The sequence below is a fragment of the Quercus robur genome, chromosome 7 (assembly GCF_932294415.1).
Source record: "Quercus robur chromosome 7, dhQueRobu3.1, whole genome shotgun sequence".
Classification (NCBI taxonomy): Eukaryota; Viridiplantae; Streptophyta; class Magnoliopsida; order Fagales; family Fagaceae; genus Quercus; species Quercus robur.
The window spans coordinates 28,355,971-28,500,149 of NC_065540.1; the positions used below are offsets into that span (position 1 = coordinate 28,355,971).

The 144,179-nt window shown below is 35.8% G+C and overlaps 12 protein-coding genes across 13 annotated transcripts; 11 read left to right on the forward strand and 1 right to left on the reverse strand.

The window, feature by feature from the left end:
- The first annotated feature begins 9,392 nt into the window (after nucleotides 1–9,392).
- Nucleotides 9,393–16,106, forward strand: LOC126693015 (aquaporin SIP1-1). The gene is made up of 3 exons (XM_050388866.1): nucleotides 9,393–9,833; nucleotides 9,956–10,228; nucleotides 15,754–16,106. The coding sequence occupies exons 1-3, from the start codon at nucleotides 9,537–9,539 to the stop codon at nucleotides 15,907–15,909; spliced, it is 726 nt and encodes a 241-aa protein (XP_050244823.1). The 5' UTR covers nucleotides 9,393–9,536; the 3' UTR covers nucleotides 15,910–16,106.
- A 6,837-nt stretch (nucleotides 16,107–22,943) lies between these two features.
- On the forward strand, nucleotides 22,944–25,142 carry LOC126691240 (protein FAR1-RELATED SEQUENCE 5-like). The gene has a single exon (XM_050386300.1). The coding sequence runs from the start codon at nucleotides 22,944–22,946 to the stop codon at nucleotides 25,140–25,142; it is 2,199 nt and encodes a 732-aa protein (XP_050242257.1).
- A 3,477-nt stretch (nucleotides 25,143–28,619) lies between these two features.
- LOC126693016 (apyrase 2-like) lies at nucleotides 28,620–35,832 on the forward strand. The gene is made up of 9 exons (XM_050388867.1): nucleotides 28,620–29,309; nucleotides 29,396–29,524; nucleotides 29,666–29,722; nucleotides 29,837–29,929; nucleotides 33,463–33,668; nucleotides 33,967–34,058; nucleotides 34,737–34,951; nucleotides 35,062–35,251; nucleotides 35,362–35,832. Exons 1-9 carry the CDS (start codon nucleotides 28,998–29,000, stop codon nucleotides 35,475–35,477), a joined length of 1,410 nt encoding a protein of 469 aa, XP_050244824.1. The 5' UTR covers nucleotides 28,620–28,997; the 3' UTR covers nucleotides 35,478–35,832.
- A 2,242-nt stretch (nucleotides 35,833–38,074) lies between these two features.
- LOC126693017 (pentatricopeptide repeat-containing protein At5g15010, mitochondrial-like) lies at nucleotides 38,075–68,125 on the forward strand. Of its 2 annotated transcripts, none has more exons than XM_050388868.1 (2): nucleotides 38,075–40,451; nucleotides 67,889–68,125. In XM_050388868.1, the coding sequence occupies exon 1, from the start codon at nucleotides 38,545–38,547 to the stop codon at nucleotides 40,384–40,386; it is 1,842 nt and encodes a 613-aa protein (XP_050244825.1). In that variant the 5' UTR covers nucleotides 38,075–38,544; the 3' UTR covers nucleotides 40,387–40,451; nucleotides 67,889–68,125. The 2 variants fall into 2 exon arrangements, with proteins under 2 accessions (XP_050244825.1, XP_050244826.1); XM_050388869.1 differs by lacking the exon at nucleotides 67,889–68,125 and adding an exon at nucleotides 55,671–55,782.
- An 11,701-nt stretch (nucleotides 68,126–79,826) lies between these two features.
- On the forward strand, nucleotides 79,827–82,458 carry LOC126693018 (NAC domain-containing protein 2-like). The gene is made up of 3 exons (XM_050388871.1): nucleotides 79,827–80,186; nucleotides 80,388–80,728; nucleotides 81,622–82,458. The coding sequence occupies exons 1-3, from the start codon at nucleotides 80,024–80,026 to the stop codon at nucleotides 82,207–82,209; spliced, it is 1,092 nt and encodes a 363-aa protein (XP_050244828.1). The 5' UTR covers nucleotides 79,827–80,023; the 3' UTR covers nucleotides 82,210–82,458.
- A 4,767-nt stretch (nucleotides 82,459–87,225) lies between these two features.
- Nucleotides 87,226–88,005, forward strand: LOC126691241 (uncharacterized). The gene has a single exon (XM_050386301.1). The coding sequence runs from the start codon at nucleotides 87,226–87,228 to the stop codon at nucleotides 88,003–88,005; it is 780 nt and encodes a 259-aa protein (XP_050242258.1).
- A 13,286-nt stretch (nucleotides 88,006–101,291) lies between these two features.
- On the forward strand, nucleotides 101,292–103,544 carry LOC126691242 (uncharacterized). Its single transcript, XM_050386303.1, has 4 exons — nucleotides 101,292–101,570; nucleotides 101,832–102,203; nucleotides 102,396–102,553; nucleotides 102,701–103,544. Exons 1-4 carry the CDS (start codon nucleotides 101,292–101,294, stop codon nucleotides 103,542–103,544), a joined length of 1,653 nt encoding a protein of 550 aa, XP_050242260.1.
- Nucleotides 103,545–111,860: 8,316 nt separating this feature from the next.
- On the forward strand, nucleotides 111,861–112,544 carry LOC126690887 (uncharacterized). The gene is made up of 2 exons (XM_050386001.1): nucleotides 111,861–112,045; nucleotides 112,149–112,544. The coding sequence occupies exons 1-2, from the start codon at nucleotides 111,896–111,898 to the stop codon at nucleotides 112,479–112,481; spliced, it is 483 nt and encodes a 160-aa protein (XP_050241958.1). The 5' UTR covers nucleotides 111,861–111,895; the 3' UTR covers nucleotides 112,482–112,544.
- A 603-nt stretch (nucleotides 112,545–113,147) lies between these two features.
- Nucleotides 113,148–114,428, reverse strand: LOC126691243 (uncharacterized). Its single transcript, XM_050386304.1, has 2 exons — nucleotides 113,766–114,428; nucleotides 113,148–113,687 (listed from the first exon to the last, which is right to left on the reverse strand). The coding sequence occupies exons 1-2, from the start codon at nucleotides 114,426–114,428 to the stop codon at nucleotides 113,571–113,573; spliced, it is 780 nt and encodes a 259-aa protein (XP_050242261.1). The 3' UTR covers nucleotides 113,148–113,570.
- LOC126693020 (uncharacterized) lies at nucleotides 114,081–115,152 on the forward strand. Its single transcript, XM_050388872.1, has 3 exons — nucleotides 114,081–114,262; nucleotides 114,512–114,721; nucleotides 114,867–115,152. The coding sequence occupies exons 1-3, from the start codon at nucleotides 114,081–114,083 to the stop codon at nucleotides 114,931–114,933; spliced, it is 459 nt and encodes a 152-aa protein (XP_050244829.1). The 3' UTR covers nucleotides 114,934–115,152.
- A 6,560-nt stretch (nucleotides 115,153–121,712) lies between these two features.
- On the forward strand, nucleotides 121,713–125,333 carry LOC126693021 (ricin B-like lectin EULS3). The gene is made up of 4 exons (XM_050388873.1): nucleotides 121,713–122,457; nucleotides 122,552–122,674; nucleotides 124,567–124,795; nucleotides 125,098–125,333. Coding segments are annotated over exons 1-4 (1,014 nt in total). The 5' UTR covers nucleotides 121,713–121,797; the 3' UTR covers nucleotides 125,100–125,333.
- Nucleotides 125,334–141,469: 16,136 nt separating this feature from the next.
- LOC126693022 (NAC domain-containing protein 87-like) lies at nucleotides 141,470–143,869 on the forward strand. The gene is made up of 3 exons (XM_050388874.1): nucleotides 141,470–142,049; nucleotides 142,346–142,626; nucleotides 142,877–143,869. The coding sequence occupies exons 1-3, from the start codon at nucleotides 141,863–141,865 to the stop codon at nucleotides 143,558–143,560; spliced, it is 1,152 nt and encodes a 383-aa protein (XP_050244831.1). The 5' UTR covers nucleotides 141,470–141,862; the 3' UTR covers nucleotides 143,561–143,869.
- The last annotated feature ends 310 nt before the right edge of the window (nucleotides 143,870–144,179 follow it).

Consider the following 144,179-nt stretch of genomic DNA (forward strand, 5'->3'; position numbering starts at 1 on the left):
ATTCTTGAGCTAAGAAGGTCCCCTTCTTGTAATAATAATGAAGAGATTACTATAGAATTGAAGCAAGAGTAATGCTATAGTTACAAACTATTTTACAACACTTTTACAAAATGTTGATGTAGCCAACCTTTTATTGGTTTTCATCTAAATCCACCATTAATATCACTTTTTTATTTACCAATAATCACTCACCATATTAGCAGTTTGTAAAAAAAATTGTAAAATAATTTATATCTCTAGTATTATTCTTGAAGTAAATAACAAAAGGAGGGGGTATATTATAACAAGAGTAATACTACAGTCACAAACTATTTTACAATATTTTTACAAACTGTTGATATAGCCAGCTTCTTATTGGTTTTCATTTAGGCCCACCATTAACATCACTTTTTTATTTACCAAAAATCACTCACCACATCAACAGTTTGTAAAATAATTTGTATCTCTAGCATTATTCTTATAACAAATAACATTTTTAATTATCATTCAATTTGCAATGTGTCCTTTATAATCACTCAATATCACTAAAAATAAATTATCATTTTGTTACCATTTAAATAGAACATTCAACCCTCTAATTTCACTTAAAATTACAAATAATCACCCCTATTTTATTATTTTTCTTCAAATTAAATATGAGTTTAAATTCAATAAAGATTTGGTGTAAAACCTCCCAATTTACACCCTTCAATGGCAGTGTGCCACATTAGATTTTTCTTGTTAATAAATATGAACTATTACACACAATCACATCCTCACTAATGCGTTAACTCTGAAAATTATTCCCCCACACCCCCCCAAAAAAAAAAAAAAAAAAAACTATGAAAATTAAAACCCACATAATCAAAAACTCAAAACTAATCACTCAACTAAAAAGAGGTTGAGCAAGGAAGCCACCAAAGATGCAACCATCTCAAGAAGTTGCCAAAGATGCTATTGCTACCAAAGTATAGAAAAAGACGTTAGATATGTTGTTTGTGTGGTGTTCGAAACACCCAAGGTTTGGATTTTTCTTTATTTGCTTTCTAAGAATGACTTTCAACTTATTATTAAGTAGCTCACTAGTTTACCCTTTTAAGAACCCCTACCTAGATCTCCCTACAAGCTACAACCCACCACCTAAATCGTATGGCAAGCAAAAATACTTTATGTTACCCATATGTGATATAATTAGAGCACCTAAAATCATGGTTTTGAAATTAGGACCTAACTATACGGTCCAACCCGGTTAATCGTGAACCCCTCATTTTTGCGATTCTTTTAACCTTAAGAACCTCTCTATACTAAAAAAGTATGGACCCGTACGAACCGCTGTCAAACTACACAATTCTTAGAATTGTGAACGGTTCTCACGATTCCTTTTTGTTTCAGCCCATTCCAACCAAAATTAAAGATTTGGCTGACATGCACTAGTTATTTTTTAGATCTTAAACAAAGGGATTTGTAAAGAAAAAAAAAAGAACCAGAGATAAAAAAGACAAGTTCCTCAAAAAAAAAAAAAAAAAAAAAAAAAAAAAAAAAAAGACAACGAAGCAGGGTCTACGCCCAGTTGAAGCAGCAACCAGCAAGTGGTTGCCAACACAATCGCCAATCACACCTTTGTCTTCTGCTATTGCTGCTTCTTCTTCTTTCTTCCTTTTCTTCTTCTTCTCTTTCTTTTTTCCGTCTCTATCACTCTGTAATTTTCTCTTTTCCGCTGAATATTGCTATGTGTGCATTTGGCTTCAGATTATAAAGTCAACTTATTTTACTATTCAGCTAATTTTTGCTACTATTTATGGGTCCCATTACACTTTTTTGATACTATTCATAGGTCCTATCATATTATTTCAACTAACTTTTGCCTTAATCTATAATACTTTTAGCTTAAAATTTTCAATTTCAACAAAATAATAGGATTTGAAACTGATCTTAGAGCATTCTTATCAAACTTGTCAAATGCTAAAAATGCTATTTTTTAGCATCTGAGGCTGTGTTTAGTTCAATGTAAAATATTTTCCGGAAAATAAATATTTTCCGGAAATGTTATTTTCGGGAAAGGAAAATATTTTCAAATGTTTGGTTGCATTATGAAAATTACTTTGGAAAATATTTTCAGGTGTTTGGTTTCATTCTGAAAATGCTTATTTTCTCCAAGTTTTTCACATTTTCTCATCTCCCAAACAAATTTTATGATAGAAAATTTCAATACATAAACTTAAAAAAACAAAACTCAAAACAAAAAACCATTCATCAAACACTGTATCCTCGGTCAAACTGAGAGAGGGAGGAAGAAAGAGTGAGTGATTGAGGAAAAAAGAGAGGCAGATTGAGAAATAGATAGAGGCGATCAGTCATGGGTGGGTTGATCTAGAGGTGGCAGTGGCGGTGGTGGTGACGACGAGATCGAGAGAAAAAATGACAAGATTGGTCATGGGTGGTGGCGACGAGATCGTGAGTAGACGATCTGACCCAAATCGTGGTTGCATGCATGATGGCAGGGCTGTGGGTTAAGGACAACGATCTAGGCTTCACTGGTGTGTCGAGAACAAGCTCGGTCTTGGGTGGGTTCAGGACGAGATCGGTTTTGGGTGGATCGAGCTTGGGTGGAGACGATCGGGCTTGGGTGGATCAGGCTTGGCTTGGGTGGCGGCATCGATGGGTGCGATCTCGCCGGTGCTGGGATGCGATCTCGTCGGTATTTCAGGTGACGCGATCTCGCCGGTGCTAGGTGATAGATAGAGGCGATCGGTCATGGGTGGGTTGATCTAGAGGTGGCGACGGCGGTGGTGGTGACGCCGAGATCGAGAGAAAAAATGACGAGATCGGTCATAGGTGGTGGCGACGAGATCGTGAGTAGACGATCTGACCCAAATCGTGGTTGCATGCACGATGGCAGGGCTGTGGGTTAAGGACAACGATCTAGGCTTCACTGGTGTGTCGAGAACAAGCTCGGTCTTGGGTGGGTCGAGGACGAGATCGGTTTTGGGTGGATCGAGCTTGGGTGGAGACGATCGGGATTGGGTGGATCGGGCTTGGCTTGGGTGGCAGCACTGATGGGTGTGATCTCGTCAGTGCTGGGATGCGATCTCGTCGGTATTTCAGGCGACGCGATCTCGCCGGTGCTAGGTGCGACGAGATCGTGCTTCTGGTGCGATCTCCTTGCTGTTTCTCTCTCTCTCTCTCTCTCTCTCTCTCTCTCTCTCTCTCTCTCTTCTATTTTCCTGGGGCGGAATTCATTTGAAGGTAAAATACAAACGGAAATGGTTTTACAGGGTCAGAGGGCATATTTTACGGTCAATGGAAATGATTTTCCGTTTGACCCAATTTTCCTTGCGCACCCAAACACCCGCATTTACGGAAAAGCATTTCTAGAAGTGATTTGAAGCCAAAACAAACACAGCTTGAAACTCAAAAAAACCCTCCATCAAAACTGGTATATGCTATAAAAATATTAAAATTTACAATCTTGCTACAGTGCGCTCTCAAAATGAGAGCGCATTGTAGCAAGATTGTATAATATTTTATTAATTTATTTTTTCTCTCCAGCTCCCTGTTCTGTCTCTCACACAAATCCTCTTCTCTCCCTCTTTCTTCTCGCACATGCCGCCTACTCTCTCTCTTCTGTTGCTTCTCCCTAGTCACCCACTTTGCCAGTCCTCTCGCCTCAGACCGTCTTGCCCCTACCTTGAGCCACCAAACCAAGCCTCCGTGGTTTCGGTTTGTGGGTTTTTTTCCGGTGTTGATGCTTTGCCAACTAAAGGCAAACCTGATGAAGCATAAGAATCTTATCTAAGTCATCTTGGCCTCTTTGTTTGAAGGAGCATGAATCGGTGATGCATGCTCTGTGGGAATATGATTTTGTCAAACCTGTTGGAACCAGAATTTTGGGTTTGTTGCGTTTGTGGGTTTTTTTTTTTGGTGTGGGTTTGTTGCGTTCTGATCGGTGTGGGTGTGTTATGGCTGGTGGCAGTGGGTGTGGGTGTGGGTTTGAGTTTGTGATTTGATTTGATTTTGGGTTTGTGATTTGGTTTTGGATTTGTTTTTGTTTGTGATTTTGGTGGTCGGTGGTCGAGGTTGTGAGTGGTGGTGACTGTGGCAGTGGGTATAAGCGGTGGTGGCTGGTGGCAGTGCGTGTGGGTGTGGGTAGCGGGAGCGGGTTGGGTGTTTTTGTTTGGGAGAAGAGAGATACAGAAAGAGAGAGGGGAAGAGATGAGATTGAAAATAAAAAAGAATTAAATAAATAATAAATAAATAATATTTTAATAAAGTGGTAAAAATAAATAAAATCTTTGATGTTTGGCATATTATAAAATGGAGCGTTAAAATTGATAAAGTAGTGTTTTGAGATGCTAAATATTATATTTTTTAACATGTTTGATGAGAATGCTTTAGGGGTCTGTCTTTCTTTCTTTTGTTACTTTTGTATTCCTTTTGAATTCCTAACTCCCTCACGTGGCTAGCATTAGAAATGATGAAAGGTTTTAATTTTTAAATAAAAGCAAAAAAATTTAGCCATTACATTTAGATCTTTTTTCAGCTTAGCCAACATGATGTGACATGCATTGCTAAGTGTAATAAATATTTTATGTATTTTTAAGAATAATGTTAGTATCATAATATTTTACACAATTTTTTCTATAATTTGACACATAGCAAAGTGTGAGTAATGAAAAAAAATAAAAATTGTTGGTTTATATATCTACCACTCACATCTCATCACGTTGTAAATTGTGGCAAAATTTGTATAAAATGTTATGGTGTTATTATTGCTCTAATTTTAATTAATATTTACAGTTAAGTACATAATAATTATTTCAATTTAAAATTATTAAATAATTTAAATGTTTTATTTTATTTTATTTGAGTGTCTTTCTAATTCTTATATAATAATAATAATAATAATAATAATAATAATAATAATAATTATTATTATTATTATTATTATTATTGTTATTATCACATGTTTAACTAATCAATATATAAATAAATAAATAAATATTATATTTACATTTGCTTAGGATTTGATATTATTTGTCTTGTCACTTGTGAAAGTTATGATATGAAAATATATATTTGAAATATAGATATTTATATTTAATTGGATTATTTTAGTTAAATTTTTTATTTATACTAATTTAATATATTTATTTATATTTAAATAATTATTAAATTAATTATGATGTTATTACGGTTCGATTTTGGTATGACTTTAAAAACCTTGAACCTCTTTTTTTTTACAGTTCATTGAACGGTTTGGGTCTGAAAACCATGCCTAAAATAGGAAAACTCAAATGCCAATATTATGCAATTTATATTCTTTGTTTGTCAAATCAACCTCTAATGAGTTATCTTCCTCATAAACATGGTAAACCATAGTATCTATGCTAGACTCAGACCTAATAACATGTTCAAACTCGAAGTATAAAACAAGTATGGATAATGGTTTTTTGGGCATGTGAAACAATGGATCAACCCAAATCTGACCCATTGTAACAAAAACTCATTTTCTCATTTGGGCTTGCTTTTGTTTATTACATAGTTTCAAAATTTTAAATATTTGTTTCTCTAATTATACACTAATTCATGATCTATTTTTGAGTTCTAACAAATGACGTTTTTTCTTGATGGTTGTCTTTTATTATTACAACAATACACCAATTTATTTTAAGTATACGTGGATCTAACGCATATATTTTATTTGACGACAAAAATTTTAACTAATTAATTACTTCAGTTAATTAAAATTCATTTTATTCATTTTCTCAAAAAAAAAATTATTTTATTATTTTTTTGAGAAAGTTTCAATTTATAGCGTCCGCTTCTGATAATAGTTATTTATCATTAGACTAAGATATTACTCTCTCTGTCCTAATTTGTTTGTCCGGTTTGAAAATTCAAACTTTTTAAGAGAATATCATTTATTATCTTATCTACCTTCTAAAAATGTATAAGTTTACAAAATTACTCCTAAATAAATTTATAATTTTTTTTAAAAGAATTATTCTTAATGAGGCAACTAAAAATGTGTCCCAATTATATTAATTTTTTAAAAATATTTATTAGTTTTCTTTTCAAATAATTTTGAAAATAAAGTAAGGGTAAAATAAGAACATAAGTAAATTAATGACTTTTATTTTTAAAAACAGGACAATATTTTAAAACATCTCAAAATAGAATGGGAAACAAACGAACTAGCACGGAAAGAGTAATATTTTTTGGCGGTTGACTGGGTTGAACTTGAACAAATCAAACATGACTCAGCACAAGGTGAAAGTGAAACTGGTGACGTGAAACGTTGATTGCTTGATGCAGGTGTCGTTGACTATAGACTAAAAATATATTTAAAAAAAAAAAAAAAAACATGGGAAGAAGTGAGTGATTAGTGATTACTGATGAGAGGACGAGATGCAATTTCTCTCAACAATTTTCGGCCGTATTTGGGGGAGGCGTTGGCTGGGACACGATATTCAAGTATTCAACCCCCTACCATCATTGGCTGCTACTTGCTGTGACCAACTAAATTTGAAACGCTCAGTTCTCAAAAAAAATAAAAAATAAAAAATTTTGAAACGTACCAATCGTCCGCAAATTACAAATCCATTTTCTGTAATCTTATCCTTACCTCTCAAATCCTCTTTTAGATCTATTTAGCCCTTACTTATTTTTTTAAAAAACTAAAAACACTATAGTAAAATAATTATTAAATATATAAATAATATCGTGAGACCTATTTTTAATAAAAAAATTATTGAATAAAGAGGTTTATGGGTTCTGTAAACAGTGCATGAGACCTACTGACAGACCACTTTTTAGCTGAAACACGTTTCTCAACGTGCAAAAAAAAAAAAAAAAAAAAAGGAAATGTAGATGCAAACGCGTCTGGTTTCATCAATACCCAAACGCCACCTTAATCTCTTTGCTAAATTTTTTTAAAAAAAAAAAAAAATCTTTAGGGTGAAACCTTATATCTACAGCACATTTTCAATAAATTTTAAATGACAGGTTGCTAGTAGATGTGTTACAGTTGGGAAAAAAAATAGTTTTTATAGATTTAAATTAAAACCAATATTAATTTTAGAAAAATATTATATCCACAACATTTTCATACCAAATTTTAAATAACAAGTTGTTACAGGTTATTATTGGTGGAGTAAAAAAATAATTTTAACAATAGATTTAGATTATAATTAAAATAACTAACCATCTATAATTTATTGTGAAAATGTTATGAATGAGTACAGTGGACAGTAACACTTCTTTCAAATTCTTTATCATTTTTAGTCAGATTGTGGTATTTATTTAATCTTTTTTTTCGTTAGACATGGACATATCTCTCCTATCAAAATAATACTAAATGTGACATATCTTATTTCTAAATAAAAATTAGAAGGTAATTGAAGGATGCCATTTTTAGGCGGACGTGTGTAATTGTATTTATATTGATTTTTAGATGGGCGTAAATGCACTTTTAGTCCCTACATTTTTAAGTTTTTCCATTTTAGTCCCTACATTTTATTTTTTCCACTTTTAGTCCCTAAAACCAATTTACGCTTTCCGTTTTGGTCCTTTCCGTCAGTCAACCAACGGAAATAGCTGAGGTGGCAGCCGGAACAATTAAAATATTATAAAAAATACCACATCACCCTGACAAATCAGCATATATATTTTAAAAATTAATTTATTAATTTTAATTAAATAAAAAAAATAAAAACATAATTAAAAATAATAAAATCAAACCTAAACCCAGAAAATCAAATCCAAGAACACAAATTCAGAATTAAAAACAATGAAATCAAATGCCTATGAACACAAGAACACAAACCCAGAAAATCAAACCCAAGAACATGAAATTTATACCTAAATAAAAAAAATTAAAAACAGATAATTTAAAAAAGAAATTAAATTAAAAAAAAAAATCTTTAGATTATGTTCTTCCTAGTTATCATGAAGAACATGAACTTAAATTAATTAAATTAAAAAAAAAAAAAATTTCTTTACATTATGTTCTTCCCAGTCATCATGAAGAACATGTTCATGTTCTTCCAATAATATGTTTGGTTGTCGAGGAAATTAAAAAAATCAAGAACATGCCAACATGGAACACGTAAAATCAAAGGGCACAGATCTACAAAATACAAAAGACCTTCAAACATTCAAAACACAAAGAACACAGACCCTAACCCAACCCTCAATCTCTAGCAAACCCAGAACATCACATGAAAAATCAAACCCTTCATACAAACATCAAACCCAAAAACAAACCCATAAATTTCAAACCCAAATTCGAGAAACCCGTAAACAAACCCAGAAATTTTAAACCCACCGATCTAATAGAGACCCACTGATCTGTAAGAGATTGGAGGTAAACCACCGCTGACCTCAAGCCCTCCACTATCATGCACTTAGCCCCACCGTCCTTCACATCGACACAAGACACAGCCCCAACGTGTAGCTCCTTCACTGGAACCAAGCACTCCGACTCGAGCAAGGCTTCGATGGCGTTGGCGAAGAGGAGGTGGAGGGAGCCAGAGAAGGCAGAGGCGGCGATAAGGGGTTTGTGCGTTGGGGTTTGGGAGTTCTTGAGGGAGGAGATTCGGGAAGGCGGAGAAAATGTGGATTGAGGGGATTCACTACCACCACCACCATGCACGAAACCCACAAAAAAATCAAAGCAAAATCCACACAAAACCCACAAAATCTGAATCCAAAAGGAAAACCCATCCCTAAATCCATTCCTAAATCAAAACCCATACCAAATTCTAACCCCAAAACCCATCGGAAACCACCCCAAATCAAAACCCATGAACCATAAATCAACCCATCATCAACCACAGTGCTTCAATCAATCTACCTCAACCAACACCACTACACCACAGAGCTCAAAATCCACAAAGAGGGCCGGACCTTTATTTGTTTGACATAAATGAAAGAAAGAGAGCAGGACTTGAAATTTTTTAATATAATTAATTTAATTTCTTTTTTAAACTATATGTTTTTAATTTTTTTATTTAGGTAAAATTAATAAATAATTTTTTTAATTTATAAGCTGACGTGGCATTTTTAATTGTAAAATAAAATTTTTTATTATAATTTTAATTGTTCTGACTGCCACCTCAGCTATTTCCGTTGGTTGACTGACGGAAAGGACCAAAACGGAAAGCGTAAATTGGTTTTAGGGACTAAAAGTGGAAAAAATAAAATGTAGGGACTAAAATGAAAAAACTTAAAAATGTAGGGACTAAAAGTGCATTTACGCCTTTTAAATGTGAGATGTGCTTTAGTTTTAGGTATAAATAAAAAAGGAAATTTATATGAGGATTCAATCGTAGGTAATCTGGTACTTTCTCCCAATTATTTAGCAAAAGAGTTAGGTAAATCACTCCTCGTATTAGTATATAGAAAATTAGATAAGGATAAGACTTAAGAGAGAGTCAGTCAGACTCAGAGACAGAGAGGGAGCTAAAAGTGTTTTGGTGGCTTTGTGGTGTCTGCCGCCAGTCTTTTTTCTTTTGCCAGTGCCAAAAGGACAAAACACAAATTAGGGAGTGAAGGAGATGGGTGCGATAAAGGCGGCAATCGGGGACGCAATACTGACATTCATGTGGGTATTTCTCTCATCAACCATGGGTGCAATGACTGCGCTGATAGCCACAGCTCTCGGTTTAGAAACCCTTGTCTGGCCTTCTGTCTTAATCACCACCTCCATCATCTTTGTTCTCGTCTTCATCTTCAACTTCATTGGGGATGCCTTGGGTGGCGCCAGCTTCAATCCCACCGCCACTGCCTCCTTATATGCCGCCGGTCACGGCCCCGACACTCTCTTCTCCATGGCCCTCCGCTTCCCTGCTCAGGTAGGTCCTTTTTCTTTTTCTTTGTTAATAGAAATAGAATAGTATTTGTGTACGTTGGAAACATCTATTGAATGAATTGCTGTTGCTGTTGCTGTTGTTTTTGGGTGGTGGACACTGGACAGGCAGCGGGAGCTGTGGGTGGTGCCTTGGCAATCAAGGAGGTGATGCCGAAGGAGTACAAGCACATGCTTGGTGGGCCTTCTCTCAAAGTTGATTTGCAAACTGGAGCTCTTGCTGAGGGAGTCTTGACTTTCCTCATTAGTTTTGCTGTCCTTTTAATTGCACTCAGGGGTCCTCGTAGTTCCTTTGTGAAGACGTGGTTGCTTGCCGTGGCCACCGTAGCATTAATGCTTGCTGGCTCTAATTACACCGGGCCTTCCATGAATCCTGCCAATGTCAGTACACCTTTGCACTTTCTCTAATACTTGAATTTTCTTAAATGTTTTTACGCATCTTTAGTATAAAAGATTGATCATGCCACCCCCACCTCTCCCAAGTCCTATCCTTTTTAATCTATTGAGTTTATCTTTAAACAAAATATGTTGAATACATATCCATTGACCACAAAAATGGCATATGGTATTGTTACATCTCGCTACTGCTTTTAGTATTACAGTAGCTGCGATAAAAGATTGAATTGGGATAGATTCAATGAACACCTTAAAGTTTCTCCCTTCTGCTTTTCTGCTTGTGCATGATGTCACCTTTTGTACCGTCTCTAATCTTCAACAAATATATCAAAGAAACACATTCTGACAAGACCATACCATATCTTCTTGTCTATGGCATAATGAACATATATTTGAGATAATCCTTGAAAATGGAAACTCAGGGCCTCTTTTATCCAACTGAATAAAGATACAAGGAGAAAGAGGAATTTTACTTATTTATTTGATAATCTAGAAAACCTTTAAAAGGAAGAGCCCTTTAGACTCACCTCTAAATTGACCCCACCTACCAAAATCAGTTGTCGGGTAATCCATGGGCATTCACCTTAATAGGCTTATACTTATGCCTAGGAGCCACAAAGAGAAAGAGAAAATAATAATAATAATAATAATAATAAAATTACATATAAAAATAAAATAAAATAAACAGAATCTTGAGGTCTATTTATCATTCCATTTCTTGTTGCCAGTCCACCATGCTTTCTTGTCCTTCAAAATGACTTAAAGTTTAGAAAGAGTTGTTTTACTGTAATTTACATGTTCAAGCTTCTTTCCATATGTTCCTCTTGTTTCCCCATTAAGTCAATCTTTTCTCCCATTTATCTCCTTCTAATACCTAGAACCTCTGTGAAGCCACCCTTATAAAGTTATGTTCTATGTGTGGCTTTCTTTTTCTTTTTTTCTTTCAATATTATGGTATTTACCTTTTCACTTGATATCTGTCTTCATAATTGGCCCAATGTATGTGTAAGAATGACAGTGGCTGGACTTTTCATATAACAAACTATAATCTGCTCCTATTGGGAAGGGAATGATAAAGAGTTCTTATAGCACTGACTGTAAGTTATATGGGCTAGTCAAGTTTGGAGTATTAGTTAGTAACTTCCAACGTGTGTCAGGTTCAAGATTGGGTAGGGCTTGGATCAATCTTCCTTGCTACACCATGGATACAAGGATGTGTTACGTAGCAATTATTTAAGGGCTTTCTTTTAATAAAAATTTAGCCTGAAAAATTGTCAAGTGCAGTTACTTATCCCAAAAAAAATAATTTGTCAAGTGCGGTTGGACTGCTGTGTAAAGTTTCTAAGGTTAGACAGACAGTTGTCTTATTTAGAAAGTTGATTGAGAGCCTCTTTTATCAACTTTCTGATATGGGATATGAAACTCATCTCCACAGAAGACAAGACAATGCCTGTCATGTATTTGTTATGCATTGGGTCAAAAGTGTTTGAGCCCACCTTTGCCCTTCGATACTTTTATCATGTCCTGAAGATGTTATCATGTTTTCTCAACAAATTTCCTCTCTTATCATGTGAAAAGTTTTGATGGGCTATAGGAAGTATCTAGCTTGATCACCCATTCTTTCTTTCCTAAATGAACCAAATAGCAGAAGTAAGAAATTCAAAATTTTTTTTTTTTTTTTAATTTAATTTTTCTTTGCTGCTTCCACCACACAAGTGTGCTATATAGTTGAGTTCTTGCAATGAGGAGGACTGAGTCATCTTCATTTTGCCTTCCACAATTACTTTTCCTTCTTTCCCTGTTACATCACCATAGATCTATACTATGGAGATGGTTTTGGATATTTTTGAATTGAAAGGATCCTCAGTCTAAGCAGAATGAAGATGGTGATTTTTTGGGGCATGGAGGCAGTAGTTGGTGGCAATGGTGATGGTAGAGCAGTGGCAATGTTCGGTGGTAATTGTTGATGATGACAATGGTGGTTGCTGATGGTGATGATGGTGAGAATTGACACATGGTGTCTATGGCAATATTGACAACATCAATTGTAACAAATAGAGGTGGCTGAAAATTATTGATAACTCCATCTTCAATTTTCAAGACTATGGGAGCATTTGATATAACTGTAGGTTCAAAAATCGAGGGCACTAATGTCTTTTAAAAAAGCATAAGAAAAGTTTTGCTAGAATTACCTTATTGCATTTGTGATCTTCGGAACATTGAGGAAAAAAAGATATGCTTATAGGAAAATATTTTTATGAGTAAATATAAGTTTCACCTGGCTTCTAGTTGATGAATTTTGACCTACTGCTATTGGGACAGATTTTAAGGAATTTCACCATTTGCGACTTTTTTAATAGGTTAAGCAATATCTCATCATTTGTGACTTGATTACAGGAATTTCCCACCATTTATTCTTAATGTTGGAGTCTGAGCTCTTCCTGACTTGATGCTTGTAAGAGATGTTGTTCTCTTGCTGAAGAATCTTTTGGCCATGTAGATGAATGAGATTAAGAGATATTTAGGATGCTAAGAAACTCAAGGCTTCCATTTTCATATTAGTCCATAAATGGAAAGCAGCAAAAGAAATTAGTTGCTAAGTTTAGCTTAAGAAGTTTCTAGTAAGATAATTTTAGAGTCAGAAGTTTGATGCAACCAAGCCTTTATGTTTAGAAGTTTTCAAATTTTCGACCAGCCGGTTTGCATAAACTTTCTGTAGGTCTTCATATTACCAGATTGATTAATTTAGTTGTTTATCCATTGGTTTAAGACTTAAGAGGTGATTTTACGGTAAGGGCCCATCTCGTTAGGGCCAACATATGGAGATTGATCCAGCTTGTGTCATATTGGGAGCTTTGGGTGGAGGGTATGAATAGGATGTATTCTTTGCAGTAGAAAACTTCAGTTATGATAATTGAATGTATTAAGGCATATTCTTTACATGATAATTGAATCCACGATGAAACTTAATGTAATTCTAGATCTGAGAGTAAAAAACCAAGATTGGATAACTGACTATTTTAGGACCCACTTCTATTTGAAGAGTGAATGATGGATTGTCTTTTAACATAAGCTGTATAGCCATTATCAGGGTCCTTAGGCTTTGTAATGTTCTTTCCATTTTTGTTCCAAATTATTTGCATCATAATGCTCCTGGTGCAGAAGAGATGTTGTAGGTTTTTTCCCTCAAAATCTTTTTTAGTTCAAGCTTCTTAATGTGCTTTGCTTTTGTGAGAATTAATTGCATTTAGAAAGTTTTAGAGTTGTCATATCTGCCCATGATATGCCTTTTAGGATTGCGCCACTATTATGATCACTATCTATGACTCTTTAGGCTGTGCAGATTAATTGGACATTGATATGGGACTCATAGAGATCTCTTTGGATCATTCTTTGTGGGACAAAGTTCAGAGGCAGGTGTTTTTGGTTTTGTAACCTTGACTCTCTTTTAGGGTCTACAATAGAGAGGTTTACTTGTAGTGTGGTGATGGACCTCTTAGGAATGTCTTCTCATTTGTATCATATTGCAGTTAATAAACATGCTAATGTTGCACAATGCATGCATAGAACTAACAATTTTGTCCACTGGTGCCCTATCTTCCCTTAGTCCTTCAACGATCAGGAGCTTCAATCTATTGATAATTTCCTCACAACTTTTTACTCTTAACTCATTTCCGGGAGAAGCATGGATAGGATGTATTGGACTCTATCCAAGAACCACACTTTTGATGTGGAATCTTTCCATGGTGCTTTGTGTGGAGGCTATAAGGTGGATTTTCTTTGGTAACCCATTTGGAGATTCCCCTAGGAAGGTTGCTTTTTTAACTTGCACAGAAGCACGTGGTAAAATTCTTGCTACAGATTTTTCTTTTTTCTTTTTTCAAAAGAAAGATTGTCATTTATTATTGGTGTTGTATGTATAAAGAGATGGGGCTCAATTACTCATCTTCTACATTGTGCTATTGCAAGGGACGACCTATGGTCTATGGTTTCCTCTTTATTTGGTGTTTCTTGGGTCATTCCTTGGTGAAAGATCTTCTAGCTTGTTGAAAGGTGGCTTTGAGGGTCATCAAATCACTGATGTATGGAACACTATTCCCCTTTTTTTATATGGTGCACTTTGAAGGAGTGTAATTCTAGATCTTGTGAAGGGGTTGAATCTCCATTGTGTCAATTGAAGTCCTATTTTTCTTAGATTGCTTATTGACTGATCAAAGATCATTGGAGATGTTAATTGTTGTTCTTTTTTAGAGTTACTTGATCTTTGTAACTTTAGGTCTCCATTTGTTATGTAGCCTCTTGTATACTTTCTATGTTTTAGGATTCCCTCTTTTCTTTCTTTCATTAAACTTGCTACTTATCAAAAAAGAGAGAGGTCTACTTTTGTCAGCTTGGCTAGGAAAGGTAATTCTGCTGTTGTCATTTGTGGCTTAACAATATTTCTGGATTGGGGAAGAAGAGGAAGAGGGGAGTTACCATGACTCCCTCCTGTTTGTTTGTTTTGTTTTGTTTTTTGTTTTTTGTTTTTTGTTTTTTGTTTTTTTTTTTTTTTTTTTTTTTTTTTTTTTTTTGAGGTGTGCTGTATGTTTGGATGGGGGTAGAGGTGGGGAATCACACTCTCTATTTTATTTATATTTTTTTATAAGGTGAGGAGAAAGGAATTTGAAGCAGCAAGGTACCCCCTTCAAATCCCTTTCTTTTTAATTATTTAGATTTGAGGAATTTGGAATGAGATGGTAGATACCCAATTTAATGAATTTTTCTGTACTTTATTTTTATCCTCCACAATTAATAAATAATTTATTAACAAACCCTTTTTACTTGTCTCACTATATTGTTAACTTATCTATATTTTATCCTCTCACATATACACCCTATAACCAAACAAGGAGGGTAATAGCTACTCCTGTCTCCCCCTAAACATTCAAACAAATGAAATTGATCATTATTCCCTATTGACTCCTTTCTTCTCCCTCCTCTTATTGCGTAATATCCTGTCCTATTCTATTTCCCCCATTGAACTTTAGCCTAAGTGACGCCTCCTCACGCTAATAAGAATAGGACTGTGAGGTTGTGAACTGATCTGATCCGTAGTTGGAAAACTTGCTTGCATTTTGCACTTGCATTTATAATTCGATATCTGTTCATCTTTAATTAATGTATATGCATAGATCTTTGAAGTTTGGCTGATTACTTCAAGCTTGTATGGATATCTACATGATTTCATATATGCAAGATTAAAATTTGAAGGGAGTTTTATAGTTAAAAAAAAGGCCTCTAGTGCTGATGTTCTACGTCACTCTATTATCACTTGAAAATGAAAAAGCATGGAAGCAAAAAAGTAGAAGAAAAATGTTTCTTGAACATTAAAAAGAAATTGGACTTTTTAATGACAGACCTTATTGCTACAGTGGCTCCTAATTGTAAACTTATGATATTGATGAGATTTTTTTGTGCTGTACATAGAAGCCTTACAAGATGTGCTAACTTATCGTGTATTGTCTCTGCAGGCCTTTGGTTGGGCATATGTAGACAGTTGGCATGACACATGGGAGCAGTTTTATGTCTATTGGATCTGCCCCTTTCTTGGAGCAATATTGGCTGCTTGGGTCTTCCGGGTTTTCTTTCCCCCACAACCACAAGTGAAAAAACAGAAGAAAGCCTGAAGGGGCACAAGTATCTTATCTGCTCATGCACTTAGTAGATAAGCTTTATGTTAATGTAATGAGGACCTTTATTTTTATTTCCCCTGCCATTTTCCTTTTCTTTGGTGCTACCTTACGAGCAGTGTTGGGACTCTCATCAGGTTATAAACTAATAATTCAATCTGTCCAGATTAGGAAGTGAATGTTTGCTGCCTGTATGCTAGTGTGTCACCAGTGACTAGTCTGTTTTTGTAGTGCTGTTAGTTTTTTGATGTGGTCTGCTACTATTGTTAGAACTTAGAACTGGCTGAGCCTTCACTTTTTCTGTTCGATGCTTGGTTATCTGTATACTGTAGTTAGTTTCAGATAGAAGGATTAAGGGTTTTCCTTGGGGATAATTTGATAGTTATAATGGGAGAGGAGGGAGGGATTTAAACATGTCTTACTTAAAAACACCAAGACGTGTCAATTGTGCAAGAATATAGATTTAGAGCAATTGCATCAGTCTGGCCAAATTTCTCCATCTATTTTACACGAAGAGCATACTTTTTCTATTTTACACTATCACTTTTCCAAAACACCCATATCAATTCATCCATTTTACCATTTATTCTATTTAAATAATAATAATTTTTTAATTTTTTATTATTATTCTTTTGTTCCTATCTCTTTATCATTTTTTTTATACTTATCTCTTTCTCTTTCTCTTTATCTTTGTCCCTATCTCTCTCAGATCAATCTTTTGTCCCTCCTCCGCTTCTTCTTCTTCTTCCTCTTCTCACGACCACTTCTTCTTCTACTTTTCATGTGTCAGATCACCGCCCCTCCATAAGCAGCTTCTTCTTCTTATTCTTTCTCTCACAGCCTGATTAGCTCTCCACCACAAGCACCAATCTCCACCATAAGCACCACAAGAATCAAAACTCACAAGCACCGATCTCTATCAACCCACAAACACTGACTCTGTCGACCCACAAGCACCGATCTCAACCGCTAGCATCATCAAAACCCATTTCCATCGATCCACAAGCACCGATCTTCGTTGCAAGCATCAATCCACAAGCATCTAAACCCATTTCCATCAACTCACAAACTTTGATCTCTGTCACTAGCACTGATCCACAAGTAGCCAACACCAACACCAATCTCTCTTCTCTCTCTCTCTCTCTCTCTTTGTTGGTTTGTCCATGTGGCTGTGTTTGTGTATCTCTATGTTGATTTTTTTGTGTGGGTGTGTTTGTGTGTATCTGAGGAAAAAGAAGATGAGGAGAGAAGTCTGAGACTGAGTTCATTTTGCACACAGAGAAAAGAGAGAAAAAATGTGCGAAATTGTGAAATTAATAAAATAATAGTATGCATAGCTACAATAACCGTGTATATATGCATAGTTACTGTAGCAAATGTGTAAATATACATAATTTTAGAATGATTGATGTGAGAAGTTTTGTAACTTAAATGTGTAAAATTAATCTTTTTTACTATTATGCAAGAGCTTGTGCGAATGCTCTTAGGATTTAAAATAACTTCCAACTTGTTAATGCATAGTATCGTACAAGTACAACCTTGAATGTTGTTCATATGATTTCTTCACATGTTCTTTATTTTTTATCATATGTTCATGCATGATACTAGATTTGATCTTAAATTCATATCCAAAATATGAAAAACATGTTAATTTCATAATTTTCCCAAATTTTTGAATCTAGGATATCACCATGCACACACATTTAAGTTCAAGCAAGTTGCATTCCAATTAACTTAAACATGCAATTGATATGTTGATTGATTGGATGATATGACATGAATGTTGGCTACTATAGTCTAGAAGGCCAATTTCACTTGGCAAAGTGGGTGCCTAACACTTTCCCATCTTGTAACATAGCCTACGAGCTTTAGATCAAGGGTTAGTAAACCAAATACTTATCCATGTAATTTTCAATCTCTAGATTGTAACTAGGACCAAAGCCGTATAATTTCCTATGATCAATGTACATTCATTCTCAAATTTAGAAAAAGATGAATTTTTCAATTATGGTTTTCTTTTTCTTTTTTCCCCAATAATTAAATATGTGGCAACTCTATTGTAAAATCCTTAATTTAAAGGGAAAATATAGTCAATCGAATCACCATTTTTAGAGGCTCCAATATGAACCCATCCATTCACATGGGTTTGGCCCAAACCAATCAATTCAAAATGGGTCGGGAGCATGGTCTCTCATAGATACGCTCCTCTATATTATGTTTGAGTCTATAAAGTGTGACAATAAGCTGATATTGTCTGGTATTATCATACCCATCATAATAACAGGTAAGGTAACAATTTGATGATTGGTGCTATCCTAGTCTTTTTAAAGTGTGATGCAAAGTCATCATTTTTCTTGGTTGGAGCCTTTTACTTTCTAATGATAAAAAACCAAAACTTGTGGCATTTGAGAAAGCTGCTCATAGCCTAAGCCCAAAAATTGTGATTGTCTCCATCAAGAACTATGAAAAGGGTGAGAGATATCGCTTTGTTCTAGCTATAGATTTCAAATGCAAAAATAGACTAAAATGTTGAATTATTGTGAAAAACTAGATGAGGTGCATATGGTAAAACTCAATGATTAATGGTTGATGTGGCAGCTTAACTTGAATTGGGTGATGACATGGTAAGGGTGATGTGGCATTTTGATGATGTGGTTGGATGACATGAAAATTGATGCATTAGGGTTGATGTATCAAGGCCTAGTGGTGACACATTGCATACTGTATGAGGTTTTGTTGGGTGGAGCTTGTCATGTAGTGGTGATTCGTTTGAGAGTGTGAGATCATGTAGTGATGCGTTAGGCAAATGGCTAATTATGCATAATCTTTCACTGGCATATGTTGAATATTTTCTAGATGATTCCAGCAACATTACGTGGATTGTGTTCCGATCTTTTGATCGAAGTGGTTTTTGACTCAAATCGATGCATGGATGACTAGGAGTTGAAATGTTAGTGTTTGAATGGCAATGGAGACAGTCGGAGAGTAATGCCACTAAGGAAAACACGAGAAAGAAAGAGAATAATTTTCCTTGAACCATTCCTTGATAACATGAAAAGACCATATGTCTTCTTCTTCTTCTTTTTTGTATTGTATGTAGAGAATTGTAAATAATGTTCCTTTATATAGGGTAAGGATAAACAATACAACAATATAGTATTTGATGATACCAAAAATGGTCAGTGAGCCGCATGGTCCTTACGTGTTCTAGACAGAACTTGTGAAACATAAACAAAGAAGATCTTGCAGAGAGTACCGGTGTGGTACCAGCCAAATACCATCCGAAGGTTAAGTTAGAAAACTTTCACAACTTTAAAGTGTCAGAGCTGAGGTAAAATATGCGTACCTTGATTTATGAGGGCTTTGGGATTTTTATAGTAGCATAGAGTTGAAATCCGTTCCTTGGTAGAAAGGGTCTTTCATTGTAGGGAAGATCCTCATTAATACGCGTATCTTGCAGGATCATTTCCTTGTAGGAGTCCTCTTGAGTAGGGTTAACCGTGAGGTGCAAGATGTTTCCTTATATATATACACATTCGTGGAGGCCAAGTAAGGCCATGTCGGACTCGTCACAAGTTTCTTTCTCCCCGTCAGCTTTCTTCCATCAGCTTCCTATCTAGCCTAGGTGTTCTGGTCATCTCACACAGATGTCGTCAGGCATAGAGGTGGAGTTTGTCGACTTATGATATCGTCTTTCTTGTCTTTACTGAATGCATAAGTAAAGCTGACGGGTTTATTGGGTCCATTGGCTTCATCGCATGTGAACGAGTTTAAACTAATTCAGAATTACCCTTATCAGTATTTTTTTTTTCCCCTACAATTGTTATAATAAAAGAGGAGAAGGGGAATTCGAACTTTAGTATTCCTCATATGTGAGATAAAGAAAATTATTAAGTACTTCTAGAGTACGATGATGTGGTGTTTTATTCTCTCTCATTCATGGTGAATTTCATCATGAATCTAATTAGTGGGAAGCATTGCTCTCTCCTTTGACATAAGGAGTGAGCCCCACACATGAGACCCACCATGAGGCCCACCCCTTATGTGAGAGAGGGAGTAATACTCCTAAACTATCCAATAATTACTTGAATGTGAGACGAGTGGAAATACCTGTACAACGTTACTATACTTCGGGAATGCTTAATAATTACTCGTAAAATAGTTACAAAACTATTAATACAATAGCATAGTAATATTAAAACTAACATTATATTGCACTAATAAGACTAGACTTTTTTTTGGTGATAATCTGCAATTCATAAAATCAAAGGAAAGAACATAGGGGGCAATCTGCCTTACAGGCTACAAACAAAGCAGGGGGAGATTATTCATATTGAAGAAATGAGATAAATTAGACTCTAAAACATACTTAGTAGCCGTGTGGGTTGTGGAGTTGCAACTCCTATTAACCTAACAGAAAGAAAAAACAGAAAAAGGACTCAGCTGAAACTATAATATTAGATATAAGAGCTTTGATGAACCAATTCGGGATGGTTCTGCAAGGCATGAAGGAGTAGAGGCAGATTTTGAAATCGCCTTCAAAGATCACATGACTCCACTGTTCTCTCTTGGTGATCTATAGTGCCCAAAGGAGAGCCTCGGGTTCTACTTGGAGGGGGGTTCAATACTTGGTGAGCCTGGCCTAAACATTGAGCACCATGCCCTAATGATTTCATGCAACTACTACCAAGGCTGCTTTATAGCTTGACAAAGCTGCATCGGTGTTGATCTTGACCCAGATAGGTGGAGTATGCATCCAAGATTAGGACACCAGATGGCACATGATTAGATTCGAAGTCAGTAGAAACTAGAGAGAATTCAAGAAATTTGTTGCGAATGAGCTGAATGGAGGATTGTAGGTCAATAGGGCCCTTAAGTTGCAACACAAGATTCCTTGAGCACCGTATTTCTTTGAGTGTTAAGACCATGTTGAGACAGATAAGCTAGTGTTCTTTTGCTTGACGTAGAGATTTCGGCGGGTTAAGAGGATAGTGTTGATAATATCCTCGGAGGAGGTAACATTAAGCTCATCCACTTCGAGACCCCCAGCAAATAGAGAATCAAAGAGCTTTAGCGACTGTACATACAAAGAAAAGGTGACAAGGTGTTTCAAATCCCTGATTGAAAAGAACACAACAAAGGTCGTCGATAACTTCTTGATGCATGAGTTGATCCCTTGTTGGAAGAGTATTAATGCCTAACCTCCAAAGGAGCATTTTAGTCCTATGAGGTGCTTTGAGATTCCAAAGCTTCTTCCAACTCACTTTAGGGGGGTCAATGGGGGTGGGTGGGGTTTGAGAAACTTGGCAAGTTAATTTAACAGTGAAGTTACCCTACAGATTGAGCACCCAGATGAGTTTGTCTGCTGTTGGTCTGGAGGGAATTGGAATAGAGAGAGTGGCTTGAGCGGAAGAGGGGCCAAAAAGTTCGTTGATGAGATTGGGCTTCCAGCAACGTAAATTTGTGTCAATAAGTTGGTCAACCTTGAAGGGGAGGAGTGATAGATTAGGGACACAGATCTTGGGGTAGGAATAAATCATTGTATCCTGGAACCCATGGATCTTCCCAAACATTAACATCAGCTCTATCCCTAATTAAAAAGCAGGCACCTTCAACTATAATAGTCTTGGCTTTCACGATTTCTTTCCAACTAGCTAGGGGAGGCAGATTTGGGAGGCTTGGCATGAAGCCAATCTTGCCTAACCTTGTAGTTAGATATGAGAATTTCCATGCGTTGTTAACGCTCTTTGCCTTCTTTAAACTGAGCTCACCAGCACTGTTTGGGTAGCAAAGCTTGTCTCAGGCTCTCTATGCAAGATATCGACACTATTGCATGTAACCAGTAACCATTCTTACAACAATAATTTCATTAAAAAAAAAAAAAAAATCAGTAAAAAAAAAGAGAATGGCAACTACAACTATTTGCTTTTTATTTTTTTAATGTTCCCAAATTCTAGATTTCTAGATGAAACTTTTTTCATTCTTTTGATGGTCAACTTTTTACATTTGTAATCATAACCATTTCATAAAAGAAAAATTATGCATCATATTTTTGGTAACATTTGTTCGTAGTTCAGAAAAGAAAAATGTCTATATTTAGGTTTCTGAAAGAATATCCAACCTATAATAAGTAATAACTAAAGAAATTCAGTTAGAAAACAGTACTTTACGGCAAACTGAAGAAAGGGATGGGCTCCTCTCCCGTTTCTTTTTCTCCCATTCTCTTCAGTTTTTAAATGGATGCTTGACATCTGGCAGTTAGGTAATCTAAGGATGTTCATTAAGCCACGTCACATGAGCAAAAATTTATCTCATTTAACAGAGATTAGTGCAAAACTCTGCTTCCCGCGCTCAAAATTTTCACAAAAAGCCATTGCGCTAAAACCTTTGAGCAACCCGCTAAAATATCTTACAATTGCAAAATCTTCCAGTCATTCGAATTCCAACCCAGCAAAGAAGATTTTCTTTCTACTGAGTGTACCCAAGATAAAAATCTTTACATCATTCCAACTTTAGTGAGACCACAAAGCAATCCCCTGTTTAGTGAGACCACAAAACAGAACCGTTGTTGATTTTAACAGCTTGACTGGAATTGAAAGTTCTGAATTCCAATAGGTGCTCAATCATTCTTTGCATTATTTATTTGTGTTTTTTTTTCCCTCTGTAGTTTTTATACTCTTTCCTAACAAATAATTGAATTCCCTGTTTAATTTGGATTTGTTTTTCTTTTTGCTTCACTACTATTTTAGCTTTTAGACTTTGAAAATTATTTCCTAAGTGATCAAAACAATTGCAATCAGTATTCTTAAATCTGATTTGACTTCCTTATCTAGTATTATCAAGTATTTGTTCAATACTAGTAATTCAATATTTAGTAATGCAGCAAGTAAACATGGGTATTCAGTTTCTTATTATTTGTTTTATTTTTATATCATTGACTGTTTTATCAACAACACTAACTTGTTTTGCTTTAATTTGGTTTTTGAATTTCTCTTTAGGTGCTCCTCTTTTCAAAGTTACTAGTCAGTATAATGCCTATAATTAGTGATGAACAAATATGCCTTGAAGGTGATAAAGAAAATGAAGATATTTATGCTAATATTATGCAGAATTCTGATTGTCAAGAGAAAATATCTGTTTGGAAAATGGAGTTTGACTCAGAAGAACATGCTCACCAATGGTATAATGAATATGCTAAAGAAGTTGGATTTAGCATTCGAAAGCAATGGAAAAATGAGGATAGATTTAGTGGAGTAATATCAAGTAGAAGATTTGTCTGTTATAAGGAAGGCTACAGAAAAAAAGACAAGCGAGTGGTTGTGAAAAAGCCGCGAAAAGAAACTAGAACTGGTTGCTTAGCAAGACTAACCATTTCTCTTCAAGCTAATGGAAAATATCGGGTCATTGATTTTGAATCAAATCACAATCATGAGTTAGTGGATAAGTCATGTGTACACATGTTACCTTCTCAAAGAATTATTACTGATGTTCAAGCTATTGAAATTGAGTTGGCAGATAATTCAGGTATACCACCTAAATTGGCACATGAATTGATGAGTCGTCAAGTTGGAGGTAGAGAAAATCTTGGTTTTACTAAGCAAGATCATAAGAATTATTTGAGGACTAAGAGGAAAAGAGATTTGCAGCAAGGTGAAGTTGGGGGTCTTTTGAATTATTTTCTTGGTCAAGTATCAGAAAATCCATCATTCTTTTTTCGAGTTCAATTGGATGTTGAAGACCAAATCACTAACATATTCTGGGCTGATGCTAAAATGATTTTCGACTATGGTATATATGGTGATGTGGTATTCTTTGACACAACTTACAGGACCAATAAAGAGTGTCGACCTTTTGGAGCATTTGTTGGAGTAAATCATCATTATCAACTAGTCGTATTTGGGGCCTCTTTGTTATATGATGAAACTAGTCAGTCATTTGAATGGCTATTTCATACATTTTTTGAGTGTATGTCTGATAAAAAGCCAAAGACAATATTTACTGACCAAGATCCTGCAATGGCAAAGACAATATCTTTAGTGATGCTAGAGACTTATCATAGATTGTGCTTATGGCATATTTATCAAAATGCTCTTAAAAATCTTAATCATCTATTTAAGAGCCAAAAAACCTTCAATGCTGATTTTAGAAGTTGCATATATGATGGTGAGTATGAAGAGGAGTTCATTAGTGCTTGGGAGAATATGTTGGAAAAATATGATCTTCAAGAAAATGAATGGTTGCAAGATCTATTTAAAGTGCGAGAAAAGTGGGCTATGGTGTATGGGAGAAATACATTTTCTGCGGGTAAGAAAAGTACACAGCTTAGTGAGAGTTTCAACTCTCTTTTAAAAGATTATTTGAAGTCTGATTTGGACATAGTACAATTTTTCAAACATTTTCAAAGGGCTGTTGATGATGTCCGTTATAATGAAGTTTGTGCAAACTATGACATGAGCCAAAAAATTCCCACTTTGAAGGTTAATGTTCCTTTGTTGAGACATGCCAGAGATATCTACACAGGAGCTGTTTTTACTATGTTCCAAGATGAGTTTGAAAAGTCATTGATGGTGGTTGTTGACACTTTTCATCAAAGTGGACTAGTTTCTACATATAAAGTTCATAATTGTGAAGGTTCTAGGCAACATACAGTTACATCTTCAAATGGTTTGATTACATGTAGTTGTAAAAATTTTGAGTTTGTTGGAATTATGTGTAGCCATATTTTGAAAGTACTCGATGAGATGAAGATTAAGTTGATGATCCCTGAACAATTCATATTGAAGAGATGGACCAAGAATGCAAGGGCTGGAACTGTCTTGGATATTCATGAGTGTGAGGTACAAAGTGACCCTAAGCTAGAAATGCGAGCTCGTTATAGAAATTTATGCACCACTTATGTTAGATTGATGGGTAAAGCTGCTGAATCTAAAGAGGCATCTGATTTCCTTCTAAGTCTTGCAAGTGAGTTAGATGCAAAACTAGAAGAATATTTAAAGATTGAATCCCCGTGTGAGACCCTTACGCCTTCCTCAATGTCTTGTGAAAATCAGGTCATCAAGAGCACATGTACCATACAAGCAAAAGGTTTAAAGAGAAGGGAAGTTTCGCGTGGGAGAAAACGGTTGAAAGGATGTCTTGAAAAGGGAAATAAAAAAAATAGAAGCAAAAAAGTCCAAACTCTCGCATCTAGCTTAACTCCTCCAACCACATGTTCCACCACCATGACATAAACCTCAGGTACTTATTGTGATTTTATATCCCATTGTTGAATTTATCACTAGAATTGTGTGTGTGCAAGAAACTATTGCTCACTTGATACCACAACATAAATTTTATCTTTAAAAAACATAACATTAAAAAAAAAAAATCAATATGGAATTGAATTTTTGGACTGTCTTAGATGCTACCATCTCATACTTTTACTCGTTCAAGTGACTAATAAGAGGTTGGATGATTGCAGGGAAGGGAGTGATGCCCAAAAAAAAAAAAATCCTTTTTTTGTACAGCCATGAGCTCCATCTCCTTCAACTTAGAAGCTTATGCTGTAGCTAGACTGCTTGCATCTTCTGGCTACCTCAGATTGCTTTTCATTGTTTTGTTATCTTTGGTAGAAGTAGGACATCACAACCAGTGGTGCTAAGTTTTAAGCATGAGAAGTAATCTATTTTTGGCATTGCTTATAATATAACTTTTGGAGAAACTTTGATAGCATCCAAGTTGAAGAGATCAAATGACCCATTTTTCTCTTTCTTGTGTCTTAAGAGAAATTTCTTTAAATTTTCCTACAAAAATATTCCTTTTCTTATGCTCTCTTGGAAATTAATGAAGTATTAGCTATATCTTTAAGTAATTTTGTAATCAATTGCTTAACTCAGCTTTAAGCCAATATGAGATAAGCAATTGTGTGTAGAAAAGTGTAATATTCCAGTTGCTATGATGTGCTTATCTTGTAGCTCACGCAGCAAAGTATTTCCCAAGGCTTGCACTCAAAAAGGAAAGCAAATACAACATCACTGTCATAGTGATGACTCTAGAGAGGCACAATGAAGAAAGTGCAAGATTCAAACACAAAGTCTAATGCATTTGTAATTCTTGAAGCAAACAAGTTTTGTCAAATTGCTCCATAAAAATTTCCTGCAATTCATATTTTTATACTATTCTATAATATCTCACGCAAGGATACAAAGAAAAAACAAATATAGAGAGACCCCATTTGTACTGAACTCCAACAAAAAAATTTCATTAATCAAGATAATGTACAATGGTTACATGAGCAAAAAATACAGAAACAAGCCTTGCATTCACCCAACAAACACAAAAAAAAAAAAAAAAAAAAGACCCTACAGCCTTGCATTCACCCTTGTTGATGAGGTACTTTTACAAAAAAAACAAGCTACCACCGGCCTAAGCATTTTCACAAACACCTTCACAGCATTTCAAGGGTTACTATTGCTTCTCTTCACAAGTTGCTCAACTTAGTCCTCAAGGGTAGTACATTTCAATCAGAGAAAGGAAGCTTTCAATACAATTGTTGTGCTACATAGTAATGCAAAATGAAGGAAGTCATAAGTATACTCAAATTTTTGCCACATGTGTACATGGCAAGATGTGCACAGGGAGTCATGCCACTGGCTGTGCCTCTTGCATATCCAAAGTAACTTACACTAGGTACATGGTTACCAACTGTTGTGGATGCCGTGTGTGTGCCATGACCATAGAAGTCTCTTGAAATTAAAGTTTTCTACATTGGATATATTCTTTCCTGTGCCTTGGAATCCTTTGCTAGCCACATGTATTCCACCACTATCTTTTCATTCTCTATAGAAATCATTAATAATTTAACACAATCTGAAAAAAGAGCTCCAACTTTAGCAAGAGATGACTTCTTTGATCAAATTTCTCCCTTTCGGAAGAATACACGATGCGCCCAGTAGATTGATGAAAACTGGTTTCGGGAAGAATTCACTATCTTAGATCTTCTCATTTCAAAAATTAAGGAAAGGAAAAAGTAAGAAATACCATGCAAGAGTGATGTTGAAGCTGAATCAAAAATCTGAGAGAGATGGAGAGCGATATTACAGGATTTAGTGGGAATGAGATGATGGAAGGCGGCAAGGAAAGCAGTGAATGTGTTTTAGTGGGAAGCAGAATCAGCAGATGATGGAAGGAGTCAAGGAGTCTTTGTGAAATATGACGTGGCTTGATAATTAATCCTTAGATTTAATCTTGCCAGATGTCAAGCATCTATTTAAAAACTGAAGAGAACGGGAGAAAAAGAAACGGGAGAGGAGCCCATCCCCTGAAGAAATCAGTAACTTGAGCTTTCAACTTTTGATTCTAATTAATTAAATACTATTAATACCCCCCTTAAGAAAAGCACTTTATGAATTGCTGCGCGTCCTTGATGCGGTAGTCACTTTATAAGTATAAATGTTTGTGGGGTGATGGAGGTAAGAAACGAGAGGTTCAAATCTCCAAGAGGAAGTTTCATACACATATATACTTAGAGTATTTTAGAGTAGGAATTCTATCTTGTAAAAAAAAAAAGAAAAAAAAAAGAAAGAGAGGCACTTTATGTAATCTTCACACTAGATTCGTATCAATCAGCATTTGTGAAACTGTTTGTTACGTTAAATTGTTGCGTGCAAATGTTAATCTATTTAGGCTAAAGAATTTATTTTATATTAAAAATGTCCTTTTTTCTTTTGGGCTTTAAAAAAAAGTTTTTAATTTCCTTTTTTTTACCCTTATAGAAAAGAAAGTGTTTTCCCCCTTTTGAGCTAAAATAGAAAGATTTCTTTTTAATTTCTTTTGTTATACACTATTGTCAGAAAAATAAAAGAAACAATGAAAAGACAGAAGTATCATTAAAATAATGTTGCGGGTGCAGAATTAATAAATGAAAAATTTTTAATTCCAAACAAATATTTTGTTTATTTTGTAAGTTCTAGTTAGTTCAATCAGTAAAGTCTTTTATGGTTGAATAAGAAATCTGAAGTTCAATCTTCACTTATACCAAAAATTGATTAGTGTATCGATCTGATGATAAAGAGTTATCATCAGGAACTTTATAGGTTAAAACTCTCTCTAAAAAAAAAAAACCATCTAATTTTAATTTATTATATATAGAATTAAAAAGAACATTTATGTATTTTTAGTTACAAATTTTTTTTAATAAGTTATATGGCTTATTTAAAGGGGAAAATGGGCTTTTGCCCTTAATTGAATTTCAATGAAACTCAATTTTTAAAAAATCGAGTTCTAAGTAAGTTTCAATCATCTGATAAGTGCTCCTCTAGCATAGCAAAAACTTACTTCAAACTCGATAATCATAAAATTGGGTTCTATGGGAAACTCAATTTTTTTAAAATCAAGTTTCAAAATAGAGATACGGTGTTTAATAGTTTCAAAACAAAGATAATTTATTGAATATTTTAAAAAATAAAGGCAAAAGTCCATTTTTTCCGTATTTAGTATAGAATTTTGGCCATAATTTTGGTTGGAAAAAAAAAAAAAAAAATTATGTGAAAGTGACAAAACAATATCACACTTGAAAGTTGCGGTAAAAATTGTGTTTGTGTTTACGTTAAGGAGAAGAAGTTAACGCAAAAGTGACAGTAAAAGGCGAAGTTATTTTAGTAGTTAGTTGTAATAGTACGCTACGCAGTTCTTAAATCTCAATTAAAGGGACTTTGAATTTAAACTGTCTCTCCCAACCTTCAGGTTCTCAGCCTCACAAAAAAAAAAAAAAAAAAGTCATTCTAAATTTGCCGAATCCCCTCGACTTGTCAATTTTTTTTCCACATTATCAACGTTTTCAATATTTTGGTTTCCATAATTTTGCTGTGCCTTTTGTTTCAACCAAAAAATAGTATTAGTATATAAATAAAAAACAAGTGTGGGTGTCGAAATCGGGAGAGCTGGAGCCGGTACAGGAACCGCAGTCCTCAAAGGCTCCACCCGCCGCCGCCGCCGCCACCACAAACGGGCAGATCCGGTACAGATCCCCATCGTCGGCGGAGCTCCTAGAGGTTCAATCGACATCTCCAACGGAACAACAAAATCTCGAATTCGACAACCACAAAATGCTGAAGCGACCGGGTCTCCGTTACTCTCACGAGTCCTTTGGCGACAAGATCCGCCGCTACAAAGGCGTGTTGTTGATAATTTCGGTCCCTCTTTTCCTCATCAGCTTCGTCCTCTTCATCATGCCTGTCAACAATTCAGCTTCCTTGTCTGACTTTCGTAACCGTAAGGTCCCATCGGATCGCGATTCTCCGAGATCATACGCTGTTATTTTCGACGCCGGGAGTTCCGGTAGTCGTGTTCATGTGTTTTGTTTTGATCACAATCTTCAACTTGTCCACATTGGAAAAGATCTAGAGTTGTTCAAACAGGTACATTTCCATTTCCCATTGCTTTTCAATTGGATTTCATTTCAATTCACAATTGAACAAGTGTTTATTGTTTGGGTTGTTAATAGTTAAAGCCGGGTTTGAGTGCATATGCCAATGATCCCCGGGAGGCTGCGAATTCTCTGCAGACTTTATTGGATCAAGCACAAGCTGTTGTTCCCAAAGATTTGCGTGCCAAGACGCCTGTTCGTGTTGGGGTCAGTTGTGTTTCTTTTGTTAGATATATAACTATACTTTCATTTCTATATGAGTTTTTTTTTTTTTTTGTCTGAGTGAAATTGGGATTTTTTTTTTTTTTTTTTTTTTTTTTTTTTTTTTTTTTTTATGTCCAATGTTAGGCAACTGCAGGGTTGAGGGCCTTGAAAGGTGATGCTTCGAATCAAATTTTGCAAGCGGTAAATCAAATTCTTGTTTTGTATTTTTAAATTTGTTATTCGATGCTTAGATCCTCCATGCTCTTTCGATAGTTTTCGAGTTATTAAATGGCGTTAAATTTTGCATCTTTTAAGGTTAGGGATCTTCTGAAACATAGAAGCAGCCTGAAATCGGAGGCCAATGGAGTTGCTGTTATTGATGGAACTCAAGAAGGTTCTTACCAGTGGGTATGTTTTCGTATAAAACTTCACTACTGTCTTGGCTTATTCCTCAACTAATGCTTGAATTTATACTTCTTGGACATTTAGGATATGGGGCTCTTCCCTTCTTCTCTTCTAGGACTTTAGTATGATGAGCAGATGTAGAACTCATGCTTATATTCACTACAGTTGCATTGCATTTGGGAACTAGGATTTAAATGTCAAATTAATGTAATTGGAATGCCTAAACTTTAAATTTTGTCATTTCAAAAATGCTTTTGTTTTTTTTTTTTTTTTTTTTTTTTTTTGGGAGGGATTTGAAATTTCTTGTTTGTATATTAGAAATGTTTATGATATTGAATCTGAACGTTCTTCTTTCTCGCCAACCTAGGAGTTTTTAAATATTAGTAAAGAAAAATATATGTGGCTCATGCTCAAAATGAATTTCATTTAAAAAATGGCCTAAGACTAAAATAATATAAGCTATAAAAATCTACTTATCAAAAAAAAAATATAAGCTGTAAAAATCTTTTTTGACTTTTATGTCATTGGACATAGGAATTAACCATCTTTTCCATCTCTAACAATCTCATTACTAATGAATAAAGAACTCAAGCTCAGCTCAAATATATTACATGTGATACCAAACAATTTAGAAGTTAAGCTGAGTTTTTGCAAAGTTTATACCACTTATTTAACAACGATCAGCCATAGAAATATTTCTTGCCAGTGTCCATGGTATAGGCCTGTATTACCCCCTTTTACACATATTTGTGTCCTAAGTCTATTAGATCGATTAATTTGGGCCCATATAGCCTGTATTGATATGGATTGAAAACTTTGAATACCCTTTTTAAATAACCTCGAAAGAAGAAGGGAAGAAAACAAAACCCTTTTATTGAAATGCAATAAACCCAAGTTACAGAGAACAAGGTTGTTGAAGCAGTGGCTATGGAGTTAACCATGATGAAGCATTACTGTGATGATGGCAGCTTTTCACATGGTCATTCCACTTTCCCAAGTCTACAATTCTATGTTTACAGATTTTGAGCTCATTGTTTTTTACACCTTAGTTGTCTAAGCCCCATGTAGGCACTGATTCCCTGTGAACTTGTTAGATTCCAATAGATTGATACTATCTGAAATCAAGGGATTTTGTGCCATAAAGTCAAAGTTGGGTTTAACCAAAATCCAAATCATTACCCTTTTGGAGAGATCCTAAAGTGAGGAATTGTATTTGGGGAGTTAAATTTAAATCCACAATCCGATTTGGCCATAATGCTCTTCTTAGTGGCAGAATTGCCAGTTTGAGAGACTGACTGTCCTTTCCATTTGAGAGGTCATATAATGGACTTTAAAGCTTCTTGTTGACAAAATAGCTCCACTCAAGGTTATCAGAACCGTGATTTGGATGGTAGGGTTGTACAATCCTACGATCCCACTTTGTTCAAATGACCCAAGTCGTTGAGGCACTTGGCATAATTTTGGTTTCTAGGTCCAAATTTTAATGATATAATATATGATTTTGTTTGGAAACATTAAGCATGTAGTTAATTTAAATTATTTTAGTTATCAACTTATAATGTTGTTGAACTTGGAACTGGGAAAACATTTTCATTTGCTGTATTGGTAGTTGGTTTCTAACTAATAAACTTTTGATAATTTTTTTTATATATTTTTTATAGTTAAATAAGGGAAAAAAAAATGTAAAATCCTTGGTTAATAGAGTTGTATTCAAATAAAGTATAAAAATAGACTGTAGTTTTTTTTTTTTTTTTGGTGATTATTTAACATACATAATCATTACCAATGACTTTTGTGTCTATTTTTTCTAAAGAGAACTAGGATCTTCCTATCCTACGTTTGATGTTCAAAGCCCCTCCACCAATCCTATGTAGGATCGTAATTTTAACAACCTTGGCTCTAACAAAACTCTGTATGTTACTTGCATAGTTCATCATGCATTTTAGATTGCAGGATAACTGTTTCTGTAGCACCACATTTTAGTGTCATCAGTAAATTGAATCAACCTGCCAACTCCTAATCTCTGGTTGCTGTACTAGTTGAGTTCATGGCATTTGCCCGTGCCTTACTGTAGAGATCCTTTTTTATCTTCTTTCCATACCATCTCAACATTGCTCCTTGGAGATTGTCATTACAACCTTGATTTGATTTCCATTATATATGGGTTTTATTATAAAATTCCTGTTTTAAAATTCCTTCACATTAAAAAAAAATTTGCATTTTAATGTAGGAACTATTCTAAATTAAACCTTAACTATTTTTCTTGGACTAATCCAGTTACTTTAATCTGCCCGAACTGTGAAGCTTTTCAAAGTTTGGTTTCACAATCGGTTGTTTAATAATCTTTAAGACTTCTGTTGGCAATCAGACTTCACTGTTAGCTTCCCTTCCCATCACAATAGCAAGTTGATTGTTGGAAATGATTTTAGTTTGACCATCAACCTTAGCCTATAAGAAATCTTCATTGGCAATTTTCTAAGATCAATGCTAGTTTTATAAATAAATTTTTTTTAGAAATCCCTTTTCTGGGACTGACATGATGAATGCACTATTAATTCTTCTAAATGTAATTTTAGACACATTTTTATTATCCCTCTCTTTTTCTCTCTATTTTCTCCCTTTTGGTGTTTCTCTTGCAAAATCTTTTTTGGATATATAAATAAAATTAAAAATCTTGCAAAATGTTGAAAAGCATGATAAAGGGTGCAACCTTGCAAAATCTTAACTAAGGTTGCACCCTTTATCATGCTTTTCAACAATTATATTCCTATCAAAAGAAACATTGTTGAAGCATGCTCATTGCTTTGTCCTCATGACATATTTTAAGCTTAGGACTATATTGCAATCATAAGTTACTACTGCACTTTTTACAATTTCTAGGGTAATTTAATGAAGGCACATGTTCCAGTGGGGTTCCATTTAAAAATTATGAATCTTGAGTCTATTGAATAATGGACCGTAAAAATAGCTGGTGTATCTATGATGTGTAAGCCTTAAGCTCATAAGAATATAGTTTTTAATTTGGAATATGGAGCACAAGCTTCTTTATATTTTAGGATGATGGAGAATTAGGGTAAAGAAAATGGGGTAGAAATACTTATTCAGTTCTTCCATTTGACACAAAAGAAAACTGAATGGAGGAAAGTAGGGAAGGAAGGTGTTTTCCTTTTGGGCACAAATTTTGATACACTGTAATTGAAAGGAAGTAAGAAGTAGAATTTTGGTGAAAAATATAATTACGATTTTACCCTTATGCAAGGACTGAAAAATTTATTCATAAAAAATAAAAAAGGAATTGCTGGGTATCTGTTGCTTTAATTAACATTGAGTACTTTTGCATCAATAATAAAATGTTATTGACCATATGCAAGGACTGAAACATGAATGAAAAAAATTCAAGAAGAATGTTGCTGCCACTGCAGATTCTTACAAAAATGAATGGAATATTAGCATCTTGTATATTCTACTATAATGGACTATAGTATACATGATTATCCATCTTGTCTTACGTTGCTGATAGCCTGATTGTCTTTCAGGTGACCATAAACTATCTACTGGGGAATTTGGGGAAGGAATATTCAAATACAGTTGGAGTAGTTGACCTTGGAGGTGGATCTGTTCAAATGGCATATGCTATCTCGGAGACAGATGCTGCAAATGCACCAAAGATATCAGGTGGAGAGGATACATATGTAAAGGAAATGCATCTGATGGGAACAAAATATTACCTCTATGTTCACAGGTTTTCCTCTTTCTTTTAGTTAAATTGATTTCATGATTTTATAATTGATGAATTGTTATTGTATTAGCTCATTGGCCCAACTATTGCTGATGTTCCTTGTTTTGCTTATTGAGCAATGTTACGTAACTTCATATTAGCTTCTCATTTTTGTTACAAAATTTATCTTATTATTCCATTGACTTCTCAATGATACCTTGATCTTTTGTATAAGTAAAACGTTTTTATCTACTTTCATCTGTTTATAATTTTTCTAAAACTCCATGTGGGGTGTAACAAGGGCTTTGCATCATGTATACAGTTATTTGCATTATGGCTTACTAGCAGCTCGAGCAGAGATTTTGAAGGTTTCTGAAGGGTCTAGCAACCCGTGCATCTTAGTTGGCTATCATGGTAGGTTGAACTCCTTCACCAGGCCTGATTTTGTGACATCACAGATTTTTTAATCTTCATCTCTTCTGTTTAACCGTGTATTTTTGAAACCATAGTGAGTAAAGGTGTGTTTATAATTTGTTTCTGTATATAATATTTTATAAGAAGATACAAATCATGTATGAAACATTAAAGTAAATTTCTTTTAAAACTAAATGGAACATATGGCACAACCTACAATTCAATATAACTGTTGACTCTAGACTTGTGGCCGTGCGCTAATTGTTAAACGACAAGGACTTTAGATGTGTAATCAGGCGGCTCTATGTGAACATTCACGGAGAAGAACTGTTAAATTACCTATTTTTCTTTTGTTGATATGAGTGTAGTAGGTATTCAGGCATGGTCAATAAAGTCATATGATCATTGTTAATTAAGTCAATGCTACCCACTTTTCTGTTGACTGTCATAGTTGATCTCTCTCTCTCTCTCTCTCAACTTTTCCTTTCCCTTTCAATGTTCTAATGTGGATACTTAGAAAATTTTGTGGATTGGGTAACTGCTTTTAGAATTTTACAGCCACATGAGTCTGGACTGATTGAAGCATATTTATTTAGCATTGACAATTGAAGAGAGTGAAACTGTGTGTGTGCCTTTGTATTTTCTCAATTTAAAGTTTCATTTTTTATTTTCTTCAAGGGACTTACAAATATGGAGGAACAGAGTATAAAGCATTTGCTTCCTCCGGCTCAAACATGGATGAGTGCAGGAGGATAGTTTCTAATGCTCTCAAAGTTAATGAATCAACATGCAAGCATATGAAATGCACATTTGGTGGGGTATGGAATGGTGGGGGTGGAGATGGACAGAAGAATCTCTTTGTTGCTTCATTTTTCTTTGACAGGGCAGCTGAGGTAAGCAATCACCCGTGATTTGGATGCTTGAGATATAACAATGAAAAAGTTAATTTGTTTTACTTTTATACTTATGCATAGCAATGCTGACAACTTATCTACACATACAGGCTGGCTTTGCTGATCCAAATCTTCCTATCGCGAAAGTTCATCCTGCAGATTTTGAGGAAGCAGCTAAGCGTGCTTGTGAGACTAAACTTGCAGATGCGAAGCGCATATATCCACGTGTTGATGAGGCCAATCTCCCATTTTTATGCATGGATCTTGTGTACCAGTATACGTTACTTGTAGAGGGATTTGGTAGGTTGCAGTCACATTTTAGTTATTTGTGCAAGTTCATGATGATATTTTGTCCAAAAAATCCAAGACTAACATTCCATACTTTTTTTATTTTTTTATTTTTTGCATAGGTCTGGATCCATGGCAGGAGATTACATTGGTGAAGCAAGTCAAATATCAAGATGCCCTGGTTGAAGCGGCTTGGCCACTGGGCAGTGCCATAGAGGCTGTATCATCGTTGAAATAATTGCTACTGACATCATCAGCTAATTTACCCATTGAGAATTTTGGAGGCATGTGTTTCTTCGGCATTATAGGTTTCGAACTGAAGTATCCACAGTTGATGAAGCTCAGAAAGTCAGTATTAGTTTGAATTGGAAATTGGATTTTGGTCTATATTTTTGGGAATAATGGGAGAGTATAGATTCATTTATCTTAATTTGTAATTATTTTTATACGAAATATTCTGATTTATAGCTTCTGAGAAAATGATTCCATTCAATTAGTTCATTTAGTTTGCCCAGGACAAACAAAATGGTCATGCCAATTCATTGTTGTCTTGTTCTTTTTTACTTGAAGTTGAATGTACTCTACTTTTATCTTGTTTGGTTTTCCTTCTTTTTTTTTTTTTTTTTCTTTGTGGGTAAAATTTTAAAATTTCGACCATTTCTCAATGTGCACACTAGTTATATGCGTGCATCTCTCCTTTGAAATTTATAAGTTAGCCTGAATAGTGATTCACAGAATGGTTGGAGGACGATTTAAGACAAAGCGATCGTTTAGGGTTCATTTATTTTGTTGAAATTGAAAATTTTTTGTTAAAAATACTATAAATAAAAGTAAAAATTAGTTAAAAATAATACAGTAAAATTTATAAATAGTATCAAAAAGTATAGTAAAATTTAGGAATAGTAACGAAAATAAATTAGCAAAAATAATTCATGCCAAACTTGCACGAAATTCTTGCAGCTGGTCACATCGACCATGATAAAAATTTTACCCAAGGAAAAAAAAAATAGCATGTTTCTTTTCCTTGTTTCATATGACGTACTTTACAGCTTTTGCCTCCCTAATTCTAAAAATTCATTGTGAAAAAGCAGTGGAACTTGGAAAGTCACAAGACTCACAACTCACAAGGCGCACATGGTGGGCGTAGAAGAACTCGTAGTCAAAACTGGTAGTGGTTAATTATTGGTTACAAATTGGTTTTTTTTTTTTTAAATATATATTTAGATTTTTGCCGCATCATTCCATACCCTATTCCGTGTAAGACACCCTAGAAATTTGTGTGATGGATAGAAGTTGGATCTCCAAAGCAAAATAATAATAATAAATTAAAAAATTCTAGGACTGTATCTTGTTGTTGAAAAATTTCTATGACCACGAACAATTTTACACCTAATTTTGCAATGATATGACGTAGCTGATTGTAAATAGTAAAAAAAAGTGATAAATATATGTGAAAGTGACAGATAATCAGTCACAGTTTGTCAAATAAGATGGTTGTGAAAATAAATGTGGAATTATAACTTTATGAGTGCCACAATTCTGATGTGGCAGATTGTGAGTAGTAGAAAAAAAATTGATAAGCAACCCAATCACAATCTGTCACATTGGATAGATGTGAAAAATGATGCATTACTAGAATTACTCACCTCCAAACCAACAAAACCTAGCTGATTTTGAAACATTTAGAGTCCGTTTAAATACAATTTATTTTTGCTGAAAACTGAAAACACTGTAGCAAAATAATTTTTAAATGTGTGAAAAAGTACTATTCACTCTTTTTTTTTTACTGTTCATATGCCTTGGTGCACTGTTCATGTCACCAAGCTCTAGTTTAAAAAAAAAAAAAAAAAAAAAAGCAAACGTGGGTTTGGAAACGCGGATCCAAACCCACACTTAGTTTCAATCCTAGCAAAAAAAAAGTCAAAACTAGATACATGTTGAAGATAAGGAGAGTGGCATGGGATTTTTTTGCCCTTTGGCCTATTTTTGCTAACATTTTTATTATGTATCCCAAAGAGCAAATATATTAGTTAAGTAGCACATCGAGTCTTAGAGACTCAAGTTCATAGAAGGAACTCAGGTCTTTAAGACTTGAGTTTCAAAAGGTGGCAAAACTGATTCAAAAAAAAAAAAAAAAAAAAAATCATGTGGAACTCGAGTCTTAAAAACCAAATTCACAAACTCCTTCAAATCCTCACATAAACGTCTCACCTACAAACCCAAACCCAACACAAAACAAATTTGTGAACCTCTCACCTGCAAACCCAAACCCAACAAGCACACCATCACCTTATCCTGATCGGAACTTGCAAACCCAAACCCAACAAATGCACCACCATCTCATCTTGATCGAAACTTGCAAACCCAATCCCAACAAACGCATCACCACCTCATCTTGATCGAGAGAGCCACAGCCTAAACCCACAACCTTTGATCTATGGTTTTGACCAAGAGAGATAGGAAACGAGATAGAGTGAGAGAGAACCACCTCGGTGGAGGCCCGATTCAGGCTTGATCTAGAGAAAAAGCTAGAGAGAGGAAGAAATTATCGTTTAGATTTTTTTAATTTTTTTCTTTTGGTTTTCTTTTGAGGAGACTTGAGTTGCATATGAATTTTTTTTCTACATTAGTTTTGCCACATCTTGAAACTGGAGTCTTAAGCTACATTTGAGAGTTCATAAGGGAATAAAATAATCATAAAGAAATGATGAAATTAAGTAAAGTTGTTGAAGATAACTAATATTTTTGCCTTTTAGTCTACGTAACAAAAATGTTAGCAAAACTAGGACAAAGGTGTAAAAAAACCCGAGTGGCATGACTTGGCTAAATAATCTTCACCATGATAAACATTACTGTGCTGAGCCAAAAGGGCAAAAAAAGAAGATAAATATCAGCTACAATTGAAATGTTGTGACATGAACTGTCCATTGGATCAGACCGTACATGCGCTGCAACAAAGTGGTGCGAATAGCGATTGTTATTTGTTCCGTTATATGTTCTATTGTGACTGAAGGAAGGCGCACTTGTTTTACTTCAAGTTTAGACTCTACACTCAAAATATAACATTTAACGCTTGCTTCTTGAACCGCTCTATTTGCCAATCTTCTTATTCCGGTGAACTCGTTGCCCGGCGAAATCCACAACTGTAAACTGTACGTAGAGATGTTTTGTTGAAGAAAGGAGTTTTCAATTAACAGTGCTTCGTTGTTGTGTTAAGTTCGTTTAGTTAATCTCACAAACACTTGGTGCGCACTCGTGTTTATAGGCTTTTTTGTTGATCTTTCTTTCAATCCAGTAGGGTATAAATGCGGAACATGATGAGAGTAAGATCTTCTAACCTCTCCGTATTCTCAATTCTGCTTCAAACCCATGTCAAATCCACCTGTTTCTATTACTCTTATGTTGTTGTAAAGCCCATCAGTCCTGCTAGTCTTTTTAACTTGAACCCTTGTAGTACTTTTTCTGCTATGGCTATGAAACCCCACCTGCAATTTTTCTCGTCTTCTACTACTTCCCCAAACTCAACATATGCAGCCTCAAATGTACCTTTGATTATAGAAACAAAAGAAGATGCTTCTATTAGTGATGATGATGATAATGATGAAGACTATGAAGATGATGAGACACACTTCAGACCTTTGAGTTCAGGAGATGAGAGTCTCACCCGAGACATAAGGACTATTGTTGGTATATTAGGTGAACTGGGAAGCAATCCATCTGGAACAAAAAACGAGCTTGAGCGTGGTGGGATTACTGCCTCATCAGAATTGGTTGTGGGGGTGCTCTCACATTTTCGCAGCAACTGGGAAGCTGCATTCACCTTCTTTCTATGGGCTGCCAAGCAGCCAGGTTACACTCATTCCGTGCGAGAATACCATTCCATGATCTCTATTCTTGGGAAAATGAGAAAGTTCGACACTGCATGGGCCTTGATTGATGAGATGAGAATGAAAGGTGGTCTGAGTTCTAGTCCGACTAGTCCATCTCTTGTTACTCCTCAGACTCTCTTAATCATGATTAGGAGATATTGTGCTGTACATGACGTGGGGAGGGCTATAAATACTTTTTATGCCTACAAGCGATTTAAGTTTGAAGTTGGCATTGATGAATTTCAAGGCCTTCTCTCTGCCCTTTGCAGGTACAAGAACGTGCCAGACGCTGAGCACATGCTCTTCTGCAACAAGAATGTCTTCCCATTTAATACCAAGAGCTTTAACATTATCCTCAATGGATGGTGCAATGTGATTGTTAGTCCCCGGGAGGGAGAGAGAATTTGGAGGGAGATGAGCAAGAGAGGTATTCAACATGATGTTGTCTCGTATGGATGCCTCATATCTTGCTATTCAAAAGCATGTAATCTGAATAAGGTGCTCAAGCTCTTCAACAGGATGAAGGAAATGGAGATTGTTCCAGATAGGAAAGTTTACAATGCTGTCATTCATGCTCTTGCAAAAGGTAGGCTTGTGAAAGAAGCTATCAATCTCATGAAAACAATGGAAGATAAGGGTATTGCTCCAAATATTGTCTCTTATAACTCACTGATCAAGCCTCTCTGCAGGGCCCGTAAAATTGAAGAAGCTAGAGAAGTCTTTGATGATATGTTATGCCGTGGCCTCTCCCCTACCATTCGGACTTACCATGCCTTCTTCCGGATTTTAAGGACAGGGGATGAAGTGTTTGTGCTCTTGGAAAAGATGAGAAAGATGGGCTGCCACCCAAATACTGATACCTACATAATGTTGATTAGGAAATTTTGCCGGTGGCGCCAACTTGATAATGTCTTCAAGTTGTGGAGTGAGATGATTCAGAATGGAGTTGACCCTGATCGGAGCTCATATATTGTGCTAATACATGGCCTATTTTTGAACGGAAAGTTGGAGGAGGCCCACAAATATTACATAGAGATGAAAGAGAGACACTTAATACCAGAACCAAAGACAGATGAGATGCTTCAGGCTTGGTTGTCTAGTAAGCATATATCAGAGTGTCAGATGAAAGATTTAGAACGCAATCGATTGGATTGTAGTCAGTCAGGCAAGAATGCAAGGGTTATAACCAGGAGATTTGATCAAACAAGAGATTTTCGACGCCAACCTGAAACTAGAAGAGTTGTCAGAGAGCGGGGCTTTTCTTTATGGGAGAAATAGGATCTCAGGTCTTGACTGGGTACCTATCAACCTTCAGCACCAAGTTGCGCATGGATTTCATACAGGTGCACAGAATTTTTCTTATCCTCATCGTCTATATAAGATGCATTCTGACTATTCGATTTTGTTGCTTCAAATCTTAGTAAATACCCAAAATTTTGGTGTTTGGTAAATTAACCTAACCTGTGCATGCCTTAAAAATTAAATTACTATTTGGGTTTATATAGAAAATGGGTGCATAAATGGTGTCATTGTTAATGGACGATTGATACACTCCTGGCAATGCTTTGTTAAACACAATATATATGATGGAGCCTTACAATTTTCAATGAACATCCTAATGTACCTAATTGACAAAAGTTATGGTTGTTAAAGGTTAAAAATTTTGAAAAGAGAATTGAAAATATAAACACATATACATTTACACCAAAAACTAATTGTTGTTTTGGCTTGATGATAAAAAGCAATCTTCATGAAGTAGACACCACAAGTTGAAAATTTATCATATCTAAAAAATAAAAAATAAAAAAAAAATAAAAATTTATTACAAAGGACACTTGCACTGAAGGATAAGTGCTACTTTAATTTTTTATATATGGAAATGCTATGTTTTCTTGTATCGTTTTTTGATTGGCGAGTTACATGCACCCGGTGGGTCTTGAACCTATGACCTTACCCTCAGCCTTGCTCTTACAATGAAGTACCATTTGAGCTAGATCAATGTGCATTTTCTTGTACCATCAGACTGTGGTTAACTCATTCAGTCATTTTTGAACTTTTTTTTTGGCCATTAGCAAGTTATGATTATTCAATGAAGGATCAAGTTATGTATGATTTACATAACTGCCATTGGATTTCTGTTTTATAGTTGATGTATGATGAGGAAAGAACTGATAAATTGAAATTTTCTGTCTACAGTTTGTTAAATTGTGAGCTCAGTTTGTGGTTAAATTGTGTCTTTTGTGTTTGGATAGGCGAAAAGGAGTTATTAGGCTTAGTTGACTAATAAAAATTAAATGAGGCTGGAGCATGAGTGGTGCAAAAATTGCAGGAAATTGAGAACGCTGTTAAAGGATTTTTAGGACAAAATATATTTCCCAAAATATGGTTGTTTAGCCGAAGGCTTAGGGTAGAATAGTGATTGGTATAGGAAAATTAGAGTTTAGGTTCAAATGGTATGGAAGTGACGGCTGATTGTGCATTAAAAGGCAATTATATATTTTGGCAGATTGTTAATTTCAAGGAAAACTAGAAGAGAAGTCAAAAGATAACATCTTAGGTGTTGAATGTGCTTCCCTTCGGCTTCACTCCTAGGGTTATAATTGTATCATTCAATTTTAGAAACCCTCACTTTGAACTCACCCAAGACAAGCTGCCACAGACTCTTGAGTTGCAGATTAGCTTGCCTAGCCTGATCATCAGGAATAACAATAAACGACCAATTGAGAAATCTGTCTACACGTCCTTGTGGTGTGTGTGTGTGTGTGTCTCGCTTTGATTGGTGACTCTAGCACTCAATCTTAACTCTGACAACCCTTATCAGCGTGATCTTGGCTCACCAATGTGTTCTCTTTGATAGGACAGCACGATCTCATGTCACTGATCATTGATCTCTCATTCTCTTTTTGTTTATTTATTTTCTTTTACTAAGCTTCTGATTTTATTGTCGAAGTCTCTGAGCACTTGCTGAATAATGAATACGTCAAGATCTGATAAGTGCTGAATAGTTGAAGCTTTTTTTCTTTTACTTGCTTATGGTTTTATAGCCTGAATATGTCAAATTGTGAATATTATACTATTAGCATTCTTTTTCCTTAGTCATGATGTATATTGTAGTTTATTTTTATTCTTCCCCACCCTCCCCCACCTACACCACCACTACAAACGCCATTACAACCTCGGCCACCTCTGCCTCCATACTCATTCCCTTATCCACAAACTTCACCACCACCACCTTTTCACCCCTACCAAACCCCTCTGCCCTTTGGCCCTTCTCCTTTCTATCCTTACCCGACACAATTCCCTCATCATGCTTTTCTACCACATCTCTACTGGCCGAATCAGTTTCAGGTCCAACAACCTTTTCCAGTGTCACCTAAAGTCCCAATACCTACACAAAATAAGCCTCCCCCACAAGCTCCAATACCTCCACAAAACCAGTCTCCTTTACAAGATACACAAACAACCAAACCCCCACCACAGCCCAAGCCTAGACCTCATGGGGGGTAGAACCGTAGAAAGGAATGCAGCTTTCTTTCATATTGATTCAAAAGCTTTTTCTTTGGTTTTTGAGGGTGGAAGAGTAGATTCTTATGCTATTCATGAATGCCGGGGTAAGTTCCATGGCTTTATCTGGGTGGGAAGGGTGGGTTTAGATTGGATCATTACTTGTTTAGCAGATTTAAAACGTTGGAATTTTAGCAAACACTTCTTCAAACGGCTACGTGAGTGTTCTAAAGTCTTAGAGATTACCAGCAAATCGAACAAAGGTGGTTTGTTTGTGGAAATCTTTTGAGTACCACAACGGTTCACGTCGTGGCTGTGTATGGGTTCTAGAGGGAGTTAAGTTGGGTGGTGGGTTTGAAAAATCCATCGGCAATCAAAGGTCTCAAGTTTGGAAAAAATTAAATGACCACAAGAATGTAGGGAGTGATTCACGTTATGAGAAACAGTTTCCAAAATTGGCTGACGTTTTTAATCAAAGAGAGACTTTTGAGGGATTTGATTAAAAAAAAAAAAAAAAAAAAAAAGTCAAATTTCACTTCTACTTTAAAGAATGGCAGGCCGATACGCTCAACTATTGTGAAGTGGACCCAGGCCCATTTTTCCTTGAAAATCTCTGTGGATTTGGTGGATCCAGGCAAGCGGGTCGTCGCGTGGGCTAATAAAACACAGCCCAACAAGAGTGGGCTTGCTCTTATTAAATCTCAACTCGTAGCCACACCTGAGACTGAGTCCACTACTCTCGTTCAACCCAAAGCTCCAGCTATGGGTGCCTCGTGTGAAGATCGTTTGGACAAGTTCGTGGGAGATTGGGGAAGGGTCGGGTACCCATAAGGAAGAAGCGAAGGAGAACTTGGGCTCCGACAATGGCAAGGCTCACTCCTCCGGTGCAGTTTTGTGTCCCGATAACCATCATGTTGGAGTTTCGAAGGTTGATCTACCTGGTGCAGAGTCGGGTACCCATGCTGCTGATGTGGTGTTGCCGCCGAACCCTGATGATGGTATGGGTCGTTGACTTTACCGATACTGTCTCGGAGGTCGTTTGACCAGGCGAAGGTACTCCCTTAGCTTTTTCACTCTCTGAAGAGGTGTTTCGGCAGCACCATTTGCTGGGCTATAACCATTTTTCCCCTTTATCCAAGATGGGTCTTGATATAAACGAGAGTGTGACTCCTAAGTTGATATGGGATGTTTCTTTGGCCTCGGGTAAAGGTGGGGAGGACTATAATTTGATGGATGTTACTCCTCTAGCATTGTGGGATCCTAATGGTGGACTCAACCTTGCCACCAAGGATTGCAAAACAGATGGATCTTTTTTAGAGGATGAACTGGAGCCTTCGGAATGGGTGAGTACGATGATTAAAGGTTTTGGTAGTTTTGTGGGATTCCCGATTGCTTGTTGTGAGAGGCAATGTATTGATTTCTTTAAAAAATTGGAGAAAGGGTGGGAGAAACAAGCTACTATTGTCAACACTCGTCGGGTAGGTATCTCAAGCCAAAAAGGTATGAGGGAGTTAAAAATTTTGATTTCCACTGTTAATTATGAGGGGCAGTCTGGTAGATATACCAGAGGCAGATTGAAAGCCTCTGGGGTTGGGTTTGTCTGTTTATCCATGAATTTGAAGCTTCTGTCTTGGAATGTGAGGGAATTGAATAATCCTCATAAAAGACTAGTTGTGACAAATCTTCTAAAAGAGTGGAAATGTGATATAGTTTGCCTTCAAGAAACTAAACTAGACAATACCAGCTCTAACATGGTAAAAAGTCTCTAGGGCAGTCCTTTTGTAGCCTGGGTGGCTTTAGAGGCCATCAATACAGTCAGGGGTATACTTTTCATGTGGGATAAGAGGGTATTTGAGCAAGTTGACTTTATGGTTGGAAAGTTTTTAGTTTCCATCTTTTTGAAGGGTGTGGCAGATGGTTTTGAATGGATCTGTTTAGGGGTTTATGGACCGACCAATGGAAGCCTTAGGGATGTATTATGGGCAGAGTTAGACATTGTGAGATCACGGTGGCTCTTGGCTTGGTGTTTGTTTGGTGATTTCAATATTATTAAATATCCGTTCAGCCTAGCCATGTTTAAATTCTCGGATTTTATTGTGAAACACTCTTTAGTTGATTTGCCTTTGGAAGGAGCGGAGTTCACGTGGTTTCGCGACTCTGATAGACCCTCCAAGTCCAGAATTGATAGAGTGCTAGTGTCTGTGGATTGGGAGGATCATTTCTTAGATGTGACCCAAAGAATTCTTCCTAGGGTGGTGTCTAATCACTGACCTCTACTCTTGGAAGCAGGAGGGATGTCTAGGGGGAGGAGTCCTTTCAAATTTAAAAATATGTGGTTAAAGGTAGAGGGCTTTGTGGATATGGTGCGTCAATGGTGGAGTAGTTATTCTTTTTTGTGACCTCCTAGTTATATTCTAGCATGTAAACTGAAGGCTCTCAAAGGGGACTTGAACCACTGGAACAAGCATGTTTTTGGGATGTTTCTTTTAGGAAAAAATGCTTGATGACTAAACTCTTAGACATTGATATGAAAGAGGAGATGCAAGTTTTAACCCAAGTGGACAGAGACAGAAGAGTGGTGGATAAATCCGATATCGATCTTTTGGCTTCTTTGGAAGAGATTTCCTAGAGGCAAAAATCTAAGGCGCTGTTTATTAAAGAAGGTGATAATAACACTTGGTTTTTTCATAAACTCGCCAACTCTCATGGGCAAACCAATCAGATTAGGGTGGTGGAGGTTGAGGGGGTTCTCTATGAGGATGAGTCTGAAATTACGAATCAGGTAGTGGATTTTTATAAGAAATTATATCAGGAGTCGGAATCTTGGAGGCCTACTATTGATGGTTTAGACTTTGCATGTTTAGACGAAGATGAGAGGTACTCTTTGGAGAGGGAGTTTGAGAAGGAGGAGATTCTAGAGGCTTTTATGGAGGTGGAAGGTGATAAGGCACCTAGTCCAGATGGTTTTACTATGGCATTCTTCCAAAAATGTTGGAGTGTACTAGAACAGGATATTATGGCTTTTTTCGTGGATTTTCATAGTTAGTGTATGTTTGAGAAGTCTCTCAATCCCACTTTTCTATGTTTGATCCCTAAGAAAGTCAATGCAATCAATATTAAAGACTTTCGTCCTATAAGTCTTGTGGGTAGCCTGTATAAACTTTTGGCTAAGGTGTTGGAAGGGGTAGCAAAGTAAGCTCAAACTCACTCACTCTAATTGAACCTAAACCCACCCAATTATTAGTTGGATTAAATGGGCATCAAACCAATTAGACCCAATAATTATTGGGTTTTAACTAAAAACCCATTGAGACCCATTTAACCAAAAAAAAATATTCCTCAATTCAGCCCAGCCCTTCCGATTAAAAAAAAAAAAAAAAAAAACCTCAGACGTTTCAATGTTTTCATTTTCTCGGCCTCCAAACACTTCTCTCTCTCCTCTTGCTTGCTCTCTCTCTTTCTCTCTCTAGCTCTCACAAAGAACAATGAGGCACAACAAACACAGCAACACAAAGACCACCCGTTTGACAACGAATCTGATGCCAAACCCAAACGGTCCCCTCTAGTTGCTGAACTGGGAAGTGGTGTTCCCCAAGGAGAGGTCGTAGAGCGCACACGCTACCGGATCGGAGAGCGTTGCGTACATGTTGTGAATCTCTATGAAATATCTGCCGTTCAATTCGGAGTCTGACTCGATTTCTGGCTTGTCTTCATCTTGGTGGTGTTGTTGGATCATGGCATCTGGATGGTACATCTTGGCCAAGCTCCGATACGCCATCTTGATCTCCATCAACGAAGCCGTTCGCTCCACTCTAAGCACCTCGCACAGACTCGCCGAATGCACCGACGCCGACGAGGAATACGGCCTTGCCTCAGTCGCTGTGGCAGGATATGCCTTGATTAACCGTTTGGAAGAGGTGAATCTGGTTTCCGACGAGGAATAGAGAGGTGCGGCGGTGGGGAGGTTCAGAGTTGAAAACATTGAGAAAGGAAATTTGAGGGTTTGGGACTCTTTATGAGATTGAATGCGAAAGTAGTGATCTTGAGGAGGCCAAGAAATTGATCGAAGAGATTGGAAATTTCTTGGGAAAGTTAGAGTGGGAAAAAGGAATCCAAGAAAGTGTTGGGTTTTCACTTTAATGACATTTTGATAATTTTGATAATTGGGTAATTGGGTGAGTTAGGGTTTACCCATAATAATTGGGTTGGGTTGGATTTGGGTCAGAAGCAATTAGTTAAATGAGTTTTAATGGATAAATGAGTTTTAATGGATAAATGAGTTTTATATACCCAACCTAATTATGCTCACCCCAAACCCACCATTTGACACCCCTAGGTGTTGGCACATAGACTTTGCGGGGTTTTAGATAAGTTGATATCCGCTTCTCAGAATTCTTTTGTTGTGGGGAGGCAAATCCTAGATTCGGTTCTAATTGCCAACGAATGCTTGGATAGTAGATTGAAGAGTGGAATCCCTAGGGTCATTGTTAAGCTGGACATTGAGAAGGCATATGACCATGTGAATTGGAATGCCTTATTTTATCTGTGAAGAGGATGGGTTTTGGGAAGAGGTGGGGGAGATGGATTAGGGCATGTATTTCCACAATTAGATTCTCAGTTCTGGTGAACCTCCTACGGGTTTTTTTGGTAGTTCTCATGGTATCCACCAAGGAGACCCCCTGTCTTCATTGTTATTTCTCTTGATTATGGAGGTGTTGAGTAGGTTGTTGAAGAGAACGGAAGATGGTGGTTTTCTTTGTGGTTTTCAAGCAGGGTCTCATAGACGAGGTTTGAAAATTTCTCACATTCTTTTTGCTGATGACATCATTTTGTTTTGTGATGCCTTGAGAGAACAGTTACTATACATTCGGATGGTATTGATTTTTTTTGAAGCTATTACGGACTTGAGAGTCAACAATGGTAAGAGTGAGATTGTGCTGGTGTGTGGTGTTGAGAATTTGAATGTCTTGGCCCGTGTTTTATGTTGTAGGGTGGGTAGCTTGCCCATGACTTATTTGGGAATGCCACTTGGGGCTCATTATAAGGACTCATCGATATGGAACCCTATTATAGAAAAGATGGAGAGGCGGCTCTCTGGCTAGAAACGTCTATATCTGTCGAAAGGTGGTAGACTTACTTTATTAAGGAGTACCTTCTCTAGTCTTCCCACCTATTTTTTATCCTTGTTTACTATTCTCAAAGCGGTGGTAGCTAGACTAGAAAGGATTCGGAGGAATTTCCTTTGGGGAGCCTCCGAGGATGTTTTTAAATATCCGTGGTTGCTTGGGAGAAGGTTTGTTTGCCGGTGGAGGATGGTGGCTTGGGGATTCGGAGGGTTGGGTTGTTTAACCAAGCTTTTCTTGGTAAGCGGTTATGGCGTTTTGGGAAGGAAGGTAATAGGTTATGGTGTTAAGTTATAGAAACCAAATGTGGTGAGGCTAGAGGGGGCTGGTGCACTAGAATTGTAAGAGATACTCATGGGTGTGGGATGTGGAAGAGCATTAGAGAAGGAGCAGAGAAGTTCTTTGGATAGGTAGTGTATAATGTAGGGGAGGGTGACCGTATTAGTTTCTGACATGATCCTTGGTGTGGGAGTAATCCTTTAAAGGACTTTTTCCTGATCTGTTTACTCGTTCTCGATTTAAAGAGGCTTGGATTTCTGACCTCATTGTATCTGCCTCAGAAGGGGGAAGTAGGAGCTAGGATTTTCATTTCCGTCGAGCTCTAGAGGATTAGGAGTAGGAAAACATTTGTTCTTTCATTGAGTTTCTGTATTCCCATATGCTGAGGGGTGAAGGGGATGACACTTTGACTTGGAGGTTGACTAAGAAGGAGGTGTTTGATGTGCACTCTTACTATAAGTTGTTGTCTGGTCCCTACAATGAGGTTTTTCCTTGGGAGTGTATTTGGTGTGCAAAGGTTCCTAAACGGGTGTCTTTCTTCTTATGGATAGCAGGTAGGGATGGGATACTCACTATTGATAATCTAGTTAAGAGAGGTCAGTTCTTGGTTAATAGGTGTTGTTTGTGTTTTTGTGAAGAGAAAACTGTGGATCATCTTCTTCTTCACTATAAGTTTTCTCATGCATTATGGAATGCAATTTTCGAGGTTTTTGGGATCCATTGGGTAATGCCGAAGACAGTTAGCTCTCTCCTCTTTGCTTGGAGAAATTGGTTTGGAAAGCATTTGTCAACCATATGGAATATGGCCTCGGCATGTTTAATGTGGCTGGTTTGGACGGAACATAATACACGCATCTTTGAAGACAATGAGAGAACCTTAGATCTTTTAAAAGCTCTTTTCTTCGGTACTTTGTTTATGTGGGCGCATGTTTGGGGTTTTACGAATTGTATTTCTATTTCTGATTTCTTACACTCTATTAGATTAAGTTTTTGAACCTACTATATTTTCTCCGGATCAGAATGTTCACCATCGTTAACATGATGCTCAATATTTTTGAATAAAAGTTTTATTACCTATAAAAAAAAATGTTTTTAAATTTATTGATGGCTATTACTTATTTTTAAAATCTAAAATAAACATAAAATATAACTAAAGATATATATATATATATATTAATTTATTTATTTATTTTCGTGTCCCTGATGTGTTTGTCCTAGTTTTTCAAGCATTGCCATGTCATGATGTCTTGTGTCATGTTGTGTTAGTGTCCACGTCCATGCCCATGCTTCTTGGATGTTCTTGCCATGCACAATGTTTCAATTCCCATACTTACATTAAAAGTACGGTGAAAATAGCCAAATATCACGTTTTGGCAAAATTTGTGGCAAAGTAGCACTGTTTTGAAAATATTTAACAATCTACCACTTTTTTAGTACTCGAGTTTCACAAAATCAAGTTCTAAATAGTACTCGAGTTCCTAAGTGAGTTGCTAGCATGGCACTGCTGACCTAGAATCTGTATAATTAAAAAAGTAATGTGGTACTTGATATTATGGAAATCGAGTACTTCTTTATAGTACTCAATCTGACTAAAGTCGAGTACCTTGTTTTTCTTTTTCTTTTTTGTTTCATACAAAACTTTTAAAAAGTACAAAAAGTGGTGCGGTCTCAAATACTGAATTTGAAAGTTTTGTTTTGGGCCTAAACATCTGGCATTTATGGGCCAAAATGGCCCATTAGCATTAATTTTTGAAATATTTAACAACAGAGCACTGTTTCGAAAATAATTAGGGAAATACCACTTTTTCTGGTACTCGAGCATGGTGAGCTCGAGTACCATCTTTTCATTGGTCAAACATCTTCTCAAAAAAAAAAAAACGCCGCTATAGAGCCCGAAAACGCCACTATAGGGCTTAAAAACGCCACTATAGGGCCCCTTGAACCTGTTATGGGGACTTATAAAAATTTTTTACAGGAAAACGCCGCTATAGGGTCCAAAAACGTCACTATAGGGCTTAAAAACGCCACTATAGGGCCCCTTAACCTGTTATGGGGACTTATAAAAAAATTTTTGCAGGAAAACGCCACTATAGGGCCCGAAAACGTCACTATAGGGCCCCTTAACCTGGTATGGGGGCTTAAAAACGCCGCTATAGGGCCCAAAAACGTCACTATAGGGTTTAAAAACGCCACTATAGGGTTTAAAAACACCACTATAGGGCTCCTTGAATATGGGCCGACGGTGGATTAAAAAAACATGGTACTCGAGCTCACCAAGCTCGAGTACCAAAAAAAGTGGTATTTCCCTAATTATTTCCGAAACAGTGCTCTGTTGCTAAATATTTCAAAAATTAATGCTAGTGGGCCATTTTGGCCGGCATTTATGTCCATTCCCACAACTTATCCATCAATTCAGATACTCCTATTCCAACTTCCAAAGCACCATAAACCAAAAAGAGTACTCTAATAAAAAAATTAAAATACCTAAACAACTGGTGTTTATGTCCATTCCCACAACTTATCCATCAATTCAAACACTCATATTCCAACTTCCAAAGCACCATAAACCAAAAACAGCACTCTAATAAAATAAAAAAAACAAAATACCATGACTATGTTACTTTAAGCTAATAAAGTGTAACTTTTTATTTATTAGAGTACTGTTTTTGGTTTATGGTGCTTTGGAAGTTGGAATAAGAGTGTCTGAATTGATGGATAAGTTGTAGAAATGGACATAAACGTCAATTGTTTAGGCCCAAAACAAAACTTTCAAACTCAGTATTTGAGGCCGCACCACTTTTTGTACTTTTAAAAGTTTTGTACCAAAAAAAAAAAAAAAAAGATGCTACTCAACTTTAGTAAAATCGAGTACTATAAAGAAGTACTCGATTTCTGTAATATCGAGTACCACATTATTTTTTTAATTACATAGATTCCAGGTCAGTAGTGCCATACTGGTGACTCACTTAGGAACTCGAGTACTATTTAGAACTCGATTTTGTAAAACTCGAGCACTAAAAAAATGGTACATTGCTAAATATTTCTGAAACAGTGCTAGTTTACCATAAATTTTGCCAAAACGTGGTATTTGGCTATTTTCACCTCAAAAGTACCAATTCTTCCATGTGAATCCACACATTACAAAACAACATTGCTAGAAACTGCTTCCACAACAATAGGTATTTCATGGCTGCATCAAACAATGACTTCACAATGTATAGAGGTTATTGGTAACTTCTAACTTTAATAGGGCTAGGACTCCAAATGTGGTAACTTTAACTACTAAAATCCTATTTTTTATTAGTAAAAAATAATTTATCCAAAAGAGGAAATGGTTCACGTGCACAAGATGCGTACCAAAACATTCCTAAGAATTAGGGTTTCATATTCCAAAGCTCTAAAAGATCAAGAAAAAGACATTGGGGGAATGCAGCCCGAAGCAAACATCAAATTATACAAGGACCTCAACAAAGAAGGTTTGACAACATGATTAAGGCACTCAATTTCATCAAATTTTTCCAAATCTTCCACATTACACTCAAAGGAACCTTCCAAATTTTGAATTTCTATGATTATGAAATCTTCCTTGCCAACACTCGAACATCTCAATCATAGTCTTCAACGTCAGAATATCTCAAACAACACAAACACAAAAGACTAGACATTTGTAGTCACTAGACAACAGAGTAATAAGTGATCAACCAATTCTCCTCAAGCCTGGCACATGCAACACCAATCAATAATCATGATATTTTGTTTTTTGAGATTATCGATAGTCAATATCTTCCTCAATGTTGTTGTCCATGCCAAAAATGCAGCCTTTCTTGTTCCTTTACTCCCACAATGCTCCACCAAGGCAATGAAGTTCTTGTGGTGTCCATCAAAACATTATAATATGAACAAACTTCAAATCTTCCATTTTTGGTTGCCCTCCAAGACCTTGATTCTTTCCTTGATTAGAAGGGAAATTAGAATATAGCTAAATCGAAAAGACTTCCCTTTGATTCTAATTCACAATCTTGAAATGGCCTACTTAATTAAGGATTCCAGTATTGCATTCACTAGTCAATGGGTTGCCTTGATAAGAAGCAACTGAAGAGTTCTTGTCCACCAAGAAACTAAACCAATGAAGGAAATGATCTTTCAGATAATGATCTGCACTCCATAAGTCTGACCAAAACCTAACTTAAGATGTACCATCTCTAGTGATGAATTGAAGCTGATTAGAGAAAGGTTCCCACCATCCCATAATACTCTTCCATAAACTCATCCAATGCAATCCCTAATCCTCCCAATTGTCTACCTCTCCATCTTCTCCATATTTTGCTTAAATAATACATCTCCAAAGCTGCCCCCTCACAAGTCCAAATCTCCAAAACCATTTTCCTAGAAGAGCTTGTTAAAGGAACTTAGTTTATGATTACCCAAGCCACCCTCTTTCAGTAGGGAAAATTCCATCCCCTATTCCACAATAAATGAAAATTGGTGGCCTCTTGATGATGGGGAACGAAACTGGTAGCTCTCTGAAGACTTAAAGGAGGTAAGTGACAGCTGGTGCTCAAGCACTAATTTGGAATGCTTCTGATGGAGAGCTCTCTTGGGTCCTTGCTTAGTATGTCTAAGTTCAATTGAGTCTTATTTTATTCTTTATTTGTTGTTGGATTAGTTTTATTTGAGTCTTATTTTATTCTTACTTGTGAGAACCTCATCAAGAGGGTTTACACAATGGTGAGTTGGTGTTGTATGTGCCGTTGTAGCAGGGAGATTGTGGACCACCTCTTGATTCATTGTAGTGTGGCCTTTGAATTTTGGAGTATGATATTTAGGATGTTTGGGGTTTAGTGGGTATTATAGGAGAAGGTTCTTGATTTGTTATATGAGTGGGATTAGGGGACCTATTTCAAATATCTAGAATCTTATTCCTTTATGTTTGATGTGGACTATATGGAGAGAGAGAAATCAGCATACATTTGAAGATGCGGAGTGCATGAAATCTCAAATTCAAGAATCCTTCATTAGTTCTCTTTATGGGATGGTCATTTGTATTGGGTCTCAATGATATCAACTTTATTTATTCCTTCATAAAGTCTATAAATTAAGTATATATTTTTCCAGTTGATAATTCTATAGTTAACTATATGTCTGTTTTCACTCATTTCAATAAAAAAAATTTACCTATAATAAAAAAGTTTTTCAAGAATAAGGCAATGTGGTAATTTCTGGAAATCTAGAATGGGTTGTCGGTGGCTAAATTAAAGGCCTATGAGTCTTATTTTTTATTTTGAGCACTTTTCCTATTTGGTTTTGAAGACCTTGAGTACTTTTCCTTTGTTATTAGTGAAAAATTCTTTTAGACTCCTTTCTTAATTATGCAGATTAATCATCATTTGATTAAGTTAAGCCGATTTGATGATTACAACTTACATTAATTTATCATCCACATGAGATTTCCCAGTGTTTATCTTTCTTTATTTCTCATTCTATTCACTTTTATAAGACCAAACATTCATCAAGCATATTCAAGATCCAATCTTGTCAGTAGCTAATATTTTAAACATCAACCTTCTTCAAGAATCCTTCAAGATCTCATCATGAAATCTAATTTAGAGTTGAATTCCTAAAGGTCCTACATCAAAATTGGTATCAAAGCCCATTAAGGCTTCTATCCTACGTCATCTCCCATGTTCTGTCCCACATAAAATCCAATTAAACCTTTTAAATCTATTAGCAACAAGATTGGGCATTGGGCATTGTAAATAGACGTAAAATATTTGTAAATAGAAGATAATGTACTCTTAACTAGTTTGATTCTTCCCCCTTTACATGGGTACAACTTCTTTATTCCGAGAGCCCTCTCTCCACCCTATAAATAATTATATTCCACACAACTTAAGCCTTGAAAGAAAAAGCCTAATCACATCGCTTACTAGACCCAGCTCGCATTTATTTATATTAACTTTTAAACCTGACATTGTCTCAAAACAAAGAACAAACCAAAGATCACTAAATTTCTCTTGGGAGGCATCACAAACATTGTGTTTTCAGCGAAGAGAAGATGGGAAATCTCTAAAACCTCTCTATATTCTCTTCCAACCTTGAACCCAACAATGAAACCACTGTCTACTTCTCTATAAATCATCCGAGTCAATATTTTTATAACCAAGATAAACAATCAGAGGGGAGAGTGGATCCCCTTGTATCAGTTCTCTTTTAATAAACAATGTAATAAAAACGATTGGATCTTGAATGGGTTTGATGGCTATTTGGTGTTAAAACAGTGAATAGAATGAGGAAAAAAGAAACAAAGAAACCTACATTTCCTAAGTAACCACACTAAGGAAGAGAAGGCAATCCACCCTAAAAACTTAAAATAGCTGCTCGAATTTTATTAAATTTAATCACGAATTTTTTTTTTAAAGTAATAAAAATATATAAATCAGAAAAACGAATCACCCAAGGAAGTATACTGGGGCAAATAATTAGTTACAAAAATTGCATAAATCTAATAAATCAACAATAGAAAACAAAGAAAGGTTCCTCGAGGCTGACAGCTAGTCCAAAAAAGTTTTGAAAAAGAACAACTTGAGATCAGGCATAGAACTTTTGATATCTTCAAAAATCCTTACATTCCTTTCCCTCCAAATGCACCACATCAAGCAATGGGGGATAACCATCCAAATATGACCATTCCGATGACGACTGAACTGACCTTGCCAGCAAGCTAAAAGCTCAACATCAGATCTTGGCATCACCCAATAAACTCCAAACAAACCCAAAATCATGGACCATAAATCTAAAGCAATAGGGTAATGTAGTAAAAGGTGATCAACAGATTCACCATTACATTTGCACACGACACCAATTTGAAATCCTTAACTTTCTTTTCCTTAAATTGTCAATTGTCAAAAATTTACCCAAAGTTGCAGTCCTTTCAAAAAAGGTTACTCTCTGAGGCAGTCCATTCAAAAAAGGCTACTCTCAGAGGGGCCTTTGATCTCCATATAATTTTCCAAGGGAAAGGATTCAATCTTCCAAGGGAAAGGATTCAATCTCAAATGTTATTGACTATAATAAAACATTTATATAGCCTTCCTAGATGGACTAGCACTCTTATATTAATCTTTTTCTGGAAAAACTAGGACTCCTAATAATAAAGAAAAGTAATTAAGAACTTCTACACTAAATAGAAAAATGATTCAAAACATAAAATAAGACTCTTGGGCCTCTAGTACAGCCTATTATAACTCATTCCAAGAAATCTAGAAATTACCAAACTACTCCTATTTTAGTAAATATTTTATTAAAACTAAATCAACAACTTTAAAATCTAAAGAACCTAAAGAAACTTAATTCTAAAACTAAAAAATAACTAAAGTAGCCTGTGAAAGGTGCAAGAAAGTGTCACATCAAAACTATACCACAAATCTTGAATTTTTTGGTACTTAATCATCATTTTCCTTAAACTATTTACTTTTTGCATCACTTAAGCTGATTAGGATTGGCGACTTTAAATCACTTAGATTATTCTTACGCTCTCACTCATGGAGGGTTCAAACTCTGCTCAATAAGTGACATCCAACACATGGAATTTTAACTTTTTTTGTTTTTTTTTTTTTTTTTTTTTTTTTTTTTTTTTTTGTTTTGATAATTCTATAGTTACAATGATGGGGAGGGGGTATTCGAACCCCATGTTGTCCCAATAAAGGAGAATAGGCTGTGCCATTGAGCTACAAGGCTCTCAGTGAATTTTTAACGTTTTAAAGGGAGGTAAAGCAGAGACATGGTTCAAACTCAAAACTACTTGCTTTGATATCATAATAAAATACCATCTGTCCCAAAAGTTTAATCATTTAAATGTTATTCTAACATAATTTTTTGTAGTCAATTAGCTGGTTAGCTGCCATTACCATTAGTCTCCTAAATTTTATTATTGATGATCCTGTTGCTTCAATGTTACAATTTGTTTTGAGTACATTCTGTCACTAGATGTCTGTTGAAAGATTCCATGCTTAGCAATACTCTCTACTGCACTTAGGTCAAGGTATTAAATTTCAGAACATTTTGGAGATGTTTAGAAACTGAAAAAACAGTTACAAAGGACACACACATATATATATTAAGACATGCAGACCCATTCAAGCTTTTGTGGCTGCTTTTACTATAATTATTCTCAAAAGAAGTACACCTTTTTTCTTGAGTCTGTGTATTGTTATCTTCTACTATATCCTATTTTTCATTCTAGTTATACTATTGAGTATTTCTTTCATAATAATTTTGGATTTTTGTCTTAAAGGTATAAGCATTTTAGACAAGCATTACTACAATATTATATACAATGAACATAAACTAGTGTGTGTGTGTATATATATATTAAACTAACATTCCTTGAGATTCATCGGAGTGACTTCCCTCCAAATGTATGACACTCCCCTTTGAGGTTTCTATAAATGCAATAGATTAGTTCTTTCTCAATCTCTCACACTATTACTACTTTATTATAATATTCTAATTTTTAAGAAAAGATTCTTACTCATTTGTCAAACCCCAATAGTGGAATATCATTTATTCAAACCTTAAGATAGAAATATAACATTTTGTCTATAGTTTGGGTGGGACTTTTTTGTTTTTTAAAATGGAATATTATGTTAAAAAAATCATGATTGGACTTAATTGTTGCATTTATTGACACCTTAAGGGGGTGTGTTGTTTATACCAACATTTAGGGGAGAATCATTTCGATAAAGCTCAAGGGATGGTGACATATAATTTACCCTCTCTTTTTTTAATGGTAAATAACACACGCATGTATATATATTAAGACATGCAGACCCATTCAAGCTTTTGTGGCTGCTTTTACTAATAATTATTCTCAAAAGAAGTACACCTTTTTTCTTGAGTCTGTGTATTGTTATCTTCTACTATATCCTTTTTTTTTTCCTTGTTATACTATTGAGTATTTGTTTCAAAATAATTTTGGATTTTTGTCTTAAAGGTATAAGCATTTTAGACAAGCATTAGTACAGTAGTCTCAAAAGAAGCATTACTAATAATTATTCTGAAAAGAAGTACACCTTTTTTCTTGAGTCTGTGTATTGTTCTCTTCTACTATATCCTTTTTTTCTTTCTAGTTATACTATTGAGTATTTGTTTCATAATAATTTTGGATTTTTGTCTTAAAGGTATAAGCATTTTAGACAAGCATTACTACAATATTATATACAATGAACATAAACTAGTGTGTGTGTGTATATATATATTAAACTAACATTCCTTGAGATTCATCGGAGTGACTTCCCTCCAAATGTATGACACTCCCCTTTGAGGTTTCTATAAATGCAATAGATTAGTTCTTTCTCAATCTCTCACACTATTACTACTTTATTATAATATTCTACTTTTTAAGAAAAGATTCTTACTCATTTGTCAAACCCCAACAGTGGAATATCATTTATTCAAACCTTAAGATAGAAATATATCATTTCGTCTATAGTTTGGGTGGGACTTTTTTGTTTCTTAAAATGGAATATTATGTTAAAAAAATCAAGATTGGACTTAATTGTTGCATTTATTGAGACCTTAAGGGGGTGTGTTGTTTCTACCAACATTTAGGGGAGAGTCATTTCGATAAAGCTCAAGGGATGGTGACCTATAATTTACCCTCTCTCTTTTTTTAATGGTAAATAACACACGCATGTATTAAGACATGCAGACCCATTCAAGCTTTTGTGGCTGCTTTTACTAATAATTATTCTCAAAAGAAGTACACATTTTTTCTTGAGTCTGTTTATTGTTATCTTCTACTATATCCTTTTTTTTTCTTGTTATACTATTGAGTATTTGTTTCATAATAATTTTGGATTTTTGTCTTAAAGGTATAAGCATTTTAGACAAGCATTAGTACAGTATTATATACAATGAACACAAACTAGTGTGTGTGTGTATATATATATTAAACTAACATTCCTTGAGATCGGAGTGACTTCCCTCCAAATGTATGACACTCCCCTTTGAGGTTTCTATAAATGCAATAGATTAGTTCTTTCTCAATCTCTCACACTATTACTACTTTATTATAATATTCTACTTTTTAAGAAAAGATTCTTACTCATTTGTCAAACCCCAATAGTGGAATATCATTTATTCAAACCTTACGATAGAAATATATCATTTCGTCTATAGTTTGGGTGGGACTTTTTTGTTTCTTAAAATGGAATATTATGTTAAAAAAATCATGATTGGACTTAATTGTTGCATTTATTGAAACCTTAAGGGGGTGTGTTGTTTATACCAACATTTAGGGGAGAGTCATTTCGATAAAGCTCAGGGGATGGTGACCTATAATTTACCCTCTCCCTTTTTTTAATGGTAAATAACACACGCATGTATATATATTAAGACATGCAGACCCATTCAAGCTTTTGTGGCTGCTTTTACTAATAATTATTCTCAAAAGAAGTACACCTTTTTTCTTGAGTCTGTTTATTGTTATCTTCTACTATATCCTTTTTTTTTCTTGTTATACTATTGAGTATTTGTTTCATAATAATTTTGGATTTTTGACTTAAAGGTATAAGCATTTTAGACAAGCATTAGTACAGTATTATCAAAAGAAGAATTACTAATAATTATTCTCAAAAGAAGTACACCTTTTTTCTTGAGTCTGTGTATTGTTATCTTCTACTATATCCTTTTTTTCTTTCTAGTTATACTATTGAGTGTTTGTTTCATAATAATTTTGGATTTTTGCCTCAAAGGTATAAGCATTTTAGACAAGCATTACTACAATATTATATACAATGAACATACACTAGTGTGTGTGTGTATATATATTAAACTAACATTCCTTGAGATTCATCGGAGTGACTACCCTCCAAATGTATGACACTCCCCTTTGAGGTTTCTATAAATGCAATAGATTAGTTCTTTCTCAATCTCTCACACTATTACTACTTTATTATAATATTCTACTTTTTAAGAAAAGATTCTTACTCATTTGTCAAACCCCAATAGTGGAATATCATTTATTCAAACCTTAAGATAGAAATATATCATTTCGTCTATAGTTTGGGTGGGACTTTTTTGTTTTTTAAAATGGAATATTATGTTAAAAAAATCAAGATTGGACTTAATTGTTGCATTTATTGAAACCTTAAGGGGGTGTGTTGTTTGTACCAACATTTAGGGGAGAGTCATTTCGATAAAGCTCAAGGGATGGTGACCTATAATTTACCCTCTCTCTTTTTTTAATGGTAAATAACACACGCATGTATATATATTAAGACATGCAGACCCAATCAAGCTTTTGTGGCTGCTTTTACTAATAATTATTTTCAAAAGAAGTACACCTTTTTTCTTGTGTCTGTGTATTGTTATCTTCTACTATATCCTTTTTTTTTTTCTTGTTATACTATTGAGTATTTGTTTCATAATAATTTTGGATTTTTGTCTTAAAGGTATAAGCATTTTAGACAAGCATTAGTACAGTATTCTCAAAAGAAGCATTACTAATAATTATTCTCAAAAGAAGTACACCTTTTTTCTTGAGTCTGTGTATTGCTATCTTCTACTATATCCTTTTTTTTTTTCTTGTTATACTATTGAGTATTTGTTTCATAATAATTTTGGATTTTTGTCTTAAAGGTATAAGCATTTTAGACAAGCATTAGTACAGTATTCTCAAAAGAAGCATTACTAATAATTATTCTCAAAAGAAGTACACCTTTTTTCTTGAGTCTATGTATTGTTATCTTCTACTATATCCTTTTTTTCTTTCTAGTTATACTATTGAGTGTTTGTTTCATAATAATTTTGGATTTTTGTCTTAAAGGTATAAGCATTTTAGACAAGCATTACTACAATATTATATACAATGAACATAAGTGTGTGTGTATATATTAAACTAACATTCCTTGAGATTCATCGGAGTGGCTTCCCTCCAAATGTATGACACTCCCCTTTGAGGTTTCTATAAATGCAATAGATTAGTTCTTTCTCAATATCTCACACTATTACTACTTTATTATAATATTCTACTTTTTAAGAAAAGATTCTTACTCATTTGTCAAACCCCAATAGTGGAATATCATTTATTCAAACCTTAAGATAGAAATATATCATTTCTTCTATAGTTTGGGTGGGACTTTTTTGTTTTTTAAAATGGAATATTATGTTAAAAAAATCATGATTGGACTTAATTGTTGCATTTATTGAAACCTTAAGGGGGTGTGTTGTTTATACCAACATTTAGGGGAGAGTCATTTCGATAAAGCTCAAGGGATGGTGACCCATAATTTACCCTCTCTCTTTTTTTAATGGTAAATAACACACGCATGTATATATATTAAGACATGCAGACCCATTCAAGCTTTTGTGGCTGCTTTTACTAATAATTATTCACAAAAGAAGTACACATTTTTTCTTGAGTCTGTGTATTGTTATCTTCTACTATATCCTTTTTTTTTTCTTGTTATACTATTGAGTATTTGTTTCATAATAATTTTGGATTTTTCTCTTAAAGGTATAAGCATTTTAGACAAGCATTAGTACAGTATTATATACAATGAACATAAACTAGTGTGTGTGTGTATATATATATTAAACTAACATTCCTTGAGATCGGAGTGACTTCCCTCCAAATGTATGACACTCCCCTTTGAGGTTTCTATAAATGCAATAGATTAGTTCTTTCTCAATCTCTCACACTATTACTACTTTATTATAATATTCTACTTTTTAGGAAAAGATTCTTACTCATTTGTCAAACCCCAATAGTGGAATATCATTTATTCAAACCTTAAGATAGAAATATATCATTTCGTCTATAGTTTGGGTGAGACTTTTTTGTTTCTTAAAATGGAATATTATGTTAAAAAAATCATGATTGGACTTAATTGTTGCATTTATTGAAACCTTAAGGGGGTGTGTTGTTTATACCAACATTTAGGGGAGAGTCATTTCGATAAAGCTCAGGGGATGGTGACCTATAATTTACCCTCTCTCTTTTTTTAATGGTAAATAACACACGCATGTATATATATTAAGACATGCAGACCCATTCAAGCTTTTGTGGCTGCTTTTACTAATAATTATTCTCAAAAGAAGTACACCTTTTTTCTTGAGTCTGTTTATTGTTATCTTCTACTATATCCTTTTTTTTTCTTGTTATACTATTGAGTATTTGTTTCATAATAATTTTGGATTTTTGACTTAAAGGTATAAGCATTTTAGACAAGCATTAGTACAGTATTATCAAAAGAAGAATTACTAATAATTATTCTCAAAAGAAGTACACCTTTTTTCTTGAGTCTGTGTATTGTTATCCTCTACTATATCCTTTTTTTCTTTCTAGTTATACTATTGAGTGTTTGTTTCATAATAATTTTGGATTTTTGCCTCAAAGGTATAAGCATTTTAGACAAGCATTACTACAATATTATATACAAAGAACATACACTAGTGTGTGTGTGTATATATATTAAACTAACATTCCTTGAGATTCATCGGAGTGACTACCCTCCAAATGTATGACACTCCCCTTTGAGGTTTCTATAAATGCAATAGATTAGTTCTTTCTCAATCTCTCACACTATTACTACTTTATTATAATATTCTACTTTTTAAGAAAAGATTCTTACTCACTTGTCAAACCCCAATAGTGGAATATCATTTATTCAAACCTTAAGATAGAAATATATCATTTCGTCTATAGTTTGGGTGAGACTTTTTTGTTTTTTAAAATGGAATATTATGTTAAAAAAATCATGATTGGACTTAATTGTTGCATTTATTGAAACCTTAAGGGGGTGTGTTGTTTGTACCAACATTTAGGGGAGAGTCATTTCGATAAAGCTCAAGGGATGGTGACCTATAATTTACCCTCTCTCTTTTTTTAATGGTAAATAACACACGCATGTATATATATTAAGACATGCAGACCCAATCAAGCTTTTGTGGCTGCTTTTACTAATAATTATTTTCAAAAGAAGTACACGTTTTTTCTTGTGTCTGTGTATTGTTATCTTCTACTATATCCTTTTTTTTTTTTCTTGTTATACTATTGAGTATTTGTTTCATAATAATTTTGGATTTTTGTCTTAAAGGTATAAGCATTTTAGACAAGCATTAGTACAGTATTCTCAAAAGAAGCATTACTAATAATTATTCTCAAAAGAAGTACACCTTTTTTCTTGAGTCTATGTATTGTTATCTTCTACTATATCCTTTTTTTCTTTCTAGTTATACTATTGAGTGTTTGTTTCATAATAATTTTGGATTTTTGTCTTAAAGGTATAAGCATTTTAGACAAGCATTACTACAATATTATATACAATGAACATAAACAAGTGTGTGTGTGTGTGTGTATATATTAAACTAACATTCCTTGAGATTCATCGGAGTGGCTTCCCTCCAAATGTATGACACTCCCCTTTGAGGTTTCTATAAATGCAATAGATTAGTTCTTTCTCAATATCTCACACTATTACTACTTTATTATAATATTCTACTTTTTAAGAAAAGATTCTTACTCATTTGTCAAACCCCAATAGTGGAATATCATTTATTCAAACCTTAAGATAGAAATATATCATTTCTTCTATAGTTTGGGTGGGACTTTTTTGTTTTTTAAAATGGAATATTATGTTAAAAAAATCATGATTGGACTTAATTGTTGCATTTATTGAAACCTTAAGGGGGTGTGTTGTTTATACCAACATTTAGGGAAGAGTCATTTCGATAAAGCTCAAGGGATGGTGACCCATAATTTACCCTCTCTCTTTTTTTAATGGTAAATAACACACGCATGTATATATATTAAGACATGCAGACCCATTCAAGCTTTTGTGGCTGCTTTTACTAATAATTATTCACAAAAGAAGTACACCTTTTTTCTTGAGTCTGTGTATTGTTATCTTCTACTATATCCTTTTTTTTTCTTGTTATACTATTGAGTATTTGTTTCATAATAATTTTGGATTTTTCTCTTAAAGGTATAAGCATTTTAGACAAGCATTAGTACAGTATTATATACAATGAACATAAACTAGTGTGTGTGTGTGTATATATATTAAACTAACATTCCTTGAGATCGGAGTGACTTCCCGCCAAATGTATGACACTCCCCTTTGAGGTTTCTATAAATGCAATAGATTAGTTCTTTCTCAATCTCTCACACTATTACTACTTTATTATAATATTCTACTTTTTAGGAAAAGATTCTTACTCATTTGTCAAACCCCAATAGTGGAATATCATTTATTCAAACCTTAAGATAGAAATATATCATTTCGTCTATAGTTTGGGTGGGACTTTTTTGTTTCTTAAAATGGAATATTATGTTAAAAAAATCATGATTGGACTTAATTGTTGCATTTATTGAAACCTTAAGGGGGTGTGTTGTTTATACCAACATTTAGGGGAGAGTCATTTCGATAAAGCTCAAGGGATGGTGACCTATAATTTACCCTCTCTCTTTTTTTAATGGTAAATAACACACGCATGTATATATATTAAGACATGCAGACCCATTCAAGCTTTTGTGGCTGCTTTTACTAATAATTATTCTCAAAAGAAGTACACCTTTTTTCTTGAGTCTGTGTATTGTTATCTTCTACTATATCCTTTTTTTTTTTTTTCTTGTTATACTATTGAGTATTTGTTTCATAATAATTTTGGATTTTTGTGTTAAAGGTATAAGCATTTTAGACAAGCATTAGTACAGTATTCTCAAAAGAAGCATTACTAATAATTATTCTGAAAAGAAGTACACCTTTTTTCTTGAGTCTGTGTATTGTTATCTTCTACTATATCCTTTTTTTCTTTCTAGTTATACTATTGAGTGTTTGTTTCATAATAATTTTGGATTTTTGTCCTAAAGGTATAAGCATTTTAGACAAGCATTACTACAATATTATATACAATGAACATAAACTAGTGTGTGTGTGTGTATATATATTAAACTAACATTCCTTGAGATTCATCGGAGTGACTTCCCTCCAAATGTATGACACTCCCCTTTGAGGTTTCTATAAATGCAATAGATTAGTTCTTTCTCAATCTCTCACACTATTACTACTTTATTATAATATTCTACTTTTTAAGAAAAGATTCTTACTCATTTGTCAAACCCCAATAGTGGAATATCATTTATTCAAACCTTAAGATAGAAATATATCATTTCGTCTATAGTTTGGGTGGGACTTTTTTGTTTCTTAAAATGGAATATTATGTTAAAAAAATCAAGATTGGACTTAATTGTTGCATTTATTGAGACCTTAAGGGGGTGTGTTGTTTGTACCAACATTTAGGGGAGAGTCATTTCGATAAAGCTCAAGGGATGGTGACCTATAATTTACCCTCTCTCTTTTTTTAATGGTAAATAACACACGCATGTATATATATTAAGACATGCAGACCCATTCAAGCTTTTGTGGCTGCTTTTACTAATAATTATTCTCAAAAGAAGTACACATTTTTTCTTGAGTCTGTTTATTGTTATCTTCTACTATATCCTTTTTTTTTCTTGTTATACTATTGAGTATTTGTTTCATAATAATTTTGGATTTTTGTCTTAAAGGTATAAGCATTTTAGACAAGCATTAGTACAGTATTATATACAATGAACACAAACTAGTGTGTGTGTGTATATATATATTAAACTAACATTCCTTGAGATCGGAGTGACTTCCCTCCAAATGTATGACACTCCCCTTTGAGGTTTCTATAAATGCAATAGATTAGTTCTTTCTCAATCTCTCACACTATTACTACTTTATTATAATATTCTACTTTTTAAGAAAAGATTCTTACTCATTTGTCAAACCCCAATAGTGGAATATCATTTATTCAAACCTTAAGATAGAAATATATCATTTCGTCTATAGTTTGGGTGGGACTTTTTTGTTTCTTAAAATGGAATATTATGTTAAAAAAATCATGATTGGACTTAATTGTTGCATTTATTGAAACCTTAAGGGGGTGTGTTGTTTATACCAACATTTAGGGGAGAGTCATTTCGATAAAGCTCAGGGGATGGTGACCTATAATTTACCCTCTCTCTTTTTTTAATGGTAAATAACACACGCATGTATATATATTAAGACATGCAGACCCATTCAAGCTTTTGTCGCTGCTTTTACTAATAATTATTCTCAAAAGAAGTACACCTTTTTTCTTGAGTCTGTTTATTGTTATCTTCTACTATATCCTTTTTTTTTCTTGTTATACTATTGAGTATTTGTTTCATAATAATTTTGGATTTTTGACTTAAAGGTATAAGCATTTTAGACAAGCATTAGTACAGTATTATCAAAAGAAGAATTACTAATAATTATTCTCAAAAGAAGTACACCTTTTTTCTTGAGTCTGTGTATTGTTATCTTCTACTATATCCTTTTTTTCTTTCTAGTTATACTATTGAGTGTTTGTTTCATAATAATTTTGGATTTTTGCCTCAAAGGTATAAACATTTTAGACAAGCATTACTACAATATTATATACAATGAACATACACTAGTGTGTGTGTGTATATATATTAAACTAACATTCCTTGAGATTCATCGGAGTGACTACCCTCCAAATGTATGACACTCCCCTTTGAGGTTTCTATAAATGCAATAGATTAGTTCTTTCTCAATCTCTCACACTATTACTACTTTATTATAATATTCTACTTTTTAAGAAAAGATTCTTACTCATTTGTCAAACCCCAATAGTGGAATATCATTTATTCAAACCTTAAGATAGAAATATATCATTTCGTCTATAGTTTGGGTGGGACTTTTTTGTTTTTTAAAATGGAATATTATGTTAGAAAAATCATGATTGGACTTAATTGTTGCATTTATTGAAACCTTAAGGGGGTGTGTTGTTTGTACCAACATTTAGGGGAGAGTCATTTCGATAAAGCTCAAGGGATGGTGACCTATAATTTACCCTCTCTCTTTTTTTAATGGTAAATAACACACGCATATATATATTAAGACATGCAGACCCATTCAAGCTTTTGTGGCTGCTTTTACTAATAATTATTCTTAAAAGAAGTACACCTTTTTCCTTGAGTCTGTGTATTGTTATCTTCTACTATATCCTTTTTTTTTTCTTGTTATACTATTGAGTATTTGTTTCATAATAATTTTGGATTTTTGTCTTAAAGGTATAAGCATTTTAGACAAGCATTAGTACAGTATTATATACAATGAACATAAACTAGTGTGTGTGTGTGTGTATATATATTAAACTAACATTCCTTGAGATTCATCGGAGTGACTTCCCTCCAAATGTATGACACTCCCCTTTGAGGTTTCCATAAATGCAATAGATTAGTTCTTTCTCAATCTCTCACACTATTACTACTTTATTATAATATTCTACTTTTTAAGAAAAGATTCTTACTCGTTTTTCAGACCCCAATAGTGGAATATCATTTATTCAAACCTTAAGATAGAAATATATCATTTCGTCTATAGTTTGGGTGGGACTTTTTTGTTTTTTAAAATGGAATATTATGTTAAAAAAATCATGATTGGACTTAATTGTTGCATTTATTGAAACCTTAAGGGGGTGTGTTGTTTATACCAACATTTAGGGGAGAGTCATTTCGATAAAGCTCAAGGGATGGTGACCTATAATTTACCCTCTCTCTTTTTTTAATGGTAAATAACACACGCATATATATATTAAGACATGCAGACCCATTCAAGCTTTTGTGGCTGCTTTTACTAATAATTATTCTCAAAAGAAGTACAGCTTTTTCCTTGAGTCTGTGTATTGTTATCTTCTACTCTATCCTCTTTTTTTTTTTCTTGTTATACTATTGAGTATTTGTTTCATAATAATTTTGGATTTTTGTCTTAAAGGTATAAGCATTTTAGACAAGCATTATTACAGTATTATATACAATGAACATAAACTAGTGTGTGTGTGTATATATATATTAAACTAACATTCCTTGAGATTCATCGGAGTGACTTCCCTCCAAATGTTTGAAACTCCCCTTTGAGATTTCTATAAATTCAATAGATTAGTTCTTTCTCATTCTCTCACACTATTACTACTTTATTATAATATTCTATTTTTTAAGAAAAGATTCTTACTCATTTGTCAAACCCTAATAGTGGAATATCATTTATTCAAACCTTAAGATAGAAATATATCATTTCGTCTATAGTTTGGGTAGGACTTTTTTGTTTTTTAAAATGGAATATTATGTTAAAAAAATCATGATTGGACTTAATTGTTGCATTTATTGAAACCTTAAGGGGGTGTGTTGTTTATTCCAACATTTAGGGGACAGTCATTTCGATGAAGCTCAAGGGATGGTGACCTATATCTTACCCTCTCTCTTTTTCTAATGGTAAATAACACACGCACGTAATGAGTTTAGAATCTATGATCTCACATTTCTCTCATTATTATCGAAGAAAGGGTATTTTAGCTAAAAGCTTAGTGGCAGATGATAAGTAACTTATAGATAATATAACAAATTAGGGTTTATTCCAAGGCCCTTTGATGTCATTGAAAAAGATTCTGTTCTTCTTTTCCTCAAGTATTTTGTCGTAATAGAAAGGAGAGTAGCCCGTGACTTTGGAATAGATTTAGATTAGGCGTAGCTCACTTTCTAATGTCCCAAATGGGAAAACTGATGCATTTAGCATTTGAAACTGGATAAGTACTTAGGTTAGGTGAACTACACGTGGAAAACTACGGGGGTCACAATCAAGAGCATTTTGCAGTTGGATATTAGATAATAATGCGTGTTCTTCTATGTTAGTCATGCCTTTTGACTAGTCTAATATGTTTGTGCTTTCATCTTTTTCCCATGCTTAGTCAAATTTTCCTAACAAATTGAATGTGACACCAATGTCATCTTGGTTTAGGCTGGGAGTCCACGTTGCCTTTATGATGTTGGGGTGAAAAATGAGATCAGATGTGAGGTAATATCTATCAAAGCTCTGAACTTGTACCCGAAAAAACACAAAAGAAAATGAAGTGAAAAATATAACATGGAGTAGCTGAATGATTATAGAGATACTTTACTTTGTGTAGTTAGACTGGTTGGTTGGTTAGTTTTAGCAGTTAATGCTAGTTCTTGTGTTTCCCTGCCAAGCAGGCTATATTTTCTGTGTGGTTTGAATAACATTAATTTTAAGAAAAAAGAAGAAGAATAAGAGGGATCATAATTCATAAAGATGCTTTGGGGTGTTGATTTTTCTCTTCTACCTTGTTGTTAGTCTATAAGCATCTCCAATTATGAAAATGAAAAGTCAAGGCCTCACATGCCTAAGTGGAGATATGCTAGCTTTTGACCCTTCTATCGTCAGCTCGACACGTGGACAACATTACACCCGAATTCTCTCACGATTGATTTGATATAACAAGCTCTCTCTTATTAGCGCATAACTGGAGTGGAAATGAAACAGAAGGGTGATGTAGTACTTGGTCATGGGGCAGTAGTATAATAAAATATTTGATTATTCAAATTTCGACATGTGGGGTATTTGAATTTTAGATGAACAAGTTAACCCGAGAGAGCGAGTATATGTGGGAAAGCAAAGGAGGTGGAGGGAAGAACCTTTGCTTTGCTTTGCTTTGCATGTCACAAATGCTTTGTTTTGCGTCACATATGACGTTTCACTCACGCTTTAATTCAACCGATATTTTGTGCATGAAAGTTAAAGTGAAGGCCATTGTGGTCAGAGTAGACCAAACAAAGTGATTTCGAAGTATAATAAAATATCCAAATTCTTTTCAAGTCTTAAAGGAGGAGTTGGGATAATCATCAGCTTTTGGTCTTACTCATTCTTGTGCTTCCAAGACCTAATTATCTTTACAGCCATTTTGTCTTTTCTATCTTTTGTCCTAATCCAAGATTTCATCCATTGCTGAGCTACTTTATTTTCATTTTGCAAGTTTAGCAAAATTTTTTTGTTTGTTAATTATTTGGGAAAACCATGCCGTGCTCAAAATGACTGCCAACAAGTGTTACAAGAGAAGAAAAGTTGACGGATACTTATATCCTTTTATATATATATATATATATATATATATATATATATATATATATTTCCAGTGTCTTTCTTGGCTATTAGTTCAAACCATTTATGCTTTAATATTAATGCTGCTAAAACTTCAACCAAGTTATTTTTGACAATCCACAAACTACGCCATTGGCTGTTGTTTGAAATTGTCAAAGCCCTTTAGCAATAAAATATATATAATTATTGGTCAAAACCCAAAGATTGTATCATGGTAGGGAGGCAAATATGCATTACTGCTTGGTCTTTTTGGTTTGAGATGTTGGGACAAAACGCTGTGCACTAAGCTAATAATACCGTGGTTTAGAATGAAGCCTCATAATTTATTGATTATTTGCAGCAAGATCTGGTGAGGGACGTGACTAATATATATATATTAATTTGTGGTTTAGAGGTTTGAAACTTGTCTTTGTGAGAAACGTTCTTTGTTTGGTGTCTGTTACTATGATGACCAAATCGGAAATGACAAAGTGCACTTTGCTGCTGCTCCTCCACATCCCACGTGTGTGTTTGTTAACATAAAATTAATCCGAGGATTTACTATTGTTATTGTTGTACTTTGTCGTGTTTTCTTCCTACAAGATCCATACGGTGAATGTTAGTTTACAAAGCAGATCATATATTAGTACTGATTAAATTAAATTAAATTAATTTAAAGAAGGTATTATTCGTGCATGCTTGGAATATTTTGGTCAAAGTTGCAACAAGATAATACCTGCCACGCTTCAATCACTAATTAAGCTTTTAGGTGTGAAAGTTAAGCTGGCCAATTATAGCTTTGATTTCGTAGCTTAGTGCACCAAAACCAAAGAAAAATATCCACTTAATTCCAAAAAGCAACCTCAACGTAAATCTATTGGTTATGAACAACTATGGGATAAAATTTCATGTTTGAGTGGGTCCCAGATGACTTCATTGAGTTTGTGTTTTTCTGTTTTGTTTGTTTTTAAAATTAACCCATCTCCATAACATTAACACCTCAGCAAGAAGATCATAGGCTCGTCCCAAAGTATATGGGACTAAATTGTGAGTAGCACTATTATATTAACATCCCGTTTTATTACATTGATATTCCAACAAGAAAAGGACTTTTATTTTGTGGACTTAATCAAAAGTAGCATGACATAATTGAGTCGGCAACACGGGAAGGAACATTGTTATTATTATTAGTAAGTGCCAACCATGCCAATTTTTTTTTTTTTTTGCCAGTATGGTTTGGCAATTGGAACTTGGTAGTATCCTTTCCATACAAAAGTTTGGAATGGTGCACGAATCTCTCCCAGTGGAAAAAAGCATACTATGTTTCCTCTATATGCAAAATCAAACTCATATTATATGCCATCCACCTAATGTGACATGTAGCGGAAACACCTAGTATTGCCTTCTCGTTTATTTTTAAGTTCAAACTATGTAATAAAGATGACTCTTTTTTGTGTCCTACAAGATGGCTAATCAATCTCGACTCTTCTACTAGAGTATCGTGTGTTTTTTTGCTTTTCGCCCAATGATAGGGTGCATACAATAACTCTATATCATCAACAATTTTTACATCACTGCACATTCTTGGCGCGATAGTCACTCTATAAGTATAAGTTCTTGTGAATTGTGAGGGTCAAGAGCCGAAGTTTAAGTTTCCAGTAAGAAACTTCACACATATATACACTTAGATTATACTCTATAAAAATAAAATACAATTTTTACAAAACATTTTACAAACGTCAAGGCAGTGGTAAATTGTTAATAATAAATGATAAATTGATATTAGTGGTGCACTTAAATGAGAACAATTAACCACGTACTAAGATAAGCAAGGTCAACCCTAGGCCATGGCTTAGGCTTCTTACTAAAGATAGGCCCCAAAATGTGAGGGCCAATAAGAGATTTTTTTTTTTTTAATATGAGCCAAACAACCTTTTTTCCTCCACTTTTTAAGAGGCTCAAAGAATTGATTGATCCTAGAAATATCACAAATTTTATTATATGTCTTACGAATTGTTGTGTCACTAAGAAGTAATTTAAATAATCATTTATTATCTTGTCGAAGTGTCACTAATGACCAACAATATTCTTTTCCACATCATTTTGTAAATTTTTTGTAATAAAATTTGAAGTAGCTTAGTGTGGGGCCCGACAACAGATGGGCCAGCTCCACCTATTCACAGGGATACTTAAGGCCCAGGCCGAGGAGGATAGAAGTCCCAGCCCAATAAACACAAAGCACTAATGGGCCATAGAAGCTGCCGAGGAAGGTACAGCCCTCGGTTAGCCCAGAGCTACACTAAGGAAAGGGGTAAAAGCGGCAAAGGGATAATCTTGTAAGAAATATAAAATATCTAGGACAGGCTGCCCAAACTATCTGCCCTAGACGGAGCTTCGCCTCTCACAGAGTCGTGTCTCTTTAGCCTACTCAACCACTCCCAACAGCTCAGGTCTTAAACTGATGGGACAAGTGTCAGGCTAGGAAAGTTCGACCCTACACGTGGACGAAGGAAATTGAATGCATGCTAATATAAAAGGAAAATTTGCAACCTAAAAGAGGGGGATTTCTTCCGGAAAGAAAAAGACCTAAAGGGGTGAACACCTCTAGATCATACATGAACAACTCAACAAAACCACGGCTGAGTAAACATGACTTAGCCTTTCGACCCCACTCTCTACAAATGATATTGTACGGGTCCATTTACGTGTGAACCCAACCCTATTGTGGTCCAACGCGAATCGTGTCCTTACAATTGGCGCCGTCTGTGGGGAGGCTTGCATGTTAGCTCGAGCGGTGGCGAAGTTGAGCTTCTGTCGAACAAGGGGCTATGAAGGCGCCTATATCACCGGCGACATATTACTGATGTTCCAACATAAGCTCTTACTAGGGGCTACGTTCCACGTCGTCGACGACATAGACAAGCCTAGGGGCTTCAAACACCGGGCCAGCTCCCCCCACCTTGTTCGAAGAGCCAAGCCTTTAGAAAACAAGCAAATAAAAGGAAACCAAAGACAAGTTTTGGACAGAACCAAGGCCTTGCATGGTCCTCGGACCCAAGCCTCTGGGGAAACCAACTACTTAAAAAGCAAGTTTTGGACAGAACCAAGGCCTTGCATGGTCCTCGGACCCAAGCCTCTGGGGAAACCAAAGACAAGTTTTGGACAGAACCAAGGCCTTGCATGGTCCTCGGACCCAAGCCTCTGGGGAAACCAACTACTTAAAAAGCAAGTTTTGGACAGAACCAAGGCCTTGCATGGTCCTCGGACCCAAGCCTCTGGGGAAACCAAAGACAAGTTTTGGACAGAACCAAGGCCTTGCATGGTCCTCAGACCCAAGCCTCTGGGGAAACCAAAGACAAGTTTTGGACAGAACCAAGGCCTTGCATGGTCCTCGGACCCAAGCCTCTGGGGAAACCAACTACTTAAAAAGCATCACACAAGTTTTGGACAGAACCAGGGCCTTGCATGGTCCTCGGACCCAAGCCTCTGGGGAAACCAACTACTTAAAAAGACAAGTTTTGGACAGAACCAAGGCCTTGCATGGTCCTCGGACCCAAGCCTCTGGGGAAACCAACTACTTAAAAAGCATCACACAAGTTTTGGACAGAACCAAGGCCTTGCATGGTCCTCGGACCCAAGCCTCTGGGGAAACCAACTACTTAAAAAGCAAGTTTTGGACAGAACCAAGGCCTTGCATGGTCCTCGGACCCAAGCCTCTGGGGAAACCAAAGACAAGTTTTGGACAGAACCAAGGCCTTGCATGGTGTTCGGGTCCAAGCCTCTGGGGAAATCAACTACTTAAATGGAAGAGCTGTGTTACCTGGACTCTCTAATCTGCTTTTGAACCCTTAACACTAAAGGGACCAATATGGAATGGATTAACAAGTTTTCAAAAGCACCACCAAAGTCACGCAACGTTTGGTCGTGCTCTCAGATGAATTATTCAAAGTTCGTCACCCTCAGACGATATTCTCACACTCATTACAGAGTGTTCAATCGACATCTCGGTTAGTTTCCTAAGTTTGACTTATTACGAGTTATTATCATGTCTGTTAGTGTCCATAGATTAAAATTAGTTGAATCGGGTTTCAAGAGTCCTTGCCCTGAATACCGCCAAGGAGAAACACACACATGGAGTACACCAACTCACAAAGTAGTTTTATCAAAGGAACAACATTCAGAATAAATAAAGAAATCGTCATTTCTTACTAAAGCAAAAAGACAGTACAATGTACAATGAAAAGCTAGAACCGGTCTGTGTCAAAGTTCACTACATGACCAAAAGAGAGGAAGATACAGGAGAATAAGTAAAAGCCGAGGAAGTAGGTCAGAGGAGAAGTTGGCTACAGCTCCAAGACCTTGTTCTTCTTCAAAGCTCTCACTTGCCCACAACTCAAACAGCGAAAGAGATCCAACTTGAACCTGACACCATTGAAGAAAAGGTGTAGGGAGTTGAAGGTGGTGGGGCTTTCTCTAAATATACGCCTACCGCAAAGCGGAGGCGATGATGGAGGAAAACCCTTCTTCTGCCGTACCAAAACTCTGGCATGAACAGAACCTGCTTCGGATTTTGACTAAAAGAGGGGAAGATTCTTTTCCCTCTCGGCGGAGAGGGAGTATTCTCCTGAATTTGTGCTTCCTGTGCCCATGTCTTATTGTTGTAAGCCTCATGAAGACACGATGCTTTTGCGGCGGAGGAAGTTCTTTATTCCCAACCCTCGTTTTCAACATGTTATGCCAAGAAAGGAGAGCTCCGGATGTGGGGAGCGTGATGTGAGAGAAAACTGAAAGAAGGGGTGTTATATATAACGCAACCATCTCTCCCTCCTATGTATTTGAAAAGACAAGATGATGGTAGTCAACTCACGCAGCGTCCCAAGGAGCACTACAGACAAAGTGGTCTTGGCTCAACTTCCAACATCAACTGCAACCACAAGATTAAAGAGCCTCGTAAAGGCGCACTTCGGTCATCGTGACATCAGAGAGTACCACGTGGCCAGAAGTTGCAGAAATATCTCTTACTTCATAGGCTAGGTGGATGCGTGGACCCGGGGCCGCTTGGTGTAAGGGCCCAGGTACCTTGGCCGACGCTGAGCAGCGGCCATGGCCGAGGACAGTCACTTTCAGGCACCTCGGGAAATGCTCAAAGATAGGGGAAACCAAGTACTGATGCAGACATTGGTCTTGGACAGAACCTAAGGCTTGCATGGTCCTCGGACTCAGGCTAAAAGGGAAACCAAGTACTAGTGCAGACATTGGTCTCGGACAGAACCTAAGGCTCGCATGGTCCTCGGACCCATGCTAAAAGGTAAAACCCAATACCGACAAAACCCAAGCCTCGGACTCAAGCCTCCGGGGAAAAATCAAGTGCATAAGATAAAACGTATAAGTCCTGAACAAAGCCCGGGTTTTGCAAAGTCCTCGGACTCAAGCTTCTTTGGAAGTCAGCCGCCCTAATGAAGGGATTTTTTTCGGCTTAAATAATGGAAAAGGTTAATGCTCACGCCTCGTGGAGATGGCAGGGCAACCTAATGATCGTCAACCTAAGGAGGCCATTCATCCGAGGGGTAACATGTCCTCGGATAAATACTTCTCACACCTAATCGGACATTTGACACCCATCACTGCTGATTTTAAGATAAGTCTCATTCCTTACTGGTCGGACTGTTATATTGAATAATAATTTTGTTAAAATTATCGTGGCATCTTTTTATCAACGATTACTTTGTCCTTAGTTATTATTGATTCAAATGCTATACTATTATGCCGAGCAGCGCTTTCGCATTTGCTAGAATATATAAATAAGACATACGAAATAGAGTAACAGTAACTTTTATTGATGTGAAAAATTATTATTACAACGTACAAGGAAGGGCTTACACAAGCCTATACAAAAAATGAACTGCTAAAACAGTAACAACATTCGTAATACAAATAGATAAACCATTAGGTGTCTTCTGAACTCGCCTTCAAAGTCTCTCTGAAATCTATGCCTCAGTGCTGTTCATGTCAGGAGAAGATCCTTATACAAAAATAATGAAGGAGAAGGAAGAAGAATTAGAAGACATGGAAGCACTTCAACAAGCTCTTGTTGCTGAAGAAAGCAAGAGAAAAAGAAGATGGAGGACATGAGCGGGAAGGAGGAGAAGAAGAGAGAAGCAATGAAAAGAAAATAAAAGGAGCAAAAGAGGGAGAAGGGGAGCCTTATTAGGTATGCTCATGAGAGAGCAGATGGAGATGACAAGGGAGGTTTTTGACTCAGTCACACCGGAAATAGGATGTGACGAGCCCCTGCTTCGGATTTTGGCTAAAAGAATGGGGAGACAAACCTTGAGTCTCCACCACCCTTGCCCCGACCGAGCCATCTCAAGTTTCATTAAGGTAGGGTATTTCTGGGAAAGGAAGGATTCATTCATGGTTGATCACTATGGGGGACGTGTTATCAAATGAGGAATAACCAGAGGGAAGAGGCGGATTCTGAGAAAAGTCTAAGGGATTTGCATATGAGAGAATCACCTTCTTATCTTCTCTCTTTATATAGGGGAAAAGGACGAGGGTACGTGACACGTTCCGATCCTCTAAGAAATCTGCCAGTAAATGCAAAACCGTTTCGTTTCTCCAAGCTATCCTTAACCAATAGAGTTAAGAGGCCTCGTAAAAAGAAGACATTAAAAGCGCACTACGGCTAACCAAACGGAATAAACGCCTCACGCGTAAGTCAAGGGAATTATCACGTAGATCGGCGCATTACTTGGGGAGGTGAAAAGTCGCCGACGTTGATCAAGGGCCGAACTTAATGAGCCGCAATAAAGTCTCGGTATTATCAAAACCCACCTTTCCAACCGAGGAGTTGGATAGCAGGGTTTTGAGGGGCTATTGTGGGGCCCGACAACAGATGGGCCAGCTCCACCTATTCACAGGGATACTTAAGGCCCAGGCCGAGGAGGATAGAAGTCCCAGCCCAATAAACACAAAGCACTAATGGGCCATAGAAGCTGCCGAGGAAGGTACAGCCCTCGGTTAGCCCAGAGCTACACTAAGGAAAGGGGTAAAAGCGGCAAAGGGATAATCTTGTAAGAAATATAAAATATCTAGGACAGGCTGCCCAAACTATCTGCCCTAGACGGAGCTTCGCCTCTCACAGAGTCGTGTCTCTTTAGCCTACTCAACCACTCCCAACAGCTCAGGTCTTAAACTGATGGGACAAGTGTCAGGCTAGGAAAGTTCGACCCTACACGTGGACGAAGGAAATTGAATGCATGCTAATATAAAAGGAAAATTTGCAACCTAAAAGAGGGGGATTTCTTCCGGAAAGAAAAAGACCTAAAGGGGTGAACACCTCTAGATCATGCATGAACAACTCAACAAAACCACGGCTGAGTAAACATGACTTAGCCTTTCGACCCCACTCTCTACAAATGATATTGTACGGGTCCATTTACGTGTGAACCCAACCCTATTGTGGTCCAACGCGAATCGTGTCCTTACACTTAGTATTTCCCAAAAATTAATAGAAATCCAACCAAATCACAATTTAAGTAAATGAAAAATGCTTAACCACGTTTCTCAAAAAAAAAAAAATGCTTTACTACTATAAATTTCACTACAATATACTTACAAATTGATGTGGCAAGAATAGACTGGTGCCACTTAAACAACATAATAAATCAATGTGAATCAAATTTTTTTCTAATTGGTGATACTTCAATTTGTAAGACTTATGTGATAAAAATTTTAGTATCTCTAGCATTGCTCGAGTGAATTAGTCATATAAAAAAGTAAGAAGAGTAGATTTTAATTTTTTTTTTTTTTAAATTATAGTACACATAATTAACTAAATTGATGATTAATAAACTAAATATTATTTAAGTGATATTTAAATACACAAAAGATCATTTAAAGTTTTCAGCTGAGAGCCTCAGATTGTATTGGGTCGGCCTTAAAGGCAAAAACCTGAGTATGTGATTGAAGGTGATTAAATACCCGGGGGAAGCCAATTACTAAGAATATGGAAACTTGAAATTGGAAGATAGATGACCCAAAGTGGGTTCAGTAGTGTTTGGTTAAATGGTTCAACTCACATAGATAACTTGTTTTAATTTTTAAAAGCAATATGCCGTGAGGACCCCCACGTGGATTGGAATATTCCAAAACATGAATGAAGTGAGTTGATTGATGATCTCAACTCAACTCACTAAGGGTCTGTTTGGATAGAACTTATTTTGCTGAAACTGAAAATTGAAAACTGAAAACACTGTAACAAAATAATTTTTAAATGTGTGAATAGTACCGTGAGACCTATTTTTAATGAAAAATTTGTTAAAAAGTGAAATTTGTGGGTCCGTGAACAGTGTACGGATCACTGTTCACGGACAAAAAGTCAACAAGTGCGACTACCAAAAAAAAAAAAAAAAAAGGCTGAAACGCGTTGAAAGCAAAATGTGGACGCAAGAAGCCGAATCCAAACAGTCACTAAGTCTCAAAATTTCTAGGAACACGACTTAATCCAAATTTTTGCCACAACCATTTACATAGCAAAATTGTGAGTCGTGAAAAAAAAATGAGTAAGTCTACTGCTATAACAATTTTCATAATTTTGGTTACAATTTTTTTATGTTAAGTTGTAAGTGGTAGAAAAAAATGATGAATCCATAATCCTACTACTAATAAGTCACCATGTGGATCAATTGTGACAAAACTGTGAAAATTATTGTAATACTAGATTTATTAGAAAAAAAAAATATATAAATATATATATATATATATCAAGTTTAAGTAAAAATGATAAATAATCCATCACAATTTGTCATATATAATATAATAACTGTGGCAAAAATTATGACAGTACGCTCACTAAACCTTGTTTCTTGGAGAAAGTTGGGCCCATAGCCATACAGCTTCTGACACACTCTTATCCGGTTGAGTTACACCATCCTTGGTTTCTCCTTTAATTTTATTTTTTGGGGTTTCTCTTTCTCCTTGAGTCCTTGTTGTTGCTTCTCTTCAGTGTCCGCATAACTATTATGGTCATGAGCTCATTGCCGAATGGTAGTAAAATATTTTGTCTATGGTATACTTAACAAGAAAATTGGGCATTTCTCAAATTATTAAGGACAAAGACAAAGATCGTGGACTTGTACTTTATAAATTTTGAGAGAGTTTTCTTTTTAGCAAAGAAAGTAGGGTTTAATATTGAATTTTGAAGAGGGTTTTAACCATAAATTTCACATCTCCTAAGTTAACAGTTTATCATTAATTTTCATATGAACCTATCATTGACACTATTATATTAACTATCTCTAGATTTGACAATAAACTGTTAACCTATCATATGAGTGTGAAATTTATTGTCATTTTTAATGTATCTCTAGATTTATTGTTGTATTTGAAAAATCTTATCTTATTTTTTAATAAAATATTATATAAAATAAATAATTTGATATAGAATTTTTTTTAAAAAAAATATGTAAAATAAAAATAATAAACTCGATCTTATGCTAAAATAGGAAAAAAAAAATAGTTGTATAATATCCCAAGGCTCAAATAGTGTTAAAACCATATAGATCTATCCTTAGACTCTACGGCTCATATATTAACCTCTAGGTTTCGTCACACAATAAAGATGTCATCTTAGACTTTAGACTTTATATTGTGAACATGCATGATGCATCAAACTGAACCGACGTTACCACAAGTAAAGCACTAAAAATAAAATAAAATAAATAAAAAAATCAATAACGGTTGTCAAACATAAACTGAGGACACGATGATGATGATGATGAGGACGAGGAGTAGAACAGTAGTACAGTAGCACGCATGCGCTTTGCCAAAAACTAGGTTTGTGGGGGCCCACTGCCGAGAGTAGGTGTCATGTTTTCATACGAAGAAGATGAATAAATTAACCCTCATTTCATCATCAACCAACTTTTTGTGTTGTCCTCAGCCGCCATATCTTTCTTTTCCATACTAATCTACTCCTATACGTGAACGTGAACAACAATAAATAATAATGCAAAATAAACGACAAAAGAGTTGGACTCAATTTAAACCAATGGCTTAGCATTAGCCAGCAGACTAAACTCTTCCTTACTTCTCTTCCTTCCTCAAACTCGTTAATAAGGCATTCACATTTTTTTTCTTTCCTTTATTCAAACTCGTTATTAAGGCATCAATTTATACAAAAAAATCATGTTTATTTTAGTATAAGCCATAAGATAATTTTTTTTTTTAATTTACACAATCACTTTTCAAAAATGCTCACATTAAATTATCTATTCTATATATATACTATTTTATTTAAATGACTTATTTTCATTTTTTTATTATTATCTTCATAAAAAGAAAAAAAGTGAGATAGAAAATCAAATGAAAGCAAGAGGTGAGAGAAAAAAATTAAAATAATAACTTACAAAACTGTAATAATTATGGATATTGGTTAATGTAGGAGGATTAGGTAAAATGTGGGTTTTATTTTATTTTTTTAATTTTATATAAAATGTTGTTAATCAATAGTTACACACGAGCGTGCGTTAAAACTAAAAACTAAAAAGATGTGTGTAGTGAGTGTAGTGGTACCCTAGGCTTAGAGTCTCCAGCTGGCAAATTTAAAGGCATACAAAAACAAACAAAGGCGGGGCCAGGTTGCTTATAAAGTAGTGGGGCCCATTCTGAAAATGCAACTGATCCATATTCCTAACATGACTGACTACATCCCCCCTGGCTTTGGCTTTGGCCTAATCTCTTTTCCACATACCGACAAATTCCCACAACCATAAAACCCCTTCCCCATCTTCACTTCCCAAAAATTTCAATTCTCCTCTCTTTCCCTTCTTTAGAGTTTTGCCTACATACAAAGGCATAGGCATACTCAATTGTTAACTTACTTGCCTATCCTTTGGCCTGTTTTTGAGTACTGCTCTCTTTTTTTGTTTCTATTTAATTGTTTGAGTTTTTAATATCACCATAGCATTCAAAGTCCCATTTGGCCTAAACAGAACTATGAAGAACCCACAAACACCTCTGCCACCAGGCTTTAGGTTCCACCCAACAGATGAAGAGCTCATTCTTCATTACCTAAGAAAAAGAGTGGCTTCCACACCCTTGCCAGTCTCCATCATCGCTGAGGTTGATATCTACAAGTTTGATCCATGGGAGTTGCCAGGTATATTTTATATTCACCCTTTTCCTTAAATTCATGTTGTAAAATACATCAACTGACACCTTCTAATATTTTCAACGAAACAAAGAAGTTTAGATCGAGTTTAAATTCTTCATCCTCATGTCAAAGTGATAATCTTAATATATATATATATATACACACACTAACATAGAAGGGTCTTGTTTATGTGTTTTTTTTAATCAGAAAAAGCTGCGTTTGGTGACAAAGAGTGGTACTTCTTTAGTCCAAGAGACCGCAAGTACCCAAATGGTGCCAGGCCAAACAGGGCAGCCGCTTCTGGGTATTGGAAAGCAACTGGTACAGATAAAACCATATTAACATCAACAGCAACAGCTGCAAGAGGAGGAGGAGGAGGAGGAGGAGGGAACCTGCAAAACATTGGTGTGAAGAAGGCCCTTGTGTTCTACAAAGGAAGACCACCAAAGGGAATCAAGACTAACTGGATCATGCATGAATATCGCCTCGCTGAACTCCCCAACTACACTCCCAACAAACCTATCAAGCTCAAAGATACATCCATGAGGGTGAGCTACCCTACTAAATTATTATATATGAAATATATCTTTATTCTCTATAATCATTCAAGCCAGTTTTGGGGCATTCCAGGATGTTCCATCTATTTAAAAAAGATTCTGTTATCTTGATTCGTCACGCTGTAGTTAAGCAAACTCATCTACACATACGACAAAGCACCCGAGCCACAAAGTTTTATCTCTATCCTTAACTTTGAAAATTTTGATAATACACATAAGCAAAGGTGGCGATAAACTTTACAATATAAGATTTTTTTTTTTTTTTTTTTTTTTTTTTTGTGATTTCATAATTATTTATATTAAAGTCGTGTGTAAAAAACCCAAAAAGAATAACAGAGAAAATATGAAACTAACGCAAACAAAAGAATCTTACTAATGATGTGATATATCATATATAGCGTGCAGACAAAGTAGTTTTTTTTCTTTTTTTTTTTAGAGTCTTGAGGGAATGGTAGATGCTAAAGAAAGAGTAGGTTCAAAACAATAGATTCTACATCATTCAATATGGAAATTTTTTACTATTTTGTTAGGTTTGTCCTGTTGAGTTTAGAAATAGTTACATCCTTTCCAATCCTTCCAAATATGAACTCAGTGTTCGTTCTAATATTTCTTGTTGGCTAGTTCTATATATAGGCCTAGCTAGCTAGCCCAGGTGTGAGGCTACAAATGCACCCAATCTGATTAAAGCGTGTGGTTCTCACCACCAACCAGTTTGAATGAATACGGGACCATTGACTACGTGCAAGTAGTTCTAATTTGAATGGAGACCCTAAGGCCTAATTAATTATAATGGAGTGCATAATTGTGAGGTTTTACTAAGTAGTTGTAACTATTAAAGTTTGTACTGCAACTAATAAAACTGTTTCATTTGAGGCCTTTTGCAGTTAGACGATTGGGTTCTTTGCCGGATCTACAGGAAGTCCAATGCTTTACCTCCAATGACAGCAGCAGCAAGTGATCAAGATCAAGAAGAAGATGAACAAGAACATGTTATCCAAGATACCACTTTACCAAGCTTGAAAAGTCCTGTTGGTCACAACAGTACTCTCATACCCCAGAAATCTTCTTCTTTCTCAAACTTATTGGATGCCATGGACTACTCCTTACTAAGTAGTTTATTATCAGACAACCATTGCTGGAACACAACTGGATTCGAATCAACATTCAACAATGGGAGTCTAGACCAGCCTTTCTTCAATAACTCCATAGCATCTGGTAGCAGCAGTGAAAACTATATGTTTCAAAAACTACCTCAACTGAACTCTTTGGCTCCAAACATGGAAAACCAGCTCAAACGCCAGCATTCCAACTTAGATCATGAGGATATGTTATACCCATCAAAAAAATTCATGAGTTCTTGCAGTTTCAGTAACAGCACCAATCAATCCGACATCGCTCAGTACAATATACTCAACCAGTCATTATTCAATCAGCAGTTACTTTTGAGTCCTCATCTCCAATTTCAAAAATAAGGGGGAAAAAGTAATAAACTGGATAGAAGGATGTCAATTGGGTATGGAATCAAAAGAAGAAAAAAGATACATTCTTAAATCTTAAGTCAAAAGATTGTTAAAAACAATTTCAAAGAAGTTATGAAATCATACATGATTTTTGTAGAGGATGTAATGCTTTGATTGGTAGCACGTACGAGTCATACCTGTAATTGTAAATAAGGTATTTGGTTTGATTTTCCATAATTAATGATTATTTTCTTCTCTTTTTTTTTGGGACTTTTTCATTATTATTATTATCGTTAATAAGTGTAGTGATACAATTTTTCTTGAAGAAAAAAAGTTTAGAGATACAAAAGTCTTACAACTTTAGTGCATAATTAAAATCAAGTTGGTAGTGGATTTAATTGAAATGTACCGCTCTAATAACAACTTGTTAATTTAATAAGTTGTTAAGAACTTGACACTTCTTGGTGTTTATAATATAGAGATTCAGGGTTCAAATTCCCACAGCACCAACTATCGATTTATCCAAAAAAAAAAAATAATTATGAAAAAATTTTATGTTCCCTAACATTGCTTTTTTAGAGTTTCATTGAGCACACATTGGCATATCCGGCTTTAGGCCTAAGCCTCAAAAGCCACACTCCCATTACAAAAATACATGTTTTAAAAATAAAAATAAAAGGGTTTTTTGGTATTTTTCTCTACTTCCAGAAGACCTCCAAAATATGAGACAAATATAAAACCAAACTTGATTAAAAACTAAAATATTTGACAAAACAAAAAGTTTTATAAATGTCGAATCATCAGTAATGAATAAATTCCCGTAATATTTTAGCTTTAATTTTATTAACCAATGCCCTACATGGTAAATTGTTAACGTTAGTCACTTAATTACACATATGATCACACACCAAACAATCTCTATCTTTGTCTCTCAACACCAAAATCATTATTAAAAATTTAGATTACAACTTACTTAATCATGTACCACCTTATCCAAGATAAAATAGACCTTCTTAAAAAATAATAATAATAATAAACCTGCTTCTTCTCTTTTTTTGGGTTAAATTTTACACTTAAACCATGATATTGGAGTCTCTGTATAAAATTACTTAATTTAGTTAGTATTAAATCATCAAATTATTCTTGATTTAGTTAACATTAAATAAATTTATTTAATTGATATTTATATATATATATATATATATATATTTTTAAAGTTCTATGTAAAATTCTTCCCTTTGGTTCTAACTAATTCAAGTTGACAGTAATTATTGTTCCACTTCAATCGACTAATAGCTTGTTTGTATGGAGGGGGAGTAAAGTAGAGGGAGGGAGAGTAAGTTAAATTATCTTATTTGGATTTTTTTACAGGAGGAGGGAGAGGAGTTTGGAGGGGTTCTAACTATTTCTAACCTCTCATTTTTAATTCCCCCAAATTGGAGAGATTTAGAGAGAGAGTAGAGCATAGAAATGCTTAACCAAATGAATTACCAAATTTACCCTTATCATATTAACAAAATGACAAACTATGAAAATACTAATTATTCTCTTCCCCCTTATTTAATTTTAAAAATATCAAATAAGGTGTAAGATAACGATTCTCCTCTCCTCTCCTCTACTCCCCTCTACTTTCCTCTCCCTCCAAACTTCCAAACATAGCATAAGAGTTTTGAGTACTAATGATTATTGATATCATTTTAAACCTCGGTTTAATTAAGAAGTTTCAATCTTGACTTTGAATCTTGAAATCATTTGGTGATTTTTCTTTCAGTTATATATACACTTTACAACCTTTCTCTTCATTATTATTATTTACAACACTCTTAATAATAAGAACAATTATATAATCTCTCCATAATGTGAGGGTGGTTTTAAATTGAATTTTCTATTTTTAAAATATTTAAATAAAATTCTAAACTTTTTAATTGATTGTTTCAATTCGCCTCCTTAATTATTCACTATTAAAATAAATTTATCAAAGTTCAAGTAAACTGTACTTGAAACTTATATTGGGGCTAAGACTTAAGAGATCTGTCACATGATCAATAGGTGATATATATATATATATATATATATATTTTTTTTTTTTTTTTTCATGTGAAAGACAACTTCCTAGTTCTACCTACAAGCACAAATGGATGAGTTTTTACTTTTTAGTTTTAATTAATTCTCCTCGATACTTTTTATATCTTCTTTACTTCTTTTATTTTCAAGCACCATACATCTCTTTGGCTGGGAAGTATGAACACACACATGGCTACGAATACGACATATTAGGACTCAACATTGTTTGAAAAAAAAGAAGACATAAATAACGGGACACATCTATTAGATATATTTAATTTATATTTTCTAAATATTACTAAGTATTTATTTTAATATAATGTTAATTATATATCAATTTAAAAGCAATAATGGATAATAAAGTGAATTCATAACTATTAAATAATGTTTGGAAATTACAATACATATCTAGAATAAAAATATTTATTAATTTTCAAATGCATTTTTACCATTAGAGTATGAATGTTCTCTTTGTTTTATGAAAGGGTATTCAATTCCTCTTGCTCCCGCGTCCTAGCCATGTCCTGCAATTTTTTTTTTAAAGGACATAGCCAAGACATGCATGCAGAAGTATCTTAGGCATATCATGTGTCCGACATGAGTACAACACCCCTAATCAAGGACAGACACAAAATTTTAAGTTAGCAAGGACCAAAGTATAAAGAAAAAAAAAACTCCAAATAGGTATCCATATAGTATTAAAAAATTATAAAAATTCAAAATCATTGTTTCTAAATATATTAAGATGCAATCATTTACTAACAAAGACAAAAAAAAAAAAAAAAAAAAAAAAAAAAAAAAAATCTTTTTTTAATACTAGGCTGGCTAGGATTTATTATTATTATTATTATTGAAGAGCATTCACATTGGTGGTGCTAAAAATTTTAGAATTTAGTAACTCAAAAAGTTACTTTATCTTTTTTACCACATCACTTTACGATACATCCAATATCAAATGTTTTTTTTTTTTTTTTTTTATATAACTTCTTTTAAAATAATACAAACAGTTCCTTAAAATAATAATAGAAATGAGAGAATTTGAGTTTTTTAATGTGGTGCTAAAAATTTTAGCATTTAACAACTCAAAAAGTTACTTTATCTTTTTTACCACATCACTTTACGATACATCCAATATCAAATGTTCTATTTTTTTTTTTTAATAACTTCATTTAAAATAATACAAACAGTTCATTAAAATAATAAAGAAAATGAGAGAATTTAAGTTTTTTAATTGAAGGAAGAGATATAATTTTAATAAAATAAAATATTTTATTTTATTTTTAACAACTTACTACAGTCAAGTGGTATTTATACCAGTTTACTGTAGTTGCAAAAAAAATAGCTTTAGCTTCTCTAATAACACATAACTTTTTGGTTCTTTGATGGTAAAATTTTTTTTTTTTTTTTTTTTGGCTAAAATACAATCACCATTGTGAATATTTTTATTGTTTTTGTTAAATTTTTTGGTTGAATAGTTGCTATTTAGGTAAAGCTAATTAGACTTATTGTGAAAAAAGAGGACATAAAATTTTGGAAATGAACCTAACTACAAAAATAAAAAATATTATAAATAAATAAAAATTGGACCCGGAAGAGGCCCGGGCCCCCTTAGCCCCACCGCCCCAAGGTCCGTCCCAGCCCCCAATAAAGTGTCTACTTCATAGTCCTTTGGTGAGAACGTGGTGATGGACGCCACCATGATATATTATGTTTATTTTCAATTTTAGATTAATATTTATAAAATGAAAATATGTTACTACAGTAAAACAATAATATTAATTATATAATTTTTAAAAAATTATACTTGAAAGAATGTTAAAAAAAAGTTCTCAAAAAGTGTAAAATATGTAACATTAAATATATATATATATAACTTTTAAAAAATATATTGTAGGGGCCAATTAGTCAGGAGGTATTATTAAGGCTGTACGAATTGGGCCTGTGACCCAATCCGAGGATATTAACTAATCCAAGAATGGCCAAGTGAGGTTATAATGGGAATGGTACAAAGAGAAAAATGAAGATAATACGAGATAAGTCCAACACACGTTCGAGGAGAAAAGTCATCTCAAAAACAATGATCCGAGGCAAGTAAGAGTGTCATATCACCCTAGACCTTCTTGAAAGTTACATCATAACTAGGAGTTGGACGTTGGACAAAGGGTAAATAAAGGGAGGCAAAAAATATTCTCAAAAGCTGTTACCTTCACATTAAATGCCTCTCAACTAACTCTCTGGCCACATTAATGTAGAGGTGATACATGAACAGTGACCAAGCAGCCTTACATCTACTATTTGATAGTTCTGGGAGGTGTTGGATGGGACAAGAAGGAGCTTCTAGAATCCAACCTACACGTGTATGGTAGGGATAACACTAAGATTGTAATATATAGCACAGGAAGGATGACACGCATAAATCGAGAAAAAATCATAAAATCTAGACAATAACATTGTGGATTCTTGTAACTGTATTCATCATTAAGATATTATAAGATAAGTTTCTCAGGCTGTGCCGAGGACATAATTTCTTACTTTACTTGTGCTTAACAACCTTAATTCAGCAACTTTTATGGTCTATCTTTTAGAGTAGAACTAGTTCTTTCACCCACGCTCTATAAATTCATTGTTTGGGTTTGTTGGGCTTAAACCCAATCCCATACTGGGTCTAATCCAAATACTATCCTTACAATTGGCGCCGTTTGTGGGAAGAATTTGATCTATTCTAAAAGAGATTTGAGTGCATAGTCTAAGATAGAAGAAGCAGATCCACAACAGGCGGCGACAGGTCCACACCAAGTGGATGCTAATTTATACCAGGCAGAATCAAGGGGATCCCAAAATGGCAATCCGCGTAGGAGCCTCGAACGGAGAGGAGGTCATGAGGGAAGTGTGTACACAACTCATACCAGTAAAAATCAATCTCGAAGGAAGAGCCATGTTTCCCATGCAAAGGATAATAGAGATATGCAACGTGAAGTCGATGAATTGAAGAGGGAATTGCGTCATACTCGGCGAAGACATTCGTTGCCCAGCTCCGAGTTGTCCACTGAGGAGATAGATGGTGCTAGTTATAGACAGAGGTCCAGAACTCCACCCAGCATGACTTTCTTCTATGACGAGGAGTGCCACCATAGACGTAGATACAAGAGCCCGCCTCGCAAAAGCTTGGGGAACGATGCCATGAACAAGGCGCTGAGTCAAGTTTCTAAATCACCCTTCACACGAAACATAGAAGGTGCAAGTCTTCCTCGGCGATTCCATCAACCCACGTTCACCATTTATAATGGTCGAACAAATCCGGTAGAACATGTCAGCCATTTCAGTCAAATGATGGTCGTTCACTCCAAAGATGAGGCCTTGATGTGTAAGGTCTTTCCATCTAGCTTGGGCCTAGTGGCGATGAGGTGGTTCAACGGTTTAAAAGCGAACTCTATTGACTCCTTTAAAAAACTCACCCGGGCCTTTGGTGCTCGCTTTATTACTTGTAGCAGGGTTCCTCGACCTTTGGGATTCTTATTATCTATGTCCATGCGGGAGGGTGAGACTCTGAAGACTTACTCAGATAGATACTGGGAGATGTTTAACGAAATAGAAGGAGAGTATGATGATGTGGCCATTAGCACTTTTAAGGCTGGTCTTCCAGCCGAGCATGATTTGAAGAAATCTCTAACTGGTAAACTTGTTACCAGTGTACGTCAACTGATGGATCTGATTGACAAGTACAGAAGGGTAAAAGAAGACTAACTACAGGGGAAAGGAAAGGCTAAGGTAATCCCTCAAGAGAGGGGGGATTTCAGGTCGGACCGGTACAATAATAACCGACCTCAGAAAGACTTTGTTGGGCAGCCAGGATTTGCTAACACCTAGGTGGTTAATGTTGTGTTTCGAGAGCTAATGCAGCAGGTGCTGGAGAAGATTAAGAATGAGCCGTTCTCCAAATGGCCAAACAAGATGGCAGGAGATCCTATGAGACGCAACCAGAACCTTTATTACCAATATCATCAAGACCATGGGCATACCACCAAAGATTGTAGAAACTTGTGGGACCATTTAGACTAGTTAGTCCAGGAAGGGAAATTGAAGCAACTCCTGCATCATTCTAGTGGACGAGGAAGCCAAACGGGTTCAGAATTTTGAGGAGATGCTTCTTCAAGACTTCCTCTCGGCATAATAAATGTCATGTTTGTTGCCCCAAGGAGAATCGGATCTTGTCCCTCCAAGATAATGTCGGTATCCCGTTACCCAGCCGAGGAGTCTAGTTCAATGGCGAAGAGAATCAAGATGGGTACCCCATTGGTGTTAGATTTTTCAGATGAGGACAAACTTGGAACCATACAGCCACATGATGATGCTTTAGTGGTCACACTCAGGATTGGTAGGTACGATGTGAAAAGAGTGATGATTAACCAAGGCAGCGGAGCTAAGATAATGTATCCCGACCTATATAAGGGGCTAAATCTGAAACCTGAAAACTTTCAGCCTACAATTCTCCTTTAGTGAGTTTTGAAGGAAAAATGGTCATTCCGAAAGGTCAGATCAAATTACCCGTGCAAACTGGTCCAGATGTAATAGAGGTGGACTTCATTGTTGTAGATGCTTTCTCTCCCTACACGACCATTATGAGCAGACCCTAGTTTCATACCCTAGTGGCTGTCTCATCTACTCTTCACCAGAAGATGAAGTACCCATCTGGAGGCTAGGTTTTGGAGATAGTAGGAAATCAATCTACCGTCAGACAATGCCTGGTAGTGGCCATCCAACATCGGTCTGAGGCTGAAATCTTGACCACTACTGATAACGGCTTATAGCAATCAGAAACTTCGGCGTTGCCCATCAATGGACCAGCCGACGAAGTGAAATGTGAAGATCTAGAGAAGGTAGTTGTTGGCGACGATCCGGAGAAGTTCTTTCAGGCTGGAGCTCAACTGCCTATGCAGGAGAGGGATCAGTTGGTTGAATTCCTTAGAAAAATGTTGATGTGTTCGTATGGAGCGCATATAAAGCCCCGGGGTGTAGATCCAAGTTTTATTTGTCATCATTTGAATGTTAACCTTTCTATTACCCCGAAAATAAAGCCACCTCGGCGTCCATCAAAAGAGCATGCCGAGGCTATCAGAAATGAAGTAACCAAGCTCAAACAAGCAGGGGCTATCAAGGAAGTTTTCTATCCTCAATAGTTAGCTAGCACAGTGGTGGTGAAAAAGAAAACTGGGAAATGGCGTGTGTGTGTGGATTTCACGGATCTTAATAAGACCTGTCCCAAAGATCCTTTCCCTATGCCTCGGATAGATTAGTTAGTGGATGCGATGGTAGGTCATCCTCGGATGAGTTTTTTGGACGCCTTTCAAGGATATCACCAAATACCATTAATGTTGAACGATCAGGAAAAGACAGCTTTTGTCACTCCCATTGGAAACTATCACTACAAAGTGATGTCCTTTGGTTTGAAAAATGCAGGGTCTACTTATCAACGGATGATGACTAAAATGTTCGAACCACAGCTAGGCAGGAGCATCGAAGTCTATATCGATGATATGGTTGTAAAGAGCAAGGTAGCGTCGGGGCATATGGAAGATCTCACAAATGTCTTTGAAGTTCTGAGGAAGCATAAATTGCGCCTAAATGCATCCAAGTGTTCGTTTAGTGTAGGTTCAGGAAAGTTTTTGGGTTACATGGTGACTCACAGGGGAATTGAAGTAAATCCAGATCAAATTAAGGCCATTAATGGCTTACGAGCACCTCGGAATCCCAAGGAGGTCCAGAAACTGACCGGGATGACTGCTACTTTGAACCGATTTATATCCAAGTCAGCAGATAGGTGCAGACCCTTTTTCCTTTTACTGCATAAATGAAAAGGATTTGAATGGACCGAGGAGTGTGCTCTAGCCTTTCAACAGCTTAAAGAGTACCTATCTCGGCCACCCATCATGTCCAGTCCCGAGGTGGACGAGGTTCTGTTTGCTTACCTAGCGGTAGCCCCTCACACGGTAAGTTTTGTTTTGATATGAGTAGATGGTGGTATCCAAAAACCAGTCTATTACGTAAGTAAGTCACTTCATGAAGCCGAGGTTCGGTATTTATCACTGGAGAAGGTCATTTTGGCAGTAGTGCATGTTACACAGAAACTCCCCCATTATTTTCAGGCACACACCGTGGTTGTTCTAACTCAATTACCGCTCAAATCAATACTTCGGAGCGCAGATTATACCAGGACGATTGCTAAATGGGGCACGATTCTAGGAGCTTTTGACATTAAGTACATGCCTCGTACCTCCGTAAAAGGCCAAGTTCTCGCCAATCTAGTAGCCGAATTTGCTGAATTTCCTGAAGAAATAGATGCGAAGCAGCATGGCATGGATGAAAAATCAGTTGGCTTAATCTCCGCCCAATACCCCTCACCCTGGAAAGTATATGTGGATGAAGCAGCAAACCAACGAGGATCAAGAGTGGGGCTAGTTTTGGTATCCCCTGAAAAGATCACCATTGAAAAGTCCTTGAGGTTGGGATTTTTGGCTACAAATAACGAAGCAAAATATGAAGCTTTGTTGATGGGAATGGCGATGGTCTAGAAAATGGGTGGAAAGGCAGTAGAAATTTTTTTCAGACTCAAGACTGGTCGTAGGCCAAGTAAAAGGGGAACTGGAAGCTGGGATACAAGAATGCAAGAATATTTGGGTCAAGTTAGGCGTATACAAATGAAATTTGAATTCTTTGACTTATCGCATGTCCCCAGAAGTGGAAATACCCATGCAAACTCTTTGGCTACCCTTGCCACTTCCTCGGCACAGAATTTGCCCCGAGTGATACTTGTCGAAGACTTACGCACCCCTACCCCAACAAAGAAAGATTTGCTCCAGATCCATCAAATCAAGTTAGGGCCGAGCTGGATGGATCCTATATTGCTGTTCCTTGAAAGGGATATATTGCCTGAAGAAAAGTCAGAAGCTGAGAAAATAAGAAGGAAAGCTCCTCGGTTTTGGTTGTCCGAGGATAAAAAGATGTATAAACGTTCTTTTTCTGAACCATATCTGCTTTGCATAAATCCAGAGGCATCAGAATCACTCCTAGAAGAACTACATGAAGGAATCTATGGAAGTCACACAGGGGGAAGATCCTTATCTCATCGGGCCATTTCTCAAGGATACTGGTGGCCAAGCATATAAAAGGAGGCACAAGAGTATGTTAAAAAGTGTGATCAATGTCAGAGATTCGCTTCAAACATCCATCAGTCAGGAGGAGTTCTTAACCCTCTTTCCAACCTTTGGCCGTTTGCTCAGTGGGGCTTGGATATTGTAGATCATTTCCCTAAGGCACTAGGAAATAAAAAAATATCTGCTGGTCGGCACAAACTATTTCACCAAGTGGGTCGAAGCTGAACCTTTAGCTAATATCAAAGACGTGGATGTCAAAAGGTTTATCTAGAAGAATATTGTTACTCAATTTGGGGTTCCCATACTCTCATCTCGGATAATGGCCTTCAATTTGATAGCAAAGCCTTCAGGCAGTACTATTCTGATCTGGGGATAAATAATAGATATTCCACTCCAGCCTATCCACAAGGAAATAGGCAAGCTGAAGCTATCAACAAGGTTATGGTGAATGGACTTAAAAAGAGGTTGGACGATGCAAAGGGAAAATGGGTGGAGGAATTACCACATGTCCTTTGGACGTATCGAACAACGCTTCAACGGTCAACAGGAGAGACCCCTTTCTCAATGACATATGGAGCCGAGGATGTAATCCCTCTGGAAACAGATTTCCCGACGTTGAGAACAAATGCATTTACCTCGAACGGTAATGATAGCTTGCTGGAAAAAAGTCTGGACTTGATCGAAGAGCGAATGGAGAATGCAATGGTCCAACTGGCCTACTACCAGTATAAGCTCAAGCAAGGTTACGATACCAATGTAAAGCTGATGCCGTTGGCCATAGGAGATCTGGTATTGAGATAAGTTTTGGGAGCCACCAAGTATCCAGCCTGGGGAAAATTGGGGTCTAATTGGGAAGGACCGTATCAAATAAATTCGGTGGCAGAAATAGGTGCATACTATTTGGAGGATCTATATGAAAAAACTGTACTCCATTCTTGGAATGTAAACAATCTAAAGAGGTATTATTATTAATAAAAATAGTCCTATTTAGTTTCTCTTTAATTTATTCCAATCATGTATTATGTGTTCCCCCATCTATTGAAGTATTAAACAGAAACTAAGTTATGTCAGGTTTCTCGAACCACAAACTTAGTGGAAATTAATGCCCTTGACATCTATTGAAGTATTAAACAGAAACTAAGTTATATCAGGTTTCTCGGACCACAAACTTAGTTGAAATTAATGCCCTTTGACATCTATTAAAGTATTAAACAGAAATTAAGTTATGTCAGGTTCCTTGGACCACAAACTTAGTGGAAATTAATTCCCTTTGACATCTATTGAAGTATTAAATAGAAACTAAATTATGTCAGGTTCCTCGGACCACAAACTTAGTGGAAATTAATACCCTTTAATATCTATTGAAGTATTAAACAGAAACTAAGTTATGTCAGGTTCCTCGAACCACAAACTTAGTGGAAATTAATGTCCTTTGACATCTATTGAAGTATTAAATAGAAACTAAGTTATGTCAGGTTCCTTGGACCACAAACTTAGTGGAAATTAATGCCCTTTGACATCTATTGAAGTATTAAACAGAAACTAAGTTATGTCAGGTTCCTCAGACCACAAACTTAGTGGAAATTAATGCCCTTTGACATTTATTGAAGTATTAAACAGAGACTAAGTTATGTTAGGTTTCTCGGACCACAAACTTAGTGGAAATTAATACCCCTTGAACTGAGTTATGACCAAATTTATAAGCCAAAGTAAAACCCATGAGCATCACTTAAAGCATTTTAAGGTATCCTGGACTTGCCTGTTATTTGAACGTTTGGATATTTTCTCAGAGTTGGAAACTTACTAGAATTGATAAATTAAAAGCATGTCTTGACAGTGCTGTGGATTTAACAGTCATAATCTACTCGGATTCTTAGTTAAAATATATAAAACTGTATTTTCCTTCATATCAACAAACTTCGCTCTTCTATGGCATATGGTTATGTATGAACAAAGAACAGTCAGAATGAAAATGGCATAAATAAAAGATAAGATAATAATAACCCCTGTGAATTTGGAAAGGTAGAGTGTACATCTCATTAAAACTTGTCTTAAAAAAAAAAGGAGAATTTCATTACATTAACTGTAACTACCCTATATAAAAATAAAGAGTTATGGTTTTAACTTTATTTGGAGCTTGTTCTTGGAGGCTTTGTCAGCTACTTCAGGAGGAACCACTTTTTCTTTTTCCTTAAGGACTTCTCCAGCAAGTATGGTGGTTGAAGCTAGAGCCTGCTAAAAACTTTGGAAAGCTGCCCCATCTTGAGGAACCTCTACGGCCTTTTCCAATGAGGTATCTTTAGGAGCTTCAGGCTCTTTGGACTGCTCCTACTGACTAGGAGGAAGAGGACCCTGAGTCTGGACTTCCTCGGCGGGGTCAGCAACTATACAGGCCGCTTCCTCTTGGCTAGAAGGAAGGTCTGAGACTCGTATGGCTGGAGGGAAATAGAAGTTTTCTGGCCTTCTCAGCTCAGAAGAAGCCTCAACCCCAGCTCGGTTGAGAGCTTCTTCCCAAGTCTGAGCACAGTAGGCTTGGCATACGGCAGAGACCTCTACCCGGAGGGTATCCTCGGTCTCGGCTATGCTGATGTCGTAGTCATGCTATTCAGCCTCATCCCTTGCCTTCTCGGCCTTGCCTTCTCGGCCTCTATTTTTGCCTTCTCCGCCTCGACTTTTGCTTTTTCAGCCTGATCTTTGAACCTTTGGGCTTCTTCCAATTGTTTCCTAGAAGTTGTCGTTTGTTCCCTAGAAGCAGCCAATTAATCATTGGCCTCACGCAGGCGTTTTCCTCAGCTTGTCTTTGTGCGCTCTCCAAAGCCGAGTCAACACTCTTACAGGCATGCTCCTCATCAACCAGCTTTTTCCTCAACTCTACATTGCTTTGATTAGCAATGTTGAGCGTCTACACAGCTGCTACCTGCCTTTTTCTCTCATCTTCCAGTTGCTGGTAGCAGGAGTTGATTATCTCCTCAAGCCTAAAAGTGGCTTGGACAACCTAAAAGAAAACGGTCAGTAACATAACAGATAAAATATATATATATATATATATATTTATTTATAACAATTATAAGTAAAAAAAAAAAAAAGGAGTTAGCATCATACCATGCCCAAATATCTCTTAGCATTGAGGAAAACCTCGTTCTTCCTGATATTCCGCAGCTCGGCCATATCCTTTGGAAGTAACAAAGCTTCCTCTAAGGCCGAAGTAACATGGCACCCAATACCCCCGTTGAAGTCCCTGAGTGATGCATCATCTCTCAAGGGTTCATCGTCGAGCATGGGTGCTGGGAGCCAAGCCTGAGACTCCAGAGGCTGAGTATCTACCCTCTCCACGTCTCGTTGTGACGCATGGCTAACTTTTTGCTGTTTCGCAACTCGTTGAGCCTCGTCTTCACAAGTAGGACGAGATCTCCCGGTCTCCATCACCTCTTTACCTTTCTATTCCCTCTTCCTCTTCGAATCGGAGGGAGAGGAGATTTAGGAGGAGGAGGAGGAAGTTTGGGCTGGGTGGACTTCCTCGATGCGCCTCTCCCGGGTTGATCTTCTATCAATTCCATCAAACTCCTCTAGGATTTCTTCTGGATACCCATTTCGTCTGATATACTCTCGGGGGATAAAGGCTGGTTGAACGCTTTGAATTCGTCCAAGGAGTCTGACACGTCAACGATCCCCTCTGAATCTTCTTTTTCTTTTTCTTCTTCCTCTTCTTTAAGAATGAGTTGGGATGAGGATGCTCCTACTGAAGGGGTGGCAACAAATAGTGGTTGAGTGCGGGGAGTGCCTTCAGGAAGTGGAATACCCTTTGGAACAACGAACCCTTAGTAGGCAACACTAATATGGTGGAGCCAAGGATCGTTGACTTTTATCACGTACTTTGGGGCTTGGAAGGCAAGAGAAAGTGGTGTATACCCGAGAATCAGGTGTGCCGCTCGCAGTTGACCGTCAGTTTCGTTTATGTACACCTCGACCCGCAAAATCCTATCTAAACTCTCCTTGTTAACTAAACTGAGTTTGGGTTTAGTAGAACTCTTATCTGCAAAATCATTGAATTAGAGTAAAATTTCATCAAAGACAGGGATGTTGGGAAACAAAAGAGAAATACAAACCAAGACACATGAATCTACGGCTATACCCCCACCTGGTTTTCCCTCCTTAGTTGGACAGGGTAGGCCATCGTGTCATTCTCCAGAAAAGATTAAGAAATCCTCCTTTAAGTTTTTGTTTGAAGTGGGGAGGCACTGGATTAACCTTACTTCGGGATGCCTCGACTTAAGGTAGTATCTCTATCCCTTCAGATGGTGTAAGTTGTATACCCAATTCACGTCGTGGTGGGTAAAATTTAGGTTCATTCTCTCGTTTAGAACTTCTATACTCCCTAATACCCTAAACATATTTGGTGCGCACTGGGTGGGAGATAGTCTAAAGAACCTAAGATAGTTCCTAGTAATAGGGCCCATAGGAATGGTCATCCCTCCCTCTATGAAGGCGATCATGGGTATAACCACCTCTCCTATTTTCCTAGCATCTACCCATTCCCCCTGGGCGGCATATCTCATGCCCACTATTGGTGGGATCCTATACTTAGCCCTAAAAATTTCCATACCCTCCTCATACTCAACTAAACGTTTGAACTTACCCATTTTTCTAAGAGATTTTTGAAGAAAAATTAACAAGTTTAAAACGAAAACTAAGAGGGTTTAAGAAAACTTACAGGTTTAAAAAAGGGATCCTCGGACAAATTTCTAGTATTTGTAGATGCACAGGGAGATGAGAGAGAGAGACAGGTTCAATGTATGAGCTCTAGGACTGTGTGATTGTTGAAAGTAGGAAAATGAATTGATTTGAAAAGCTATTTATAGTGGCGCAGAAGTTACAAGCGGGAAAGTTCCCACTCGTAAAACTAGAAAAATCCTCCACCGTTCGATTTACATCCTACCGTTAAACGTGGGGGACAAGGGTGCTGCCAAAATTTAATGATGGCACGCTCTGGACGTCGAAGCGTCAGGAGTGTGTCTTGAGTAGGTAAAAAGGCATTTAGGAAATCAGGAATACAGAATAAAACCATAAACAGGATGGGCTGAGGACGTCAAAATCATCCTTTCCTCCCGAGGAGTCGAAAAACAAGATTTTGAGGGGCTATTGTGGGGGCCAGTTAGTCAGGAGATATTATTAAGGCTGTACGAATTGGGCCTGTGGCCCAATCCGAGGACATTAACTAATCCGAGAATGGCCAAGTGAGGTTATAATGGGAATGGTATAAAGAGAAAAATGAAGATAGTACGAGATAAGTCCAACACACATCTGAATAGAAAAGCTATCTTGGGAACAATGATCCGAGGTTAGCAAGAGTGTCATATCACCCTAGACCTTCTTCAAAGTTACATTACAACTAGGAGTTGGACGTTGGACAAAGGGTAAGTAAAGGGAGGCAACAAATATCCTCAAAAGCTGCTACCTCCACATTAAATGCCTCCCAACTAACTTTCTGATCGCATTAATGTGGAGGTGATACCTGAATAGTAACCAAGCAGCCTTACAGCTACTATTTAATAGTTCTGGGAGGTGTTGGATGGGACAAAAAGGAGCTCCTAGAACCCAACCTACACGTGTATGGTAGGGATAACACCAAGATTGTAATATATAGCACAGGAAGGATGACACGTATAAATCGAGAAAAAATCATAAAATCTAGACAATAACATTGTGGATTCTTGTAACTGTGTTCATCATCAAGATATTATAAGATAAGTTTCTCAGGCTGTGCCGAGGACAGAATTTCTTACTTTACTTGTGCTTAACAACCTTAATTCAGCAACTTTTATGGTCCATCTTTTAGAGTATAACTAGTTCTTTCACCCACGCTCTATAAATTCATTGTTTGGGCTTGTTGGGCTTAAACTCAATCTCATACTGGGTCTATTCCAAATACTGTCCTTACATATATATTTTAGGAAATTTGACTAAAATATGATGTCATTCTACAACCTTATCATGTGTTGTCACCAAAAAAATAAAAATAAATAATTATTCCATTCTAGCTTATTGTATTCTTTTCAATACTTATTCCTATTAGACTATAATCACTACATGCCCTTAGTATTAAAAAAAAATTGCAAAATTATTATTTCTTCATTAAAATTGTGTTTACCTATTAGAGTGTATTTTTTTTTTTTTAGTAATTTGGAAAATTATATATATTAATGCCAAATATATCACATGCCAATGAAAAGATTTTTTATTTTTTTTAAGAAGGCTTAGATTGCAACAATTTTAATGTCATAGGGTTGAGATTGATGCAATTGAAATTTAATATTTTAATTTGAAATAGAGGTAAAATATTGTGAGTTCTTTTTAATGTAATTACCTCAAATAAAAATAAAAATAAGAATAAAGTATATCAACCCCTCTCTTTATGCTTCACAAATGACATTCCTCCCAAACTATTAACAAAATGACTCTTTTTTGAGTTTGTATAAATTAATACAAAAATAAGTATATATCCTTTCATATAATGACTATCTTTACAGAATACTTCATTTGAAAAAAATAGGGTTATTCCATCAACATTTTGTAAGATTTGGGCTAATGTCAATTAGATCCAAAATTTTTAAATTTGACCAATTTAGTCCCTAAAGTCAACTTAAAGCAATCGCACCAGTCCGTGTAAAATATTCTGTCTATTTTAGCATAAGAACTTACTTTTTCTATTTTACACAGCTACTTTTCCAAAACATCCACATCAATTTATCTATTTTAGAAGATATTTCAATAAAATATTCATTCTTCATTAATTTTTTATTATTTTTTCTAATTGTCATACTTTTCTAATTGAAACTTCTTCTTTTTTAGAAGAATTTTTTTTTTATTTAATTGAAACTTATATTTAATGTGAGCCTTCATTGTAATTTGAAATTTACTAAGTTTAATATAGAATAAAATTTCCAAATTGCATTCCTTTTCAGTAGCCATATGTCATAATAACAATTATTTTTTGGGAAATATCCTTTACACAATTTTTTTAGGGGTTTTTAGCAAAAAAAGAAGGGTTATAACAATTAAATTTAAGTGTATTAGAGTGCAAGAAGTGGAACTCTAGATGATTTTATGAATTGCTTTCAGCTTTTTGAATACTACCTTCGAGAATCTGCAAATCATGGGCAAATTAAAAGTAAAACTACAGGCAACAAATGCAGCACTCATTGAGGATTGTATTGTCTGCCCAAATCGAAGGAAGGTACATGTAAGATAATATTAAAATAAGATTTGCAAAAGCTACACCGTGCATATATGCACGATTATTGTAGCAAGTGTGGATATATGCAAAGTTATGCAAGCATTGATGCGGGTCTATTTTATGCTATATTGTGTAATTTTTTACACATTTTGCATTTTCCACCTGTGGAGGCCAGTTTATCAGGAAGTATTGTTAAAAGCGGTAATAACTGGGCCTATGACCCTATCCGAGGAAGTTAGACCATCCGAGGAGGCCCAAATAAGGCTATGAAGAGAATAAAGTCAAGAGAGGAATAGAGACAATGTGAGATGGGTCCAATAAGCGTCCGAGGACAAAAGCCTCCTCGGCAACGTGTGTTCGAGGTAAATCTGAGTACCATATCATCACAGACTTACTTCAGAGTTACACCACAACTAAAGATGGGACATTGGACTAGGGATAAGAAAAGAAAAGTAAACAAATATCTTTAAAAGCTGCTACCTCCGCATTAAATGCCTTTCAACCAACTCTCTGACCGCATTAATGTGGAAATGATGCCTGAACAGTGATCAAGCAGCCTTACAGCTCCTCGTTGATGGTTCTAGGAGGTGCTGGATGGAACAGGAATGAGTCCCCCGAATCTAACCTACACGTGTGTGGTAAGGATGACACCAAGATTGCAATATATAACCCGGAAGAATGCACTGAGAAGGGAGATTGGAACTCTTATACAATTTCTGTCTCGAAGAGAACCATATGAAACAAATAACTTAGTTTGTTTCGAGGACAAATTTGATAATCTTATTTGTGTCAAACCATCTTGAATCGTTAAGTTTAATCATTTTTCTTATGGGATAAATCTAGTTCTTCTATCCACGCTCTACAAATTTATTGTTTGGACTATTAGAGTTTGAGCCCAATTTAGTTTTGGGATCAACACAATTTTAGTCCTTACAATTGGCGCCATCTGTGGGAAGAACTTGATTTAGATTAAAGGAAATCCGGTTATAACGTTCATGATGGAGGAAGCAGGTCCACATCACTTCACAGCAGGACCACACCAGGTAGATGCTAACCTGCACCAAGCAGAGTCAAGAGGTTCCCAGCATGAAAATCCACAATGGAGCCTCGAACGGAAAGAGGGCCGTGAGGGGAGTGTGCGCACAACTCATACCAGCAAAAGTCCTCTCGTGGGAAGAGTCACGTTTCCCATGCAAAGAAGGACAAGGACATGCAACGTGAGATTGACAAGTTGAAAAGAGAGTTGCGCCATGCCCGGCGAAGGCGTTCCCTACCTAGCTCCGAACCATCATCCGAAGAGACAGATGGAGCTAGTTATAGACGGAGATCCAAGACTCCACCTAGTGAGACTTTTTCCTATGAAGAGGAACATAGCCATCGACGTAGGTGCAAAAGCCCGCCTCGCAGGGGCTTGGGGAACAACGCCATGAACAAAGCGTTAAGCCAAATTTCCAAATCACCATTCATAAGGAATATTAAGGAGGCGATTCTTCCTCGGCGATTCCATCAGCCTACATTCACCCTATATGATGGTCGGACAAATCCAGTAGAGCACGTTAGCCATTTTAGCCAAAGGATGGCTATCTACCCCAAAGATGAGGCCTTGATGTGCAAGGTCTTTACATTAAGTTTGGGTCTGGTAGCAATGAGATGGTTTAACGGTTTAAGGGCCAACTCTATCGAGTCCTTCAAAAAACTTACTCGAGCTTTTGGTGCTCGCTTTATTACTTGCAGCAGGGTTCCTCGGCCTTTGGGATCCTTACTGTCTATATCCATGCGAAAGGGCGAGACTCTTAAAGCTTATTCGGACAGATACTGGGAAATGTTTAATGAGATAGAGGGAGAGCATGATGATGTGGCCATAAGTGCTTTCAAAACTGGTCTTCCAGCTGAGCATGATTTTAAGGAAATCTTTAACTGGTAAACCTGTTACTAGTGTACATCAATTGTTGGATCGGATTGACAAGTACAGAAAAGTAGAAGAAGATCAACTGCAGGGAAAGGGAAAGGCTAGGGTAATCCTTTAGGATAGGAGGGATTTCAGGTCGGACCGTTACAATAATAACCGACCTCAGAAAGACTTTGTTGGGCAATCAGGTTCTGCTGACACTCAAACGGTTAATGCTGTGTTTCGGGAGCCGGTACGACAAGTATTGGAGAAGATCAAGAATGAGCCATTTGTTAAATGGCCAAACAAAATGGCAGGAAAGCCTAAGAGACCCAACCAGAATCTTTATTGCTACTATCATTAGGATCATAGGCACACAATTGAGGATTGTAAAAATTTATGAGACCATTTGGAGCAGCTAGTCCGAGAAGGGAAGTTGAAGCAACTCTTGCATCATTCCAGTGGTCGGGTAGGCCAGGCAGGCTCCGAGATGCGTGGGGATGCTTCTTCGAGACTCCCTCTTGGCACAATAAATGTTATTTTTGCTACCCCAGGGAGGACTGGGTCTTGTCCTTCTAGGGTACTGTCGGTGTTACGATCTCCAGCCGAGGAGCACAGCAAAGTGTCTAAAAGAGCCAGGATGGACATCCCGCTGATTTTGGGCTTTTCGGATGAGAACAAGGTTGGAACCATACAGCCCCATGATGATGCTCTGGTGGTCACACTGAGAATTGGTGGGTACGAAGTAAAAAGGGTGATGATTGATCAAGGCAGTGCTGCTGATATAATGTACCCAAATTTGTACAAGGGGCTAGGTTTGAGGCCTGAGAACTTAGCAGCCTACAGCTCCCTTCTGGTGAGTTTTGAGGGAAGGATGGTCGTTCCAAAAGGCCAGATCAAATTACCTGTACAAACCGATATGGATGTGGTGGAGGTGGACTTCATCGTTGTGGACGTTTTCTCTCCGTATACGGCTATTATAGGCAGACCTTGGCTTCATACCTTGGGAGCAGTCTCATCTACTCTACATCAGAAGGTAAAGTACCCATCTGGGCTCCAAGTTTTAGAGATAGTAGGAAGTCAGATTGCAGCCCGACAATGCCTGGTAGCAGCTATACAACATCGGCCAGAGGCAGAGACCTCAGCTACCGCCGATAATGGATTATAGCAATTAAAAGCCCCAGTATTACCCTTAAATGGAACAGCCGACGAGGTAAAGTGTGAAGATTTGGAGAGGGTAATTATTGCTGATAATTCGGAGAGATTTTTCCGGGTTGGGGCTAAACTGCCTTCTTAGGAGAAGGAGCGATTGCTGCAATTCCTCAGAGAAAATGTCAATGTGTTCGCATGGAGCCCATATGAAGCCCCAGGTATAGATCCGAGTTTCATCTGTCATCGACTCAATGTGAATCCTACCATTATTCCGAAAAGACAGCCACCTCGGGGCCCATCAAAAGAGCACGCCGAAACTGTCAGAAGTGAGGTGGCTAAGCTCAAGCAGGCCGGGGCTATCAAAGAAGTTTTGTACCCTCAATGGCTAGCCAATACAGTAGTGGTGAAAAAGAAGACTGGGAAATGGCGAGTGTGCGTGGACTTCACGGACCTCAATAAGGCTTGTCCTAAGGATCCTTTTCCTATGCCGAAGATAGATCAGTTGGTGGATGCAATAGTTGGTCATCCTCGGATGAGTTTTTTGGATGCCTTCCAAGGATATCACCAAATACCGTTAGCATTGGACGATCAAGAGAAGACAGCTTTTGTCACCCCCATTGGAAACTATCATTATAAAGTGATGCCCTTTGGTTTGAAAAATGCAGGATCTACTTATCAACGGATGATGACTAAAATGTTCAAACCACAGCTGGGCAGAAACATTGAAGTCTATATCGATGATATGATTGTGAAGAGTAAGGTGGTGTTCGAACATGTGGAAGATCTTACGAGCATTTATGGAATACTGACAAAGCATAAGCTACGTCTGAATGCCTCAAAGTGTTCCTTTGGTGTAGGCTCGGGAAGGTTCTTGGGGTACATGGTGACTCATAGGGGAATTGAGGTGAACCCAGAACAGATTAAGGCCATTAACGATTTACAACCACCTCGGAATCCGAAAGAGGTGCAGAAACTGATAGGAATGATTACTGCTTTGAACTGATTTATCTCCAGGTCGGCTGAGAGGTGTCACCCCTTTTTCCTTCTATTGCATAAGTGGAAAGGATTTGAGTGGACCGAGGAATGTGCTGCGGCATTTCAGCAGTTGAAAGAGTTCCTGTCCAGGCCGCCTATCATGTCTAGCCCTGAGGTGGATGAGGTCCAATTTGCTTATCTGGCAGTTGCCTCGCATGCAGTTAGTTTTGTCTTAATACGAGAGGACAGCGGCGTCCAAAGACTAGTTTATTACGTAAGTAAGTCACTTCACGAAGCCGAGGTGAGATACTTACCATTGGAAAATGCCATCTTAGCGGTGGTCCATGCCACACATAAACTCCCACATTATTTCCAGGCCCACACTATAGTAGTTTTAACTCAGCTACCGCTCAAGTCCATACTTAGAAGTGTAGATTATACTAGGAGGATTGCTAAGTGGGGCACAGTCCTAGATGCTTTCGACATCAAGTATATGCCTCGCACCTCGGTGAAAGGCCAGGTCCTCGCTGACCTAGTAGCCGAGTTCGCTGAGTGTCCAGAAGAAGCTGACATGAAGCAAAGTGGCATGGATGAAAAATCGGTTGGTCTGATCTCCACCCAAGGCGCTTCCTCCTGGAGAGTATATGTGGACGGAGCGGCAAACCAACGGGGGGCAGGATTGGGGCTAGTTCTGATATCCCCTGAAGAGATCATCATTGAAAAATCCTTGAGGCTAGGATTCTTAGCTACTAACAACGAAGCAGAGTATGAAACTTTGTTGATGGGAATGAGTATGGTCCAGAAAATGGGTGGAAAAGTAGTAGAATTATTCTCGGATTCAAGATTGATAGTCGGACAGGTGAAAGGGGAACTAGAAGCTTGAGATGCAAGAATGCAGGAATATTTGAGTTAGGTTAGGCGTATGCAAACGAAGTTTGAATCTTTTGACTTGACGCAAATTCCCCGAGGTGAAAATACCCACGCCGATTCCTTGGCAACCCTTGCCACCTCTTCGGCACGGAGCTTTCCTCGGGTGATAATTGTTGAGGATTTGTACACCCCCACCCCAGTAGGGAAGGACGTGTCTCAGGTTCATCAAGTCAATCTAGCGCCGAGCTGGATGGATCCCATATTGAAATTCCTCGAAAGTGACACCTTGCCTGAAGAAAAAATAAAAGCCCAGAAAATATGGAGGAAAGCTCCTCGGTTTTGGTTATCCGAGGACAAAAAGTTATACAAACGCTCTTTTTCTGGGTCATATCTGCTTTGCATACATCCCGAGATGTCAAAGTCACTCCTAGAGGAGCTGTATGAAGGAATTTGTGGAAGTCATACGGGGGGAAGGTCCCTATCACACAGGGCCATCACTCAAGGATATTGGTGGCCAAATATGCAGAAGGAAGCGCAGGAGTATGTTAGAAAATGTGACCAGTGTCAGAGATTCGTTCCAAACATCCACCAGCCTGGAGGAATTCTTAACCCTCTGTCCAGCCCTTGGCCTTTTGCTCAATGGGGGTTAGATATTATCGGCCCTTTTCCTAAAGTATTAGGAAACAAAAAGTATCTGCTGGTCGGCACGGATTATTTTACTAAGTGGGTCGAAGCTGAACCTCTGGCTAATATCAGAGACGTAGATGTTAAGAGGTTTGTCTAGAAGAATATTGTTATGCGATTTGGAACTCCTTACACCCTTGTCTCGGATAACGGCCTTCAATTTGATAGTAAAGCTTTCAGGCAATACTGTTTGGACTTAGGGATAAAGAATAGATATTCCACTCCGGCCTATCCTCAAGGGAATGGGCAAGCTAAAGCTGTTAACAAGGTAATAGTCAATGGACTTAAGAAGAGGCTGGATAATGCAAAAGGAAAATGGGTAGAGGAATTACCACATGTTCTTTGGACCTATCGAACAATGCCTCGACGATCAACAGGAGAGACTCCTTTTTCCATGACCTATAGAGCCGAGGCCATCATCCCTCTGGAAACTGGTTTCCCAACGTTAAGGACTAGTACATTTACCTCGGATGGTAATGATGGGTTGTTAGGGAAAAGTTTAGACTTGATCGAAGAACAAAGGGATAATGCGATGGTCCAATTGGCTTACTACCAGCATAAGCTTAAGCAAGGCTATGATACCAATGTAAAGCTGAGGCCGTTAGCTATAGGAGATCTAGTGCTGAGGAAAGTTCTCGGAGCTACCAAGAATCCAGTTTGGGGAAAATTGGGGCCTAACTGGGAAGGACCATATCGGATTACCACAGTAGCCGGAATAGGGGCCTATTATCTAGAAGATTTAGACGAAAAACCTGTACTCCATCCTTGGAATGTAAACAATCTCAAGAGGTATTATTATTAATAAAAGTAATCTAGTTTGGGTTTCTTTTAATTTATACTAATCATGCATCTTGTGTTTCCACATCTATTGAAGTATTAAACAGAAACTTAGTTTCGTCAGGTCCTCGGACCACAAGCTTAATAGAAATTAATACCCTATGACATCTTGTGAAGTATTAAATAGAAACTAAATTATGTCAGGTCCTCGGACCACAAGCTTAGTGGAAATTAATACCCTATGACGTGTTGTGGAGTATTAAACAGAAACTAAGTTATGTCAGGTCCTCGGGCCACAAGCTTAGTGGAAATTAATACCCTATGACATCTTGTGAAGTATTAAACAGAAACTAAGTTATGTCAGGTTCTCGGACCACAAGTTTAGTGGAAATTAATACCGTATGACATCTTGTGAAATATTAAACAGAAACTAAGTTATGTCAAGTCCTCGGACCACAAGTTTAGTGGAAATTAATACCCTATAACATCTATTGAAGTTTTAAACAGAAACTATGTTATGTTAGGTTCCTCGAACCACAAATTTAGTGGAAATTAATACCCAATGACATCTATTGAATCACTAAATGGGTTCGGTGGAGACTAATACAGCCTCTTGCTATCAAAATGCTAGTGCCACGTGAGCTTGGGCTTTCCAAAATAATAAACCCTCAAAATCGTCCTCGAATCAAAGGGTTCTTAACTACCTGTTGAAGATATAAACCCCAATAAGCCTGTGGGCACCATTTAATGTATAATTGAAGTACTTTAGACCCAGCTTTATCCAACTTTTGAACGCTTCCTTAAGTTTCGCTTTATTAGAAGGAATACATACGTATCCAAAATGTCTCCATGTGATCTCATAGTCTTAATGTTTATCATCTATTTTAACCACCAACTGTAAATGTATGGAAGTTATATTTTTCCCTTATAAACAAAAGACAATCAAGATGAAACCCCTCAAACTGAAATGACAAAACGAACAACACTGAAACAACATAAATGGTAACTCAAACAAGTTCCAAAAAATGAAAATGCATACTTCATTTAGATAAGTCCCAAAAAAAAAAAAAAAAAACAACAACAACAAGCAAACGGAGACACAATCCTTACAAAAGTCCTAATCAAATTATAAAATAAGGCCTATTTTTTTTAGCTTAATTTGAAGCTTGGAAGCTTGGTTGGCCGGTTTGTCTGCCTCCGAGGTAGTTATTCCCTCTTTGTCCTTAACAGCTCCCTCGACTGGCATGACTGTAGAAGCCAAATCTTGCTGAAAGCCTTGAGAGGCTACCTCTGCCTCAGGAGCGGCTGCAGCTTTATCCAAGGATGCTTCTTGGGGGGCACTGGTCTCTTTGGCTGGTTCTTGTTGGCTAGGAGGAGGAGGATTCTGAGGCAGAACTTCTTGATTGGGATCAGTAGTTATGGGAGTCACCTCAGCTTGAGTGGATGGAGGATCCGAGGCACGGATCGCAGTAGGATAGAACACATTCTCTGCCTTCCTCAACTCAGATGAAGCCTCAACCCCAGGTCGATTAAGGGCTTCATTCCAAGTTTGGGCGCAGTAAATGCGGCACACCATTGGCACCTCTGCCCTGAGGGTTTCCTCTGTCTCAACTACCCCAAGGTCGTAACCTTTCTGTTCAGCCTCGTTCGTTGCCTGCTCGGCCTCAACCTTTGCCTTCTCGGCCTCCTCCCTGGATTTTTCAGCTTGATTCTTTAACTTTTGGGCCTCCTCCAGCTGCTTTTTAAGAACTACCATTTGATCCCTGACGGCCTTCAATTCTTCATTTGCTTCGCACAAGTGCTTCCTCTGATCCTCAGCTTGCCTTTGTGCGCCTTCCAAGGCCGAGTCAGCGCTTTTGCGAGCTTGCTCCTCAGCAATTAATTTTTCCTCGCGTCCGCCAAGTTGTGCTCGGATATAGTTAATGTTTGTATGGCAGACGTCCATCTTTTCCTTTCATCCTCTAACTGTTGGTAACAGTTATTGAGCATCTCATCCAGTCTAAAAGTGTTTTGGATAACCTAAAAGGAAGAAATCAACACCATAGTCAGTAGAAAGCACACATCCGTGAATAATGATCGCAAAAAGAAAAAGGAGAAAGTTAACACTATACCATTCCCAAATATCTTTTATTGTTAAGGATGAGTTCATTCTTCCTTGCATTTTTTTAGTTCGGCCATGTCCTTTGGAAGTAATAAAGCCTCCTCTACAGCCGAGGCTATGTGGCACCCAATACCACCGTTGAAGTCCCTAATTGATGCATCATCTCTTAGGAGCTCCCTACCGTGCATAGGTACTAGCAACCAGGCTTGTGGTTCAGGAGGTTGAGTGTCCAACCTCTCCTGACCTCGCTATGAAGTATGGCTAGTCTTCTGTTGCTTTGCAGCTCGTTGGGCCTCTTCTTCATGGGTCAGACGGGATTTTACAGTATCTACCACGTCTTTCCCTTTCTGCTCCCTTCGCCTTTTCAAATCGACAGCTTCAGCTCTGACTAGCTAGGGAGGTTGGTGAGAAGGTTGGTGAGGAGCGAGAGGAGGAGACTTGGTAGGAGGAGGAGGAATCTGAGACTGTGTGGAACTCCCCGGTGCACTCTTCCCAGGCTAATTCTCTATCAGCTCCATTAGACTTTTCTGGGGCTTCCTTTGTACACCCATTTCGTCAAGATCTTCCTCGGAGTGTATAGTTTGATTAAAAATCTCGAAGTCGTCCGAGGAGTCTGATACTTCTACAACTTCCTCTGGATTTTCTTCTTCTTTTTCCTCTTTTTCTTCTTCTTCATTTTTCTCTTCTACTTCCTCTTCCTTGAGGGCAAGCTGGGATGAAGAGGCTCCTGCTGAGACAGTGGCAACAAAAAGAGGTTGAGTGCGGGGGGTGTCTCTAGGAAATGGAATACCTTCTGGAACGACGAACCCCTTGTAGGCAACGCTAATACGGCGGAGCCGAGGATCGCGAGCTTTGATCACGCACTTAGGTGCTTGGAAAGCAAACGAGAGGGGAGTGTATCCAAGGATTAAATGGGCTGCCTGAAGTTGGCTGTCAGCTTCATTCACGTATATCTCGGCTTGTAATACCCTATCCAAGCTTGCTTTGTTGATTAAGCTGAGTCTGGGCTTGGTAGAACGTCTATCTACAAAATCATTGAATTGAAATGAAGTGTCATTAGAGATATGAATACTAGGACTCAAAACAAAACAAAAACAAAAAAGGAAGAAAAATATGTGTGTATAAACCGAACTTTACAAATCTACGACTATGTTCCCACCTGGTTCTCCCTCCTTCATTGGGCAAGGCAGACCATCATGCCATTCCTCGGAAAAGATAAGGAAATCCTCCTTTAAGTTCTTGTTTGAAGTGGGAAGGCATTGAATTAGCCTCATCGCGGGATACCTCGACTTGAGATAGTATCCCTGCCCCTTCAAATGGTGGAAGTTGTACACCCAATTCACATCATGATGGGTCAGGTTTAGGTTCATCCTCTCGTTCAAGGCTTCTATACTTCCTAGAACCCTAAACATGTTTAGGGCACACTAAGTAGGGGACAACCTAAAGAACCTAAGGTAGTTCCTAGTAACAGTACCCATGGGAATGGTCATCCCACCTTCTATGAAGGCAATCATGGGAATGACCACTTCCCCTGTTCTTTTGGCACCGACCCACTCACCCTGGGCCGCATACCTCACACCCACTGTTGGGGGGGTCCTATACTTAGCCCGGAAACTTCTCATACCCTTCTCGGATTTAACCAAATCTTTGAATTCACCCATTCTCCTAAGGGGTTTCGAAGAAAAATCAATAAGTTTAAGATGGAAGTTAAAAAGAGGTTTCAAGAAAACTTGCAGGTTTGAAGGAGGGTCCTCGGACAAGAGTCTAGTATTTGTAGACGCACAGGGAAATGAAAGAAAGTGACAGGTTCAGTGTATAAGCTCTAGGATTGTGTGATTGCTGAAAGTAGGAGAGAGAGTTGATTTGAAAAACTATTTATATTAGCTCAGAAGTTACAAGCGGGAAAGTTCCCGCTCGTAAAACAAGAAAAGTCTCCCACCGTACGATTTACATCTTACCGTTGAACGTGGGAGACAGGGGCGTCGCCAAAATTTAATGCTAGACACGCCTTGGACGCCGAAGCGTCAAGAGCGTATCCAAAGCATACCAAAAGACATGAAGGAGATTAGGAATACGGAGTGAAGCCAAAAACGAGAAGTGATAAGGACATCAAAATCATCCTTTTCTTCCGAGGAGTGAAAAAGCAAGATTTTGAGGGGCTATTGTGGGGGCCAGTTTATTAGGAAGTATTGTTAAAAGCAGTAATAACTAGGCCTATGGCCCTATCCGAGGACGTTAGACCATTCGAGGAGGCCCAAATAAGGCTATGAAGAGAATAAAGTCAAGAGAGGAATAGAGACAATGTGAGATGGGTCCAATAAGCGTCCGAGGACAAAAGCCTCCTTGACAACATGTGTCCGAGGTAAATCTGAGTGCCATATCATCACAGACTTACTTCAGAGTTACACCATAACTAAAGATGGGACATTGGACCAGGGATAAGAAAAGAAAAGTAAACAAATATCTTTAAAAGCTGCTACCTCTGCATTAAATGCCTTTCAACCAACTCTCTGGCCACATTAATGTGGAAATGATGCCTGAACAGTGATCAAGCAGCCTTACAGCTACTAGTTGATGGTTCTAGGAGGTGCTGGATGGAACAGGAAGGAGTCCTCCGAATCTAACCTACACGTGTGTGGTAAGGATGACACTAAGATTACAATATATAACCCGGAAGAATGCACTGAGAAGGGAGATTGGAACTCTTATACAATTTCTGTCTTGAAGAGAACCATACGAAACAAATAACTTAGTTTGTTCCGAGGACAAATTTGATAATCTTATTTGTGTCAAACTATCTTGAATCGTTAAGTTTAATCGTTTTTCTTTTGGGATAAATCTAGTTCTTCTATTCACGCTCTACAAATTTATTGTTTGGGCCGTTAGAGTTCGAGCCCAATCTGGTTTTAGGATTAACACAATTTCAGTCCTTACAACACCTACTGATGCAATTGCTCTAAGACAGTTAATAAAATTGTCTAACAAGCCTAACAGTGTTTAAATAGGGACTAAGCTGGGTTTTGTGAAAAAATTGTTTATTTTGAAAAATCTTGATCCTGGTTAGTATTAGTCCAAATCTCAGAGTACGTTAATAGAATTTACCCTAAAAAAAATTTCTACTCATTTATACAAGTTTTTAGCAAGGGTGTCGTTTGTCCACAGAACTCAAGGCCACAAAGAGAGTTTCACTGTGAATACGTTGAGTAGAATATAAATATCATTGCTTCAAATTAGGGGTTTGACGTGTTGTTTTAGAGATAAAACTATATAGTCAAATCTTATATAATTTCCCTCAAAATAGTAAAATCACTACAACCTTGTGGATATAGGTAAATTACCGAATCACATAATTTCTTATGTCGTATTATTGCATTTATTTTTATGTTATTTTTCTTCTATCTTTTGCATCTTACATGTATGAGAATTCATATACTCCCTCCGTCCTATTTTGTTTGTCCTCTATTCTATTTTGGGATGTCCCAAAATATTGTCCTGTTTCTAAAAATAAAAGTCATTAATTTACTAATGTTCCTATTATACCCCTATTTTATTAATAATTCAATTTTTTGATAAATTTATTTAAGGGTAATTTTAGAAATTTATATATTTTTAAAAGGTAGACAAGATAATAAATGGTGTTCCCTTAAAAAGTTTGACTTTTCAAACAGGACAAACAAAGTGGGACGGAGGGAGTATATTATTATTCCCAACAATTTCTGCCCATCTCAATTAGTTATAAGGACTATGATGTGATGGTCCGGTAGGTGTAGCAGCTAATTAACTCATAAATTATACAACCAAAAATCGTCATAAAGCCTTTTGCCTTGGCTTTTGTTTAAGGTGCAAGCCTCAGCTGAAAAAAATAAGGGATAATTACACATTACCCACCTGTGGTTTACCTCTAATTCTAAGTGCCTACCCGTGGTTTGAATTTTGACACTTTGCCCACCTCTCCCTCACCGTTACTCTAACATAGGAAATAGATCAAAGTCACTCCCATCCAAATCAAAACACTCACTTTTCCAAAAACCACTCAGTCACTCTCATCCGCTTGCTCACCAAAAATCACTCAGTGTCACTCCCAAAAATCACTCAAAATCACTCACTCATTCCCTCACTCCCATCGTTCATGCAAACCGAACCGAGATAGACAACTTCTCCGTTCATCTGTGGCAGGAAGACTCACTCATGGGTATCGTGCTTCGCTTCACTTGACTGGGAGTTGAAAGCTTGAGGTCGTGCATGCAAACCGATTTGAGGAAGATCAAGATTATTGCTGTTCTGTTCAGCCGTTGCAGGTAGATTAGGATTTTGTGTTTTAATCTTTGAAATCTAGGGTTTTGAATTGGGTCTTAAAATGCCGGTGGATTTTAAAATGCCGGTGGTGGGTTTTAAAATGCCGGTGCCGGTGGTGGGTTTTAAAAACCCATTTTTGCCGGTGGTGGGTTTTAAAATGTCTGGTGATAATTGTATTTCTTTCTTCCTCACTTAATATGCACGGTCACTTTGTTAAAATTCCTGTGGGTTTTAAAATTGGGTAGTCTTTCTTCCAAATTCTTTCTTCCAAATTCGGTTCTTGCTTAACCATGGAACTGGTTTATATCTACATTTTCTTATTACTGGCTTAACAATTATGAATATATATCTGCATTTTCTTATTACTTTAAAATAAAGGTCTGTGGCCCATCAACTTTTTTAACAATGTGGTTGTAGCATGAGTAGTCGTTACTAAATTTAGATGAGTTGATTCTTGCTACTCGTAACAGATTTGTTGGTCTATAAGTTTGTAACAAATTTTTGCTATGTCTTCATCAACTGGCAATGGCTCTACAACTAGTGGTTTCTACCGTGCTGGAGATGGTCATTTATGTACCCTTGAGAATTGTGCCCTAAGAACAAGTCGAAAAGCTGGTAACTATGGAAGAAGATTCGTTGGTTGTAGTCAATTTAATGTAAGTAACAATTACATTGTTGTATTTGAATTGAGTTGAATTGAATTATTAGTTGTGATTAATTGTGAACTGTGAAATTAATTGTTATAATTGTAATGCTCAGGTTGGTCCCAAATGTGGCTTCTTTCAGTGGGTGGATAACGAAACTTGTAAGAGTGACCGTGAAAGGATAAGTATGCTTGAGAATGAATTGCAGCTTGCAAATCAGAGAGAAATGACAACTAAGGAAATGGAAGAAAGATGTAACCGGAGGGAAAGAGAAACTCATGAGCTTTATGTAGAAATTAGAGAGAAACTTAAGAGAGTTAGAGAGAGTGAGAGATTGTACAAGATGGCATTAGTTTTGTCATGGTTATTTTTCATTTTTGTAATGTTGTTGTTGTGTTTTGCCTCAGTGAACAATAATGTAAGAGCGAGGAACCTTAATCTGCCATGATGCTTGGTGGGATGTTGAAATGTTATTGGGTAATTGAAATGGAAAGTGTTGTTTTTGTGCAAATATTGTTTAGTATAATTTTTTTATTCCTTTTTACTTCATCCTGTGATTGATATATATTGGCACAAAGTGTTATGTGGAAATGTTAATAACATAATAACTTGAATGGAACATGTTGGTTCAATATATACACCTGTTTCAATGCACACCTGCCTATAAATGGAACATGTTTTACACATATACATGATTTGTTGCACACCTGCCTATAAATGGAACATGTTTTACATAGACACAGGATTTGTTGTGTGAATACATACACCTGTGTAAATCCACCAAAAGAACAAGACAAGAAAAACAGAGTCCACCAAAAGCACAAGACAAGAACAACACAACAAAATACTTTATCCTATTTCAATGCACATTAACATTAATAAAAGTGAAGAGTCATTGAGCACATCCTGTGACTTCACAAAATAAAAGAAGAGCAACCTATTCAGTGACTTTACAAAATAAAAGTGGAGACATTAACAAAGTTTTATGTTACATGCATACAAAATTGCCAACATTGTTTTTGGCACATCCTATGACTTTACACATCTTCCAATTAAAACCCACCAACTAGTCCACTAGTGCTCAGACATACATATTTCCAACCAAAATTGCCAATATTGTTTTTGACACTTGACATATACATTAAACAAGTGAACTATAACAAAAAAGTTGTTGAAACTTTAACATCTTCCAAGTTGTCATTTACTACTTTAGGTGCCCTTGCCAGCTGCATTCTTGCCCTTGCCAGCTGCATTCTTGCCCTTTCCACCAACTGGTTGAAACTTTCTGCCTTTAAACCCCCTAGCAGATGCACTTGGCTGCATAACCAAAATCCAACAGTTAGCAAGATGATCCAACAATAGCAAGTAAGAGGAAAAAAATAAACAAAATAGAACAAGTCAGAGGTGCCTGAGATGGTAAAGAATCTCATGTCTCTCTAGGGGTATGGAAGCTTGGTTGTGAGGATGAAGAGAACCAGTTAGCCTTAGATCTAGTTGCAGGTTGAGTTGCAGCCTCAGATCTATTGTTTGGTACAGGTTAAGATGCAGTTTGACCAAAAGCTCTGTATGCACTCTGAGATCTAGCACTTGGTGGCTGAGATGCAGTTTGAGGTGTTGCAGTCTGCTTTGTTTTTGTAGATTTACTGCCTTGTGCCTACAAAGAGGGTAGTACAAGTTACAAACACGAAATACTTGAGGAAATGAATATAGTTCAAAGCATGGAAATACTTACAGCTGCTGATTTAGCAAGTCTATCTCTTCTCTGCCATGGAGTTTCACCAGTGATGCCTGCCTTGCACCCTCTTGCATTATGTCCTTCTTTCTTGCACTTCCCACACTTGATTGTCTTGTTCATCCTAGAAACTCTATAAAGGTTCCTTGGCTCTTCAGGATCTCTTTTTCTTTGCTTTGGTGGTCTGCCAGGTGGTTTATACACATGAGGAGCAACAGGAGCAGGTTGGTTAGTCTTAACCCACTTAGACTGGCCAGGCATTGGCTGTATTATCTCTTTGTATGTTTCAGCAAATGTCTCTTTTAAGTAACAAGGATGCACATAGTCCTCCACTTTCTCCAGGTTCTTAACAATAGCAGAGATCCCATGTTTGCAGGGAAGTCCTGTCAAATCCCAAATCCTACAGCTGCATGCTTTCTTAGCCAAGTCAACCACATGTCTCTCACGACCATTATCAACCTCATACATGAAGCTGCTTGCTGGAGTAGCACTGAAAGGTATAGATTCATGTTTTAACTTCTCTAATTTGTCTTGAATATTAGGACAAACTTTTCCAGTGTATTTTGCTATACCTCTCATCTTTTTGTATTGTTTGGTCATGAGCCTAACTCTAATCCACTCCAACATTGCTAAAATTGGCTTATCCCTAGCTTCTAAAATCATGGCATTAAAAGACTCACTCAAGTTATTAGCTAAACAATCACACAAAGCTCTACTACTAAAGTGAGACTTAGACCATTATGCAGGGTTGATGTCAGCAAGATACTCCCATGCCTTGACATCCAAATCCTTCATTTCCTGCATTCTTCTTTCAAACTCCCTGACTGTTGTGGCTCCAGCACATCTCCACAGTGCATCCTTCAACTCCAAGCCCTTATGATCCACTTTGAAATTATTATAGATATGTTTCACACAATATCTATGCTCACAAGTTGGGAACAGCATCTCAATTGCAGGTATAAGGCCCTTATACAAGTTACAAAACAGAACAAGTAAATATGTTAGTACAATTGTTACAAAACAGCATCTTTGTTACAAAACAGCATCTCAATTATTATTGAACTTTAAAAATGTCTACTAAATATGTTAGTACAATTGTAGGTCATACCTTTTGTCTATCACTGATGAAGACCAGATTAAGTTGCTCTGGATCCCCAATGTCATCTGAAAACTGCTGCAGAAACCATACCCATGAATCTTTGTTTTCTTGCTCAACAACAGCAAATGCAACTGGGAAAATATTGTCATTTGCATCTCTAGCTATGGCAGAAAATATTTGCCCCCCAAATCTGCCTTTCAAGTGGCACCCATCTAAACCAATAATTGGTCTACAACCTCCCAAAAACCCAAGTTTTTGTGCATTATACCTAATATACATTATCTTAAATTTCGGCTGTGCATTTTCATCTTCCATTTTAGTTTGCAAAATAACCCTGCTTCCTTTATCAGTCAATCTTATCATCTCTGCATAATCCCTAAGTTTCCCATATTGAAGCTGTTCATCCCTAGTAACCAAGTCAGTAGCTTTCCTTTTTGCCTTATACACTTGACTGTAACTTATGTCAACTTCAAGTGCTTGCTTCACATGATGTTGAACACCAGCCACTTTCCAATTGGGGTTTTTGTCAAACTCCTGCATAAACTTCTTTGCAACATAAGTTGAAGTCACTTGGCTGTGTTTGAAGGATCTAGGGCAAGTGCACTCCGGATTGAATGTTTTTATTTGGAATGCCAACTCTTCAGGTAGTTGAGATGCATAACACCTCCATCCACATTCATTGATACAATAAACTGATATCTTCTTCTTCTCATTCAGCTTGAACTTGATATTTACTGGCTTCTTTATCGCATATTCCCTCAATGCCTCCCTAAATACTTTAGAGTTTGGAAACTTCATTCCTTTCTTTAACTCTGGCTTTCTCATGTTAATTTGGACATTAAACTCAGGTTCTTTTGCAGCTGGTGCTAGCTGATCATCATCAGACCCTACTAGACTTTCCATGTCATCTTCAAGAGGTGGGTCAATCCATTCACCCTCTTCAAGAGGTGGGTCATTGTCAGCTGCAGTATTCCTATGTGGGGCTGCATACACATGTACATCCTCATGGGTAGATGGCCCATCATCTCCTTCAGAGGGCCTATGTGGGGCTGCACGTGTAGATGGCCCATCATCTACATTTCCAAAAACATCATCATCAAAATCTGGCCCCTCAAACCCTTCCTCTAACCAATCAATATCACCTCTTTCAGCATCCACATTACCTCCCTCATGCACCTCATGCACATCATCATCACTCTCACCCACCTCATGCACATCATCATCATCATTTACTACTTCCTCATTACCAAATGGTTGTTCAACAGCAAGTGGCTTCTCACCACCCTCAACATATAGTGTTATCTTATCTGTAGGCCATGCAGCATGGATCTCACACATATAAACAACATCATCATCTTCATTTATAAGCCTTAACCCTTGCTCCAAATTACCTCCAGGAATAAGATAATGATATCTACTTGTACTAAGTGCCCCCACATCACAACAAATATCTTGTATTTCAAAATAACTAAGTCTATGTGGGTCAACATTATTAACAAAAGAAGTACTACCTCCTAAATATACCAAATCTGGGTTCCACACAAACTGCCCACCATGATGAATCTCAAAATTGAATACTAAGTCAGCCATCTGCATGTAAAACACAACAGAATAAATGAAGATGATAAAACTTATAAATGAAAGATGATTAAAGCCTTAAAGCATACATATAAAAATGAGGCATCTAGTTCTATTGTTAATAAAGACTCAATACCTATATGGATAAGAGTAGTAATAAGAGCAGCACCATTAGTTAACTGGTCGATTATTATCACAAACTTATTTCAAAACAGAATTGAGCAAACAAGAGAACTCAGAATGCAGTTGGACTTATTTTAAAAATGCATATATAACCATCCAGCTTATATCATAATTGACTGAATAATTATTTCAATAAAATCATGAGCATTATTCAACTTTTAAAGGGAATGGAGGGTTTTTAGTTCACTGGTCCATTAGTTCACTGGTCAAATTCATAATTAGTTCACTGGTCCATTAGACACTAACTATAACATGCTGTCCACAACAGACTCAACCAGTAACATTCTAATTAATCTGAAAATCAGAACCAATGATCAATTTGGTAACAGAAGCAGTAAATCAAACTGATTTCAAATTGACAGAAGCAGTAACCAATGATCAAACTGATTTCAATTTGGTAACATTCCACAAAAACAATTAAACAATACAAATCACGGCAGAGAGAAAGCCTACAACAGAACAACCATGAGCATGATCGGGTGAGGGAGAGGCGCGTAATACTAAACAGAACAACCATCAAAGCCTACAACATACAAAAATGAGGAGCAACTGTAAAAACAAAATTGGGTTTCAGTTGGAAATTTCTCCGACTCTGTACAAAAAAAAAAAAAAAGGATTTTTAAAACCCACCACCGGCACCGGCATTTTAAAACCCACCACCGGCATTTTAAGACCCAATTTAGAACCCTAGATTTCAAAGATTAAAACGCAAAATCCTAATCTACCTGCAACGGCTGAACAGAACAGAGGCAATGATCTTGATCCTCCTCAAATCGGTTTGCATGCACGACCTCAAGCTTTCAAATCCCAGTCAAGTGAAGCGAAGCGCGATACCCAGGAGTGAGTCTTCTTGCCACAGCTGAACGGAGAAGCTGTCTTTGTCGGTTCGGTTTGCACGAACGATGGGAGTGAGTGAGTGAGTGAGTGAGTGATTTTGAGTGATTCTTGGGAGTGACACTCAGTGATTTTTGGTGAGCAAGAGTGACCGAATGGGAAATGGGAGTGACTTTTCAACTATTTCTTACGTTAACGGTGAAGGGGGAGTGAGTGAGTGATTTTTGGGAGTGACACTGAGTGATTTTTGGTGAGTAAGCGGGATGAGAGTGACTGAGTAGTTTTTGGAAAAGAGACTGTTTTGATCTGGATGGGAGTGACCTTTGATCTATTTCCTATGTTAGAGTAACGGTGAGGGAGAGGTGGGCACACGGCACATAGACGGAGATAATCACAGGTGAGCAAAGTGTCAAAATTCAAACCACGGGTAGGCACTTAGAATTAGAGGTAAACCACAGGTGGGTAATGCGTAATTATCTCAAAAAATAAAAAATAAAAAGGATGCCAGATATTTTGTTTAGACTCCACGGTGGACCCTAGGTTTCGTGAGTTCTGTTCACTTCGCAACAGCCATAATTCACTCCGTTGAATCCATTATAGGGGAGTGAATATAAAACGTTTGATTTTAAAACATGAACAGTTTACCGTTTTCCTATTTGGCAAAATAGTAACGGTAACGAGTGAGAAAAATCTTTCTAAAGTCCAAACATTTTGCGATCAATTTTAAAATAAATAAATAAAAGTCTAAACATGTTAATATGTTAGATCCTGTCCATTTCAAACCCATGTAGATTTTCCGGATTTCATTTTACTGATGTCATATGTGTTACTGCTTTTACACTAAATTAAAGAATAATAATCCTTATATATATATATATATATATATATATAAAAGAATAATAATATTAAATCTCCCATAAAAAAAAATTATCACTAAATACATAATATAATATAAAAGAATAATAATATTAAATCTCCCATAAAAAAAAATTATCACTAAATACATAATATAATTTATATATATATATATATATATATATATTTAGATAGTTGGGTGGAAGGATTTAAAACTTAGATGTCTTCATTGAAAACACCATAAGATACAGATGAGCGACAAGACTCTTACCAATAAGAACAATTAACTTATGTATACCATGTTGTCACTTTGTTTTAACATTATTTAAACACTTAATGAATGAAATATTGGTATGATCGCACCTAATTATTCAATTATTTATCGAGAAATGTTACGTCCACAACATTTTCATAATATTTTCACAATAAATTTTAGATGACACTAACAGGTTGTAAGTAGCTGTTATCGTTGAGTAAGAAAGAAATTTTAATTGTGGATTCAAATTAAATACCTATAATAACTTGTCATTTACGATTTGTAGTGAAAATGTTGTGGATGTAGCACTTTTCTTATTCATTTTTCAGCATCTTGGAGCCACTCCATGGGATTCCTCCCTGTAATAACCGAATGCGTGTGGAATGGAGGGACTGCATACACCCAAGAGAATAGTCAGATACTAAAAAAGGTCTGGATACCCTCATTTGTTAAAAAAAAAAAATGAATAATTGGTAAATGATCCTGAGCAAAAAATAAAGAGAAATAAAGGTAAATTATATAATCTCTTCATAGTTTGAGAGCAATTTTAAATTAAATTTTCTATTTTTGAAATCTTTGAATAAACTTTTTAAATTTTTTCAATTCGTCTCCTCAATTATTCACTACTAGAATGTAACTCATGTTTACGCACGAGAATGATGAATTGTAGTGGTACTATTGATGTTAGTTTGTATTATTTAACATATGAGACATAGTTCGACCAGGACACTTGAAGGTACAAAAATAGTTTTTCTTTGCAATTTTTATGATATTTGTTACGTCAAGTTTATCATTATATTGATATTACGTATATAATTTTGAAAATCACTATTAGATACTACATATACAATATCAATTTGCAATTATTGTCCGTGAAATTCTACTAAATACAACACAAAATAAAATAACAAATTGGTCATATAGTATTTCCTAAATTGAATGAGGATAGGTGTATGGGAACGTTCAGTTCAATTACAATATGTTACATTCAATATCTTCGCATACAAAATATATGAATAGAAACAATATAGAAAAAAATTGCTCATTAGTTCAAAGAAAAAATAACAAAAAAATCTAAACAATTTAATTTGTATGAAAAGTTAACAAAAGCAAAATCCAATTTTGATATTAATTGAATTTTATCTAAACTTTGGTTTAAAAAAGCAAATACATATATATATATATATATATATATATTACTTAGTTAGTAATGGATGGTACATAATCATGGTATATTACATAAATAACTTATAAATTTGAATTGTTTCTAGCTATACATTAAAATTAAAAAAAAAAAAAAAAAAGCTCATAAATATAAAATCATTCAAACTATCTCTTCCTCTAAGTTTATATATAGAGTTAGGTATATGATTAGGTCTTTTATGGTTTATTTATATTGGACTCCTCATTTTCTATACCTTTTTTTTTAGAAATAGGCCAAAAAACAGGCCCAATTATTTTATTGCTAGGAAATCCAAAACAAAAACCTTATAAATGTCAGGAGGAATAGACTCCATCCAAACTATAACAGGAAAAGAAAGTCTCGCTCTCCGGGTTAGAGCATGTGCCAGAGCATTGCCTTGCCGACATGTATGAGAGAAAGAGAAATACTGGAAAGAACTAATTGAAGACATGACGTCTTTAATTAAATGACCCATAGTTGGGTGATGAAAACACTAATTTTTAATCGCCAAAATCGATGTTTCTAAATCTCCTTCCAAAGTTGAACCATGCAGGTTGAGTTCTTGGAGGAAAAGGACTGCCCTTTGAGCTGCAATAGTTTCCAAAGCCACTATGGAGGATGGCATAGGAATGATCTCGGATAGGGCTGCCAGAACTCCATCGGAGGAATTACGAACCACAACACCAATGCCTGTTGCTCCCAAATCTTCAAAAACAGAACCATCGAAGTTAGTTTTTAAGGTACCAGAATCAGGTGGTACAAAAATTAACTCATTTGGCACAAAAATTTAAAAACTTAGATTAAATGGGACACATGGCGCAAAATTAAACTCAAATTGAAATCCAATTTTTACATTAAATTAACGCAATTGATACAAAAATTTAAAAACTTAGATTAGATGGGACACGTGACGCAAAATTAGACTCTAATTAAATTTTAATTTAAAATCTAATTGGATTTTCTCTCAACTTTCTCTATTAATATATATATATATATATATATATATGTTGAGTTCAAATTACACTTAATGTAACTTTAAGCAATGTTAAATCACTCGATATTTTTTAATTGAATACGAATTTTAACAAATCAACCGTTGTATTATATTATCTTTGTGCATTATTCATACTTGCAAAATTTCAAGATGATTAAATATTAATAGTCATGTTATCAATCAATTATCTAAATTCAAGTTTTTATAGTTTAAAATAATGCATAAAAAATGAGTTTATAGATTAAATGATAAATAACAACTTATTAACATGAATATTGTATTTGATGCAAATCTTAAGGAAGAGTATATTTCTTTTTTTGAATGGCATATTCTATTATTTTATATATATATTAAAAAGGAGAATGTTACTTTTTGAAACATATGGGGCAGTATCACTTAATCAAGTGGAAGTTACTGCTATGGATTTGGATTCGGTGCTATACCCTAAGTATTGAACCATTATACCCGCTCACTCTCACATCAATTTTTACAATTCTATTTTTTAACTTTAACTTTTTAACAATTTTTTTTACACTTTTTTTAATACAATGATTGAGATTAAAAGTTGAAAAAATTGTTGTTTTTCAAATTTCAATCTCGGTCATCCAATACTCTTAGATAAGGTGCAATACCCTCTCAATTCTTATTACTATAGTAATTTTTTTTTATATAACCTATTATTATTATTTTTTTGCTAAACTTATATAACCTATTATTTATTTTTAATGATAAGAAACCTTTTAGTAATTGTCAAACTATAGTAATTTAATTTTTTTTCCTAATGAGTAATAATGTTGTTTATTTAATATAATAGTATTTGGGTATCCAATTCCAATCACTTCTGACTAATTAAAATCGGGTCCCAGTTTTTATTAATTAGATGGATGAAAGAAAGGTTAAGTGTGATAGCAAAAGGTCGTTTCCTTATTAGTTTGTTTTTATCCTAGTCTTAAGAGCTAAGAATTTGAGAGATATCGAATCGATATATAACAACACAACTGTTCGAAGTTGGCGAAGACAACAATATATCAGATCAGATCAGATCAGATCATGGAGTTCCCATTTGGTCATCACTCCCACTCTCACTCCCATCACCACAAACAAAGAGATGATGATGACGATGATAATTATGAAGAAAAAAGAGAAGATAACTACAATTACCCACCTCCTGGAAGAACCACCATACCTGGCTTCGATGACCAACCACCACCACCACCACGACCACACTCTTATTACCAAGAAGATGAACTTCCACCACCACCTCGACCACACTCCTATTACCAGGAAGATGAACAGCCACCACCACCACCTCGACCACACTCCTATTACCAAGAAGATGAAATGCCACCTCCACCACCAACTCACCTTTCCCACACCTACCACGCGCCACCACCTCCCCAAGAATATGGCTACTCTGCTTATCCATCAGAATCAGAATCAGCACCACCACCTCCAATTTATTCCTCTTCTACTCATGTGGAACATGTTGCCTATGATGTGAACCCCTCTGAAGTTGAAGCTGAAACCCACCATTCCCATCGTCCACATTTACCTTCCTTCCTTCACCATCAAACCCCACAAAATCCCACCTCTGATCTTTACAACAAACCCACTTACAAGATCTTCTCTAAGGCTGAACCCAATTTCTCACTCACAAACAGAGATGGCCATGTCATTCTTACCCCATCTGATCCATCCGATGAATTCCAGGTTTTTTTTTACTTTGATCTGGTTGTTTTTCTTTACTTTTTTTCCATGAGGGTTTGTTGTTTATTATGTGTTTCTGTGAGTGTTTCGTTTACAGCACTGGTACAAAGATGAAAAGTACAGCACAAGAGTGAAGGATGAAGAGGGGTTTCCCTGCTTTGCTTTGGTTAACAAGGCCACTGGTCAGGCTATTAAGCACTCTATTGGAGCTTCTCATCCTGTAAGATTTCATTGTAATTGAAATTCAAGTAGTTGTTGACTTGTTGTACTTTTCCTTTGTAGATATATATGGTTTTTGCTTTCTTTACCTAAATTTGGTGACACTAGATATATGCCAAAGTTTGGTTACATGTATTTGAAAAACAAAATGCATTTGCTTTTTTGCATCTTCAATATTAGATCAAACTGTCTACTATGCTAATTGTCAAAATAGAGCATCATTGGCTTTTTTTTTTCTCTTTTATGCTCATGTTGTCAGAAGAAAAGGTATGGTCTGTGTATGAAAATTAAAAAAGAAAAAAGGTTGATGATGCATGAATAAACATGATTTAGGCTAGTACCATTTTTGAAGCTGAAATTTATGTTGATCTTTTTTATTATCAATCCAAACTGAGAATCTATAATTTGTGCTCATCTTGCATTTTTTGGTCTTTCAGTTGTGTGCAATAAAAGACTTTAGGGAGTGAGGTTCTTTGTTTCATGTCCCTTTAGATTTTAAGAGTGGATGGGTGTGGGGGTGAATTAGTTTTAAACAGATAAGCAGTTTCCTCTTTCAATGTTGGATGAAGATTTAGATATTCTTTTTCAAAGTTTTCGCATTTTTGGTTCAAGAGCCTACTACTCTTTCCAGTCTGTGGTATTCTTCTCATTTTATTCTATTTTTGTGTAAATGGTCCTAATGGTTTCTTCTCCTTATGATATATCATCTTCTTTAGAAAAAAGTCGTTAACTTCACGTGCTGAGAATCAAGAAACATTGTGTTTGTATTCAATATCAATTTCTGTGAAGTAGTACTTGGTTATGGAAGTTTGAGACTCTATGTATAGCACAATATAGTATGGTTTAAATCTGTTTTTAGTATTATTTAAAAGTGTTTAATAGTGCCACATCAGTTAAAAAAGACCTGATTATTCATTCATCCTTCCATTCAACATGCTTTTAGCCATGGATGTGAAGATTTGATTGAAGAACTAAATTGTTATCTTCTAAATGTTTGGGGACCAAAGTTGTGACATATTTATTATATATTTTAAACCTTTTGATGCTGTTTTGATCCAGTAAATTGATTTTATCTGATTTATATACAATATATGTTTATTTATTTATTAATCAATTTAAGTGTCCCTGGTAGTGTATGCTAATTTTTTGAGAATTGTTGTATAACCATGTTTGTGTATATCATATGTGTCCTGTATTGGTTTCAGCAATTCTTATAATTCTATAATTGTTGTGTCACCATGTTTGTATATATCATGTGTCCTGTGTTGGTTTCGGCAATTCTTAAACTTCTATAATTGTTGTGTCACCATGTTTGTATATATCATGTGTCCTGTGTTGGTTTTGGCAATTCTTATACTTCTATAATTGTTGTATCTCCATGGTTGTATATATCATATGCTCCCTTTGTTTGTCGTGTCAGTTCATGTATTTCTATAACTGAAGCTCATGACCATAAGCACATACACAGCGGCCATGAGGACATGCTTATTCATGAGTTCTCTGGCATGCTTATGCACCCAATTTGTCTGTTGGGTTCAGCTGCCGCCCCCTATTTGTAAAATTTGGCTCAAATATAAAATAAAGTTCATTGATTTTTAACTTTCATCTGATTAACTACCTCCTTAGCTTTAAATTTTATGTGTGAGAACTATTAATTGGAGATTCAACTTTAAAGTAATGCATTTGGGATTTACAGATGAGTCCCTACATATAATGGGATGTGTTCCTTGACATGAGCATCACAAGTAGACAATTTCAGGATTGAGCTTATGGATTAAAAAAAAAAAAAAAAAACCCTTATGATATTCTCTTCCATTTTCTGCTTGTATTTGTTCATGTTCAAATTGTGGTATTAGTTTTTTTTTCCTCAATTTTTTCCTAATCTGTTTGCAGGTGCAACTGATACCTTATAATGCTGATGCTCTTGATGAGTCTATCCTGTGGACTCAGGGCAAGGACTTGGGTGATGGTTTCAGAACTGTAAGAATGGTGAATAACATTCGTCTTAATGTGGATGCTTTTCATGGAGATAAGAAATCTGGAGGTGTGCATGATGGTACCACTATAGTACTGTGGGAATGGAACAAAGGGGATAACCAGCGATGGAAGATCATCCCCTACTGTAAGTTTCTTTAGTCTTAACGGATTAAAAGCTAGGAAAATGAAATTCGTTCCGGTTGTGTTTTCTTCCATCTTGTGAAACTTTAATTGCTTCTATAATCTTGCTTGAATCTCTAGTATTATCTACAATGTCAAGAAATTCTAATAACAAAAGACCCTCCCCAAATGTTTGTAGTTTGAGAAATTGAGCCTTATCTATTCTGCTTCATGTGTCTCATTGGCTGAGAAGTCTTATTCTCTTCTTCATTGTTTTTACTATTCCAATTTCTAATTTTTTTTTTCCCGCTTTGGTGCTAAATGCAGGATTTGCTTGCAGTGCTGTTGCCCATGCCCTTGAAGCTGTATTGTGATTATAAGAATATGAGTTTGGAATCTGCTGCTTTTGGTTGCGAGTGTGTGTTTGTGTTGCTATTGTTCACTATGTGTGAAACTATGTACTACTGCTGTTACTTTATATTCATAAATTATTATTAATATCGATCATTATGAGTATGATAACTACATATATAGAAAACATCTGCTTCAAGTTCCTGCTCTAATTTATACTATCTTACGTAATCACGTAGAAAGCTAAAACCAAAGAATTAAGTCCAATTAATTTATGTTGATGTCATGATTTCCTATGTCACCTACCTTCTGTTTTTCTTCTAGAAAGCAATTTTTTTGTTCAATTTATAATTCTTGAGGATTAACTGCATGGAAAAGGATTATTAAGGAAGAAATTATAACGAACTTTTCATTTGTTTAATTTAGCGTTCTGGGTTAAGAATGTACTTTTTCTCTAACTTGTGTTAAAAAATTTATATATATATATATATAAATCATCCTTAGGCTTTGTTTGGATGAGCGGTAGAATAAAATTAAGCTATTTATTCAGCTTATTTAATTTATATATAATTTTTTTAAAACTTTACTTCTTCCAAGTTCCAAGTATAAATGAACTTTTATCCATTTTATTTTCAATAATAAACTAATGACAACAATTTCTTCTAAATTGTTACTTAGAGAATTAGCAGGGCCAGCCTTTGAGAGTTAGTATTTTCTTTATTTGAAATGGATCTAGTTATTGGTTTAGATTAAAGGATTTTGATAGGTTAATTATCAGTACAAGTCAAAAGTTGCATGTAATGTCATAATTTAAAATTCTAAATGACATATTGTACAGCGTAACATCAAAAAAATAAAACCTTTTACCATGAAATACTCATTTCATTTCAAGCAAAAAAACCCATTGTAAACCTATTCACCTGACTTGTACGAAGTTAGTAACGTAAAATTATCTTTTTCCTTTTTTTTAAGTTGAACTGAGATAAATACTATTATTAACATTAAATAATTACAAAATTGGGCCACCAGGCCCACCACGAAGGGTGGGAATTCCAATACATCCCATCCTATGACCAAAAAAAAGCAAACAAAAACAATGCCGAAGTTCATAAACTATAACCCCAATATTGCTGGATTGCTCCCACATTAGCCAACTTGTTTAGTGCATAAAAAGGGTGTGCCACTGCCAACAAGTCTTTTAAGTATACGAATTAAATTTCGCACAATATCTTGTTGGAGCAAGTGACAGATCAAGAGAAGTTTCAACCCGCCAGACAAGTTGCAATGCCTGAGAGAGAAAGATCAAAGAACAATTGTGGTCAATCATGAGTTCATGACCATAGTCACTATCAACTATGCCTTCTTAATACAGTTTATCATTTCAAATTTGTTAGATATAACATCTCCACTATGAAAAATTACCCACTTTGTCTCCGGACACCAAAACTAATATCCTTTCACACCCGAACTAAAAGCCCAATAAACTAGTTTTTTAATCTTTTGGCTCTATGATCTAATTTCGAATCATTCACACGATAATATGAAATGCAACTAAATATGAAAATGAGACTTACAATTCACATATTTGTGTGTATATTGAAGTCGTGTTTGAATTGAAGCAACCTCCCAATTTTAGCAATAACTATGGCTACTCTACCTGTTAATGTACTTTATTTAAGGATATAAAAGTTACTTTGACATGTGGCTCTCGTCACTACCAAATTACCAATACACTTAGTGTGAGTTTGGAAAGCGCGTTTCTCAATGGATGTGTTTTTTTTAGTGGGTCTCATGACTCTCATGCACTGTTCACGGAATTCACAAGTACTTTTTTAACAAAAACAACTTTAAAATTAGGTCCACGGTACTATTCACACATTTAAAAATTATTTTACTACAGTGTTTTTAGTTTTTAGTTTTCAACAATAAATGGTATCCAAACAAACCCCTAATATTACTTTTTATAGTCCCATTTTCCATAACAACATTGAAGCACTTGGAAACTAAAAACTCGTTAAGATGAAATTCTTCGTCAAGTTTGGTACATATTGCAATCTCAATTCCTTCACTCTCAAGCCAGAGCCTAGCCCTTTGTTGAAATGCTTCAAGGATAGTTCTATCAGACGGTGAATGAGAAATTCAATGAGAGAACGAATCACCCCATCTTGCAATTTCAACTTGGTTTTACCTATCTCAAAAATATTACAGGTTTTATCATGACCCATGTAGACTAAACCACCATGAAACTTCTTGAAGTTGTAAAGTCATTCCATATTTGGACACATATGATAGGTATAAGTTATAATTTACTTATTTGAATGACCAACAAAATTGTGAACCATTCAATGCTAAGTTAGAATCACTATCACTACTTTGTGCTACATTTGCCTTGGAGTCCTCCTTATTTTTCGAAACAAGACAATCTTTCTTTCAAGGCGACTTCTTTTGACAATAGACACACTTATCTTCTCCAACTTTCTAATTAGTGACTACTCTTGATTTAGATAAAAATATGATTCTCCTAATCCAAACTTATTATTAACATACATATCCCTAAATGTCAAAGCATCACTAAATTTCCCAACTTTTTTACTGATGATTATTCTTGATTTAGATCGAGATATGTCTCTCCTACCAAAGTTATTATTATCATACTTGTCCCTAACTGTCAAAACACCACTATGTTACATGAAGTTGTTCATTCCATCAACTTTTCTACCACAATTTTGGCATTAGGCATTGGTCTTAATTGTTTGGGTTGATAGAAGAGTCACCTGAGATCTTTCTCCCTAATACTCAAACCAAAAATCAAATAACAAAATCTCTAATAATTCCAAATATTTAAATAGCAAAGTTTGGTTCTAATAATATTTTTTTTCTTTTTTTTTCGCGAAATGACCTCCAAATTTCACTCCCCCCACAAAATTTATTTTGAACACTATTATGAGCTTTTGAAAGGCTTCACAAACAAAATAAAAAGAGACACAATTACACACCCAAGAGTAATACTAAAGATTTATGTGGTTTGACAATAACCTACGTCTGTGAAGGCAACAGCTAAAAAAATCAGGAAAATTACAATAATAACACAAAGATATTTTCATAAAACCCAAATCCTAAATATAACCAAATAACTCTCTCAACAAAAATAAACCAGAAAAGAATTCCTGTTTTCTCTAAACAAATATATTGTGGTCGCATTGCAAAAAGTAAAAAGAGGCCGGATATATATATATATATATATATATATATATATATATATTATACAAAAGAAATTGAATCCTAATTTGTAAAGAATTTGGTCAGCTTGCAAGCCGACCTGGTGAAATTTATTCAAGCCATCCCACGAATGAACAATCACTTCAAGTCACAGTTGAGCACTGAGCACTCTAACGAAAAAACAAACGCTCTACCGTTTGAATAGTAACATTAATAACTGAAGTAGGTACGCGGTTAATTGCTAATCCAGCTATCCTTATCTAGTTCATTGATTCCCTTCGTATGAAACAATGAATGATGTTTGAAATTTAGTCTTGATTGATTGGTGACACTTAAGAGAAATTTTTGGAAGGATACTTTAATTGAGGTTTAGGTGGCAACTGAGTGTAGCCATTATGCGGATCCCTTTGTAGGTCGAGTTTGTCTTAATGGAACGTCACCAGTAATTATCAAACTCAAAACCAAAACAAACAAAAAAAAAGAGTGAGTATCACAGTTCTAGATAAATATTTCTCTCAAAGAAAGGGAGGAAAAGAAATAATTAAGCTTTCTTTCCCTTCAAGTTGTGCTCAAACGACATAGGGGATGGTGAAAGAGGACAAGACTTATAATAGTAGCGTTTACAAAATGGCCTAATCTTTATAAGTACTAGTAAGGCTTATAAATTGAAGACTCACATCGGTCTATATCATCTTAAAAAAAGAAAAAGATAAGTAGTCTAAAGTACCACATCGGTTAGTTAGTGAGTGAATTTTCGATTTATAAGCCTCACTAGTACTTACAAAGATTAGGCCCAATTGTGCTCAAATGAGGCTATATTTTGTCTTTTACAAGGGGATGGTTATTATTGTTGATATCTAGATGAAATTCACATTAATTGAAACTCTCATAATTATAATTTCATAGGAAAATTATTAAACTTTTTCAAAGTATACAGACATAGTACTCTTATCCTCTTAATACTCCCGTTATTGTTTTCTCCTAGTATTTTATATGAATAAATTTTCTTATTAATACTCCCGTTATTGTTTTTTCCTAGTATTTTATATGAATAAATTTTCTTATTATTATGTGAGATAGAAAGTATCATGTCATTGTATTATCCAATTGAGTATTAAATAATTACTCAATTTCACACAAACGAAGTGTCTCAAAGATTCTCTGAGGATTGGCAGTAGTTCTTCTCTTTCTGTTTTCTTTTCCTTTATTATTTCTTTTAGAGGAGGCTCCAATTGCCGAATGCAAAGCATGTGGTTTCGTTGGGTTTAAAAATACATAGCCTTATTTTGTCAGTACGTGGACTTTGTATTTGTTTGTAACTCATGTATATAGACTATAGTTGCGGTTGGTTAGATTTGATTTGGCATACTTGCAAGTTGCAACCCTTACCTATGGTTTTGTTATGATTATATTATATATATATATATATATATATGTTTTCAATATATGATTTAGGAATAGTTAGTAGATACATTTGCACCAGCTGGTACCCAAATTGAAGCAACCTTGCTGTTTATGCAGAATCTGAGATCAGCGAAGCATTCTTATTTAATATTTTAATTTGCAGGCATTGGATGTAAGATTATATAAAAATTAATCTCAACTCCTTAGAGAAAGTCATGGAGCTATTAGAAAATAAATAAGAAATTCTGTTGTTGCAGATTAGATTTATTTTACAATGTGTAGTGTGTACACCCGAACCTTTCAAATGCAGCCTAGCCGTAAGAGACAGAAGAAGAGCCTCTTTCAGTCATATATTTTCTAAATAATATTTTAGTTCCAGTGATATGCAAAGTCTTTGAATGTAACAGTCTATGATCATGGATGACTTAGCTTAGAGTCTAGAACTATTAATTAACAATTAAACCCAAGATAAAATGATTTTTTTTTTTTTTTTTTTTTTTTTTTTGAGAATCCAAGATAAAATGACTTGGAACATGACTGATAGAAGGAAAAAATCACTTTTGTTAAGTTATTGCTTTATACTTATATTTCTCTCAGGTTTTAGTCATGCATGTTCATGACTTCATTTTGTTTTGTTTTTTTTCCTCTCATTTTGTCCTTTTCTTTTTAAGGTCTGCCCTTAGGAAATTTATTAATTTACCATTTTAGGATAATTTTGATATCACTTTTATAGGAAATATAAAAAGTTGTGAAAAAAATTCAGTCTTTTTTCTTTTTTCTTTTTTCATAAAAATTAGTTTTTAAAAATATTTCATAAATTAATGTTCTTATGACATCTATTAGCTTTTCCCTTCTTACATATAGCATGTTCACAAATTCTTTTACATTTACCTAAATATAAAATTAAAAAAAACAAAATCATAGTCAAAATATATTCATAAAGACCATGACCTAAGGAAGTCAATACCGTACCGTACCAGCCGGTACGGCCGATATATACCATATCGGCTAGTGCACTGATACAGGTACACCCCCTGTTTCTTACTGGAAATAATACCAGTCGTACCGGCCGCTTACCGACCATACCAGCAAAATCCGGCTGTTTTGGTCGGTAAATGGATACCGAGCCGAAACACGATTCTGTCATTTTTTGGGTTCACAATCACAAGGGAATTGGTTTCCAAAACAAAGCTAATACCCAAAAGAACATTGAAACTGAAAAATCCAAAGATTTGTGAACTTACCTAATCGCGAATTGGCCAGAGCAGGTCGGGTAGTGGCCAGAGATGCCGAAAAAACCTCTTTGGAGCCGCCGCCCAAAAACGATTTCTTTCTGGGTTTAGGGAGTGGCCGAAGGCAGCTCTCTCTCTCAGTCTCGGTCTCGAACCCTAGCACCCCATTTGTCCCAAAGAGCACTCATCGCACACTTCAGCGCAATAACCCCAGTTCGCTTCGAATTCGGGGTCATCACACCGGGCTTCACTTCGATGATCTTGGGTTGGTTGTGGTGGTCTTGGTTGAACTCAGTCCCATCAACCAAGGCTTCGGAGCTGAATCTTCTCAAGAAGAAGAAATGGAAGGAAGATACAGATGGGTTTGTTGTCGGGTTAGGGTGGGATTTTGAGGCCTTGTTTGGATTTTTTCTTTTCATCACTCATCACTCATCACTTCTCACTCAATTTTCGTCACTTATCACTTAAAATACCCCATCACTCTATATGAAGTCTGTTTGGCACCATCACTCAACTTGTCATCATTCAATATTTTTCAACTGTTTGTGGGCCCCATACCTGTCACTTGATCAAAGAAAAACTGTTTTATTACCCACGAAAGGTTTTCATCCCCACCATTTTCTCTTTGTTCATTTTCCCTTCACCCTTGTTACTCTCCCAAAACACAAACCTGAACCCAGCTTCAACAACAACAACAATAACAACAACAAAATGCGGCCAATCAGACGGCTAATTCCACCTCCACCTCAGCTGGCAACAATGACGATGACGAGCCGATACAGAACCGATACGGCAACGACGAGCGGATAAGCACCGTGATGTGGTGGATCGGATCTGAAAGGTGGCGGATGAGGACCCGGCCCATTGTAAGATCTTCATCCACGGTCTTGGCTGGGACACCACTGTCGTGTTCACGGAATAGGTATTTTGAAACCCATTCATGTTTGTATTTTGAAATCCCAAATCCAAATCCAAACCCATCCTTACTCGGTCATGGAGTGCAGCAAAGAACAAAAAATTCTGTGATGAAGAACAAAAAAAAAAAAAAAAAAAAAAAAAAAAAAAAAAAATTGAAGAAAGAAAAAATTGTAGAGCTAAGACCAAAAAAAAACCCTTACAATGAAGAAAAAAAAATTTCTTGATGAGATAGAGGAAAAGAGATGGTTTGAAGGATGGGTTGTGTTAATGGCAGGTGGGTATGGAGAGAAGAGAATGGCTTAGAAAGAGAAGAGGAGGAAGAGGAAAAAAAAAAAAAGAAAAGAGATGGTCTGAAGGATGAGATAGGACACAGAAAATGGGGGCCACCATGTCAATAAATTTACGAATATGCCATTGAAAACTAAGTTATGGAAACTGAAAACACCTAAAATATGTTTTTAGTTTCTATAACTCATCACTAAAAAATCAGAGAATTGAGTGATGGAAACAAAAACTAGAAACAACTGAAAACAAAAACCAAACGGACTTCTCAGCTATGGGTCCCATCATTTTTGAGTTATGGGCAATGGAAATAGAGTTATGAGTTATGGAAACATGAAATCCAAACACCCCCTGAGGGTGTTACCATTTTTTTAAATTAACTTTTTTTAGAAAATAAATAATAAAATAAAATATTAAATTTAAATTAAAATGAGGTGCATTTCCCAAGGAAGAGGATTTCGTACTGTACCAGCTGATACCGTCAGAATATTTCGTTCCAACGCTTGAACTGGTACAAAAACAGGGCTGAATCGTACTGCCCAAAATATCGGGGTGTACCGGCTTGTTTCGGCTATTCTGGCGAATTTTGGAGCTTTTCGGCGGTATTTTCATTCCGGACCGGTACAAATATAACTGGGTTTTTAAAAAAAAAAAAAAACTTAATACTTACAGCAACTTACAGCAACTAGTGACCATCATTGAAGCATCAACTTGCTAGATCATCAACAACATCATCTTCTTCTTTGTTTTAGCCACTTGAATCTTCTTTTTAGCCATTGTAATCGCTCCCTTCTTCGCCTGCTCTCCCCCTGCTTCGTTTGATCTGCTTGTTGAAATTCTCTCTACTTTTTTGAGAAGCTTTGTCTGCTTGAATGTTTTGAAATTTGCATTAATGTACTGCTGTACCTATTTCTCTTCGTTTCTCCGCCAAACTTTTCCCAAAGCCACGTGACTCTCCTTGGTTCTCTTGCTTATTTTTAGGGGTGTGCAAAAAACCAAAGAACCGAAAAAACCGCTTCAAACCGACCGAAACCGAACTGAAATTTCGGTTCGGTTTCGGTTCGGTTCGGTTTCGGTTTATTATGTAAAAAACCGAAAAGTTCGGTTCGGTTTTCGGTTTCAAATTTTAATACACCGAACCGACCGAACCGAACCGAAATATATTATTATATATTATTATATTATATTTTATATTAAATATATAATATTTTGTAAATATTGGCTGGCTGCTTTCAGCATTGTGTTGGGCAGTGGACCTTTCCATCATCTATCCTTTCATTTTAATACAACTCAGTGATAAACTGGCAGTGGCTTCCCTCATTTCCCTTCAAAATTCAAATCATCCGACCAAGTAAACTAAAGTAAATATAGCATTTTAAAATCCATTAAATTAATCATCTGTAATTAAACTAAGTAAATATTTAATTAAACTAATTAAACTAAAACTAATTAGAGTATAAAATCAAAGGTTAGAAAACCCAATCCTACGTTCCAACATTTTTCAGATTTCACTCTCACGGTCTCACACTCTCCTCTCTCTCAAGTTCAGCCTCACTCCACAGTCTCACGCCGAATCTCCCTCTGCCGCCGCCTCCACACACCACCGACCGCCCAGATCAAGTGTCGGCCAAACACCCAAGACCCACAATCACCGGTCCACCCAGATCTTAGCCTACCCCTCCCTCATCACCGATCCACCTCTCCGATCGCCAGCCATGCACGGACGAGCTCCGATCTTGACAACCGACCCAGGCCACCAACACCGATCGCCGATCTGGCCGCGCTTCTCCCATACTGAGTCACAGGCAACGCCTCGGAAAGCACGGACGAGCCACATGCAGGAAAACCGATCTGGCTGCCGCCGCTCCATCCACTCCGATCCTCTCTTTCCCTCAATCTCTCACCCTTTCTTCCTCCTCTCACCGAGTTTGCTAATAAAAGATGTTTTTATTTTGATTTTTCCTTTCTTCCTCCTCTCACCTGGATTGTGAATAAAAGATGTTTTATTTTGATTTTTGGTTGTGTTAAGGGTATATTTTGAATTTTTTTGTTATAAAATTTGTTTGGGAGTTGAGAAAATGGCTAGAAAAATGCGAAAAATTAGTAGGAAAAAACCAAAGGCTCAACTGGCCTAAACTCCAGGCCCAAAAACCAGAACCGACCGAAAAACCGACAGAAACCGAAACAAACCGAAACCGACGGTTTTTCAACTATTTCGGTCGGTTTCGGTTAAGACTTTTACAAACCGAAAATTTCGGTTTCGGTTGGCCGGATAAAAAAAAACCGACCGAACCGAACCGATTACAGCCCTACTTATTTTGCTCTTTCAATTACTTTTTATTTTTTATTTAGTCAATTACTTTTTTCTTTTCTTTTTTTTGAGAACCTATTTAGTCAATTACTTAGATGGGCAAGTGTCAACTTCTAGTGGCATGGAGTTTAGTTTAACTGATTACATGGGTCATAAATAGACATTTAACTATTCTTTGAATATACTAACAAATTCTTTAAGTCCTAAAGAACATAAAAGGTATAGGCTCTAAGAGAATTATTATTATTATTATTATATAAAATAACGGTAAACCCGAAATAGTATATCGGTATTGACCGGTATCTGAAATATATCGTATTAGTGACCAAATCAGTACAGTCTCCGGTACAGTATTGACTTTCTTGACAATTTCCAAGGTTGTGTGGGTGTGTGTGTGTGTGGGTGTGTATATATATATAAAATATAATATAATATAAAATAGTGGTAAACCCGAAACGGTACACCGGTATTAACCGGTATCCGAAATATATCGCATTGCTGGTCAAACCGGTACAGCCTTCGGTATAGTATTGACTCCCTTGCCATGACCATTTGAATTTTGAACATGGGTTTTGCAATATAAAATTCAAGTTGAGAATTGTTAATTTCTAACTATCTGAGAAAGTTTATTTGTTGGTTTGAGAACATTTATATTTTCTAAGAACTAAGAATTATAATTCCCTTGAAACACAAGATCTCCTTTTTTTTTTTTTTTTTTTTTTACTGAATTATAATTCTCTTATATCATATATATATATATATATATATATATTTTTTTTTTTTTTTACTAATGATTTTTTTAATCAATCTTCAAGGAAATTGTTATCGTTCCAAGTAAGTTGTCCACAATGGTCAACTTATTATAATTATGGGGGGTAATAAATGAGTACGTGTAATATTTTAAACAAACAAAGTTTATAAATTTTTATTTTCAATACATATATAGCGGTTTCACATCAATTTCTTCTATAAAAACTCTGAACTATGGTTGTTGATAGATTTTTTTTTTGGTAGTTGTAAATTGAATTTGTGTTCTTCACATCAATTTCTACTATACACACTTTGATTCCATTTTGAACTTTACTTATTTTATAAGAAAGAAAAAAAAGTACATATGATAGATTAGAATTAGTATGGTATAAATTAAGTGTTTTCAAGTGTTTGGTCATGAATTTGAAAATATTATGGAAAACATATTTTCTACTACTTTTTAATATTTTCTCATCTCCTAAGCACATATATAATAATAAAATAATTTTAGATTAAAAAAATCATGATTGGCAGTCAGCAACCGCGGTTGGTGACTGGAGATCGGGGACGTTAGTGGGGTGATGATTAGGTGGTTGATAGTGGGGGGCGGTCATGTGGGGGTGGAGGTTTGGTCAATGAGTTTTGGTTGAGACACAAATTTTTACGGCAAATAAAAATATAAACCATTTTCCTCTAGAAGTGCTCTATTTTATAGTCAATTGAAAAACAATTTTTAGTTGACCAACAATTTCAATTGTTCAAAACACCTGCAAATATGACAAATATTTTTTATAAATCAATTTCCATCAAACCGAACACAGCTTAATAGTAAATAGGTTCTAAAATGATGTTGTCACCTATCTAGTTTCTTTTTTTCTTTCTTTTTATTTTTATTTTTTTTACGGGAGGGTGGTTTAAGTTGAACTATTAAAGGCAAGTATAGAGATATATAAGTCCGCTATTTAATTTAAAGAATTTGCTAACCAGTGTTATTAGGCATTAAAAAGAAATAAATTAAAATAAATAAACTTTTAAAACTGAATCAAGCATGATTGCACTAAAAAGTTGGTTGATTACAATAAAAAAAAAAAAAAAAATTATTTAACCTTAATCACTGCCTCCCCTTATTATAGTGCCTCCCAAGAATGTCTTGTTTTGACGCTGGTGAGGCCGTTAAGTTTGATATTGGGGAATGGGGAGCGCGCAGTTAGGCGCAGTCAGTACTCTGAAATCTGAACGAATTATATAAAGAGAGATAGATATGGAGAGAGTGTGAGTTTGAGAGAGAGAGAGAGAAGGTGGGGGACGTTATTAGCATAGAAAGTATAGAAGGTAGGTCGTGTATGAATACAACTCTTATACCATTACCGACTCCAATAATTAAAAGTCAAATTTCTTGACTTTTAACGAATCAGGATCCCATTTTTTTAATTAGCTATTGCCCATTAATTAACGAAAAGAAAATTTTGAGATTAGAAACAAATTTAGAACCTTTTTTTTTTTTTTTTAAATCAAAGCTTAGGTGGCTTGTGCTTGCCATGAGGCTTGCCTTAGCTAATGAAAAAAATGATAAATAATCCTATCTGTCTGAATTGCAGCCAACTGTCTCAACCCATGAAACAGTGTTGGGAGCTTCAATCCTGGGACCTACACACCTTCGCATGCTGCTAATTCTGCGTGTTTACTCTATCAATAATAGCTGCCGCCACGGCGCACATGATTCAAGTCTTAAAAGTCTACATTATCCTATTAATTATTAGGATTAAGAAGATTATGTAAAGTTAAATAACATTGCCAACGATGTGATACTTTAAGCTAATAAGGTGTAATTGTAGTCTAACGAGAATAATTTGAGAGATAAAACCGATCACACACCTAATTGATGTGTCATGTTTGACCATAAGTGGTGGGTGATTTTTGCCTTACGCGACCTATCACTTTTCGTTAACCACTCGCAATCGCACAAATCAACAAATTATAAAATTAAGTGTAAAAATGTTATGATTTTCAAAAGAAAAGAAAAGAAAAAAAAGGTGTGAAAATGTTATATTCATAGGCGAAATAAAGATGGTGTTCTTCTTCAATAATTAAGTGATATCACATTCTTCAAAATCATCAAATACCTCAGATTTGTCAAATTACTTAGAAGTCATGAAATTGGGTGTAAAAATATCGTATGTGTAGGCGGATTGGTTTGTAAATGTATTCATATTCAATAATTGAGTAACATTGCGGGATATCAATTAAATGGCTCGGATTTATCAAATTATTTTAAATTGTGAAATTGAGTGTAAAAATGTTATATCCACACAAGGATTAGTATTCTTATTAAATAATTGAGTGACATCATGAAATCTTCCTATCAAACGGCTGAGATTTATCAATGGACTCCCAACACCATAACAATCGAGCGGCTTGTATTGTGGGGCTATTCTCTCATACATGACGTATACATGTATATGGTGCTAAGTTTTGTAAGCCAAGTGGCCAACCAAATGATGAAATATAATAATATGAGAATTGCCAAAATGAGGTGTGGTTATTCGTCAGAAATCGTCAGCAATTGCCAATTGGGGATGATGAGCCTTTGGACTATTTTTGCTTTGCAGTTTCGTGGAGCAAAAGTCAACATTTTTGAAGAGAGAAACAGAGAGAATTAAGGGGGCTAATTAATTAAGCTTTTTAGTAATGTAAAGCACTTCCTCAAGGCTTCTTTTCCATTTGATTTTTTGCTAATTGGGTATTGAGTAATGACCTGTTATGATTAGGTTGTGGTCCACGCGTTTGTTAATTAATTAATTAAAACTTGATTTTTATTATTACCCAATTATTTTAAACTAGCGAGATTCATTCCGTATCTCACGTCCTACTCTTTTTATTTAAGTATTTTTTTTTTCACGTATTATATTAGTAAATAATATTATCGGAAGAATAGCATAGAATACTAGGACAGAAAAACAAAGATAAAATAATAAAGGCTAAAAAACTCAATTATGGAATAACTTGGCCACTGAGATGCGAGCGAATAAGCATATTCTCAGCACCCAGCCCTTGAGTAGAGGTTTCAGTTAAGTTATCGTTATCCACCGATCAACTCACACAATTCACAAACATCCAAATGCTAATTAATGTCAATACAATTTGGTATTAATTTGAATTCCTCAATGATACCGATATACTATTCATCTAATTAGTTTGTATTTTACACCATCTTTTTTTTTTTTTTTCAACTTTTAATTTTTATGTACAATTTTTTAAAATCTTTTTTTTCTTATAATTTCAAAGTACAAATATAATTTAACACACTTTAAACAATAAGCTAACTAAGCTCAAACTTATGCTTAACCTAAACATATGATTGAATTTAATTATCATTAAAAACAATTACTATTTATCTTGTATTTGTCAATATAATTAAGTGGTTGAAATTAATTTAATGCAACAAAATGTCAAAATGTTTAAATTCAATCGAGATTTTTTGATCATTTGTAAGTCAAATGATTCTTTTTTTTTTTTTTGGGAAAGTATAATTTTTATAAAATTTATATTAACAAATATTCTAAAAACATCCGTTACCAGGACAATATAATTTAGATATACAATCCAGTTTGAATCTAGAATTAGAATTCATCAATTTAATGAAGAGTGGTAGCAAGTAATTGAGTAGGAGGCGCAACCATTGAAAGATGATTGGTTTAAACTATAGTTTGGCATATTCAATTTGGTAACAAACACAGTACATAGAAAGTTGCAAAAAAAAAGAAAAAGGTAGTTGTGTTAGAGACGGTTCTATTCTTCTTTCTTTCTTTCTCTCTCTCTCTGAGAAGTGTGTTAGAAACAGTTTAAAAAGCCGGCTTCATTTTCTGAGTCAGCGCCGAAATGTTTACTTTCTCTCCCTCCGACCTTCGCGTTCGATGTTTATGACTATTGACTATGCCTGTGTTTTTTTTTTTTATTATTTCCTCCCCACTTGTTCTTTTGAGTTGTTGTTGAATGAGGGAGCATGTGCGGCTCGGCAAAACCCAGTTACGTAGCTTGGGTTTTACACCACAAAATAATAGTATGTATTTGTACTCTCTTGCTTACTTTTCAGATCAATACTGGTAGCTCCAACTAAAAATATACTACAATAGATTTTTTAGACGAGTTTGGTCCAACTTAAACTTAATTTATTTGACTTGTATATATAGTTTTAATACATTATCAAAACCCTTTTTTTTATTAAAAATAATTATTATAGAATAAAGAATATGCATAATGGGATATTTAGAGATGAAGAATATAACCATTATCATAAAAAGGAAATAAAACATTATCAGAAAAATAATAATAATTAATATTCTTCACTAGCTGGGAAGCAGAAGCACTTTTTAGTATGTTAGCTTTGTGGAATGTTGGTGTAATAAAAAAAAATAAAAAACCATATTGCTTCTAAAATTGGTTCAACTTTTAAGCCAAAGTTAGAGTTTTTTTATTTTTATCAGAATATATGTTCTATCAAGCTAGCAATAAGACATCTAAACGTGACCTGGCTCGAAGGCCTTTGATGCAGTTGTCTTTACTCTTTAATGTTAAGCTTTTTTTTTTGGTGTGGGGGGGGGGGGGGGGGGGGGTGATTGGCCACTTGGCCTGCTTAATGGACTATTTATGCTACAACGCTAGGATTTAATGGAACACCTAATGGCTTATTTAGTGGGGAAGGGCCATATATTGTCAATACCTGTTTTCCGCCAAACAGGGTTTAACTAAAATTTATTTTAGAGATTTTCATAGAAACTTCATGGAAGTTGCCAAAGTTGCCTCAATAATACTCCTCGAACTAGTCCCTTGGATATCTTTTATTTTATGTAGTGAAAATAAAATTAGTAGATGACAAATTGAAAATGACAACCTTTTTTTTAACCGGCAATTTTAGCAGATAATTACACATAACAATATTTTTTAAAAAAAAATTATTAATTTATATTGTACTATTCATATAAGATTTACATGGTAGATTAAAGAAATATATACAATATTATACACATTATGTAAATGTGTACAATATTATTATATTTGTTTCATTTATAATGTAAACTAACTAATAATTGTCAATTTTTTAAACTAGAGTTAAAATTGTGTTACATGTGATCATGTTCACCGTATTTCCCATATAGTATTAAATTTTATTTATATTCTTATAGATAAGACATGAGAGTGGGTTCCAGTTAACTAAATTGATAAAATTTCTGATAGTTGAATAAGAGATCTGGGTTCAATCCTCGCTTACACCAAAAAATGATTGATGTTTTGGTCTATTGATAAAAATCTATTATCAGGAAAAGACGCTATAAGTTGAAACTCTATCTCAAAAAAGAAAAAGAAAAAAGATAAAAAAGAGAAGGCATAAGAGACCTGCATGTGCCTTGGATATAATAAGATTTGTTTAAATTCTATATTAATAGAGAAATAAACGGTGAAAACAGTTGTCAAGTTGTAATATTTTTTTCATTGGTAAGACTTTTACATGCCGGCCAGCTAATATTTTCCAATGTTCTAAAAAAGAAAAAAGAAAAAAGAAAAAGATTAATTTTTTTCCATTTTCTTTTGACTTTTAAGTGTCAATGCAATGGCCCCTAGATTCGCTTTAATGGGTCGCCCTTTTTATCTGCATTAATGGGGAATCAGTTGGCTTAATCTAAAAATTTTCTTAGCAGAATATATATGACTAGTCATGCTGCATACATTTATCGAAGATGCATATTGACTAGCTGAGCCAAGCCAAAGACTTAACCATCTAAAGCTGGTGAGCCTCAGAAGGATTTATAATTAAAAAAAAAAAAAAAAAAAATTGGACAAATGCGTGGATGAGAACTTATTACAAAGCAGCTAGTAGGATTATAAAAGCAAAGAAAGAAAGAAAGTTTCTTAAACTTTGAACAGAGACTTTGTAATTAATTTATGTAAATGAAACATGCAGTGAAATTCTTAGAAGTTAGGTTTAAGATATAGCGGATAAAGTTGTTATTTAATGTGAAAACTGAAAAAAAGGTGTTCTGGAAGGAAACATGGGTCCCCCTACTACATAGAAAGCTCCTTATTTTATCATTTCTTTTATCATTTTCTCGTTCTTTTCAAACAGGGTAGATGGTTTAGAAACCACCCAGATAGGACACTCAAATAAATAAATAAAAATACAAAAACACAAAACACAAAACACAAAAACAAATTCTCTCTCTCTCTCTCTAAATAAGACTTCCCCAGTAAGAGTCTTGCAGCCCACGGATCGTATGAATGAGCTGTTAAAGAAGCTCCTCTATTTAAGCTTACCTTTTCCCCTTTGCTCTACTTTCTTGAACTGCTCTTTTTTCATTTTTCTCCTTTTCAAGTACAAACTCTCTTTCCCATAAATCTTATCTCCTTTCCTCTCCTTCTTTTCTTGTAGTATTCTTTTCAGTTTTTCTTCTTAGCAGCCTTGCCTTTTATATATATTTTTTTGCTGGTGTGTAGGCTTGTGATATATATATATATATCTCTAAAGCTTGTTGGGTTTTTTATTTTTTGAGAATACTAGTGGATTTGATTTATATATTCTTTCAATCCTTATATATTTATAGAAATCGAGTACCAGCTGTAGATTTTATTCATGGAAGAAGCAATCGTGGTTAACAAAGGAGAGGAGCTCATCGATTTGCCTCCGGGCTTTCGATTTCACCCCACGGATGAGGAGATTATAACTTGTTATCTTACAGAGAAGGTGGTGAATAGCAATTTCAGTGCAAGTGCTATTGGTGAAGCTGATCTCAATAAGTGTGAACCATGGGACTTGCCAAGTAAGTTTTTTCTTCTTCTTCTTTCTTTCATAATTTGTATGCTACATATATATATATATATATATATATATTCTCTTTTCGAATCTGTTGGAAACAACAGGAGATATCAGTGGTTTGCTATATATTTATATTCATGTGAAGGGTTATATATATTCTCTTTTCGAATCTGTTGGAAACAACAGGAGATATCAGTGGTATGCTTTATATTTATATTCATGTGAAGGGTTATATATATATGTTAATTTTGTTATGGAATATCGATCTACTAGTGAATTAATCTTGGCATGGTTTTGCAGAGAAAGCGAAGATGGGAGAGAAAGAGTGGTACTTCTTTTGCCAGAGGGATAGGAAATATCCAACAGGGATGCGAACGAATCGAGCAACTGAATCTGGATATTGGAAAGCCACAGGAAAGGATAAAGAGATATACAAAGGAAAAGGCTGCCTTGTTGGGATGAAGAAGACCCTCGTGTTCTACAAAGGGAGAGCTCCAAAAGGAGAGAAAACAAACTGGGTCATGCACGAGTACAGACTTGAAGGCAAATTCTCCTACTACAACCTCCCCAAGACTGCAAAGGTAACGTGTATATTATTATCTCACCTTGGATTCTGCAAAAGAAAGTTGAGATTTTATTGTCATCATGGCTATTTTCCATCTTCATGATCTGCTAGCTTTATTTTTTCTGTTGGTTGAAACTTTTTTTTCGTGGGGTCCCAATTGTATTGACTTTTGCTTTTTATTTGGTAAACTGTGAGGAATACCTCTTAACTAATTAATTGAAGACAGACGGTAAATTGAATGATATTAATTGTACGTTTTATTGCAGGATGAATGGGTTGTCTGCAGAATTTTCCACAAGAATAATAGTGGGATCAAAAAGCTGTCCTCAACCCCAGATGGGCTATTGAGGATGAACTCTTTTGGGGATGATCTGTTGGATATTTCTTCACTCCCACCTCTCATGGATCCTTCATTTTCAGACACCAACACCAACAAGCCTGGCTATGTTGACAATAACAACTTCCCATTCAAAGGGTCCTCCTCTTACTTCTCAAATGACCAACAGCAACAGCAACAAGACCAGAAGATGTTTCAAATGCCCACAAACACTTCCTACCATAACCCAATTCCGAACCAGGGTTTATATCCTCAAACTCAGCTTCCAAATCAATATCCTTTCAACTTTCCGTCCAATCCAATCCAATCTGGCTATTTGCACCAAGGGAGGAGTACTGGTACTAGTTCATCAATCCCAAGCAGCACCTATGGATTTGGAGTCAATGAACAAGGTATTTTAGAGAGGCAGTGCAAGGTGGAGCAGTTCTCATCAAATCAGTCCATGTCTATGGTGAGCCACTCACAAGACACAGGACTTAGCACTGCAGACATGAATGCTGAGATTTCGTCTTTGGTTTCAAAGCAACAAGATAACAGATCTTATGATGACCTTATTGAGGGTCCATCACTTGGCCCCATTGCAGATTTCGATCGCTTTAATTGGGACTACTGAACTGACAAATACAAGTTAGCTACAAATCAAGCGTGGAGCAATTTATAGCTGCGCTGCTTTTTAATTCTTAGGTTATAGTGTTGTTTTTATCTCAAATACCAGTCTTTTCCACTAGGTTAATTAAATTAGTCAGGAAAAAAAAAAGTTCTTGCTGGACACATAGATACTGTATAGATTCATGATGTCCAAACCTTTCACGTTGCATTTTTATTGATATATAGAACATACCAAGGAAAGGTTTCATGAACATAATACTCTCATGTACACATCTATTCTTTCTTTATATTAGTGGATTTGGGTTTTCTTTTCTTTTTTTTTCCTTTCCTTTTGTTTTGTGTATTTAAACTCTATTTGATATTGTGATTATTCAATATTCAAAGTCATATTACACTGATCTTCCAATAGGCTCTAGCTAATAGTCTTGAATTTTTATTTTTTATTACCATTTCGGTACATTAGGGTCAATATATATATATATATATATATAGAAACGCTGCTCCAATTTCATATCATATTAATCAGTTATTTACTCCATATGAAAAAATGATAAAGAATCTTCATTTATCACTATATACAGATCATATACGGAGATTGGTATAACCTATTCCCTCCGTCTCTA

Bases quoted from the DNA above. Each gene is read 5' to 3' on its own strand.
- LOC126693015 (XM_050388866.1), top strand. From the start codon at position 9,537: ATGGGTGCGATAAAGGCGGCAATCGGGGACGCAATACTGACATTCATG. The intron at 9,834-9,955 runs GTAGGTCCTTTT...GACACTGGACAG, and splicing joins CCCTCCGCTTCCCTGCTCAG to GCAGCGGGAGCTGTGGGTGG. The intron at 10,229-15,753 runs GTCAGTACACCT...TTGTCTCTGCAG, and splicing joins CTTCCATGAATCCTGCCAAT to GCCTTTGGTTGGGCATATGT.
- LOC126691240 (XM_050386300.1), top strand. From the start codon at position 22,944: ATGCCTATAATTAGTGATGAACAAATATGCCTTGAAGGTGATAAAGAA.
- LOC126693016 (XM_050388867.1), top strand. From the start codon at position 28,998: ATGCTGAAGCGACCGGGTCTCCGTTACTCTCACGAGTCCTTTGGCGAC. The intron at 29,310-29,395 runs GTACATTTCCAT...GGTTGTTAATAG, and splicing joins ATCTAGAGTTGTTCAAACAG to TTAAAGCCGGGTTTGAGTGC. The intron at 35,252-35,361 runs GTAGGTTGCAGT...TTTTTTGCATAG, and splicing joins GTTACTTGTAGAGGGATTTG to GTCTGGATCCATGGCAGGAG.
- LOC126693017 (XM_050388868.1), top strand. From the start codon at position 38,545: ATGCGGAACATGATGAGAGTAAGATCTTCTAACCTCTCCGTATTCTCA.
- LOC126693018 (XM_050388871.1), top strand. From the start codon at position 80,024: ATGAAGAACCCACAAACACCTCTGCCACCAGGCTTTAGGTTCCACCCA. The intron at 80,187-80,387 runs GTATATTTTATA...TTTTTTAATCAG, and splicing joins TGATCCATGGGAGTTGCCAG to AAAAAGCTGCGTTTGGTGAC. The intron at 80,729-81,621 runs GTGAGCTACCCT...GGCCTTTTGCAG, and splicing joins TCAAAGATACATCCATGAGG to TTAGACGATTGGGTTCTTTG.
- LOC126691241 (XM_050386301.1), top strand. From the start codon at position 87,226: ATGCAACGTGAAGTCGATGAATTGAAGAGGGAATTGCGTCATACTCGG.
- LOC126691242 (XM_050386303.1), top strand. From the start codon at position 101,292: ATGATTGATCAAGGCAGTGCTGCTGATATAATGTACCCAAATTTGTAC. The intron at 102,204-102,395 runs GTTGGTCATCCT...TTCAAACCACAG, and splicing joins ATCAGTTGGTGGATGCAATA to CTGGGCAGAAACATTGAAGT. The intron at 102,554-102,700 runs GTTCTTGGGGTA...ATTTATCTCCAG, and splicing joins TTTGGTGTAGGCTCGGGAAG to GTCGGCTGAGAGGTGTCACC.
- LOC126690887 (XM_050386001.1), top strand. From the start codon at position 111,896: ATGTCTTCATCAACTGGCAATGGCTCTACAACTAGTGGTTTCTACCGT. The intron at 112,046-112,148 runs GTAAGTAACAAT...TGTAATGCTCAG, and splicing joins TTGGTTGTAGTCAATTTAAT to GTTGGTCCCAAATGTGGCTT.
- LOC126693020 (XM_050388872.1), top strand. From the start codon at position 114,081: ATGCACATAGTCCTCCACTTTCTCCAGGTTCTTAACAATAGCAGAGAT. The intron at 114,263-114,511 runs GTATAGATTCAT...ACCATTATGCAG, and splicing joins TGCTGGAGTAGCACTGAAAG to GGTTGATGTCAGCAAGATAC. The intron at 114,722-114,866 runs GTATAAGGCCCT...GTACAATTGTAG, and splicing joins GAACAGCATCTCAATTGCAG to GTCATACCTTTTGTCTATCA.
- LOC126691243 (XM_050386304.1), bottom strand. From the start codon at position 114,428: ATGATTTTAGAAGCTAGGGATAAGCCAATTTTAGCAATGTTGGAGTGG. The intron at 113,688-113,765 runs GTAAGTATTTCC...CCCTCTTTGTAG, and splicing joins GACTTGCTAAATCAGCAGCT to GCACAAGGCAGTAAATCTAC.
- LOC126693021 (XM_050388873.1), top strand. From the start codon at position 121,798: ATGGAGTTCCCATTTGGTCATCACTCCCACTCTCACTCCCATCACCAC. The intron at 122,458-122,551 runs GTTTTTTTTTAC...TTTCGTTTACAG, and splicing joins ATCCATCCGATGAATTCCAG to CACTGGTACAAAGATGAAAA. The intron at 122,675-124,566 runs GTAAGATTTCAT...ATCTGTTTGCAG, and splicing joins CTATTGGAGCTTCTCATCCT to GTGCAACTGATACCTTATAA.
- LOC126693022 (XM_050388874.1), top strand. From the start codon at position 141,863: ATGGAAGAAGCAATCGTGGTTAACAAAGGAGAGGAGCTCATCGATTTG. The intron at 142,050-142,345 runs GTAAGTTTTTTC...ATGGTTTTGCAG, and splicing joins TGAACCATGGGACTTGCCAA to AGAAAGCGAAGATGGGAGAG. The intron at 142,627-142,876 runs GTAACGTGTATA...GTTTTATTGCAG, and splicing joins ACCTCCCCAAGACTGCAAAG to GATGAATGGGTTGTCTGCAG.